The following is a 136,783-nucleotide window of genomic DNA, read 5'->3' as shown; positions in this document are numbered from 1 at the left end:
ACCAAAGCCGAGGTGGGCTCCGTCGCTTCTTCTGGCTAGAAGAAGACCACACACATGTATCCTGTTGTTCACCAATTCAAATACAAAACTTTGCACACCCATACATTGCTTATGTGAACTTACAGGAGAGTTGTCGATGAAGATCAGCAGTAAATGATTGACAGTGTCCTGAAATAAGCAAACACAGCAGCAGCAGCAGCAGCAGCAGCAGCAGCAGCCAGTTAGTCAGTGGGTCAGTCTGGGAAATCAGCTACAGCAGATCTTTGTTTTACATCCCCAAACCACACGGTGCTGTCGCACACGATAAATCCTAAAACAGCCATCAGTCCAATTTTTAACATCATGAAGGGTCAATTTTCAGAACAGTGTGTCTTAACACACTTTCTGGCACATGGAACAGCAAAAGAAGTAAAGGATGGACATTTTTCTATCCCCAGGGAGCTCGCCGACACATAATACTGATAGAAATCAGTGGAGGATGAGTCAGTTGGCAAAATATGGATTTTTTTGCAGCAACTTTTGCATCAAAGTGACACCAAACCAGGGTCTTGATGAAGTACTCAGACATTTAATCTTATGAATTTGCACATATATAGTTTTGTTTACTTGCATGTTTAGTGTTTAGTTTTTTAATCAGCACTTCTATTTAAAAAATATATATATTCTTTTTTATCAATGTATTAAGTGAGGGAGTTTTTCGACACAAACAGCCCTTCCTAACTGTGTCTCCACTCACAGGGTCAGCCAAGTAGTCCATTGAAGGTAGGAAGACAGAACCAGCCAAGACTTCTCTGATCAGCAGAGTAAGAGATCTGAGAGGAGCGAGGAGACAAAGCAGCAGGAAATTGGAAAACGAAAGGAAGTGGTGAGTAGATCCTTGATCTGCTCACGTACAGGGGGAAACCCCACTGCCGCGGCGTTGTGTGATGGACTCTTGTTGGCCTCCGCCGTGACTGTCCTACCTGCAGTCCGTCGCCTTCGGGGGCAGGATGTACGGGAAGAGCATCTCGGTCAGCTTGCGGAAGTAGAGGAGCTCATCTCGGCGGCTGCGGAGAGCCACATGCAGGTCAGGGCCGTACTCCTCCAGGGCGGCTTGCTGAAGATACTCGGCGCTCTTCACTGCAGGGGAGAACAACCAATCAGAGGGTTCCTGTTCCCGCTTCGCAGTGAATAAAATCACCGGGTGAGAGCCATCACCTTTCTGTCTGGCTTTGCTGATGATTTCAATGTGCTTCATGGAGACTTTGAGGAGCTTCTGTGTGATGAGAGACGCCACGTCCACCTGAGACAACAGAAATAGGTTTTTAAAATTATTATTGACCCAGGTTTGCACTCCAGCTTGGCCAGATTCTTCTTCACCTTCTGAGTCCGGCGGACCAACACGGCGGCGAAGAAGCGCAAAGTCACCCTCAGCTCGTCCACGAAGGCCTCGTCATCTGTGACGTCTCTGAACAACAAAAAACTCGGAATGTTTTTCCTGTCGCTATGCACAACACATCGTACTGGCTACTTTAATGTGAATGCGTGTGATGAAGACGTAGTTACCTGTACCAGGGGTACACAAAGTTCTCCAGGACCAGCTCAAGAATCTGCCAGGAAGGGGAGGAAGCTATTCAGTCTAAAGATGCCATTTCAAATTTTGTGGTCTCAGTCATTGATGCGTTACCTCTGACAGCGAGGCGTCCACCTTGGAGGGAATTTTTAGGTCAAGCCACGGCTGATAGTTTTCCAGCAGTAAAGCTGGTCTGCACAGACGGAGAAAAAAAAAGTGAAGGGGTCACATCACAAAGAAAAGCGAAATGAGGTTTTCTGACCACTAGATGGCAGTTATACACATTTTTGAAGGCAGACAGTCACTTAGTGCAGTGCAACTAGAAGAATATCGATTAAAATTTACAGTATGTCACAAGTCTGTCTTCGTCTTCACAGACAATGTCTTCCAACTTATCCAAAATATTTTCTGAAATAAAAACACAGCATAATAAAAACTGTGCAACAATAACTAGAAACTAGTGGCCATGCTCACTGGCAGTCGATGGCGACAGCCCGCCAACAGGCACTGACAGTGCGCGACATCTTGACTCAGTTTCTCACCTGTGCCTTTTGCATTTGATTTTCCCGCAGACGGCACAGCTGTGGCCCAGTGGAAAGAGCTCCTGCTGGTATGACTGAAAGAGAAAGTTACACAGACAGATTTCTCTACAAGCAAGCCTGAGGAGTGCTTAGTCGGTGTAGACTAGGGATGCAAATTATCGATTTTTTCATTAATCGTTAGTTGTTTGACCTTCTCAATCGATTAATGATTCATTGATAAGCTGCATTTTTTCCTAATCACCTAAATTTCACAATGAAAATGTGTAAGGAAAACATTATTTGACTCTCAAGTAATGTTGAGGGTCCAATGCGACCCATTTTTACATTAGAGAACAGTAATGATGACAATAATGATTAACTGTTAACATCCCTGGTGTAGGCTGTCCTATACTTTCAAATAAAGTGAAAAGAGACGTCTATCAACTAAAATAGTGCATTTGTTTTGAGTAGCATTCAAGATTCCACGTCAAAATAATAAATATAAAACCAAACAAACAAAAACACCAGCGTGATTTAATGACCTACAATGCGAAACAAAATGTATTTTGGGTTGCACGTTGGTTTTTAAAAACGTTGACATTGTCTCAGAAGGGAGGAGAAGGGGGAAGGGCTACCTTGGCCTTTGGTTTGATGGAGACAAAGATGTTGGGCAGCAGAGACTCTGGACCCAGAGAGCAGTAGAGAGTGACGACTCCAGCAAGGAAGGACCAAAACACCATGATGATGTGTATATATCTGTGCAAACACAGGAAAACAGGAAAAAGAAGTTACCGAGCTGTAAAAGTCACTATACTGTATTATATTATACTATTATTGTTGATGGAAACTGATATATTTTCCTTCAGCTTGTCACTATAACGTGAAAGTTCCATTATGGTTAATGCCCATCCATAGATCTAACGGTACATGAGTGCAACTGCTGTTCACCTGTTCAGGAGCAGTGTAGACAGCAGCAGCACCAGCAGCAGGAAGCAGAAGACTGGGTACTGTCGGCCCAGCTCCCTCAGCCGGTCCACCTTCATCCTGCGTCTGAATTTCTGCAGAAGAGCCACGATGATCCCCATCTCGACAGCCTTGTGGAGTCCTCAAGGGTCACATGTGCCCTACTGCATATTACTGTAAAACATGTGACATCACACCGCGACTTTCTGGGATGGAAACAATCAAAATGTTGTGGTAGCGGAGGGGGGGAATATGTATTTAAAATATATATAGATATATCACCATCGTATGTAGGTATCAGAGCTTTAATGCGAGTCTGCGGTTGGTGTTGTGGCCCGTTTTTCCGCTCCAGAAGCGTCAGCGACGTCAGTGTGCAGCATTGTTTTTGCTGGATCGGCGTCCTAAAGGCAGAGGCGGATGCAAACGCGAAACAGCTGTCGGATTAGAGAGAATTTTAAATCCCAGCGTCCCGCGCCGTCCAAAAAAAAAAAAAAATAATTAAAAAAAATAATGCATCTGGTTGCGGCGGCTAAAATGTCGCAGGCGCTTCCGGCTGTCACGCACCCCGGCCGTGTCCGCCGCGCTGAGCCGGGTAGGATGAGGTGGAAGTCGGCCGCTACCGCTGCTGCTCCCGCTGGCTGTCGCGTGATGTCACCTCCGCCGCCGAGTTCACAACAACACAGCGGTAGCCACTAGAAGCCAGCCAGCCAGCCAGCCGCAACTACCAGGCCACCGTTGATGCACTACAGTTAGCACAGCATGCTATCGCAAGTCATGAACCATTCACACGGGTGGACTGAGTCTCAGATGGCGGCGACACACAGGCGAGGGCGTGTTTGTCTGATAACGGTCTCATGATTAGCGAGCCTGGTTGTGCGGCGTCTCGCTATTAATCGGGGGCGGAGCTGATTTCTCTCAACCGTGATCTTTACACTTTCTACAAAGCTGTTCCGTTGCTGCACCACGTTTCCAAGCTGGCTGTGGGGCGTTGTTTGGCTGATATTGTTTGGGGACTGATTGATTTACTGACTGATTGCTTTAAAAAAAAAAAAAAAAAAAACTAATCAAGTGCAGAAAATACCCACTACAATCTTCTAAATGGGGTGACCGTGGTGCGTCACCTCGGGGTCAGACTAGTCATTTGAAAACACAAAGGGACAGACATTCAATGACCAACTTCACTTACTTTTGTAATTAGACCGATTTCCGGGTCATCCCAGAATACAGCGAAGCAGAAATGCACCTTAAATCAAAATAAATAATGAAAAACACCGCAACGTCTTAGAGAAACTGGATTTTCTGGTCTTTTTACATTCTCATGCGACAATGTTAAACTGTTGGGATCTTTCAAACAAGGACAAAGAGGGCACTAGGCTGCCTCATGGGTCGCCACTAACCAGGTACCAACAAGGTAAATGACTAAGATCTGTATGTTCCTGGACTTCACAGAGTGAAGACTAAAGATGTCCCCAAGAAATACATTATAAACGTTCTTTACTGCCACAAAAATGTTTAGCAGAGACTTTAGTATAGTTCATAGTGGCTGATTAAATTTTCACCACCAGCCCAATGTACAGGCTTGGTCAACAGACTAACTGGATTAAACTACAGCTTTATCTGACTTTTCGAAGCAAGCCAAAGTGTTATTTAAAAAGAGCATTTCAGCAGTGAAATGCCTACTAATTTGAACATGACTAATCTGCAAATCATTCATAGTTTATCCAGAAAGTAGGACACAGATAGAAATCAAAAACTTTATTACAAAAATAAGTTACACTCACCTCCATTTTACAGTATAAAACAATTTATTTGCAGGAATGCAAAAAACGTTGTTGGCCACCAACAATAGTTTAAAACTGCTAACATCTTTTTTTTCCAAAAGGTGGTTGTTATGATTTTACTGAGGGAGTTAACTGTATAGAAAACTGGGATTGAAGAGCAGTTTCCTTTTTGCTATATCCGGAAATCAATCACTGCAGTATCCCTTCTGCCACTGTGCGCCGATGATTCCTCACCGAATCGATGCAGCCGACGTGAGGCTGGCGTGCGCGCTCACCAGCTGGTCAGTATGCAGCCGAGTCCTCCGTCAAGATGGACCTGAAGGACCTCCGGCTCTCTGGGAGCTCAGGTTGGATCATTGTATTGAAATCGATATTGAAATGTAATATCCATGAACAATAAAACAACCCACTGGAATAATACAGTGGCATAAAAGGGACACTGCAGGGCTAAAAAATTTCATGTTTTTTCTATTTTTTTAAATCAAAGGCAGTTGGAAGCCTGTGATGTTGAAGCCTTTACAAAAGTAACATTTTATCCGAGAAAAAAAAAAACAAAAAAAAAAACTATACAACCAGTAACTACATACTCTGAAGAAGCAAGGCGGCTAATTCAGTTCAAAATAGGATAAAAGCAAGGCTTGTTTGGACTCATCATATGAGATTAAGTTGCATGCCCAGTTTGACTGTTTGCAGTGTCAGAGCTGCAGCTGAAATGACTATATTACATTAAGTACATCGTTTTTGCGCTGCAGCTCTTGTGCATATTTTGTATGAAAACAAGCCCTGCTTTCATCAATATAGTTTCCCTATTTACAGTACAGGCCGGGTAGTTTAGTCCTCTGTACTGAGGTAGTCAACCAACCCTTTAAAAGACAAGTTCTGAAAAGAACCACTTTCCTGGAATGCCTGACTTATCCATGCCAGGTGGGTACACCCTAAAAACCTGCAAGTGTTCTCTGTCAAACATCCAGATCAAACAATTAAGATTAACATGGATATTCCAACAATAAAAATTGCGATTAGCACAAAAATATACAATAGCATCAAGCTCCTTTGAGCCACTTCAAACCTAAGAACTTAAAAAGTGCAAATTCTTCAATAATTATTTAAAAATGGCATGTTCAGGGGACAGGGAAGGGGGAGATTGTAAGGGCAATACATGGGGCCCTGTGTAGCAGGGCTCGGGGCAAAGAGGCTGTGGCGAGTATTCAAAATCCTCAGTCATCTTTTTAAGATGGCAGTTTCAGAAATAAGTAAAAAAAAAAAAAAAAAAAAAGGGGGGGGGGGAGGGGCGGGGGGGAAGATGCTTCTTCTCCTTCTTCTTCTTCTTCTGTAAGGCTGGAATATCATTGGACCTTGTTAACGTGCTCTTGTTTTCCTTAACATCCATTGCAGCTTATGGTGTAAACCCACACATCAAGTCAGTATCCGCTGGGACAGGTCAGGACCGCCCTCGGCCCCGTTTCCCTGCTGAAGAAAAGCAAAAATAAACAGATTAACAATAAATAGACAAAAGTTCTGCCCCACAAGCACCAAGTTGTGCGACTCTTTCTTTTAGCAGCCACAATGAACTCAGCGACCCTCCTTAAAAGTCCGGGATACTGTGAACGACCTTCAGCGCTCTGAAACACGACACCTGTCAGCAGTGTTGGATGTGACGGCAACGAGCAGGTGGATTTTTTTTTTTTTTATATTGACCTTATAGCTGAATGCAACACACGCAAAAGTCCCGCTACCCCAATTGAACCTACATACCCCTGAAATAAAAAAAAATCTACTGGAGTTCTCAATAAAAAAATAAACTAAAAAAAAGCCAAATGAAAAAAATTTGGCCACACTACTTCCACAGAGCTGCTGTGGTGTGGAATAGAAAAAGTTGAGTTTCACTACAGCCCGCAGAGCAAGTTTCGATGGCAACACTCTGCGACTTTCATTCACCTCTGCTGCTTGTTCCAGGGCCTCCCCTCTGGGAGAAGCCCAGCCGGCCCCGTGGCGTGACGTTGCCACGGCCCCTGGTCTGACTGGTGCAGCCGCGGACTCGGCCCCCTCGTCCTCTGCCGGACCCCTGGTAGTCATCATAGCCGTAGTACGGGTCGTCGTAGCCGCCTCGGTAGTTGTGGTAGTCATATCCGTAATAGTCGTAATAGTCTTCGTAGCCGTAATAGTCAGGGGGGTAGGAGTAGCTGCCGCGCCCCACACGGCCCCGGCCTCTCGTCGGTGGTGGAATGTGCGGAGGCCCGTAGTAATAGTACTCATCATACCTGGAAGTCCACAAACAGTGGGAATCAATGTGGCTTCCTGATCTCAAAATGAGGAACGTAAATTAAAAAAAAAAACAGCCTGGTGAAATATTGAGGGCTTTTAGAGGACGTCAATCTTACATCGGAGTTTTAGCAGCCTGCCTTTGGGCTTTGCGATCCTTCCTCTTCTGGTCGGGGGGCTTGGCAAAGACAATCTCAATGTGCTCTCCCTCCAAGTCTTTGCCATTCAGATCAGACAAAGCCTGCAAAAGTGATCAGAACATCGGAATTGTTTTTCATTTTTCCTATCGTGAATTTCACGGAGGTCATTAAAAGTTTGCCCATTTTCTCCAAGGTCATACCTTCACAGCGCCGTCCCGCTCCTCAAAGTGAATGAAGGCGTAGTCTTTCAACTTTTTCACTCGCTCCAGCTTGCCAAACTGACTGAAGGCCTTTTCAAGCATCTCCTCCGTGACAGTGCTGGCAAGGTTCCTCACAAATAGCACCTTAACCTGGTGACGGAACACATGCGTTGAGTTTTGTTTTGGTTTTTTTGTCTCTCTCCCACATAACTACACCTGCAGGAAGGCAGGAATTACCTTGGCCATGACTTCAGGGTCAGGGTCCTCAATGGGGTCGGCCCACTCCACGGTGACCACGTTGCCCCACACCTTCACCTTGCCGCTCATCAGGCGGCGGCGGGCCTGAGCTGCCGTTTTGTGGTCTTCGTACTCCAAGAAGCAAAAGCCACGATTCTTTTTCTTGTCGTCAGGCTGGTGGTACAATATGACATCATTCAGACCCTCTGCGGTGGCGGCAAGGGGAGAGGAGACAAAAGGCGGTTGGTTAAGCGACTATGTTTATGAATCACAAGTCAGTGCGGTGTGGGACTGAGGTTTAAATGTGGTGTGCACAACTGTTCCTTTAGTCATATGACTCAAGGGTTGTTTCCAGTGCCCAGTCAGATCTTAGCGGTAAACTGTCATAGCAACAAGAGCCACTCCAGCACAAGTAAGAGGTCATCATTTGGACACCAAAAGGAAATATACTTCCATTCGACTGTTATTAACTGTGAAGTTTCATCTGATCAAAACAGTTGTGGAAAATAAGTATCGAAATGTACCAATATTATCGCGACACCAATACGCACAGGCGGCAGTGGAAACAGGGCGTCGACTCACCTGTAACTTTTGCAAATTCTTCGACAATTTGCTCTTTTGTTTTGCTTTTGGGGATGGAACCAACAAACAGTCTGTTGTTGGCAACAGAGATGCACACGCCGATGGGTTTACCTGGTCGAATTTCACTGTTGTTGCACTGCAGAAGCGAAGAGAGGAGAGGCAGAAGTGAGAAGGAGGAAGTCAAGGCCAAAGGTGTCGACTTCATAAAACCGCTTCTGGCGTCTATACATTAGTCTTCTAAGAATCCTTCCTGTGTTTGAAAAATATTTCCAGAACATTTTTCAATCATCCTACCAACTTGACAGCCTGCTGTGCAGCTTCTTTAGTGCAGAAAGTCACAAAGGCGTAGCCTCTGTTTAGGCCACTAAAAGGATCCATCATCAGGCGCAGGTCCCAGATGGGGCCGGCCTTCTCAAACAGCGGAACCAGCTCATCCTCAAACAGGTCCCTCGGGATTTTGCCAACAAATATCTGCAAAAGCATCGGAAAGCAAAGAAAAATATGGCGTGTGAGAGCAGTGTTTTACCAACCGGGCAAAATCAGGAATAAATTCCATTGAGGCCAGAAAGGTGTCCAATCAGCTCTTAGCGGTAAATTGTCAGCGTAACTGGTTACTACATAGAATAGGAGTGTCATCATTAGGAGACCTTTGGAAATTTGACCTACGACAACAGAACGTTGAAACTTTACTCTTTTTTTTTATCATTCTTATTCTTACCTCAGTACCAATGGGTGGCTGTGTGCCTGAGTGGACAGACTCTGGTGGAGGGCCACCGTACTTTCTCTGGCCTGTGGTCACATCAAGAGTGTAGCCGGTCCTCTCCAGCAAAGCCTGCTCATCGAAACACAACGAAGAAGATGAAGGAAAAAAAAAGACAACTTTAGGTCAGATGTTAGGCGGTCATTAAAAACTTTTTTTTTTTTTTTTAACACTCACAAGTGGCTTGTGTATTTAAAAAAAGAGTTTCACTCTTACTTTGATTTTAGCTTCATCTGGTCCTTTATTGGTGTCTGTCACTTTGGTCCCTTGTTTCTCTCTCTGTCTGTACGTCTTCATAACGCCACAAAGAAAGGCACTTTTGTTCTAAAGGGAAAAAAAACAATATTTACTAAATACTCGGCAATAAACATATTAATTAACATGAACCTTCCATAACAGAACAGGCTGTCACACAAGACACACAAACGTCCATGCAGGGAGGATCTCTGACGGCTGAAAACGACTGCAACGTCACAACTGGAAAACCGACAATACACCGCAACCCACTAGTGCGACGCACGCGCACACACCTGAACATGTGAGAGGTCACTGTCCTTAAATTGCAAAAGGACTTGCAGAGCACCTTCCTCGTTGAACTCTTTCAATGCTTCGATCGCTCGATCATCTAAGTCACTGTGTGACACCAAACCTGGAGGGGCGACAGGGGACAGATGTTGAGCAACAAATGAGAAAAAGTTAGTCCTACATTACATTACTCCCCGTTAGATTACAGATACTTTAGAAAACAGGGGACAGGAGCAGGATTTCTCCATAATAAATTATGATTACTGCAGTCATTAGTGAGGGTCTGGTGTAGTCTAATCTAATAGAGCTGTAGTCGGAGGCAGCGCTTTAGTCTCCAACCGGCACGTTTTTTGCAGAACTAATCACAACAGATGTGACAGTGCAACTCGATATGCCAGTGCCCCTTTCTACACAGTGACTGGGAGTTCATAATGAGCTGATCTGGATTCTCCTCTATGGAGGGGGCCATCCCCTGTCCCAGGCAGCCGCGCACCAGACAGCTGCCGCCATTGTTTCTGGTCAAGTTAAAAAAGACAAGATCACTACTCTCCCAGATCTGAGAAAATAAATCCTGAAATGACCCCCAGGATTGTCCCGGCAGATCCATGCATGATAACCTGTCCAGTCTGAAGAGTAGCAGTTTTGATTTATAAAAGAATGACCAAAATTGATAAGGGCAGAATAGAGACAGCATTTGGTCATCAAGACATGAGGATTGAAAAGGTTTTTATCCATTCGCCCTGACACCAGTTCAATCATGTTGGGAATACAGATGCTGAAATATTTGACACATTTTCATACTGGTAATTTGTAATTTAATCATTTTGTAGCACTGCAGTACCCATTTTGGTAGGAAACCACAAAAAGTTGCTTCGGGAGCCTATTACCCCATTCAAAAAGGTGATAAAAATGACAATACATGCAAAAAAAATATTGATAAACATTGAAAATTGCATATTTCAATATGCAAATATATTCACTGTGCCTTACCTGCTATGTAAATTTCATCTAGTTTTTCAGCAACTTTCTGTGGTAAACCAGCTTCTAATAAAGTCTGGAAGTGTTCAGAATGGGTAACTGCAGCAGAGGTGTCCATAGGTTCTTCTGGACCATTTCCATTAATATGTTCTGTGGCCATGTCTCCAGAAATCTGTGTAAATGCAATGAGCCAAATTAATCCTGGGTCAAGGGCAAGACTTGGGATGCGTTCAAGAAAATGTTAAGTCTCAGACAATTTTAGAAAAATCATTGGAAACATATAGAAATGTTTGGGACAATGATCGTGTTTATAGGCTGACCATGGTATTCATAGGTTAACACATTGCACAGAAAAAAAGAGGGGGGGGGGTGAGAAATTGACATTGTTCAGTACTGCTGTGCTTAATTAGCCTGGAGACTTGCCACCGTCCTGAGGATACACTTGCACCTCTCAGCTGATAAGAGGCAGAAACGCAGAAATCTGCATATAAGTAGTCGACAGATGTTTCAAAATTGTGCAGATAACAGACATGCGGTGCACATTATAAAAATGCAGTTGAAATGATAAGATAAGATCAGCAAAACCTCAAGTCGGTGACATGTAAAGTGGCTATACATTGATGTGGCAGTACTTCTACTTGTGCTGTGCACAGCTCTGGCTTGAATTGTCGGTGTCACAGCTACCTTGGACACAGCTCTTCCACAACTTCTGGTCCGCTTCGGTCCCTAAATTGCACGTTAGCTTACCTTCCCAATGCTGACTTCAGCATAAGCTAGATAGCTCAAACACGTGTTCCAACACTGAGCTATCCCCGGTTTCCGGTGGCTGGCCGAGTAATGCACCCATTAGCGTTCGGATTGGGACACTTTGATCGCGCATGTGGCGGCAGCAAAAACCCATTTTCCAATTTAAAAAAGGGTGGCGAAGAGGAAACTCGCCGGCTTCCACATGCCACCCTCTTCTTCTAACAGAGAGAAGGTCGCATGCTTATTTTTGCACTGCACAAATTCAATCATGTCCTTGACTTGGAAATAAAAATTAAAGTTTGCAACGCCACGACAGGAACGTTCTCCTTTAACCGTTAACTTCGATCCCGTTATCTCGAACGCGTCGTGAAAGTCAAACTGTAACGCCAGCTAATCAATCCCGTCTCGGTAAGCACGTGCTTTCGTGGATAAAACACTTGTGCAGCGCCACGAAGAATTGTGCGGCTTGTTAAAACTCGTCCACGGCAAAGCACAACGTGAACGCACGTCAGCATTTAAGAAAGGGGGTTTGGGGCATACTTTATCAAGTATTATCGGTAATGTTAGAACTAGCGGGGAGGGACCGAGTCGCACACGTTGACGCTAGCAACTGGGCTAACAAGAGGCCTTTAGCGGGACAATAACATGATGGGAGGGTAGAAAATCTAGGGAATTAATTTGCTTCCCGCATTTTCACGGGCGCAAAACCCTCAAACGGCGAGGTACCATCACGCGATCGAGCAGCCTTATCCAAAAAAATAAGTGTCTTTTCCATGCTAGCTACTGGTTAGCACGCGATGACAATGAGCGTGTCAATTCCACGATCTGTCAAAATAGGCTAGCCCCGAGCTAGCATGCTAATTCGAAGGGAATTTCATTGAGGCCATTGTTACAACGTCACTTGTCGGCACACGCTTCGGAAATTGCTTTAGCGCTGTATTAAATTTCAGCCGAGGCCTTGGAAGGCTAGACGTTTAGCGTGCTAAATGCTCGGTCTGCCAACGTGCCGCCATGTAGGAAGAGTCCATTTTCAAAAAGCCGGTCTGGGGAACTCGTTCCCAGCCACCGCCACCAGTTTCCACATTGTTTGAAACAGCGCCGCACGGCTCAGACTTTCTTAGCAGTCAAAGAGGCAACATTGACGTGTGAGCGATGAGTGGTATTCGCCCTACCTGCCGCTGGATCACCAACGTGTACGGTGTTGGTTGTTTTTGGGAAGATAAAGATATTTAAAAGCCTGTAAAAGTGTAAAAAGTCCCGGCACTGATCCGGCTTCAGTCATTCACTGTTGATGATGTAAAATGGCTGCCACGTTCACGCCTCGAGTTTTGTCTCGTCGATGGGGTTTCTTGGACAGCCCCGCACGGGCTTGCCTTGTATGCATTTTACCGAGGAGCAGCAGGTCAGCCACAGCATCCATCACAGTGATCGGCGACGTTGTGAATTTTTTACGACAACAATACCGATAATTACACGGATACAAGGGTTGGGGCGCCCGAAGCGCATTTTGAAGCTCGGAATGCGAAGGAACAAGGATGAAATGACCAACGATGAAATCCACCTAAATGCAACACGTCTAACGCAAGAATGTATAACAATGAACTCCGTTACCCCACGATTAATAATTCACCATTACTCGACTGCACTGTGGGCTCTATAAAAGATTGATTTAGCAACTTTGCCGCCACGTGTACACACAGGAAACGAGCACAATTGCGTTTCTTTGACTGGAAAGTCTACGTTATTCTCGAGTTGCGTGGGGGGGAACGAGCAGAAAACTTGCAGGTTATTACAACCGAATATATGGGGTGTGTATTCAAGCGCATGGCAGCATGGCCGAACATGCAGTTCCCACCTCCCACCACAGCGTGACACTGTTGGGTAAAGCTTTTTAGAGTAATTTCAAGCTTTTGACTGTACACGAATGAAACCACTGAAACTACTTCATCGGCAGAGTAAACCAGGCCACTAGTTTATGCAAAACACCCAATGCTGTAAGTATGCGTACGGCATCAGAAGGGGGTCAGAAACCTTTTACAGTCAAAAAATATATTAGTATGATTACTATTAATCACTAAATGGAAACATCACAAATGCAGCCTGAAAGAACTGTCTTAGACATTCTCCTGTTATGCTCTCATCTTAACAGACAACTTCAACCTTAAAAAAATAAAAAAATAAAAATTAGACAAATTTGATACGTGATTACATGCCTACAGTTCAATATTTTTGATATCTTTGACTTGGCAAGGACAGCAGGGATGTAAGTTTGTTTTGCTGTCTTAACTTAGGTTTTTCTTTTATTTAACTGATATACACCAAGACATTGCAACATTGTTAAACGTTGTATTTTGAGATATTCCTTTATCCCTATATTATCCATACATGATGTGGCATAGTAACTGCAGTTCAATTAATGTGGATGATTTGGTAAAAAAAAAATAAAAAAAAAACTTGAGATGCACTGAATGTACCAATACATCAATAAAGTTGTACCATTGTTCTATTACAGTGCCTGAAATGTTCTTTGTTATTAAGCAGACTAACCCTCATTTCCAATGTTTGCCCTGTAAAAGAACACTAAATGAGAAAACTGTCAGTTTATGAGTTTAAAGTCTCAATAAAATTGTTTGAATGTACAGCTGTAGTGGCTGCACAACCATTGTCAGCCTTTCTGTCAGCCAGAAACACACATGGGATCTACAGTGTTGTTTAATATTCATCCTTGACATTTTGTATGTCGAACATGGACAGATGGGTTCCTTGACAACTATCAGATATCTCCATTTATTCACATTTTCCATGCATCAAACTTACAGATTTGTGTGAGATTAGTGTTGTTGTTTTTTCTCCACAATTTCTATAAAGCAGTATTAGAGTTTAGTTCCCTTGATCATTTTTTTGAAGGTATGTTTTTGAAAAAACATTTAAATGATAAAAAAATAAAAAAAAAAGCCTTAACTGTTTGCATCATGAAAATACCTAACTTGTTCTACAAGAAACATGCAACAGTCTTTTTTTATCTATTAACAATTCAAATGAAATGAATACACAGAGACTGGTTCTGTGTCTCTCTACATGTATTTTGTTTTGGAGTAATAGTCCCAAAGCGAGTGTTAAGCAGCAAACAGCTGGAGGTCCTGTTTCAAGAGATCTTTTTCAGGTTATTTAATAATGACTGATAATTTGCAGAAGCAGTAACGCTTCTCCTTTGAAGGACTATCTGAAAAAAAATCATGAACAAGACTTTGAACAAGTTTGTGAAGATGTTTTCAAAAAGCAATATATTTTGCTGGCTATACTCTTTTTTTTTTTTTTTGTTACTTGTAAAACCCACTGTCAGGCTAAGAAGCCTTGTTCTGAGCTCGCTGGGTTGACCTTTCTTTCGCTGTTACAGAACAACATTTGCAAAGCCCAGTTACTTAGTAACAAAAACCTCCAGATTAAACACTGCCTCTGGGCTCAGGACGGAAACAGGTGGATAATGTGTTTTGACTCTCCGCTCCTTTTTGTTATTATTATGTTGCATGGAAAGGTTAAGACGTGGGGAGTCTATGCGATCGTCGATAAGGTTGGTAGGTTCCATTTAATCCAGGAAGTGGTCACAGGATAAGAGAAGCAGGTATAAAAATGTGACAGACGGGGAGGAGGCTTGCAGAAGCACAATGAAGGGAGAGCTTTCACTCAAGATGGTAATACTTGTGGCATACTCTTGTATTGATCCTGCAGATTTTTGATTCACCATTTTCTTTTGCGTCTGATTTATCAGGTGACCACAATGGGCTCGGTGAAGTCGGCAGGATTGACAGTTCTTCTGTTATCAGTACTTCTCTATGTAGCTGATTCATACCCCAACAATGACTTATCAAACAGTAAGAATTAAAAACATCATATCGTTGTAGCATATATATACACTGTGAAGATGTAAAAGTAAAAATTTCTCATCTGGTCTTTGAATTGGTTCACAGCAACTTAAATAGCAGGTGTTACTTTCGCACCGCCATTGTCACAAAAGCCGTTGGCAATCAACGAGTTGTGCCACCCGTTCTCATTTCTGCATCATCTTTCCTCAGGGGGTTGTGAGGAGTGCACACTGCGGAGGAACAGTGTTTTCTCCAGGGATCGTCCCATCTATCAGTGCACGGGCTGCTGCTTCTCCAGAGCGTATCCAACCCCTCTGAAGGCCATGAAGACCATGACCATCCCCAAGAACATCACCTCAGAAGCAACATGCTGTGTCGCCAAGCACAGCTATGAGGTAGCGATCCAAACGTAGCACATGCAAGACAGAAGCAAAGGTTTTGCTTTGTGATCCATCTCCAAACTTTACAGCCCACGTTATCAATCTTGCAAGTGTTGGTCTGAATATTTAGTTAAGATTGAAGTGGTGTTTGAAAATAGATAATGAACACCCATGTGTTCAGATGTTCCGATTTTGGTCATCTCACATTTTTGTCTGGTCAATTGAGAGACTTTGTTAACACTGGCTGTGTTCTCCTCATCTGTTCCCCTTTTAGACAGAGGTGGCTGGCATTCGGGTGAGAAACCACACAGAGTGCCACTGCAGCACCTGCTATTTCCATAAAATCTAGGCAAAGGGACATGGGGACCATCCTTCGGCACCTGGATTAGCGACAAACTGTATTTCCTTTCATTTGTACGAGCTATTCTCTGTTTTAGAAATACTGCCATATCATATTTTTGTCCAACATCTGTGTCTGTATTTTGTATTTTTAGTCAACTGTCCTGTATAATTGAGTAGATAAAGTGCAATTACAGTTTTAAACCAGTTGCATCTTTGTCATTGTGTCTTCAAGGGCTCTCTACATGATTGCAGAGCATATGTGTGTGAGTGGTGACAGGATGCATTTGAAGGTGTGTGTGTGTTTGAGTCAAGGTATAAAGGCATAGAGTAGAACCTTGAACCAACTGAAAGAAATACTATCAGTCTGTATCCTGTTGACAGATGGTTGCCAGTGTTGCACACAGGGCCTGAGAAAGAGAGATGCTGTTGGTGCAGACTGGGTTGACGTGGGAGAGGAGGATGGGGAGGTTCTATGGGCCCAGCAGTTGTTTTGGGTTCCAGACGATCCAATTAATAATACTCTATCGGGGAGTGGCGGGGGTGGGAGTTGAGAGTGGGGCAACACGATTTTTAGGGTGGGGGGGCAAAACTGCTAGCCGCGCCCCTGCGTGTGCAGATTCACTGGGCACTTTGACCAATCTGTAGGAAACAAGGAGGGCAAGGAACGCTGGTGTTTGATTTAACCTTTGGTGAAAATATGACAGATATTCCTTTCTCGGTATGCACTGATGTCCACTGCCTGGAGGTCAGTGCTGACCTACAGTGTGTGTGTGTGTGTGTGTGTGTGTGTGTGTGTTTGGATGTAGGGGTGCAAGAGCAAATGTGGGGTGGGGGTCTGGAATCCAGACGACCTGCTTGCAAACATTTCGCCTCCGGAGTGCGCAGAGTGCGATTTGTGTCACTTTGCAGGGGTCACGCACGCGTGCATTGTTGACATCAGGGAGGTGGCGGGGGTGTATGCGCGTAGAGAGCGAGAGCGAGAGAGAGAGAGAGAAAGAGGGAGGGGAGCGGGAGAGAGCGAGAGCAAGCGAGCACACCGTGGCCTCCCTTCCCCCCTGCTTGCTTGCGTGCGTGCGTGCGCGTGCGTGCGTGCGAGTCTGGCGGCGTAACATCTGTGCGTACGCGGTCGTGATTGTTGTGAAGATGGCGGAGGGGGAGACGGAGAAGGAATATGACACACGCAAAGCGATCGAGGAGCTCCGCGGCCGCTTCCACTCCCTGACCGCGACGCTGAGGGCGAGCACGCAGCCTCCGCTCGAAGCCTCCCTGCATTTCTGCCAGGAGTTCTGCCAGGTTAGCGCCCCGCTCCGCCGCTCGCTCATCCCCGGGGCAAGCCAGAGCCTGGCTGCCCCCTCTCTCTCTCTCCCTCTCTGGCTTCCTGGCCGAGGATGCGCGTCTACCGTTCGCTATAACAATGTAGCTAAAGGGGGGCTAGCTGGCGAGCTAGCTCGCCTGGCTGGTGAAGATGGGGGGAGGAGGAGGGGGTGGAGGAGGAGAGGAAAAAAAAGAAAAGTCCTCCGCGCTTTGCCGACATTCCGCCGCTAATATTTCTCCGCGTCTTGCGCATATTTTGCAAGGCGGCGGGCGTCCACGCGGCGAGAGGTCACGCCAGCGAACGTCCGCAGCGCCGTGCATTAATGGTATTTTCCAGGCCAGAGGAGCTAATAGCAGATGGATGTTGCTAGCTGGTATGCAGGGTCCCCCCCTGTCCTGTGCAGTGGTCATGCTGTGCAAAAAAAAAAAAAGGAAAAAAAAAGGGAGAGCTACGTTAGCGAGATTTTGCACTGCGATTGCATGCAAAAATGCACCGAATTCGATGTTTGTAGCGACACGGGGATGCGATCAGTCGTCCAAATAGTGCACTTAGGTGCCTGTTAAAGTTTCTGAGCTCGCTGTGAAAACGGGTTCACTTTGGCGAAGCCTTTTCATCGCACGGAAAGATCAATGATTTTTTTTTCCAAGGTGCTGGCCCAGGCCTTGTGCACTAATTAATCCAGCTAACCGCATCCACGGAGATGTTAATTACAGTCTTAAAAGCATCCTCGGCACAGAAAGGTATAATTAGTATGAATGTTAGCATCCGACGTGCCTTCAGTTGGCTCTGCATTTTTGTTTTCTTAAAAAAAAAAAAAAAAAAAAAAAAAAAAGGGAAAGCGAGGCAGTGGTCAAGTGACTCCATTACACATCCTCCGCTCGTTAATTTGTCCCGATCGTCGAAGGACGCGTTGATGTGATTTCCCCATCAAAACCTCCAAATTCGTAACGATGCTGCGTGTTTATTACGCGTTTGTAACACGCTCGGAATCCATTCATCTCGAAAGTTAGCCGATTAGAACGCGAGCTGGCCAGCAAGTTTGTGATGCAGGCGTACGGCTGCGGTGCAGGTCGGTCAGCGATTGTGAAGCGAGAGCAGGAGTGAAATGAATCTTTCTGGAGGTTTTTTTTTGTCAAAGTGATGGATGGACCTTTCATAGATGTTGAGTAAGGCTTGAGAGGCAAGCGCAGGATAACGGGTTTGTTTTGATTTTGCAGAGCTACGCCAAACTTCGGTGGCCTACTCTTCTTGTGTGCACATTTTTTTTTTTTTTTTTTTTTTTTTTTTTGTGCATGTGTGGTTTAAACGTGTAGTAACATGTTAGTAATCAACAGTGAATGACAAGGCTCAGATTTTCACTTTTATCTGCTTTGATAGATTTACCAAAAATAAGCACAACGCTAAGGTGTTTGGTTAACCTTTCAATAGAGAGGAAAAAATAAACAGAAAATTTGCATCTGCCTTCTTGGGCAGACAAAATATCAGGAAAAATGTTTTATGAAATCTTTTTTCAATTACTTTTTTGTGATCTCCGTGCAGCATAATTTACTTGGCGCAGAAACAGTACAACAAGTTATAAGCAACTTTTCTTTGTTTGTTTTTCATGAAGATTTGTATTAAACATTATTTTGTTGCATGTGGCTTTTTTTTCTTATTATTATTCTGTGTAACACATTTATGCAATTTACGAAATGCATTATTTTTTTATGTAGAACTTGTATTTTTATTATTGATCATTTCTACAGTTGTCAGTCGATCTTGAAGACCAACCTCGCTTTTTTGTGTGAAATAACATAAACCAAATCAATATATGAAATATGAAAGCAGTATATATATTTTTTGCCTTCAGGTCCTTGTGGAACATGCTGGCCGATGGAAAACCGATGAGGATCCACTGCCTCTGCTGGAGGTCTACACTGTTGCCATCCTCAGCTTTTCTAAGGCTGCCTCCTGTCTTGCCTCCGAATGTGACAACGCGCCACTCCTACTTGAAAAGTTAGCACTGTAAGTAGAAACCCTGACAGGGCTTAGACAGGAATTTCTAAAACAAAAAAAAAACAACCGAAACCTTTTTCATAAGACAATTGTTATATTAAGATTATCTCACGTATAATGGCAAACGGTTTGTGTATAGATTGTTGGTGACACCGAATGCACGGCATCTGCTAATGAAAAACTGAACCAAATGCAAACTAAAACTATCGAGCATCTGCGCACCTCTTTGCACTAAGTACTAAGAGTGAAAATGTAGGCCACAACTTGGAAGCGCTGACATATTTAGGTTTAGTTGGAGAGTAAACGCTGCGGCCCCAGACGCGCAGCACATGCACACAAAGCACAGAATGTCACGGATATTACAGCAGCACTTTGTGAATACTTTGTCCTTGTCTTGCTTCCTTTCACTTTTGGAAAAATGCGCACCTGAGCGCTTGACCTGGATGTTGCGTCTTCCCCTTAAATTAATGGCTGCGTTGGATTTATAGGAGCTGTGCGGAGCTGCTGCTGTTACTGCCCCAGCACGTCCCTGGTGCCTTATGGGAGGAGTTCCAGTCCTCCATGAAGGTCAGTATCCCTGAAGCTGTTAAAACACTATCTTTCAGGTTTATCTTCGCAAGCGATAACAAAATGAGAACTTATCCGTGGATCACTTTTGTCTCAGCTCATCATCAAAAACTCAGACACCAAATTTTCTTTCTGACTAAAATGGTGTTGGAGTCACTGCAGCAGCAATGTTTCAACAACTGTCTATCTTTCAGAATTTGTGCATCTATTTATTTGGTAATATATTTGCAATGAATCTATTGGTTACATGTTGCAGATGGCACACAGCCTTTTGCAGGAAAGTGGGAGCACACAGCTTCGCCTGCTCTCATTTCTGGCACAGCAGGATGGTGTTTGGTCCAACTCCACATTAAGCAGCATCTTGTCTAATCAAATCCCTCAAACTGAGCAAGGTTGGTTGTCCCCTTCTTCAAATCATGATTATTTTATATGACAATAAAATCTAGATCACTGATTGTAAATAAAAAATGTGAATTTCAACTTTTTTGTGACTGTGCAATTTGTATTACAGTTGTATAAAATATTTGCTTAATTGCAGCTGTGTTTACTTTATTTTGTCAACCTTTTTTATCGTTTTATTTTTCTTTGTGTTTCTAGTTCATGAGTATCTGGAGTTGGAAGGTCCCACACTTGTGAACATGCGAATAAAGCATCTAATTAAAGTGGACAGTGTTGATAAAGCTGCTGTCCTGGCAAAGTTGTGTTCCGAGTATCCAGGATATGAAGGGAAAGGAAACTTCAAACAAACCTACTTGGTTTGCCTCTGCATGACAAAAACCCAGGAGCAGCTAATGGAAGAAGTAAGGAAAAAAACAAATGCTTAAACAAGTACTTTATTGTCTTCTTTCAGTGATTTAGCAGAAAACTGACATTGGATGGAAAGGTTTAGGTTTTTTTTTTTTTTTTTTTTTAATATTAAGGACGTTACAAAAACGTAAAGGTGGAAAGCTTGGTTTTAGAAATGCAGCCATTCACAGAACAAATTTGAACTGAGTCTGTTGAACATTCTTTCATACTTGTGTTAAGCATAAGAAATTCCATCAAAAGTGTGTTTAATTTCATTAATATTAAATGATATGAATGGTGTGTTTTTTTTTCCTTTGTGCTCCATTATAGATTGCATCAATAGACTGCAAAGATGCTCTTGAGATGATCTGCAACTTGGAGTCAGAGGGTGAAGAGAAAGGAGCCCTGAGCTTATGTTCTGCTTTTCTCAAGCGACAGCTTCTCCAAGGAGATGTTTATTGTGCCTGGTGGGTATTTTTCCCTCTTTTTATACTCATATGTGTAGTGGTAATGGAAAATATTTATTGTGCAATTCACTTTATGCCACTCTGTAATAAAAGTGCACATCACTGTTAAGCAGTGTTTCAGATGCTGAAGGGCAACTGCAAATGAATAAGCAAAAAAAAAGAAAGAAAAAAAGACAGCTTTTCTTGAATTCATAACTAAATTAAATGAGTAAAAGATTATTTAATACTGCACACACTCAAAAATTGTACCTAGTAGTACAACTACTTTGTAAAACTAGAGAAAAGAAAATATTCAACAGTGCAAATTTGTCAATTTTAAGATTATATGTTTCAGGCTGTTGTTGCTTTGTCACCCAAAAGAAAATATGTTTTGAGATCTTGGATTTTAAATACTAAATAGATGTATTTCTTTTTTTGCTCTCAGGGAACTGACACTGTTTTGGAGTAAGCTACTCATGCGTTTGGAGTCATCAGCTGAAGCCTTTCTTGGACGCAGCAAGGAGATGGCTCTTCTCTGCAGAAGCGTCTGCCATATTCTGTTTCTAATCAAAGTAATTCAAAATGAGGTGAGGAAAATGAAACAAAAAAAATTTTGCGCATGCTAGTAAAAACATCACCCACAGTCATCTGTGTGGTATCTTGAAGGAGTAATCTCTCTCAACTCATGCCACTTTTCCATCGATGCCTCTTTGGTATGTCCGCAGGTTGGAGAGGTGGGCCAGCCAGTCTGCGTGGAGATGTGCATTCAGGCTCTGAAAATGACCTCCGGTGATCATAAGGATAGCAAGTCTACCATCTGCAAGACCATATCCTGCCTCTTACCGACTGATCTAGAAGTGAAACGTGCATGCCAGCTCACTGAGTTCCTGCTCCAGCCTACCATTGACTCCTACTACGCTGTGGAGTCACTGTACAACGAACCCGACCAAAAGCCGGAGGAGGACGGGAGTCTGCCAGTGCCCAATTCTTTACGCTGTGAGTTACTGCTGGCCTTGAAGACACAGTGGCCTTTTGATCCAGAATTTTGGGACTGGAAAACACTGAAACGCAACTGCTTGGCGCTGATGGGTGAGGAAGCAGCTATTGTGTCATCGATTGACACCCTCAACGACACAGATGAAACAGAGGTGGAAAGTACACTTGCCAAGGCTCCAGAGTACAAAGACCTGGAAGATTTTCTCTTAACCACTACAAATGAACTCAATGAAATAACAGATGAAAGAGAAAAGAACCGAGAGGCTAAAAAACTTAGGGAGCAGGGTTTCGTGTCTGCACGATTCAGAAACTGGCGAGCTTACATGCAGTACTGTGTTCTGTGCGACAAGGAATTCTTGGGTCATAGAATTGTTCGCCACGCGCAAAAGCATTTTAAAGATGGCGTATATCTTTGCCCTATTTGTGCTGATAGTTTTGAAAGTAGGGAGGTTTTAGAGCCACATGTAGCATCCCATGTCAAGCAGTCTTGTAAAGAAAGACTTGCTGCAATGAAGGCTGCTAGAAAGGTAACCAAACCACCTCAGTCCCCCAAAAGCCCAGCAAAAAATGTAAAAGTAATGGCCAACATAAACACTACTCCTGTCAATACTGAATCTCAAATTGGCAACCAGGTGGTGCCCCCTGCAAATGTAGTGCAAACTACATCAGACACAAACATGAGTCAGGACTGTTTCTGCCCCGTAAAAAACTGTTCCAAGGCTTTCAAGTTTTTCCGGAACCTCATGGCTCATGTCAGATCACACAAGGATGATGAAGAGGCCATGAGATTTTTAGAGATACAAAAACAGAAAGTGGTTTGCCAGTATTGCAGGCGACAGTTTGTTAATGTCAGGCATCTTAACGACCATTTGCAAATGCACTGTGGCAGCAAACCGTACATCTGCATACAGTTGGATTGCAAGGCCAGCTTTAACTCAAATTCAGAGCTTCTCATGCATCGAAAGATGCATTCTGAGTTCAAGGCTCAGTGCATGTTCCCCAACTGTGGCCAGGTTTTTAGTGAGGCATACCTGTTGTATGATCATGAGGCTCAACATTACCTTACTTATACCTGCCAAACAGAAAATTGTGGCAAAATATTCTATTCACAGTCTCAATTCCTCGCCCATCAAGAGACTCATTATGCAAATAATGCAGTAAAAGGTGTGGCCATCACAAATGAGAATCCACAAATTGCTCCAATGGTACAACAACCAATGGAGAGCACTCCAAGCCTTGAAATGATCAATACAGACGCATACATGAAGGTGACCACATCACCAAGCACATTACAAGAGGGTGCAACAGACGCTGGTGCTTTGAAAGTGAAACACTCAGTTGATAAAATGCTGAGTTCAACCTTGGCAGATCTCAAAACGGAAGAGCCAACAAAATGTTACACTCCTTTGTCAAATCCTACTCCTGCACCAACTGAAGTGACACCAGCATCGACCGTAGTGACACCAGTACCCTCTGGTCCTCATCCACCGCCACATATGACTGGCCACACGTTCCCCCCAGTATATGCTGTGCCCAATGCCCCAGGTTCTGCTCCAAATCCCCACGGAGAAGGTCTCAAATATATACACGGAACCGAACTTCCCAAAGCTGCTCCACAAATAATGGCTGCTCATCAAATTAAATCTGAAATTCCCTCATCGCTGCAAGGATACCCCTCGAGCACACCTGCTGCAACTGCTGGAAGTGAGGAGAACCTGCATTGCTGTCCATTTAAGGACTGTACAAGGGCATACAGTACAAACAAGAGTCTGTCTCGACATGTGAAGAAGCAACACCCAGAAATATTTGAAGACTGGAAATTGGCAAAGAAGTACAACAAAGTTGCCAGAATTGCAACAGCAAAAAAGACACCAATTGGCACACCTTCGCATATTCAGTCACCGAACGTGGAAAACAGGCCGCCAACACAACCAGGAATACTATGCAACAAACCTGGAGTGCAGCAAATTAATTACCAAGCGGAATGTTCATCCTCACCAGCCCAGTGTTATCCAAGCTCAATGGAGCCTGTGCCTATCACTCCAATGATAAACCCAACTGCGTACCCATCGTGGGGGGGCTCAAATAATCCTGGAGGAATGATGCAGTCAGACATGTCCCACACATGGTCCTCTCAGCCAATGAATAACTGCTATACAGATGCCTTCAACATGAATGAGTACCCATCTCGGAGCTACTCTCACTGGCAGGCAGACCCATATCACTCTACAGCGGCACACCCGCCAGACAGAGATCATGGAATGGCAGCTATGCATGGCCCCAGTGTGTCACACACTCCATCTGATTCAAGTTTGATGTCCCAGTATGTCTCCAGCTCTTTGATGCTTGACAATGGTGGGCAGATGCATAACGGAGGGCATCAGTATGGACTAATGCCTCCTGAGAGCAGCGGAGAAGGCATGGCAATGAGAAAAAGCAGTGAGAATATGACAAGCCAGCTGGATAGTGGACGAAATATTTTGACAGTTGACAACCTCCCAGAGGGAAGCTATCACCCTCCGTTTGTGCAGTGCGAAAACCAGTGTCCTTCACAAGAATCAGTGTCAGCTGATATTGGCACAAAATGCGTGAGCCCGGAAGCCTCAACTGCATCAACAGCTACAAATGATGTAGTTAAGACAGACTCTGTGTCCACACCCGGCTACGAACCAGCAGACAACTCTGTAGATGACATGCTTAGTCCTCAGAGTGTCTCTCAATCAGATTTTGCTTTTGAGGAGGATTGTCCTCATGCAGACTGTGAGACAAATGCCTCAGATGAAAAGTCTTCTTCTGAACCTGATGCACAGAAAAGCAAGCGGAACAGGTTGAGCAAGCGAACCAAATGGCCAGCCATCATTAAGGATGGCAAAGTCATTTGCCGGAGATGCTTTAGAGAGTTCACGAGCACCAAGTCTCTGGGTGGTCACCTGTCCAAGCGCTCACAGTGCAGGCCTGTGGATGAGATTGACCTAACAGCTGATTTGCCAACATCGTTTCTGGATTTTCTTAACGACCCCCATGTCCTTGACACCAACGGAGCAACCTACAACGTGTCAAATGGTGATTTCCCACAGGATTCTTGTAGCTTGACAACTTTGACTTCCCCCATGGTTTTGAAACAGGAACCGCAAAATACAAGTATATCAGAAATGTCAAATTCTTTATCCGTTTCCTCTGAAAACCAGCCAGGGAAAGCAGCAGAGGTGGCAAATCAAGCCCCTCCTGGAACGTATCAAGAGGGACCCCTAATGGAAATGTCACATGCCTTTCAGAGGCTTGATTTAATTGAGGCAGCACAAGAGAAGATGCGGGCTGCTATGTCTTTAGAGCAAAATGCCAGCCAGTGTAATAACCCGAACCCTGATTCTGCCAAAACTAAACTATTAAGTAAACGTGAGGACAAGACTTCTGAAAAGTTGCCCAAACCTTTTAAGTGTGATCAGGATGACTGTGAGTATTCATTCATGACAAAGGAGGCATTATTTAGACACTTGACTAAAATGCATGACTTCACTAATGAAATGATAGAAGAGTTAAAAAGAACACCTTCCAAGCTGTCTCCATATCCTTGTCAGATCTGCCCCAAAACATTTACAAGAACAACTGGTTTAAGAATTCACTATGAAAAAGTACATCGCTTGTCGAAGACAGAAATTCAGCGGCTAAAAATCAGTGCCCGAAATAGGCGTGCTTTTAGGCTCAACAAAGATGGGACAGTCATTAGCCGTCCCAACAATGGCAGTAGCAGTGGAACACAACAGTCATTATTACCTGATATAAAACAAGAACCAATTGATATTGCAATTCCAATGCAAACAGATAGTGAGAACAACCAAGAAGTTCTTAAGGTCACTTTACAAGAGAGAGATACTGTTACACCGGACATTTCGACGGAGGCATCAACTGTTACACAACTACCACCAATGCAAAACTATTTAACTGATGTTCCAGGTGAGATGGCACCATCAGTTCATGAAAAAGCCCTGGAGCAACCAACAGTGGTGACTCTAATCAACAGTTCAGACGTTAATGAAAAATTAATGAATAGTCCAGTTGGAAAAACAAAGGAGCAGCTTTGTCTGTCAGAAGCATCGTTATCCTCTCCAGAGAGACCTGGCAGCTCAAAAAGCACACCAACCAAGGACGAAACGCCGAGGAAAGACAAATCTCAGAAAAGGCCAAGCGTCAAAATGTGTGATCAAGACGCCTACAGCCCATATAGACCATATCGCTGTGTACATGAAGGATGCACTGCTGCATTCACTATCCAACAGAATTTGATTCTTCACTACAGGGCCATGCATCAGGCGACACTGCCAGCCAAACCTGAGGCTGAGCCTGAAACGACAAGCATTACATCAGACCCAGAAAGCGACCTGAACCTGGACAAAGATGATGAAGTCAGGTGTCAAGTAAAAGACTGCTCAAGGGTATTCATGGGAGTCACAAGATTAGTGCAACATTACCTCTTGCTTCACAAGTTTACTCGTGACAAAGCTACAGCAATGATGGCCAACATGGCCATTGGGACTTTCACCTGTGATCGGCTGGAGTGTTCGCTCCCCTTTGACTCTGTCGAAAAATACATTGAGCACATAAAAAATTTCCACAAGGAAATTGCTATCTCTGAGCGAGGCTCAGTTGATCCAACTTTCAAGTGTGAGTATGACGACTGTGACCGTGTTTACACTACGAAGTCAAACCTCCTACGCCACTTGATAAAAAAACATGAGTATGTGTATGATCCTAAAGCCACAGATGGAAGGAGAACTAAGTCAGCAGGGCTTTTCCCAAATGTCACCAACGGTAAAGAGAATGTGGAAGGCAAATTCAAAGTCAAGAAGAAAAACACTAAAAAGAAGGATGGAAAGTCCATTGAACACTGGACTAGTTTTGGAAAGCCTACACTAAAATCCCATGAGGATGCATCAGCAATGTGTACCAAGAAGTCTGCCCTGCAGTACCCATGCATGATAATAGGCTGCGATGCAGTGGAGCGGGCTGAAAGAAGTATATTCAAGCATTATACCACTCATGGCCTCACAGAAAGATACATTGAAGATCAACGGAGCCAGTTCATTTTCTGCAAAAAGTTTCCACGTGCCAGATTCAAAGATTCAAACAAATCAGAGGGCGTCTCAAGCTCATCTTCTGAGGAGACAGAGATGGAAGACAGTGAAGAGTCCAGTGACCAAACAACAGATGTGCTTCTAGAGGACGGGGACAGGGTAGAACAAGAAGACGGCAAGCTGTCCAATGATGACAGTTCAGAATCTCAAGCTTCCAATGGGCTAGAAGGAGGAATAAAAAGAGGCCGTCCGAAAAAACCTGCACGTCCCACACCAGCATGTGCAGAAAGGATGCAAACACTTCGGAATCGTTCGACTGTTAGCAGTTCAAGAGAGAACTCAAATCCTGGCACCCCAACAGAAGATGATGACGGGGTTCCACCAGGGTCGTTCAAGCCTCTGGGGCTTGAGGACTCATTCCTTAAGTTTTTGGAAACCTCAGAGCCAACACAAGCTTCCAAACGTAAATTAAACGACAAATCAAGTGCTGAGCTGCCGTCCAAAAGACATCAAACTCACAAACAGAAATCTCCAGTGAAAAGTAAAATAACTGGTTGTGAAAATCTTGTAGACTTCCGAAATCCCCTTAATCTTAAATCGGTGAACAATGTCAAGATTGTGGTGGACAAAACATTTTCAGACGGTGCTGATCTTTTGTTAAAGCAGCTACAAGACATGAAGCCCCTAGTCATAATAAAAAAGTGGCTTTATAGTGGATCTTAGCCCACAATTTTGTTTTCAACTAGATCTCACTCAGGATTTGAGAAGTTATGCTGCAGAATGGTATGTCTGTTAATGCATCAGCTTTCCAACTGATAACAGTCACGGTCACAGTTCACGATAACATGGCCTATTTTGTACCTAATGAAAATAATGTCTCGGATGATTTTAAGTATGTATGTTAGTTATGATAACCAGGTAATCTATAGGACATAGATTTTAGAAACTCGTTTGTATTTATGCTTAGTACTGAAGTTTTTTTTTCTTTTGCTAAATGGAGACTTTTAAAGAAAAACAATTTTATATATATCCCTATGGGATTTCAAGTTCTGTTTGTATTTATTTTATCCTTTTTAAGCACTAGTAGACCTATCTGTAATATTTACATGTCTTCCACAAAGTGTTCAATAAAATGATACTTGTTCATTTTGTAAAGTAAGTCTCTTGGCCTTTCTGTGTATTTTTCTGGTTTCCAACAAAACTGCATTAAATACTTGTTTCTTGCCTTGAGATTTGCATTCAAGAACAAATTTCTTTTCTACAACTGCTCTTGTCTAGCATGACTTATAATGTTCTTGTTCGTGCCACTGTAAAATGTAGCATATGTGGTATACACAATGTAAAAGGTCTTATTAAAAGTGACTAAATCAAGTCAGAAAAGGCTGAACCAGGATGGTATCAGCTGAGTGGATGATACATATGCCAACGTGCAGAGGTGCCTGGGCCTGTTATACAGTAGATCTTCTCGTCGCATTATTATAAAGTATGGTTATTTTATAGCAGCTATACAAAGGTAATTAACAGGTAATGTTAAAGGTAAGCTTTAAGATAATGTTTATTAACTGCCGTAAGTAAATTTTGCTGTGTACGTTATTAATTAAGGAGCGAAACGCCGTGCCACTTTTTTTGAAAGACACTATTTGTGGGGAGGCAAGAACGTTAACATGATGATGTTAGGAGCTGTTCAAAAAGCAGCAATGTTTAAGTTAAAATCCACCTTTACCGCTATACACAGTTTAGTTTTACGTTAACACTTCACTATTACCTTTTCTGTTTAGTAATGAAGGTTATAAGATTTCATAGAACCCAGCAACTTCAGAAGTCCACCGTGGTAAAACGTTGTGCACTACGAACATACTTAAAACGCACAACTTGCTGAACGCAGCTCTTTCCGCCTACGTCACTCTGGCGGGAAGTGGACGCTGCTTCCATTGCCGCACCGAAAACAACGGCGTATTCATACTTTTAAAAGGACGCAAGTCTCTTCCCAAGTCAAATATACAACTGCAGCGCTACAGCGGGAATGGCAACGACATCTGTGTCGAAGGTGACATTTAACGCTTGAGCTTCAAAAATATTTGTGACTGTGTTGTACGTTGTTGGTTTTTTGTTTTAGTTTTTTTGCTGTCACTGTCAGATTAACTCGCTGCAATTCGCCTTTTAGGGATGCTTTGTTTTCAAGCCAAGTGCCAAGAAGAGAAAGACAACGAGTTTGGGTGAGGATTGTTTGTTTTAAAGGAGCTTGTCGTGGAACGTTTCGCTCTGGTGGTTTTGGCTTTGGTTTTCTGTGACATGATTAAGATGCTATTTCCTTCTCTCAGAGCATCATTTCAGACATGGGTGCGAGAGCCCCGAGAACAGTGAACTACGATTTAAAATATGCCAGGATCTATGGGACAAAATTAAAACCGACACGGAGGTAAGAATGGATAAAAACAAATATGATAATTATAATAATACATTTTCAGCCATTAACATGCAGTTTTGATGTTTTGCTGCTTGTAAGGCTTTGCAGGATGAGCTTTACAGGAAAATCTTAGACAGCTTGCTGGACTTCACAAGGAAGTGCTCCTCCACACGTCTGCAAAGTGACTGGCCATCACAGATGAGGGCCAGTGAGATTCCCACAGCGGCTCTTATCCTCGGTACACTACTAGCATTTCCATTTTTGCTCATTAGATTTAGATGGAAATGAATCACATCTGCCTCTGATTTATTTATGCTTTTGAAGTCGCTCGTTGTTGACATTGTTGCCACGTGTTCCCTACAGGAGTAAACGTCCCGGATCACGACATGACCTTCCAGAGTCTGTCTGAACTGCTACAGCAGTCCGTCAGTCCTTTCGTGGCCTCCGTCCAGGCCAAAGAATGCGGAGGTGAGGAAGCTGATGAGAAAATAAACAAAGAGGGCTACAAATATGAATGACTTTGACGAAGATCCTGTAGAGTGACTATCCAAAGGACCAGGGGGAAAAAAATATATAGTCGCAGAGAGGCTAACTAAGGGGGAAAAAATACCTGCCGGACGCACTGATGGATGAAGCTCCGGAGACAACTTGCCATGTAGATTTATTGCATGGTGTTTGAGTGACACAAAATGCGGTTCAAAACAAAAATAAGGCCAAGCAAGGGAAAGCGGTCAGCAAAAGTAGGACATCCCCTCCCTCACCCTCTCAGTTCATTCAAAGAACCCGCCAGGTGAAGAGCAGCTGATTTTCCCTTTTGCCGATGTCCCACCCACACCACGTGATGCATATATGACAAGTAATCCATATTAAAAACATCCTGTGAAACAACAGATAAACTACAAACAACATTAGCTGGCACATACAGATCCCTTACACTGTTTCGACATGCCTCTGTGTCTTCACCCTCATCTAAATCTTTTCAGCACTAAAACATTTGATGAAGAAGGTCCTGGAAAGAGTGATGGGAACAGCTGTGGCATTAGACGATGAGGAGGAAGAGGAGGCCGAACACACCAGTGCGCAGAGTGTGCACTGCTCCCTCGGCGGGCTGTGTGACTGGTACACCTCCAAAACCAAGGTGGGGCTGTGAAACTCAGCTGACGTGAAATAAGTACCAAAGGAAAATATCACCATTACCTGACGCATCAACCCCCCCTCGCTTCCACGAACAGAAATCCAGCAGTGGCTCTCCTGGGAAGAAACGCAGCTCTGATGTCATCACTGAACCACAGCAGCCTCCTGTTGTTGTTATTTTCAAGGATTTGGAGGCTTTCAATCCCAAAGTTCTCCAGGACTTTATTTTAATCTGCAGGTATTTTGAAAGACTGAAGTTTGAGAACACCTTTTTTTTTTTTTTTTTTTTTTAATTTAAATCCTGGACTGCAGTGGAGCCACATGACAAAATGAATGTTAGAAAAATATAGTTGTGAACTCCTCCTGGAGATCAATAAAGTCGATCTAATCTAATCTGATCTACGGATCTTCAAAAACGTAGCACTCGGTCAACATCTTCTCCATGTTTTTAAGAAACTCAGAAGAGCAGACTCCTGACTACTACTGCTAACCTGGGAGAAATATATAAATATATATATAAATGTTCTTTGTGACATCACAAAGGAGTGATTTTTAGCACTGTGTCTTTTAGTTGATAATGGATCCGCCTCTGTAGAGTTTTCTGATGTAGATCATTGTTCTCCATCCTGCAGCCGGTATGTCGAACGTCTCCCCCTGATGTTTATCTTTGGTATTGCCACGTCGCCCAGCACCATCCAGCACATGCTGCCCCACTCTGTGTCCTCCCTGCTGTGTATTGAGCTCTTCCAGTCACTGACGTGCACACAGCACCTGGCCACAGTTATAGACAAGGTGGTTTCACTGACGCAGGCAATACAGCAGAAGCACGTTTTGAGTTTCACGAATCCGGGACTCTTCACTAAAGTTAACTGTCTTTGTTTTTGTCTTGTCTCGTCTATTTCTTGTGTCCAGCTGATCCTGACGTCTCACTTCCCCTTTAAGCTGAACAAGAAAGTAATGCAGGTGCTGATGAGTATTTTCCTATACCACGACTTCTCCGTGAGGAACTTCATCAAGGGCATTCAGGTACGCAAGTAGCTCCCAAAGATGCCGTCCGTCGTGCCACCCGTGGAATAGAGTCAGACATGTGGTAAACAGACCTCCCACTTTGTGCTGTTGCCGCAGCTGGCGCTGCTGGAGCACTTCCACTCGCAGCCCCTCAGCGTGCTCTGCTGCAGGAAGAACGAGGCGCTGTTCAACGTGAAGCAGCTCAGCCATGACCACTTGGAAAGCGTCAGGCGTCTCCCGTCTTTTAAGAGGTACGCACGCAGCGCAATCGCTACCTTGACTCATTAACTTCGACTTTTCCATTCCTCTGTTCAAGCCCTGTGTTATTCCAGGTATGTGGAGAAGCAGGAGCGTCAGGATAAAGAGAACCTTCTCACAAGCGACAACCATTTAAAGGCATGTTCCATTTTTTGTTATTTAACCTGAGATATTAGCCAGCGGTGAGCGCAGATGTTTGGCCGTGCAGTCATGCTGTAACTTCTGCTCCTTTTTGTGTATTTTAGGAGGTTTGTCAGCGGATGGTTAAAGACCTTGGCAAATATCACAAGGCCTACTACCCCATCCTGAGGTGTCTGCACACACTGACATGCTCTCTGCCTCGATATCCTCTTGGAAAGCAGGTCAGAACCAGAACCCTTTCAATGCATCAAAGAAAAGTTCTTCTCAAACCCCCATAAAGTAATAACTCGAACAATCCACTGCTTGCCACAGATCAGAGAGCTCCATTTAATATGTCTGGAGACAAGTGTGTGGGAGGCTGAGGATTACCAGACAGCCATGAAGCTTCTTAAGTAAGTCTGGACATTTCATGGCAATATCTTACAACTCTTCTATTGAAACTTGAATTTATCATCTCACTACAAAAGGCTAATCATATCCCCAGGCATATTATGAGTTGCTCCCCCTGGTGGCTATGTAGTGTCAATGCAAAGTGAACAGATCCAAAGAGTTGAGCTTTGTCTCCCACAGAGCTGCAAATGTTAAAAGTAATCTTCATGTTTTTGCTCAGGATGCTGGCTAAAGAAGAGCTCATCTCCCTGCTCCAGAGGTGTTTGGAGATCCTGCAGCAGAGCAAGTTCAAGAAGATAAAGAGCGCTCTCAGTCAGCTCACTGAGTTTCTCGCCAAGTTCAAGCAGTTGGACGGTAAGTTGTCAAAATCAAGGCAGAGCTTTGTTTTTTTCGGTGAAGATTCCTCCGCATTGCAATTTTTTTTTTTCTTCTATTTTGCAAACTTGTGTCTGACAGCTGCTGCTGAGGCTGCACCCGCTCAGGACGACACTGTCACCTCTCCTGTGAGGAATCTTCAAAAGAAAACAGATCTGTTCCAGCTGCAAAAGGTTTTTTTTTTTTTTTGTTGTTATTGTGCTATATCATCAGATTTACATCGTCCCTTGGAAGAGATACACAACAGTGCAACATAACCCGGCTATTCCCTTGTGCCTCGTAGACGTTGCTGGAGATGAATGAGTCTCGCAGAGCCAAACGGCTGAGTCCGTTTGAGGTGTTGCGAAATGAAACGCTGGAGTTCATCGACAGCCTGGTGAAGTGAGTCGCTTGGGTCTGCTGCAGCACGTCGACAGAACATTACAGGCCAAGTCACTCTCAAACATTTCTCCTCCAGGAGTTACCTTCCTCCGCCGGAGTCTCAGCCGCTCTACGAAGTTTGCTACTACAGTTCCTATTCGACGGTGAGGCGCCACCTCAACGCAACACCACGCACTTCAATCCAGTCGGCGCTCAGCAGCCCCTACTATTACCTTCAGGTACGTCTGCCGGTGGTCGTCAAGTGTGACACGGTGATCTTGCAAACAAGAAACTTGGAGCAATTCCAAAATTTCTGTTTTTTAAAGCATGGAACATTTCATCCCTCTGCATTCTTTCTTCTTCCAGAATGAAAGCCTGAAGACTGAGGACGGAACCGTGTCCAACTCCGCTCCCGACATCTGCATCGCATACAAACTCCACCTGGAGTGCGGCAGGCTGATTAACCTCTACGACTGGCTGGAAGTGAGTCCCTTTGTGAAATGATGATGCTGGGGATGTGCAGCACCTTCTGAACTTTCCCCCGAACAGCTGCGCAAGTTGGAGAGTTTGTTATCCCACAACCATAGGAGGCCTTATTGATCCTTAAAGAATCAATGTCTTTCATGATTGGCCCACAGTTGACAGAAGTCTGCTCTCTTCCAGGCCTATTCTACTGTTGTTTCTGCTGCGGAGGGAAACCATCCGGATTCTGAAAACTCCAGGAAAGTTGACCAAGTCAAGCAGTATCCTTCAGTCGACCAGTTTTCTAATCGTGCTTGCCCCCCCGTGTGCTTGCTAGAGATGGAAACCAAATTGATGTTGCCCCCTTGTGATGTCACCATGGGTACAATACCATGCTGAGGTAAATTACATCACCAGCGATGTGTTTGTTCCAGGCAGCTTTAAACTTAGGGCTAAATATACTGCTCCTGGAGTCACACAATGTATTTGAGGGAAAAGTAATCACTCAATACTTCACTATTTAAGTCCGAGTTGAAAAATAAAGGTCCGACTAAGGGTACTCGGTGGGAAATCAATAAATCAAAACCAAAGTGCGCTCCAGATAAGATGTGTTTTCCTCAGCTTGTGTGTCAGCGCTCGCTTTATTCAAGCCGTGTCTGAGCTGGAGTTTCTGGGATTCATTAAGTCCACCAAGCAGAAGACTGACCATGTGGCTCGGCTCACCTGGGGTGGCTGTTGACCGGATGACGACAAAAGTGCACACATGCAACTCTCTCCATGCCTGAATTTCTCAACAATCTCCGAGATGTGTATATACCCTGTACTGCGGTACCTTGTCCTAATAAAGTCTGTTAAAGTGACGCCTGGGGTCCAGGATTCTTAGTGTACCGACTGCACGACAGAAAGGCAGTATTTCTACATAAAGTGGTCTAAAAATTAGAATAAGCATTCGATATACGTCAAGTCAACTCTCAAAAGATTTTTTTTTTTATTGTTTTGTCCAACAGGTACATTGGTTTCAAAGTTATAACATCAAAACAAAATTTGAAAATAAATAAAACACTTTTGGGAGGAGAACAAAAAAACAAAAAAACAAACAGTCACCCTCCTTGACACTCTTGGTTTAAAAAGCAATAAGTAAAGAACAATTTGCAAACATTTTCCAATCTGTTCCTGTCGGAATGACCGACGGAAATGTACAAATCAAACTCCGTGCCGCTTCATATTTACATGTAACAAACGAGAAAACTAGTGAGAAAGCCTGGAATGCTGGGATTCACTACGTTAAGTGAGAAACATAAGCCACTGAAAGAGATATGGTCCATTAATTTACATCAGGAAGCACCTCGTTGATTGACAACAGTGGTAGAAACTGACGACGGCTCTGTGTTAACATTTTGCCCAAAGACAAGAATATGGCACAGTGAGAGAAGTTTGGTTTGAAACAAACTCAGCAGAATCTCTTGGATGATGGGGTGTCTCTCTCTGGAGATCATACAAATACCTTGCAGCAAGAGCAGGCCAGCCACACAAAGATTTCCGTACCACACTCAGGAAACATCTGGAGAAGAGGGAGATAAAGTAACGTTTCATACTCGCATACCGCACACGGAGCGCCACGGTAACAGGAATGTGGGCGCGAATCTGAGCTGAAAGAACTCACAGCTTGCAGGCTGCTCCCCGAATCGCCGCATGAGCTGGTCGTGTGTGAACTTGACGAAGGTGTCGTACTGTTCTGGAGTCGAGAGGACAGGGACACACAGTTACTTCTGGCAGTTCAAACTTTTAAAGCCACGCGCTCAAACGTTCCAAGCCGTCGGTCTGCCAGCTGTCTTAATCAAAAATGCGCGAGTCCCCTTAGCTGTAGTCCAGAAAGGACACTTTCAAATGGATCGATTCTGTAGACAATAGCTTAGTTACAGCTTTGATTGATAGATATTTGACAGTAAACTGATAGTTGTTAAATGTCATTAGCTTGAGCCAGTTCCAGTTCTACACTTTTTCCAACAACATCCAAACGCAGTTCTGGGTAGGTAGTGACAACACCTCCTGTCCCTCAGAGTCCTCGTTTAAATCATTTTATAAGTATGCAGAAGCTCCAACAGGACATCAGCATCAGCATCAGTCAGCTAAAATGTTACCTGGAGATCTTTAGAGCTTTCGGATGATTAAATCGCACAAAGCTGCTCTGCTGGAGTCCACGATGAAAAAATATACATCCTCGGATTGTCAGCTTCTTTCGCTGCTTGTTTCGAGTCATTAAAGGATATACCTGTATATTACAATTTTCATTGGTAGACGTTGCAATTGTGCCCCCCTTTGCCCCCAAGTGATGTATGTAAAGTACATATAAGCCACATGATTTGGTGTTTCTTTTGTTTTCCAGTAAATCACAATTCAAAATTGCCATTTTGAGAAGCTGTTATCATTAGCCTCAGCGAGTGTGACACTGTGTCACAAAACAGGAAATGCTAGTAGGGGCTGGAGAGAGGAGATTTGCAGGCATTAACATTGGCTGGCAGGTTTGGCCGGAAAACAACGAGAAGGAAGACAACAAAATTTCGACTACAGTTTGTTTTTGTACCAAAAATTCTCTACGCATCTAAAAATGTACCAACCTGCCAGTTTGGAGGTCATGGTCTCCTCGTACTCCTCTCGCACCTTCTCTTCCCTTTCCTTGAGCAGCCGTTCACAGATCATCCCAACTTGTCTGAGGGTGAATAATGGTTGTTCTCTCCTGGTGGGAGAAACTCCTCCAGAGGATGTTCCTTAGGAGAGCAGACCAAAAAGAATTGTCACATCTGGTGGTACCTGCATGAGAATCACCTGCCACCGGAGGGCTGTGTGCAACCCTACCAACCTATAATGCTGGACGACTGGGATGGGGACTCTAGAGAATAGCAGCCCTCTGACTGCTGGTAGCTTCCATCTAGATGCTTCCTCTTCTGAATGCGTTTGTACTCCTGTTTGATGCTGTTGAAAATTTGTTCTGGTGAGACAAAAAAAATAAAATAAAATAGAGCCTTTAGTCGGGGGGGTGATAGCACAGCAGTCACACTACAACACCACTATACTCAACATTGTTTGATTGCGGGTTTTGTGTAGTGTGGTACAACGTGTTGATTCGGAGCCCTAAATGTCCAGAGCCGCTAACCAATGCAGGCCAATTCGGGAATCACAGGACGTATTACCTGCACTAAGAGTTGACGAGGAATTCCCAAATGGCGATGGCTCCATGCGAAGATAATTCCTAGGGCCCGAGGAGGACGAGGATGAAGAGGAGGGCGACGATGGGGACACGGGGATGCACCTTCGTCTTTTCGGGGCCGTGGGATTCAACAGGGGATCGAAATCCATCGACCTCTTCAGGGTGGCCCCACACGCCATGACTTCAGTTGATAACGCCGAACACAGATAATAAAAAACAAAGAAGCACCGAAACGAGACAACAATTTAAAAGTCAATTGTCTGTTTGGAATGATCGTGTGTTTTTGCTTTGAGTTATTAAGTCAAATGCTCCACTCGATGAAGTTTCCGTCGCCTGCTGAGCCGAGTGCGCCGCCGACGCTTTAAATGTCTGGTAGCGTGCTAACGTTAGCTTCACTTACTAGCTAATAATCATAAAGAAAACAACGCCAGCGTTAGCTTGTCCACCGCCGATAGTCCACACGCGCCCTTGTATACATTTTAACAAAGCTGTGTTTTACCTTCTGGGGTGTTGCTGGTCCGTCCGAGTGTCTATAACGACTGGCGTTGCTCTAAAAGTTGCTTCCCAAAAAGTTGACGAGACTGTTCACCGGCTGCGGGCCAACAGTCTGCGCGACGAGCTAGCTACTTAGCTGCTTGTTATTGATATGAAGCCGACAGCTTCTCCGGTTTATGACGTCACGTGAGAAATGCGCCGCAAGGTCTTCTGGGTTATGTAGTGAGACACAAAAACTAACGCAGAGTTAAATACGTGCCAGTTGTTGCCAAAATGGGTCAATTTATCAAAATGTTATTCATTTTATGATTATTATTATTATTTTTGACACGCGTTGTTTCCATTAGACAAACGACAACATTTCGACATTTCATTTCTCAACAACCGTATTCATTGTCCATTTAATATCCACACGATGGCGCTATTGCGCAAGAAACAGAAACATACACAACTTAAATACTGAAAAAGATCATTGGGTTTCATTCATTCATCCATCCATCTTCTATACCCGCTTATTCCAATTCAGGGTCACGGGGGTCTGCTGGAGCCTATCCCAGCTGTCTTAGGGCAAAGGCAGGGTGACACCCTGGAAAGTCGCCAGTTCATCGCAGGGCCACATACAAACAAACAACCATTCACACTCACATGCACACCTACGGACAATTTAGAATGTTCAATTGACCTCACATGCATGTTTTTGGAGTGTGGGAGGAAGCTGGAGAACCTGGAGAGAACCCACGCAGACACAGGGAGAACATGCAAACTCCACACAGGAAGGTCCCAGGCCCGGAATCGAACCCACGACCTTCTTGCTGTGAGGCGGCAGCACTAACCAATGTGCCACCGCGTCCCCCATTGTGTTTCAAAGAAGGGGAATTTAATTATCTTATTAATTTAACGGTCTGGTGTATGTCAAAACAACTGATGGAGTATGCGTGCACTTTATTATCTGATCCTAATTTCTCTCCTATTATATTGCAGGTTGCTCTTATCCATGCTTGGACTGGATGTAAAGTAGTGGGCTATGGTCATCATGTGATGGCTTGCTTTAATTCCACAGTTTAATCAGTAGAGACATCAGTCTTAACAAATTCATGATAAGGTATACAAATTTCATATATTTACTGAACACGTCATTGCCTACACACACTGGTATGGGGCACAATTAGACAACATATGCATCACAAGCATAGATTCCAATGAGTTGTTGTCCGAAGCATACGGTGTAATAAGCATCAACGTTACATTCTCATATCACCACCCACCCACATTTTGCTTGATCAAAACGGGGTTCCTCGCTTTTTCCTTTACAAAGTACATTATAAAAAACACAAAAAGTCATCAAGAGTAACATTATAAATCGGAATTTCACAATATCACGGTCTTACACAGCATCGATAGTTAAGTCCAAATGACCAATTGCACACTAATTTACTAAAAAGCAGTATGTTATCATTTCATCATCTTTTTACGTGACATTTGACACAATTTCACCTTGCAATGCTGACACAATTTTGCCCATGTCGTTTAAAAATGTGATGTCATGTAATTGCCACCCTTAAAACCAGAGTCAAAGTTTAATGCACATTATAGAACAACATAACATATAAACATACTAATATGTTTAGGCTTATTATAAATAAGCTAACAATGTTCTGAAAAATGTTCTGAAAGAAATCACTGGGATAAGATCACATCAACCAAACTGAAAACAAAGAAAACAGATGTCGGTTCACTCCCAATGAAATCCTGTTCTCCTCAAATTGAATCTAAGTTTTTGTTTGTTTGTTTTGGCACGATTCACGAAAACAGATCAAGTGCACGTCGAGAGTCAGTGCTATTTACAATACATTTACTTCACAGTTAACCAGAGGCGGAGAGCTTTCTCTTTCCTAGACTGGCTGTGCAGCTGACGTCTCAGTTACTCCAGAAACAGTAACCTGGGCTACTTTCACCGATGCCTTTCCGTAGACAGATCCATCTGTCCCCGCCCTGCCCGCCATGCTTCTCACGCTCCTGCTATTCCACTCGCTGTCAGCACTGTTGTCCTGAGTCTGCGTCGCTCCCCGGCACATGTGGCAAATACTGATGAAAGTCCTGCGCATGTCCTTGCTCCTCATGGCGTAGATCACAGGGTTCACGGTGGAGTTGAGCAGCGTGAGCATGCTGCAGAAGGCGAACACGGTCTTGATGAATTTGTTCACCTTGCCAAAAAGGTCGTAAACCATGATGGCCAGGAGCGGTCCCCAGCAAATGATGAGAGCCACCAGGATCATCACCAGGGTTTTAGCCAGACGGAGATCCATGCGGGCTTGCTCGGGCCTCACAGTCTGCACCTTGGTCCCCTCCGCAGTGTAGACTATCACGCTCCTCTGGGAGCTGCGGCTCAGCATGCGGACGGCGTGGTGGTGCGACTTCCACATGATGAACATGTAGGCGTAGATGATGAACAGGACCAGGACGGTGGTCATCCCGATCCACACCATCAGGTACTTCTCGTCGATGAGCGGGAATATGTCCGAGCAGACCGAGTTCAGGCGGATGCAGTTCCAGCCCAGCAGTGGCAGCAGGGAGAACACGATGGAGATGGTCCACATGACGCTGAAAGCGATGATCGCCTTGGTCTTTGTCACGATGCGCTTGTAGGACATGGGCCTGTGGATGGAGATGTAGCGGTCGATGGCGGTGAGGAACAGGCTGCCCACGGAGGCGGTGAAAGAGGCGATGACCCCGGCCAGCTTGAAGAGGAAAACATTGTGGCTGTCCTTCCTGTGGAGGACGTGGAAGTCCAGGAAGCTGTAGACGAATATGATGCTGCCTATCAGGTCGGCCACGGCCAGGCTGCCTATGAAGTGGTAGGACGGGCGGGATCGAAGTGTCTGGGAGTGGAGGATCACGCAGAGGACCACCAGGTTCTCCAGCACCGTGAAAGTGCCCAGGGTGAGTGCCAAGATGGCGATGGCGAGCTGCTGGCCGGGCGTGAGGATCATGAAGCACTCCATGTTCTCCACCGCGTCCTCGCCGCACTGCTCCGCCGCCGCACTCTTCACCGACGTGCCATTGCCCAGAAGTTCGGATATGTTGGTGGGGAGAATGGTGGAGAGGCTGTAGATGACTTCCCTGTTTCCGGCGACGAGTTTGGGCAGGGAGTTGCTCGCCGAGGCGGAGTAAGCCTTCTCAAAGTCAAAGTGGTTCCTGGTCAGGGCCGAGTCGAGGGACGGGTTTTCGTAGCCGGCGTCATTGGAGCCCAGATACGGGATGGAAGTGGTCAAAGTGGACATGGCGGTGCCGGCTATCCTGCGCAGGGCCACCTTCATATCCGGTTGGTGTCTGAGGAGGAGCTCAGCGGCGAGGCGTGCGGTGAAACACAATTAGTGCCATGCAGAACGGCCTCTATGGGTGGGAAGGGAAAAAAAGGAGGAGAGTTCTTCTATTATGAACGCGTCCGTGCTGTTTCCTCTTGAAATATGACACAAAGCATTACAGATTGTTATTAGCGCTCAACATAGCGGAAAATGGATGAGTGGCTGCCGGGAGATCTTAGTGAAATGTGCACATCCGCCAGCTGACACCAGGGCAGATGCAGCCCAGACAATAGTGGGAAACTGAACAGTTGATGGCAAACCTGCTTGTCCTCGGGGGAAATCAGCGCATTAAGTATGTGGGACAGGCAAGCTTGCTTATTAATTAAAGGTGATCATTAAGCATTAAGCCGCTAATCCTCTAAATAATCACCAGATTAATTAGTCGACATGGGAGGGAGAAGAGGAAAAGTGTGCAATCTGTCCTTTCATCAATTTTGCCGTTCCAAAGTTAGCTGCCAGGAATGATTATACAACACAATAATTATTGCAACCCTGATTTTTTTTTTTTTTTTTTTTTTTTTTTTTTTTTCATTAAGGCAAATTTGCTGTTTTGAAAGAACTGAGTAACTAACTGTCTAGTGGATAATGTGGCAATACAGTTTCAAATTGCAAGCTGACTGGGTAATGAAGGTCGTCATTTTCCCAGAATAAAGACTGATTTGATTAAACAATAAAAGTTTTAATTCACGTACCTGGACCTTCTTCGCAAGCGTCTCGCCTCGACCCATGTCGCAAGATGATATTTTTAATTTTTAGGGGGGAAAGTGAGAGGGAAGTGGCGTGGTGATGTCTTCACTCTTCCAGCATGGAGCAAATGTTGATGCTGCTGCTGCTGTTGTTGTTGTTGTTGTTGTTGTTGTTGCAGTCGTAGTTGCTGTGACAAATAAACTATAGTCCTGTTTTGTCCACCGCGCGTTCACTCCCGCAAGCCGCTGCCACTGTCAAGTGCACGAACAGGCAGCAGGGACGCGCAGCCGCCGCTGAGCGCGAGTTTTGCGGGAGCGGGCGACCGTCCGCCCGCTTTTTGTTTCTCGCTGGTCACGTGGTCTGGCGCGATTCTTCCATAGCGCCAGGCAGAGCACCATCAATATCACCACAAACACACGCGCGCCCCCCCCGCCCCAACCTCATTCGTAATGACAATAATTGTCATTATTATTCACACAAAATCAGCCTTCTGCCGTCTGACCTACATAACGCACTGGTGGGAAAAAGTCAATTGTTTCACCTGAGTGCACAAGCACACAAAGGCAGCAGAGTTCTCTCGGAAAGACCAAACATCAGTCATGGGAATAAAAACAGACCCATTATTATTTTTACTCTGATGCAAATTGTCACATCAGTGAACTAATGATTGCTGCCACATAGGTTTATAATAATTATAATTTCTGCATTTACTTGGCAGCTGTAACTTCTTTTATGTCTCACATCAACAACTGAGGCACACATTAAATAATGAGAGGATGCTGCATTACACAGTCATTAGATGGCTGCTCTCCCGACAACCGTTACAATCTTAAATTCTGTCTGACCAATTGTGGCTTGTTTTGTGCTGCCACTGTAAATGTTGCTTTGTTTGCTTGTTTGTGTGTCTTATGTGTACGTTAAATGTTATTTGTGTCTACAGACTGTGAAAAACAAAAGAACAGACAGCAATGCCAAATGAGCAAAAAAAAACACACCATCAATTGTTTTCAATCTTGTATATTTTTATTGTTGGACGTTAAATGTCATTTTTCTATACTTTCACAGTGTCAGTATTTCCAAAGATCTATTTTTAATCAGGGGCTTTTTATTAGGTTTTCCACTGCAGTTGCGGGCGTCACATGCCCACGCCATTTGGAGTCCTTTTTTTTCGTGTCCTGTGCAGCTGTGCAATTATTTCCATTGCGCCCTCCCAGTAGAGTCCTCTCCCAAATTACATGTATCTCGTTGTGGAAAGTACATGACATTTGGCGCCGCATCTCCGAGAGAAAACAACGAGAAGAACTGCGCGATGCCAGTGGCCCAGTGGGTTTTTTTTTTTTTCTTTCTTTTTGTTCGTTTGTGTGTGTGTTTTTCTTTTTTGGCGGAACAGAAGTTGCTCTCGTCACCCAACTTCGCTGAACACTTTTGGAGAAGACTGGAGCAGCCATTGATCACTTGTGGCTGAGGAGCTTCAATTTTTTTCCCGCAACAGTGAGCAACGTGCTTCTAAAAAATCAAACAAAACAAAACTGTCATGTAGCCGTTAATACGCTATTCTACTTAAAGTGGATGTTTTCCTTCAGGAGCCGGATGAAGTTTCGCTGCAACTCAAAAGTTCCGTCCGTCATCTCTCAAAGCCGGGGGGGGGGGGGGCGAGTATTCCACAATCCGCATCCATCATCACCATCATTATCATCAATATTTCAGTGTTATTCCTAACAAAGCCAGAGTGAGAGAGACAAAAGCTGTCTACCGTGACAAAAGACATCCGCGCGACTGTAATTGCGACTTGTCAATTCCTCAAAAAAAATCCTCTTTCGCCGCGTGGGCCGCGCGGCTACGGGAGGCGCCCGCTATTGTTTCACGTCCATCTGCCTTTCTGGGGCCGAACATTGCCGGTGATTTACAGTGATTGATTTTCCAGCAGGATTCCTCGTGAAAAATAGGGGGGGGGGGGCATAATGCAGCCGGTTTGGTATCGATCGTCCTCCACTTACAGTCAGCTGCTATGTGAGCGGCCGCCCGTGTTGTGGAATCATTACTTCCAGTCGGCCTTCAACTTCCTCCCGAGAAGAGACGTTGCAGTGTTGATGTCCTAAAAAAAAAAAAAACGTGAATCCTAAGAGCTCTTTTAGGACCATTAGAATAATAATAATAACACAAAAAACATTCAGCACGCACAGCAAGAGGTGCCTGCGTCTTCATTCGTGCTGAAGCAAAAGCATCATTCTGAACACGCATGATGCTAAAAAAGAAAAAAAAAACGGACCCAGCCTGTCTGCCTCCGATGTGTTGATGCGATGTGCGGCGGGGAGTTGGGGAGGGGAGGGAGGAAACGATGCAAAAATGGAGCGGGGGTGTAAAGTGGTGGTGGTGGGTGGCGGTGGTGATGATGGTGGTGGTGGTGGTGGTGACTGAACACTGACAGCTCTTAACAGTTTCCTAATCTGCCACTTCTACATTCTGATCCTCCCCAGCTGGAGACACTTGATGCTGCAGCCAAGGTGGTGGCACAGCCGAGCGCGGACGAGCTCAATCAGCTCAGAAATGAAAGAGAGGGGGTGGGGGTGGAGGTGGTGGGTGGGTGGAGGGGGTTAAACACGCACAGCCTTTCGTCTCAATTTATTCATCTGATGTTTAGCCAATCTCACACGTCAGAGGGAGCATCGTCGCCGCCGCCGCCGTCATCACCTTTCATCAGCCGTCAGCCGCCCGCATCCTCATTATTCACTTCGCTGATTTATCAACCGGGCTTCATTAAGCAAATCAAAGGTGTTTGTTGTTCCTTCCTTCCTTTTATTTTTTATTTTTTTGTTTACCTCCTCCTCCTACTTGAAGAGGCTTAATTCAAAGTGCAGGCTCCACACCCTGGAAAGACTTTCAGGAAAACAAACACAGAGAGGTGGTGGGAGTGGAAGAGCCTGTTTCCTGCATCAGAGTGTTGCACTCAGATCTTCGTCAGAGGGGAGCCGCAGAGAGGCATACAAAGTTGTCGTGAGTTGACGCCTCCTGCGACCGAATTCGTCGTTAAGTCGAGAGGACACGATGTTGCGCCACGGAGCGAGGGACGGCTCCATTATCGTTTCCTCCAGCTGACCGTAACGCAAAACATGCCTCTCGTCCAGCGATGTGACAAACAACAAAGAAAAGGAAAACAAAGAGAAAAATAAATCTGGCACAGACCATTAGTTTAGACGCCAGGGCTGAAAAAGGCATCCGGATAGAACGACGAGCGTGATGGTCGCTGGGTAGAATCTCCTTCACGCCCAATTGAGTCGCATAAAGACCTGTTCTGTCTCAGCACAACACCGCGGGTACATCACAAAGACTTAGCCGGTGGTTCAGCGGACGCTCACTTGTGCAAACAGGATGCAAATGAGCGCTACGGGCCCACGTGGATTAGTCAGAGAGCGGCTCCAATCGCGGCTGGTGCTGTCAGCGCTGCAAGAGAGAAAAAGACCTCAGACTCGGAGTGAGAAATAACGTGGAATCAATTTTCTGATTTTGATCCACGCAATAATTAATTTGCACGACATCCAGCTGCAGAGCCGGCGAAGCCAAATGGAGCCGACTGCCATGAGACTAGCTGTCAACTGCAATCTTTCGTTCTGTCCAAAACCGAAAGGGGAAATTGGATTTATTTTTATCCGTCCATTGTTTTGTTTTGACTTGTTTTTTTTTTTTTATTTTTTTTTATCACACATCACACATTTTTATCACACATGTCTCACTTTGAACAAGCAGAGCCTGCAGGCGCCCTGACCTTGCGATCTCGCAGGAGATTTAGGGAAACAACAACGTTGATACATTGAATTTTGAGCTCATGGAAACTGTTGACGCGCTGTCAATACTCGGTCTACTTGCACGTCTTCCAAAGTCTTGAGATAAAAACAAGTGAGTGTTAAAAAGACATTCTAAGAGGTAAAACGTGGAGTTCCACTGGGGCTCCATTCTGGGTCTTTTTGTATTCCGTGTCTTCTTCTACCACAGGAGAGTTGCATGGCTCCAATTCCTTTCCTTTGGCCTGCTGTCTGCTAAAACACACTGTAGGTTCCAAAATACTGCCGTTGGTTTAAAAAACACTAAATTGTTAAAGTCCAAAGTGTGTTTCTGAACTGCTGCTCCGATCCCTCAGGTTGTCCGAAGCAGGCCTGCTCTCTGTCCCTGACGCAAGGCTGATTATTTCATGCTCCACTTAGCAGATAATAGAAACCAAACAGTGCACCACACACGTGCCATAAAAATCCATCCATCCATCTTCTACCGCTTTATCCGGAGTCGGGTAACAGGGGCAACAGCAGAGATGCAGAGATGTCCAGACTTCCCTGGTCCCAGTCACATCATCTGGCGGCACCCCAAGCCGTTCACAGGCCAGCTGAGAGACGCGGTCCCTCCAGCGTGTCCTGGGTCTTCCTGGAGGCCTCCTCCCGGTGGGACATGCCCGGAACACCTCTCCAGGGAGGCATCTGAAACAGATGCCCAAGCCACTCAGCTGGCCCCTCTCAATGCGGAAGGACTAGCGGCTCTACTCCAAGCTCCTCCTGGGTGACCGAGGTCCTCACCCTGTCCCTACGGAGGAAACTCATTTCAGCCGCTTGTATCTGCAATCTTGTCCAATCTGTCATTACCCAAAGCTCATGACCACAGGCGAAGGTAGGAAAGTAGATTGACCGCTAAATTGAGAGCTTCGCCTTTTCGGCTTAGTTCCTTCTTCACCATGACAGATCGGTACAGTGACCGCATCACTGCAGACGCTGCACCGAGCCGCCTGTCGATCTCGTGCTCCATCTTTCCCTCACCTGTGAATAAGACCCTGAGATACTTGAACTCCTCCACCTGTGGCAGGGTCTCTCCACTGACCCAGAGAGGGCAAGCCACCTCTTTCATGTCCTGACTGAAGAATGTTATTTTTTCACCCATATCTAGTCCTCCTACTGTTGCACTTCTAATTATGTCTCTTTCTATTAATCAAAGTTTTGGATCCCCTGTGCTGTTTTGCATGCACATTTTCGCTTTTGAAGCTCTTTGTGGTGCGTTTTAACACCCAACCTCTGGCCACCAACACAAATATCTGCAAATCAGAGACGACGCTCGACCTTTAAACACAAGATGAAATTGATGGCTAAGATGTGATGTAATTCTAGCTGGAGAAGACGTCAATTTTGACTAAAAATTGTGACTACTGCTGCGGTAAACTGGATTCTGGATGTCACATCTTTTCAGGCACTTATCTAAGCATCTGAGTTTTCAAAGTTTTCAGCCGACGCCACAGCACGTACCCTTTGTCATTTTCCCCTCTGCATTATGTTTATTCGCCCATTAAGGCCAAATGCGCCCAGTAAACAATTCCAGAGTGCTTTCACATCCCCATCACAATTTGCATTTTGGCTTTTATCAGAAGATGAAAACAACCCACCGCAAATGAGACAACATTAGAGGACAAATAGCTCAAAATTGCTGTTGTTTTCTTGTGCGCCACTTGGCTAATCTGTTTTAATTGGGGCCTGCTGCCGAGCAGGAGGCGCCGTCGCACCAACGTATGCAAAAACCCACCTCTTTGGCGGCGAAGACATGCAAGACGTGTCGCCGGAAATGCAGTTCATTTAAATTACGGCACCTTAGTGTGCGGTGTCGTGACTTGATGGATGGTGGCAGGCTTTTTTTTTTTTCAAACCAGAAATTGCACAGGAAGCATTAGTATTGATTGTTGTGAGATACGTGTGGAAACATGAGCACTAATAGGTGTCAACCAAAATTGACTAATGCAAGTGAAATGTTCGGGGTTGGGATTGGGGGGTGGGGAAACAGGAGAACATTCTGAGAATAAAGATAAATATACCACAGAGGGGGAAAAAAACAAGCGTAATATTGTGTGTAAATTATATTTTCCATAATTTGAACATTTTGTCATGGGACTCAGGTGGCAGACGTGTTGCACAGCAACGAGAAAGTGCCTGTTTTGCACTTGCATGGCTGCAGAGCGTGCATGAAACCTTTGCACGCATGCCGATTGAAAACGACAAAAACCTCTCCATACAAACTGTGTTGTCTGTGCCCGTTTTCCCAGTTTGCACATTCACTTACCTGCGAGCATCAGACTAAAAGCCAAGGGAGAGATGTGATTGGCTTTTTCAAATTTGGTTTAATTTAATTTGTTAGTCGAAACAGGGCAATTTGAACTCAGTGTTCCTTGCTAAAAAAAAAAGGAATAAAAACTGACAATGAATCGGAAAAAGTCTGCAGACCCTTGTTTGGCGCCTTTGTAATCAGGAAAAAGGATCTGATTTTCACAACTTTTTGAAATTGAAATTCCTCGAGTCACACACAAACACAATGTTAATATATTTTGTGCCCCCCGTTTGGTCCGTTTGGCTGACCTGGAAGTTTTTCCAAATTCCCACCACAGGGGGAAAAACTTTTGAGCGTTAGGATAATTAAAAGTGGAATGGCCGCTGTGTGCATGGGCAATGCGTCAGACGGGGAGGCAGAATTGGAGAAGCGCTCGGGGCTGTGGGACAGATTTGCTGATAATCCTCGTCAGGTAGCGCTCCTTCCTCCTCCTACAGCAACTCGCAGCCATCTGGGCTGGAGAACTGACATGAGGCTGCGGAGCAGAAGCAGCCATGTTGGCCGACAGCCAGCGGGACTTGATGAACGCAGACGATTCCTTCACTTTAAAAACCCTCCAGCACCACCACCACCAGCGCCACCACCTCGCCATCCCCGCTTCTCACCACCTCACAGCTTGTGGCCCGGCTGACTTCAGTCCTACACGTATGTGCGCTGGACTTTGAATCATCTCTGGATATGAGACAGCCTTTAGATACATAACCAACGTACATCACGACCGAGTCAAAGAAGTTACTTTGAAGGAGCCTCGGCAGTCCTTTTTTTTTTTTTTTTTAACTTTGTATTTCGACAACTGTTCCCCTCTTCTATTTCTGCCCAACCCCGGAGCGTAAGTTTCAGTCAAGTCAAAGTCATTTCCTTCCCCATACCGCCGGCATAGTCTTCCTTCCATACGCAGCTGTTTACCCAGTGCGTTCCCACAAGTGAAGGTCTGTAGAAAAACCTATATTATCACTCTTTTTTTCCTGCCCCCCCCAACCCTCCAACCAACTCCAAAGCAGAGGAGATTGTAAAAGCTTGCACAGTGTCTCCATTCAGGTGCATCACCATGGATACTCTGCTTCGCAACCGCACAAGGTCACCTGGCTTGCACCGCCGAGGCTCAGGCTGTGTGTTCACGCGGCGGCTCCGCAGAGACTCGGAAACCGTACACACGAAGAACTCTGGAGCTGCTATGATAAGAGTTGCTATTTTTTTCCTTCTTCTTCTTTTTCAAACAGGCCGCAGCTATATGTGTCGAGCCAGGGTTGCGTTATTACTCTGTCAGCATCACTTTCAGCCAGGCTTTTTCTTTTGTCATCATGCGTACCGACCCCTGCATTATCTTAATGTGGTTCAGTTGCTGTCATTCTTCACAGCTTTGCTGATAAAATTGTTTTCTCAGTTATTTTCCCTTTCCTTCTTCCCGCAGACGGCAAACCATCGTTTCTTGTTGTAGGAGCCTCTGGTGCTTTGATTCGCTCTCGACAAGAACCTATGAAATGTTCACGCTACAGCACAAGGTCACAGCAACCCGCTGCGACACAGGGAGTTTTATCTCTGAATTAAATGCACGTGTCTCCTCTGGCTAAATGTCTTGTTTTGCTGTGGGCAAATAGCTTCAGAAAAGGCAATAAAATATGTGACATCATGAGCTAGAAGCCATGAGTTGACATTGGAAACCTGATGGATTGCTGATATTTTTAAAAAAAATCTTAAATCTGCAGTCCGGGTCGCTTTCAGCTGGTCAGAATATGATCAGACGAATCAGCATGAAGGAGGCGGAGCTAACGCCAGGGTTCATCTGTGACTGAAAACAGAACGTTGCGGCAAAGCCGCAAAAGGCCGCATTCGCAGAAGACTCACCACAATTAGGCAACATTTCCTCATTACAATGAGAGCAAAATAAAAAGCCACCGAAGGCTTCATTCCACTTTTCACTCGCTTTGGCAAGAACTGAGTACAACAACGTGGCACATCTTGGCTCGCCAAAGGGTAGAGTGTGACTCCACTCACCAATGGACAGCCTTGAACTGAAGCCAACTTTGAAGGGGCTCCAAATGGGTTCTTTGGAGCCGCTATCAAAAGGACGTGAAGCGAATTCATTGGATTTGTGAACTGGCATGTTCGTTTTGAGCAGTGACATGCAGGGGTTGCTACGGGTTGGGGTGCAATGAGATGGATTTTAACAAAAAAGCACAGCACAAAAAAAATATACATTCATATGTGGATTTGGAGCTGTGAATTACTTTTACAATATATCAGCAGAATCTTTTATTTATTTAATATTATGTGTAATATATTATTTACGCATACTGATTCAGGTTTCTGACATTTTTGCTTTTCATAAAAAAAAAGAAGAACATGCAACAATACATCTCAACAACGCCTATATTTCATTTTATTTTTTATTTCTATAGTGGAGCAGTTCTTTGTGTTTATCTCCACCTCTCTTTCAAAGCCAAGCGATGCAAGCAGCCACTCGGTTACGCGTCAGTGGTTTCACCCAGTTTGGGGTTCACGCAGGTTCAATCCCCATCAGTCTCCCTCACATGCATGTTCATGGATGAGGGCAAAGGCCGGGACCGCCGCGGTCACGGGCTCCTTGTTAGGTTTTTGATTGATTAACGACGTGTCACGCCACAGCACCTGTTCCCGAACCGAAATCAACTTGCCAACTGTTTTCTATTCAGCGAACCCTCAAGTCTTCTCCTCTCTGGGAGTGAGGGTTTGATTTTTGCAGCTTCCTTTGCTCGGCGTGTGTGAGTATCAACGTGGAAGTGAGATGGTGTGTGTGTGTGTGTGTGTGTGTGTGTGTGTGTGTGTGTGTGTCTGAGAGGAGGGGGGTGGGGGGTGTGCAGCGTCAGAGATGGTGCCTACGTTATATCTTTGATGTATGAGCTGTGGGAGCTCGAGACAAACGGCCTAATATTAGGCACATTATTGAGGCAGACAGATTTTTGATATTATCAATAGAGAAGGCAATATAAATGTCATAATAAGTTTTTATAAACATTGCCAGCATTATTTGTTTCAACCTTATCCTTAAATAGAAGTGTCATTACGCAGTGTTCTTTTTTATTCGGCTTATGCAGAACAGAGTGTATCTCCTGAAATCCTCCACACTGAACTCCTTTCACTTTTCCATTTGTATGCATGTGCGTCTTTGGATCCCTGTCTCGACAGCATCAACACTCCATTTGCGCAGAGATTGAATTCCATTCATTCCCGCTGAGGTTGTTGCCTTTGCAGAATACGAGCCTTACGGGGGATGCCAACAGCATGACCTCCAAACAATGAGGCTACCTATCGTTCGGTTCCAAAAAAAGAAACCAGCCTGCATGATGTTGGAAAGATAAGCATAGAGTGGTCCGGGATAAAGTGCCTCAGGGCTTAAAAACAGTGAATTAAAGCGGAAAAAAAAGCAGAAACACAAAATTGGCTGTTTTGTTCTTGTGTCTTGTCTCACATTTTGGAGGCAATTTTTCCCCCCGAAGCAAAAGAGTAAATAATTAAACACTGTAGCAAATGTACGGGCGTTCGCCAAACTGGACCCTGCAGAAGACTGCAGTTTTGCAGTTCATAAGCAGTGATGTGAAATAATTTAAAAGGACTCTTCTTCAGGGAGTGTGAATGTCCTCGAAAATCAAATAGTTTCAAGCTGAACCCACAAAGAAGGTTTTGAGACTGTGTTTGGGACTCATTGGGTACACTCAGCTCATTTTAATATCAATCACAGTTGATATGATATTTTAGGGTTTCAAATCAAGTATTAGACGTGGACGTCGGCTTCAAAACAAAACGATGCACACAGCAACAGCAGATGTTTCTGACCGAAATAAGGAATTCTAAAACGTTGCTTTCCCAATAGGTGGAAAACTATGTCAACCATACATGGTTGGCATCAGAACCACATACATTAGATTTCTCTCGTTACAAGGTTAAGGCTCTTCACCTGGAGGATGAGGTCATGCTGTGCCTTTTGACGGACGATCTGTGATTCCACACAGGCAGGAAACAATTGTTCTCAGTAGGCTTCTTTATCCGAACGCCTTGACGCTTCCCATTTTAATCAGACGCCCAATTGCATCCTGCAGGTTGGTAATTCCGTCCGCACTTCCTGCTTGATGATTACTTAACGGGGGTGATGCACTGGCCGTGAACAAACGGCTACCGGGCGAGTCTTTGCTTAAATTACACAGCAATCAAGTTGCAATTAAACAGCTATTTTGGAAAATATATCTTTGGCCAGCCACAGAGCCGTGTCTGTGTACACATGTACGGCCCTGCACATGCTATTACGACACAGGGAATTTGAAGTGAATTCAACAGGAGCGGTGTAGTTGATAAACGCCAGTGATTGATGCGGCTCTAATGCAGGGCAATTCTAGAGGGAAACTAATTCCAAGTTAAAACGTCTCTGACACACTGGGGTGTCTTCGCTCACCATCAAGCACGCCGCCATAACAAATGGAAAATTCTTATGAGATTAGGCCCTCATGACAGTATCTTTTACGAAATCTAATTAGGCAAAAAGCAATTTCATGGGTGCGCGTTTTTATCGGCCTTGTAACTATTCCACACGTGCAAGGGCTCTCACTCCCCGGCTCCAGAAATGTGACTTCCGGGGCCGATGGGCGGCCAGGTAGGAGCAGATAATGCGGGAGATACTGAATCAAATCTTTGATTAAAATATTTCCCAGATATGCTCACCCAAATCCAAATGGCGGCGCCAAGCGACGCAGGGGGGCCTTGATTGATGACATCGAGGTCAATGAAACACAATGAGATGTGATTGGAGGGATAGTCGCTTCCCGTCTCCGGCGAGTTTCGTCTGGAATATCAATCTTGAACCAGCATGATGATAATATCAGGAACAAGCATAACAGATTTGTCTTATATAGCGAGGTATGTGGCCTTTAGCTTTATATTACTATTTATCATGTAGTTTTATGTGTCCACACGCACACACACACACACTGCATATATGTGTGTGTGTGTGTGTGTGTGTGTGTGTGTATATATATAAATATATATATATATATATATATATACACATATATATATGTGTGTGTATATGTATATAGATCTATGTATATATATATATATGTATATATATATGTATATATATATATGTATATATATATATATATATATATATATATATACATATATATATATATATATATACACGCACACACATATACATACACATGTATACATATATATATATGTATATATGTATAGCCTGAAACCATATGCTCTGTAATACATGTATAGGTGGCTAAGCTACAGATTCAATTGGATGTTCCCCACTGCAGTGAGGTCAAATATTTATTTTTTTTGCCTTTGATCACGCTTCACATAAGGACCTGGATGTACTACTTGCACGAATGCCATTCCGACTGCCAGCAGCTCCCTTCTAGGTCATCTGCGCGTGGACGCTTTGAGTTGTACATCAGTGGACAGATTTCACAGTCAAGGGGTTAGGACACTCGCTTAGCGGCGTGAAAAGGTGGAAATTACATCTTGGAATGGGGAGTGGAGGACTGGTGACTTAAAAGACAAACTCCAAACACTCCAAGTCCAGGGAAGAGTTTTGTTGAACAAGCTAAGCTAAGTGAAGCTAAGCTAATGTCGTGTAGCAACTATTTGGATTGGTCTGTGTGAATTTGATATGCAGATGTGTTCACACAATCACCTCTCGAGAATTGCCTCCCCTCTAAGAATGCTGTCCACAGGCTCTTTACTGGATGGATGCGTGGGTTAATTCAGAAAGGACTTTGGAAATGTTCTATCTGCCGTGCAGGTTATTAAATCTTAGCAGCAAACCGAGGACTGTGTGTGTTCTCTATTAGCCTGCTTTTCTTTGGTTACATGATGCTGTTGTAACAGGATGGAACAGCTTGATTGACAGCTGAGCCCTCCTAGCGACTGACCGTGTGAGGAATCGCAACACTTCTGCCTCGCTGCTTCTGTGAATCAGCGGCTGTTTGATTAAAGTGGCTCCGTATGAAATTGTCTTTCGATGGCATGCCACTTTTTATCCTACTTTCTTATTTTTCAGCCCAGGAGGAAGCTGCAACAGCTCGCCCGTCTTCATTTACGTCAACGCGCCGAGCTCAGCTTCTCGAGCAACATTCTCCGACGTATGCATTACATGGGATGAGTGCAGCGTATTAATTCTTCAGAAAATTGTAACGTTCAAACTTTGACATAAGAGCGGTTGTCATTTTAAAAGCCGAAGCACACGCCGAAGACTGCAGCAAGACAAGACGCGACACGCCGTCACATCTGCTGTGGCGCAACAAACCCACCGCTACCAGCGGGGTCTCAGCCCGCGAGTGTGTTAAGTATTACTCAGGCAATAACAGGTCACCGGCAACCGGAAAGAATATTAACAGGAATGCGTTCATTATTTAGGAGGATCTACGAATGTGAGAGAGAGCCGTGGCAATCACATTAGCGGAAAAACAGAGAGGACAAGGAAAACGCCCACGAGTTCCCGCGGGAGAGCTTCCAATTAACACTCGAGCTACTAGACCCCCCCCCCGCCACACCCCCGCCCGACGTGATGGCAGCTCCAGAATGTGAGGAGATGGGGAGACACAAGAGTGCACCGGCGCACGCAAACCTAGAAGAATGCATTATGTTTTCAAAGGTGACTCGTATGGAAATGATGTTATTCAAGAAGTAGCATGAGAGTCGGCGCTCGGAAGAATCTCCCACTCCCTTTGCAATTTATTTGCACGGTACGATTTATTTATTTATTTATTTATTTTTTTTTTTTTTTGCATTTGCCAGTTTTAGTATTCCGAGCGCACCTTCTTCGTTTCCCTCTGCCTGCTGTGCCAATGAGCGTTTGATTGATCAGCAGCTCGGAGGATAAATACCAATAAATATGACGGACAGGTTGTCAAAAAACGAAGAGGTGAACCTCGGGAGTTTACAATCACGGTCATTTTCTTCTCTCGGTTCCAGTGCTGCGATCAGGCTTGCAAGTGAAGGTTTTCACACCGCCAAACTGAAGGATGTATATGAGGAGCGGCGGCGGCGGTGGCGGCGACGTGGGCTGGATTAATCTGACACCCGGCGTCACGCGAGGAGCCACAGATCCGTTCTGGATCCGCTCGCCGTGCCAGCAAACCTCCGCTCAGTCACTCTCACTGCCGCTATCTCCGCCGCAGCCTGCCTCGTGTTTCATCTCGACGCTCTTCTGCCCGTGGCAATTACCAGAGCTAAGGGGGAACCTCCGAAGGAAAGTGGGGGGGGGGGGGTAGAGGGGGGTGGGGGGGGGTGAGAGGCGGCATCTCATCCCCTGCTGTGAAGCAGAAAGCTGAAATTAATCCCGACCGCCCCTCCCTCAGGAGCTCATCGAATACATTTCTGAAGGTTGTGAATTAAAGTTCGACGCGAGCGAAAGGCAACATTAACCTCTCGATCGGAAGGCGCGCGAGTCAATGAGGGGGAAAAAAAAAAAAAAATCAATCAGGCGAACGTCTTTTTCAACGAGTCTCCGCTTTTAGCCTACGGGAAAAGTCAGAATCCCTTCGGAGGGGAGGCTCCATCATGATTGGAGGGCCTAGTGGGTCTTAATTCAGTGGTTAGAACCACCTGATGTTGCGCTAGGAAGGAAAACACAAAGGGAAAACCTGTGAATGGTTTCTGTAACATTCCCAAATCTGAACCTCAGAGCTGCTTTTCTCGCTCTCACGCACGCACACACACACACCCTGCTAATTGTGACCCTTCTGTGGCCCAGCAGCTCTGCTGCCTGAACTCCAACTGTTCCACACACAAAAGGCCCAACAGGCTGATGTGGTGGAGATGGACGGCGCCCCCCCCCTCTCACAGTGTCGGGCTGACAGGGGGGAAAACACACATCTGAGTCGCTCCAGCTCGTCTCTTCTCCCATTCACCCCGCCCCCTCCTATCCCTTCCTTCCTCCATCCCTCTCCCTCTCTCTCTCCCCGTCACCTGCGCTGTAATAAAGCTGCTCCCCGCCTGCACAGACTCTCCCGCTCTCCCCCTCCTCGACCCACCGCAAACAAATCGTCTAATATCGGTCGCAAGCAGAGACGTCTGTCTGCCGGCGGTCTGAGCCCCGGAGCTTTTGCTTTGTCTTCTTTTTGTTCTTTTTTCTTCCAGACGAGAGGGTGTTTCAAAAAGCCCCCCCCCCCCAAAAAAAAAGACAAATAAAACAAACACATTTAGGGACAAAGAGCGAGCAGTGTTCCTTCCTGAAGTCATGAAAACGTGGCAGGGAGTATTTTCCGTTCCGTCGCCCTCCCCTCCTCCCTCGAGCGGCAGGATGGCTTGATAAGCCGAGGTGTTAATGTATTCCGGCATGGAGAACACAGGCGCACGCTGTGTGTGCACTGGCGCGGCGTTAATGGCAGGAGCAGGATTGTCGCGTTACACGCTCGCCCTCTCGTTCACTCACAACTTCACAGGCCCGCGGGGCGAAGTCTCTCCGGCGCCGAGGGGGACACAGCCGGGTCTCCCTGGGAAGAGGGGAGGCTAGGGGAGGCTTCCTCTTCCTCTTCCTCCTCCTCCTCCTCCTCCTCCTCCTCCTCCCCCTCCTCCGCCCACAGCGGGTGCATTTTGTTGAGCAGCGATGCTGCTGACAGGTCACAGCCGAGCACGACTGACACGTTGTCAGTTTCCTTCAGTCGGCTGGAACCTCATGTTTAGGGATTAGGCTCACCGCCGACTTGTCACGGCCGCCGTTTGTCCGTCTGAAACAACAGGAAGTGGCAGAGTTTAGCTTCGACAGGAAAATGAGAAATGCGCTGGATGTGTAACACGGGAGAAAAACCTGGTGAGCTGAATAAAGTCAAAAGTAGCAGAAGCTGTTGTATGATGAATGGTAAGACAAAAAGAATTTGAATGTGGATGTCAATAGACCCTTTGCAGTGACTATTGTCAACCAGCCTTATGGCAATAAAGTTAGTAGCTCGTCAATGTTACTGCAGCATGAGCCCAGTTTTTCGTGCAAATTCTGTTACGCCCTGTTTTTTTTATTTTTTATTTTGAAATCCCGCGAGAAAACAGTAGACAGGTGACTCTACGGCATGGATGTGCTCTACGGTGGTGACACATGTCACCACGTAGCCAGTCTGAATGCACTTCAAATGCATCATTTTGTATCCATGGAGCCATGATGCCATATTTATCCAATTGATCCCGGAGAAACATTGCGATGTGGAGAATATCTGAATGGGCTTTCCTTCGAAACAACCGCAAAGTCCTCAGATGCCTACGTAAAGTTGATAAACTGATTGTAATGCCATCTATGTCACTTAAAGACAGGACTATTTCCCAGTGTCTTAGACCCATGTCAAAATAGAATTTGATTGAACTGAACAAGCTGGTTTTGCTTGTTTGCTTCCATTATATGTAGCTCTAAATGAAAGAATGGGTGCGATTGTTTCCGATGCTCTCCAAACTCGGGAAAATAGGGAGGAAAAACAGAAATAATTACACTTAAAAACAGAGATTTTTTTTATTTGCGGAGTGAATGCAATACGCTTCCGTAAAAAAGTGTTCAGTAGGTTGTAGCAAAGAAAAACGCTGCTCAGGTACACAGGATGGACAAATATTTGACAGGGACGAAAAGAAGAATTCAGGAGTCCGGCGGTGGCCGGTGTTCTTTGTTGTTGGCCACTTTTGGCTGTAGAATGGTTCCGCGAGTAGCTGCGGAACGATGGTGTCGTTCACGCCAGACTTGAAGCGGGGTGCACCTGCGCGGCCGGCTCGCGTGATCGTGTGTCTGGTCTACTCTCTCATTGCATATTTTAATATTATGAATGTACCCCTCCACTCACACATATTGCACTGGAAGTTTTCCAAAATACGTCACTGACACATGCTGGAACATGTCACAGACGTATACCAGCAAAATAAAAAGGTGGCTCCTGTTTTAGGTCTGAAACATAAAAAAAAAAAAAAAAACTCTTATCAGTGAATTCTGGGGAAAATCTCAATACTTTGACAAAAGTATAGCTTCAACACTCAAACTGAGACTTTTTTGGCATTGAAAAAAGTTTCAGTGTAAAATTACAACTATACATCAAATTTAGTGTTTGTGTGAGTCTAATGCTCTGATTCAAATGACATTTATAGGCAGCTCTGAGAGTATAAACACTTCACTATGTGGCAGAAAAAGGGACCCGGTGGCCACAAGGATATGAGCTGGGGAAAAAAAATCCAATTTCATCTTGACAAAATAAGTCAGTCTTTCTCACACACCGAGTTCTCAACCCCTTCAAAGAAAATGATGGAGAAAAAAAACAGCAGTCCATTGCATGGTTTTGTCGCCCGCCCCGTATTTTTCTATCTTATGCAAAATGGCAGACAACCAGGACTCTGCGAATCAGTGTAGAAGAAAAATACACATCAACATGTATTTTGCATGACCTTACATTTGTTCACGGAAACACACATGGGGGCGGTGGGGGTGGGGGGTCAAAGCGGTGCGTCGCCTGCTTCGTCTCCAACCCTGGAGACACACTGTCATCAGGAGCGCGTCTGTTCATCGAAGCTGTCAGCTCCTGCCTCCTTCTGAGGCGTCCCGCTGCTGTGACGCCTGCCCGCAGACATGGGCAGTCAGGCATCAGCGGGGCTGCCGGCGTCCTGGGCCGCGCACGCCGTCCACACCGCCTGAAAATATTGATCATGTGTCGCGAAGGGGCGGTGCAAAGAAAATTGCAACTTTTGGAGCTAATTTATCACGAGCACCTTTGTTTTAATCCTTGACGTCTTGATTCTTACCTATGAGCGCCTCATCTGTAAAGTACACACACTACGCTGCTTTAAATTACCATACCGCACTAAATTGCGCATATGTCTTTGTCATCTTGGGCATAAGTGCAGCAGCCTCACATGAATAATTCTTGGAAAAATAAACCTCATATGCATACATATGGACCTCCAGCATATCCAGCCCTCTGTTAAAAGCCACATTTTGCTTCCCGCTAGAACTGATGCTTTACTTTGCAGCTATTATGTGCGCGGCTGAGAGTGTCGCTAACCTGGCAGGGGTATCAGTGCCCTTTGTGACATCACGAGGAGCAGATTTTATGCCGTTTTTTCGGCAAACACTCCGAAGAGTTTAAAGATGCGTCTTGTCGTCGGGAGTCACCCGGTCGGGCCGGCGTTCCAGAATGTGAGAGCAAAAACACGCGTAATCGTGGGAGATTAAACACATGCTCATGGCGGCCCAGTGCCCTGTAAACGACACATGGCCGTCTCCCCTCCATGTCACCTAATTGATTCACAATGGAGGACGTCAGCGTCGCCAGTGGGGCGTGAAGCGAGCTGACAGACAGGCCGTGTCAGGAGGCTTCCAGGGTGTCAGCTTGCTTGACATGTTCCCCTCCTGTGACTGACAACTACCCCCAATTAACCTACAACTCTAATATAGTCAAGAAGAAGAAGAAAAAAATGCATGCATGCACACCTGCTCTCTCGAACATACACTCTGCGTGTGTTTGCGCGTGCGTGCGAGATAGCTGCAGGGCTCTACACTCGTTCAGTGCTTAGTGACCTTGTTTTGACAGGGGCCTGATTCCGCATCAAGCCTGAGCCTTTGTTAGCATGCTGCACGTGCGCCGTCTTGGAGTGGCTAAAGGCAATAAACTGATAAGTCATAAATAAAATACCCCTGAGATGTTTGGTCAAGAATTTGTCTCTGAAAGGCTTTTTGTTTTCACTCTCGTTTAATTAAACGGTACAACAAAAACACAAGACTGCTTGTTGTACTGCGTGTAGAATTCTTGTGTGTCACTCTGGTTCCCTCTAGTGTAGCGATTAGACGCATGAGGTCGACGTTTCAATTTCGGCTTCTGTTGACTCTATTTTTCAGTAATGTGAAATTAGAAATTGCAACTTGGGGTTTGCATTAATTTGGGTAAATTATCGAGAAGCTTTGTTTTAAATTAGACTTTTTTTCTTAGCTTGCTTGTTTAGGTGTAGGGTTCTGGATTTGGGATGAGCTGGAAAACCAGCCAGAGGACTGAGAACAACCTTTTTTTTCAATGCACCTGCAGCGTAAACGAAGTTACAGCATAGAAAGTGGAAAAACAGGGGTTATTATTATAAACGTCAACGCTACATTCTAAAAGTCATTGTGACCAGCAGAGGGCGGTGCAGCTTTAAATTGACGCAGATGCAACTGGGTAGAGGGATGACATACTTTGTTGCTTATCTTCTTTAGAGCGCTGCACTAAATCAAAAAATTTAGAATTGGAAAGTATTCTAATATCTTCCTGGCTTGTTATTGTGTATCAGACAAAAATACCGAATTTTTTAAAAAATGCATTAAAAGAAAAGATCATATATCAAAGCAGGGGAAAGAGAACTTCAGCAGATCACGACTATTCATCAAATGTGTGTTTTGAATTAACAACTGCTCCACGGAGACGACGAGGCATTCCTGAAGGAAGGCTGAGATAAAGAAGTCATCAAATAGCAGACACTCACAGACTGAGAAGGCTTTTCTGATGTTATATTCTGTCTGTGAATGCACTGAAGGTTGTGCTGCAACTTTTCATTGAAATATTCTGCAGCCTTCCCTGTGCCCTGCTCCTGTTTTCAACTCCTAACTTTTCCTGGCTTGTTCCTCCTCATTAGTTTTCACATTGATTTTGATGGAAAGCACATACTGGGATATTTACAACATTGCACACCTCTGCACAAAGGCCCGCCAGCGAAGAAAATGCGCAGTGTGGACACATAAACCCCAGTTTGTTATTGATGTCTGTGCTACTGTAAAGCAGGCCGCTGTAAATCCTTTCCATAACAAATCTAAATCATTTTGCCAAACCAGCATGAAAAAAAAAACATAATTCTGAACTTATGGGCAGCCATATTATGCGTGTTGGGGTTTCCAAAGTTAAAAAGCAAAATAAAGAACTATTTGAAAAAGGCCCGATGTCCCACGTGCTGTTCCTTACCTGTGCGTATTTATTCCCTCCGTCTGGGAATTGAAGCGTTGTTGAGATAGAAAGGGCAAAGGTTGCAGCCAGCTGGAATGCAGTGAAGCTCCAGGAGCCTGGAGATGTGAGATGGAGAGCGAGCTTATATTCACTCCAACAGTTGCCTGTGTAAGGCTACTATTGTGAATAATGTCGTCACTGTCAGTGCCTTGTAAATACGACATTGAAAGGGACTTTTCAATCACACACACCTTAGAACTGTGAAAATGTTGCCAGTTATAAGGAAAATGTGCTGTTATACTTCCGTTAAACCCATTCTAGACATGATGAAAAGTATTTTGTATTTCACTCTTTTGGAGTGTGCGTGTTTCTGTGCGTGTGTGGAGTTTGTTGTTGTGAATTTTACCAAGACGGTACGAGGTATTGGTGCGCCAAGCTGCGTGACGTAATACCGAGTCGACGGCTGGATGGATAACGGGACCAGAGCAGGGGGGTAGCTCCGCCCACCTGAGAAGCCGGACACAAAGTCCTTCCCGGGCGTCTCTGCCCAAGTGTGTCAGTAGGTTCAGTGTCAAAATGGAGACACAACAACAACAACATATGAAAGACGCCCTCCAGCGGTGCATAGACACGTGTAAAGACGAGCTGTTCGGCTTGAGCCGGGACATCTGGAGCCGGCCTGAGGTGGCGGGAGCGGAGACGCATGCGCACGACACGCTGGTCAGTTACTTCTCTGGGCTCCGGACATGGACGGTGGAGAAGCAGTACAAACTGCCCACTGCGTTCCGGGCCACTTGGGGCCCGTATGGCGCTGCTGCCGGTGGCTGTGGGGAGGCCGGAACCATGCTGAACGTGGGCTTCCTGTGCGAGTACGACGCGCTTCCGGGTATCGGCCACGCGTGCGGTCACAACTTGATCGCCGAGGTGGGCGTGGCCGCTGCTGTGGGCCTCAAGTGTGCCATAGAAAACCAGGCAGACCTCCCATTTCAAGTGAAGGTAACTGTACGTCCGAGTTAAAGGTCTGAGACGCAAGCTCATTTTATTTTGAAAAATAATCAAATAAAATACAAATCTAGTCTTAATAAGTCATGTCAAAGAGCTAGCATACACGTTTTCAACATCCCCATCCTGCCATCCCTGTTAACAGAGTTTTACTTTGACATTTTTACACCCAGAGGACAAATTAAAGGTTGTTTCCCCCCGCCCTCCAGATAACAGTTCTTGGAACCCCTGCGGAGGAGGATATTGGAGGAAAGATTGACCTGATGGAGGCAGGGGCCTTCGATGACATCGACATGGTCTTCATGGCTCATCCTGCGCAGCAAGACACCTCGTTCCTGCCCTGCATCGCAGTCCATGAGCAAGTTTCTCATCCCCTTCCTCTCAAATTGTCCAACAAAGAAACCAGTTGAGAACGGTTCCCTCTCCACCAGCCCTAAATGGAAAAACAAAAATAGAGATATAAATAAGCTGTTTTTTTTCTGAACGTACAGATCAACGTTCTGATTCTCTTTCCAAAAGAGAATGTTCATTCAACACTTGCCCCATTACTTCCCAACTTTCAGACAGTGAAGTTGTTTGCAATTTTTCCGACCTCTGCTGCCCGATAACCGTCTCTTAACAGCCTGTGATTTTCCCCAGACGTAGTAATGTCTCTGCTCTAAATGAAAATAAAATCTATCGTCTTATTGCATCGTCTTATTGCATCGGCCCTAAAGCCCACATGGCCATTAAAATACAGAGCTCTGAGCCCGTGCTGCTTTGTGTTTCGGTGAGTTCTCCTCTTTTAACTGCTCTCTCGGTGCGCTGCAGTGTTTCCGTGAAGTTCCACGGCAAGGCCAGCCATGCCTCCGCCTACCCCTGGGAGGGAGTGAACGCCCTGGACGCCGCCGTGCTGGCCTACAACAACCTTTCTGTTCTGCGGCAGCAACTCAAACCCGATTGGAGGCTTCACGGTGAGCGACGGTTGTCCTTTCAAAATAAAGTCCACCCCCCCCCCCATCTATAACGGTAGGCTTCTTGAGACAGTATTTGCTACTGAAGCTACAGTGAGTTGGACTGACAAGCAGGTGATTTGCATTTACAGCATCAATGTAACCCGGATTTCTCCATTCTTAAGTTGAATATCATGATGGACAGCTGTCATTTATGACATTAGTTTGAATTGTTTGAAACATTTCTAATATTCACTTTGCATTTTTTTTTCTTCTTCTTTTACAACAGTCGAAATCTGAGGGGGATCAGTCCAGTGCTATTTACTTGCATTTATTCCAAACATGTTTTATGCTGAAACAGGTTTGAGAATTTGAGCTTTTTATATACTCCTGCTTTCATTTACTGTCTGGTCTCGCCTCAACAGTATGATTTGGCTGCTGATTATACATATCATACATAATAGGTTATGCCTTTTCCCCTACATCTCTGCTGTGAAACTTGGAAATTGGTTCCACAGCGATTTAAAAACTTCTCAGTTATGATTTCCGCGTTCCCCTTCAACTGTCTGTGACTTGTGCATCTAGTTCACACATTTCAGTCCCTAATCCTTTCTCCACGTTCTCGCTCTCTCTCTCTCCCTCCCTCTCTTCTTTGTCATACCCAAGGCATCATCAAACATGGTGGAGAGAAGCCCAACATCATCCCCGCCTACACTGAGGTGGACTTTTCCCTGCGCACGCCGCTGTTCAGAGATCTGCCTGTGCTGAAAGCCAAAGCTGAAGCTTGCTTCAGGGCAGCTGCTCTTGCCACCGGCTGCCAGGTGAGCGCTCACCTAAGAAAATATATATAAAAATCAAAAAAAATGCTGTTTTCCATCAGGTACCCCTCCAGCAGTGTGCACAGTGTACCCCTTGTGTCGGTTGCACACACTGCCATTGCATAACACCATCCTTTCCAAAAAAAAAAAGAAGAAAAAAGTCCCCATGCTGTGAGTGCTGAACCCCCTGTTACATAATTCAGTCTTGACTTCAGGCCACTTGTCTCCTACATCTGGACTTGCTGTGGGCATGCCGGCATCACATTAACATGCAAGCCTGCACGAGGTTCCGTAAACTATTAATATTTACTTTCTTTGGCTCTGGCCAGCGGTTGTGAGTTGAAAGAGTCATATTGCGATCGTGATGACAAATTGCACTGTGTGATCGCTTCAATTCACAATGATTATAGATCACTAATGTTGTTTTTGTTTTGTGTTTTATTGTTGCGGGGCTGCAGCCCATCATTTACAAGCTCATTGGTATTCATTTCTGGATGCATGTCTGCTTTGTATGCCCGGTTTTAATGTGGTGGTCATTAAGTGGCAGTGATTCATTGCCTAGAAAAGCTCTAATGGGTTCTCTTTCCAGAATCAATATGACACACCAGACAGAACGCTTCCCAACGCCATAGAATTTTAAAATAGATTTTTTTTAATTATTTTTATTTCACGTCATTAAGTGCCCCCTCATACGACTATAGTGATTACAGCAACAGACAAATTTGCCCAAAAGCTGAAGTATAGACTTGAAATTAGTTTTGCCTGCAACTCTTTGTTGTCATACAACTACAAAAGGTGATGAAAGACAAATCGTGCAGCAGTTTCTATTGACAGGGTTGCTTTCCTGTTTGCTTTAGGTGGAGATAAGTTACCCAACACATGCCTACTGCAACATTGTGCCCAACGCAACACTGGAAAAGCTTTATAAAAATAACGCAGAAGCCTTGGGAATCAAGTTTCCGGAGCAGCCTGACAACTTTGCCGGTGGGTGGAAATCACAATTCCAAACAGTGGGACGGACAGAGATGAAAAAGAGATGAAAACCCTGCTCGGGAGCGTTTTCACAGAGATTTTATAATTACCTGGCAGGTTCGACAGACTTTGGCAACGTATCCTTCAAAATCCCCGGCATCCATCCTTTCTTCTACATCGGCACAGATGCGTTTAACCACACGGAGGAGTACACAGAGGCAGCAGGTATATCTGCACGCCTCCGCTGGGAGCGCGAGCGCACTTGTTTTCCACTCATGAAAGTGAATGTATCAGATGTTCCGAGCCATCAACTCGTTTTCAGGTCACTTGGTAAGTCTAGTTTTATTTTTATTTACCTCACCCCCCCCCCCCCCCCCCCCCCGCTCTCCCCACCCCGCTTCCGCTGTTCTCTTCCTTCCACGCCAGGAGCGGAAAAGGCCCAGTTGTTCACCCTGAGGACAGCCAAAGCCCTGGCGATGACAGTTGTGGATGTGGTGTGCTGCCCTGCTCTGCTGCAGCGAGTCAAAGACGACTTCAGGCTGGCCCAGCTGAAAACGGGAGAGACGAGCGGGGAGCAGTGACGCAACCTTGGCGCCGCCACAAAAACGACAACATTTATAGGGTCCGATAGGGCAAAGATAATTTATTTATAATGCTAATTTACATTCTGGCCCTGGTGGTATATGTCAGTTAACAAGAAATGTGCCCGTTGATGAACAGTGGCACATTCAGGGTGATATTTGCATTCAGTGAATTTGTTGCGGCAAATCTGTCGATGAGCGTTTGTTCTTCGAGAAAATTACTCTTGCATATTAACCTCCAGTAAATCAGTGACATGACCAGTTTTTATAAAGTCAAACTGTGGCTTGTGATACTCGAAATTTAATGTTTCACAAAGTCACAGCAAAACAAACAGGAAACCTTTTACTCTTCAACAGCCATGGCTTTGTTTGGAGCAGATTAATTATTCACAAATATTGATTTATGTATTTAATTTTGTTGGACTCACCCCGTGCCTGTTATTTTGATAAACATAATTAACATTAGGGGGGAACTGGTGGGTACGATGTACGGCCGCCTTGGGATGAAATTAAATCACCACAACCCTAAAATTAAATATCAAAAATGTTTTACAGCCTGGTGGTCTGCATGTAGTTGAGCCCTGCTTGTTGGTCTGTTTACTCATTTTAAATTCTGGGCATGTTTTCACCGGCGCGCAGGTTGAAAAACATTTGCCTCCCTCGAGAGGTCACAGATGTGGTGGAAAATTCAGGTCGCGGACATCCATTTGATGCATTATGCTTTTCATGTTCTTTCAAGGGTAGCAGTGAGCAAAAGTAAGTGGAGTAAAAAAAAAAAAAAAAAAAATCTGACAGAGACACTGAAATTGAGATCTACACTTTTTGATTTTGAAATCGGCAGATGCCGATGCTGATTAAAAAAGAAAATATATACAAAAAGCTGCTTGATTTTTTTTTTGTATGGATGCTCATCAGCGAGTAGACCTGTGCCAGGTAAGAGGAGAGACACTGCAGCTGGAAGCTACCCAAAGACGAACTAACAGCTGTAAAATCATATCCTCTGGCACAGTTTAAATATAATGTATCCTATCAAAACAGGATTGAAGATTTGGCACGGGCGCACACACCTTTGACGTCTCAGCAGTGGAATGCTCGAGCTAACATCCGAGTGCTTGTTTTCATTTTCCTTTTAATTGACGTCTGCAGAAGCAAAATTCCGAAAGAGAGAGAGAGAGAGAAATAAAAAAGCGATACGCAGCGTGCATCACATTTTTCCACAGTTCCACGTTGTTCCCTTGAGCTGGGTTATTCATCTGATGTGAAACATCAATAAGCTTGTTTTTTCTCAATCATTCACATTTTGCGTTAACAAAAGTATAAAGTGTTTTTTCAGCTAAAAAAAAAAAAGACAGTAGAACTAGCAACTAAAAGTTCACAGCCAACCTCGAGGCCTCACAACACCAAACAGAACATGATGAGTTTCACTTGTATTCAAAAACGAAAAAGAAGCAGAAGGACGTTTTCAAAAATAAAACTGTCAACACCATAAACAGTTTTTTTTTTTTTTTTTAGGATTTCACATAAGAGCAGTCAGCTTGCTTTTGCCTTAAACTTCAGCACACAAATACAGCAAGGCCTGTGTCTGTAAATGACAAAACTCAGGCTAATAATATTCAGTTCAACAGTGTTGGAAAAGGCATTGCATTTTTTTTTCTTCTTCCATTTTCTTCATCAAGACTGCGAAAAAGCGACCGCTGGTTTCTGTACAAACAAATAAGAAACTGCAAGCAGAGCTGCTTCCCGACTGGAAACACTTTGTCGGAACAGCCTGTCTGCGATTCATAGCACCTCTACGGCACGTCCGCAGACATGCCTGGGAAGTGGAAAACACAATATTTGTCTTGAAAGGGGGGATGTGTTGAAGTATTTGTGCACTGTCGAAGCGGCGGTGCGGAAGTGCGAGAAGGCGTCGGAACCTGCGGCAAAACATCGCTTACGCTCGCTGTCATAACACATTCCGAAAAGCCTTTATTCTCATTTCCGGGGAAAAAAAAACCACTACTGAGGACTTCAGAGGGGTGCCTGTACAGAAGAGGATTGGGGCCACAAGAAGAGAAAAAATTATGAGGAAAGAATTTTTTTTCAAGTCTTCATTTTGAGAATAAAGTTGAAATTTCGTGAATGCAATTGAAATTTCAAGAATGAAAATTGAAATTTCGTGATCAAAGTGGAAATTTTAAGATTAAAGTCAAAATTTCGAGATTGAAGTCAAAATTGCGTGATTAAAGTCGAAATTTCGAGTACAAAGGCAAAATTTCAAGATCAAAGTAAAAAATTCCAAGATTAAAAGTCGAAATGTCGAGAATAAAGTTGAAATGCTCTGCACACAAGCCTTGTGGAGTACTTCCATTTTCGCCAGTTTGCTGTTTACTTCACTTTATTCACAAAATTTCTTAAAAATCGAAATGGAAACTTCAAATCTTCAAATGTCTTTCCTGTAATATTTTTTTTTTTTTCTTCTTCTGGCCCTAATCCTCTTTCGTATGTGTGTATTCTAGGACAGTCCCGTCTCCTTCATCGATCTTCCCAGCGGAGAACGAAATGAGCCGAACGCTCCGTCAAATGCTTCAGTTTCTGGCTGATTGTCGGTTTTAAAAAAGACAAAAAAAAAGAAAGTCTGTGAAACGCGTGAGCTCACAAGCGACGAAGGGAAAAGTCCTGCAAGGCGGCAGTATCGCCACAAACGTGTCCTCCCTTCAGACGCGCTCAACGTTTGCGAACGTCGTCCGACCGGCTCTCAGCGAACAAGCACGACACCGACCACAGGACAATCACACAGCGAGAGAAAAACAAACAAACAAAAAAAAAAGCGGCAACACCGACTGTCCTCCCTCGCTCGTTCGTCAACCTTCCCCTTCCCCCACTTCGGGCTCGTCAGCAGCCCGGGGGTCCAAGCGGGCAGCCACGCTCGCCGGGTCGCGACCCGGTCGAGCTCCCGGAGTTCCGTCCATCCCGGTCGGACAGAGTTTTTCCTCCCGCAGCGTCACCAGGCTACAGGTAGATGGACCAGTAGATGATGTTGAAGAGGATGTACGCTCCGGGGAAGACCACCCGCGAGTACTTGTCTATGGCGTGCGTGTCTATCCAAATGTTCACGTAGCCCCTGGGTGGCTTCACCTGGCCGGTGATCTGCGGGTCGCTCAGCGCCACCTGGGCCAGCATCCGCTCCTGGCGCCCGCCGTTCTCCGGCATCCCGTAATTCCCCGTGGTGTTCATGTCCATCGACCCGTAGCCGGTCATCTGGGGGTCGATCATCATCTCGTCGGGGTTGCCGATGCCGCACGTGCAAGGCAGCTGTGGAGGAAAACGGGGGTAAAAAAGGTTTAGGGGAGAAAATATTTATGCTTATACGGAAGAGGATCAGGGCCCCAAGAAGAGAAAAAAATCCAGACAGAATTTTCAAGTTTCCAATTCAAAAATAAAGTTGAGATTTCATGAATAAACTTGACGTAAAAAAGACGAAATTTCGTGAATAAAAAGAAAGAAATTTTACAATTGATGTCGAAGTCAAAATGTTGAGAATAAAGACTTTATTCACGAAATTTCAATTTAAAACTCAAAATGAAAACTTAAATAAAAATCTCCATCCTGTAAAATATAAATATTTATAAAACAAATAAACATGTTAACATGTTAAATGATTCCCCCCAACCGCCCTCAAACCTGCATTCTCAAGGCACGCGAAATAACTTTTGCATGAAATATTTACTGAGGGATGTTTGCTCTGGAAATATTCCTGAGGGTATGTGGGCAATTTGGCTCCATATGCCGCAGCATTTGGCAGATGAAGAATAGCAATAAAGCACACGAGATGTACTCCAGAAATAATTTGCCACAGCCCCAGGAGGAAACGCGGAACCAATTTGGAAAATATTTATCTGCTCTGCTGGAAATGCACATAAAAAATGCATGCGTTTCGATGACAGCTAAGGCACATTCTGAAGGGGAAAACATCGCGACGCGACACCCGGGTTTCGCCCTGTTCTTGTGTCGAGTTAAAGGGCGATTAGCGAGCGTGCGCGTTTTTAATAACAGTTTTAAATCAGGACTTCCTCATTCGAAGAGGAGGTCACGGTCTTTCCAGATCAATTTCATACTTTTATTGGACCTTTAAAGTCCAGGGAGAGAGTGAAATATGATGTCCAGCTAACAGCACGCGTGGGCATGAGTTCTGGGCCAAAACTGCGTGAAATAACACTGGAAAAATCTGCCACTTTTTCCAGTCACACGTTTTCTCTCTGTGATGTTGTGCGACGGCGTTACGACAAGTAACATGCAACATTTTACGACAACTTTTTTTCAATCACTCATATCCATGCTGATGCCCGAGGCCCGACACCTGCAGCACAAGCAGCACAGCCTTTCATGGAGTGCCGTTCTACCAAACAACATTCAATACATGTCAACGCAAAGAAGCCCTAAAACCCAAAACGTGGACTTTGCTGACAGCTCAGAGCATCAAGACAAGAGGAGAGGTCTTTTGGTATTGTTGGCGAATTCTCACACTGGCAATAAGCCAGTTTAAGTGACAGCGAAAGGAGTCCAACTGTGCCTATTTTCTCTCTGGAGAAACTCCCCCGACATTTGCACCACTACCACCCATGTTTTCTAAAAATCTTCAGTTTCTAGTCTGTCACTTGAACGACTTTGCTCCTGGTCTGACCTGGAATTTTCTACATATCTGCTCTCTGTGACATCACAAAGGGCACTGACACCTCAGAGGTAGTCCCGGTTGACAACGCGACCAGCCACATTCCTTCCACCTTGATGCGTTTGTGCTTGCGCCTCTCCAGTTACGTGGAAGGCACGACAAACTGCTTCAGCATGCATGTGATTTTGTGGATGGTTGTAAACAGAAGGCTAAACATGCTGCTTCCTGTGAGTGCGAGACCGCTCCAGTGGAGTCCGAGTTGGAAAAATAAAAACCATAGAGCTGTCAAATATGAACTCTTTAATGACTGGACATATATCAGTGTCACACTAAGCACAAACACTCAAATAAACCCATCAATTCAAGCCCCTAAACAAAATCCAGTTGCCGAGCCAGTCACTTACTCTCTCCCTCAGCTTCCTCTCTTTCCTCTCCTGCACGGTGGAGAGGTAGTTGACCGCCGCGTACTCGATCACCGAGAGGAAGACGAAGACAAAGCTGACCCAGAGGTAGATGTCCACCGCCTTGATGTAGGAGACCCTCGGCATGGAGGCGTTGACCCCCGTGATGATGGTGGACATGGTCAGCACGGTGGTGATGCCTGTGGGCGAACACGCAGGGAGTCAACGTTCCTGTTCAGGCGCCGAGCGCTCGACACCAACAGAGGTGGAGATGCATTTAAATCACCAGCTTTATATTCACGCTGTCCTTCAGCAGGTTAAGCGTTTCCCTGTGTGAGCGCGCTTATGTAAGGCATTTGTTTGAAAGGACCGCATGTACTCATTTCTGCATTCAACTCCATTATATTCAGTTTTATGAAATGATCTCGAATGCTCTGCGATCTTTCTGAACGCACAACCATCAGTCAAGATGTGCCTTACAAGTACGGAAACATTCTGGTGTTGAATGAAAACCGTTTCCGGCGTCTAATCAAAAGTGATTGAGAGAATTTCCGAGTGTGCAAAATTCTGTGCGAACACACTAAAAGTCGGCTGTTTTAAAGAGTCTGAAATATAAACCATGATGTCCTGTTGACTCTTTTATGGTTGAGCACCACCAAGTGTGATTATAATACAGAGCCTTGTTTTAGAAATATTTACTGTCAAAGCCATCCCATATGAGTTCAGCACATCCTTACTGACTTTCCTGCGGTAGTAATGTTCTTAGAGCCTTCTATACATCATATACACATTATATAATTATATACACATAAGCATTATATACACACACACACACACACATATATATATATATATATATATATATATATATATATATATATATATATATATATGTATATATATATGTATATATATATATATATATATATATATATATATATACATATATATATATATACATAAATATATGTACATACATTTATTTATTTATTTAGTCATTCATTTATTCAAAAGACCGCTTAACTCCCCACTTAACTCCCTTGAAAGTTGCCAGAGACTCAAGAGACGCACGCAGCTTAGAAGGGGCTAATTAATTTCATGGTCTCTTCTCCACTGGAACTTTATGAGAAGAATTCCCTAAAACGTTCAAATGTGAATGCAATGTTTTGAATGTAGATGTGAACCTTCAGGCGCTCGTTTTACGATGGATGAGTAAATTTGCTGTAAATGCCGAACATCTGCCATGGAGAAAGAAAATGTTATACGCATTGCACCACATCAACCTGTAAACCAGGGGTGGCCAAACTTTATTTGCAATGGGCCACATCACAGAACCCTGCCATTTTTTCGTTGATGGGGGGGGTGGGCTTTGGAAATTGCGCTAACGTCCCGGCATTTTTAGTTAAGCGGGGGGGGCGGAAGCACGCTGTCGCTGTCGCGCTACGCTAACGTGTCGGCAAAGTTAGGTGTCGGATGTGGCCCGCGGGCCGTAGTTTGGCCATGCGTGCTTCAGACAGATAAAAACATTTGTTGCATTTTTTAAAAGCTTAGTGTCACTATGGTGAGGGCGGAAAAGACACGTATCGCACATAAACTAAAACGCAACATTTCACGTGCAAAGAGTACGTTAGCTTGTTAGCCGGCGCGCTAACGAGCTAATGCTAACGAGCAGAATACTGTTGCCTAACTTCTGCCATATTCCTAATTAGGCGTGGTGGTAGTAGCGGAGGCTACAGTACTCGCACACTTCCTGGAAGTACTGAAGACACAATGTTTTATTCACTTTACCCTCCGCTGCCCTCTGCAGCTCCAGCACCGAGGCGCTTTCATTCAAAGTGCATGAGGAAACAACGTGTTCTGGAGGCAGCGCTGCCAGACCCAACAGGTGGTTTCTCTGATTCCCGCTCTGTGCTCTGTCTTTTGAGTCGGCAGTGGAAAGTTCACGATAAATAATGAAATCACAATGAATTTTTTCATGACCACCAGCGGAGGCACGGGTGAATTTTGCACAACTTCTGTTCGACTGTTCCCAAATGACCGCATCGCACCTGCCACGACATTCAGCATCTCAACGCTGATGAAATATTTTCAGAAGACACAACGCGATTTGGAACGCACCAAATTAAACATATGAATGAAGGAAAACGACGGTGGCCGCGCCGCTCCTTCTATTTCCACAGTTTAACTTCTCTGTGGACCAAGTGTAGCCACTCCAGCTTTGTGGAAATGTGAAAGTGGATTCTCTCATACCCAGCGGCACCCTGGCGGGCACGGCCCTGCGGTCGATCCAGAAGGACACCCAGGAGAGCATGACCATCAGCGTGGCGGGAAAGTAGGTCTGAAGCAGGAAGAAGAAGATGTGCCGCCGCAGGGTGAAGTGGATGTACAGCCGATTGTACCAGCCTGGAAGGAATAGATATATACACACATATTTTTTTTTTTTATTATAGAGTCTCTTCACATATTAATTCTAATTCTAATGTGCCACACACACACACACACACACACACACACAGATGCACACTCGAAGCAGAGCTGCCCGGCAACCGTGGCGGGGAGAGATATGGCAGGAAAAGCCTTTTTATGCTTGAGGTTGCAGCTGTGAGCTGCATAGAAATTTCTGTTTTTTTTTAAAGACGGCTGTACACTAGCTGGCAGTGTGTTAATTAGATCCCTTAGTAAAAAAAAACTTTGCAAGGCTTTTAGTCAAAGAAAATTACGACGACGAGGAAGAGCCGGCGGTGTGAATGCAAAAATAAAGAAATAATTGTTGCTGGGTTTTTTTTTTTTTCCTTCTTAAATCGCCGCTAAATGAGATGCATGGAAGAAGTGCTCCACTTACATGCTTCACACATGTGTCTGCATAATCAGCAATGCTCGCTGTGTACATGGGGAGTGTTTGCGGGGTAGTGCGGCACCTGTGCTGCTGTAGAACGCCAGCTTGGTGGTGGTGTGGAATTTCTGGATGAGGAACTGGGACAGCGATATCCTGTCGTCGGTGTTGAGCGACTCATTGCCTTTCTTCCAGTACAGCATCAGGTCGTCGTCGGTGTACGCGTCTAGAAGGGAGGAGGGCGGCGATCAGTTCAAGGACACAGCGCTCGACAAAACGCCGCCGCCGCAGTGCAGAGTTAAAAGGACTTTTATGTCGCGGCGGCGGCGGCAAGAGAGAGAGAGGGGGAGGGAGGGAGGGAGAGAGAGAGGGAGAGACAGAGAGAGTGTTTGTGCCACCGTGTGCTCTGATACTGAGACTTGTGGGTCGTCTTGACATGGGCACGGTGCATTGAATCTATGAAGGAAATGTAGTAAAATGACGTTCACAGCCGTTTTTTTCACCGAGAAATCCAGAGAGCGGGATATTTTGTCCCTGAAAGTGCCAAGATGAAAAAACAGAATTCAGTCTCCAAAATGTAGAGGACGTAAATCTGTGTGCGGCCAGTTGAAGGGGATTGTAACCTGCTCGAGCTCATCGTGCCGCAGGTTTTGTGGCTTCAGAAAAATGAGCGCGGCAGCAAGATCGCGAAGACTTCGTCACACAACTGTTGCTCCTCCACCTTCAACCAGCTTCCACTCTTTTTTTTTTTTTTTTTTAAGATTTTCAATGGGTTCTTTCCCAGAGGGGATATTTTTGAAAGAATTCCAAGCGAAGTGTTCCGTTTAGCAGGACAATACACGCTCCAGGACAGGCATGGGCAAACTACGGCCCGGGGGCCATATGCAGCCCATTAAGTTTTTTAATCCGGGCCGCCGAACTTGAAGAAATAATATCAATAGTCAATAGTAAGTCATAAAATAGCTGTATTTCATCCGCTTTTCAGTGTTTTGAGAGTCATTTCAATAAAGAGCTGAATACTGTGGGGCTTCAAAGACACTGATTTTGTTGTAACTTTGCTTTTTTGTTCATTTTCAATTGACATTAAAGCACATGTTTTCTTCATATCCCATGATGTATATTTTCGTCCTATGAGGTGGGTCACCAAAACGCTCCATCCATCTGCTCCAGCTCCGGCGCCTCTGTCACATCTTTGGCTGCGTTCTGACTGCAGGCGAATCTGATTCAAGTCAAATTCCTTCTCAAATGTTGCAACTCACTGTTGCGTCATTTCCATGACGTCATTATGGGTCATTAATGTGGCCCAGTCTGAACAGAACCAGATCCTATTTAAACATTTGCTAAAAACAGTGTGGACAGTCAGCCCTAAAGATCGGATTTGAGAAGGAATCTGATTTGAATCAGATTCGCCTGCAGTCTGAACGCAGACAAAACGTTTTCCCAGCCCTGCTCTAGAAGAAGTGATATCCTCCAGTTAAGAGCAACTTCCAGGCGAGACCATTTTCAAAAACATTTTTTTTTTTTAACCAAAACTGAGGTGACAGATGGATCAACTTTCTGCCCCGGGGTGAAATGCACACTTACAGCTCTCGATCTCCAGCGAGCAGGTTTGTGTGTCCAGCGGGAAGCGGCTCAAGTCCATGTTGCACATGGCGGTGACAGTCACTCTGCGGTGGGGGAGGTGGGAGCGGCCCGGGAGGTGAGAGGAGGGTGTGGGTCGCAAAAAAAACAAAACAAGTCAACAATCACAGGGGACACAAAGCAATGAGCCGCGGCTCTAATTCAATTGTTTGTAAGAACAGGGACGACGGGAGATTTAACATGTTTGCGCGCCGCGCTGGGTCTTTGTGAGCGGCGGCAGACGGGCGGAGCAGCCGACGACACCGCCGCTCACCGCGTGCTGGAGGGGGATGGGGCGGGGAGGGGCGAGGGGTGCCAGCCGCACGCTGTCACTCCAGCCTCAAAGGTGCCGACCGCTGCGCCGCTAGACTACAGAGCGCCCTCTTTCCTCAGATTGCACCACTCCACCACACTCTTCCTCCAACACCAAATGTTGTTTTTTTTTCCCCCCCTGTGTGTGTGCGTGTGCATAATGTGTGCGTGGCAGCAACACAGAGACTACAGCTCGCATTTAAATATGCCATCTGAGAGCGTCGGCGACAAATAAACGAAGCCGGAATCCCGGCACAGCGGGACCTGATTAAACAATGATTAAAAGGTTCCTGCGGTGATTTGAGAGAGAAGAAACAAAATCGCGAGGCATCACCTGATTAGCCGCGCCGCGTTTGTCGGCATCGCCCACTGCGACCGTCGATGACGCGTGCGTCCGTGCGTGCGTGTTGTTACCCAAAGTGAAAGTCACAGAAACAGGGGATGAGCAGCATCCGCTGGCACATCAAAGGCTGCTTTGTGTTCTCCACCTCCGCTGCAGCTCACTGTTGTGTTGTGCGCCACTGTTGTTGAAATGCTTTGTGTCGTATTAATGGGATCTGGCATTGTAGTTCGCTTGCTCCGTCTTAGCAACACAGACAGACTCCCAGGGAGAAAATGTGCCTTTTCCTAGTGAGTCCGCATTCGGGAACTAATTAAAAGCAGATTCCAATTATTCTGCAATTTTCTCTGCCACCGCCGCGCTCCCAGTCCAGCTGATTTAAACAGCGACGCTTATTTATTTATTTTTTCTGTTTTCGTTATCCCCTTTTAAATAGCGTATCGCTGCCATGCCGAATAAAGGGCGTTATTATGTACAAGTTTTTACATGAAACTATCAAGTTATTTCATATGTCGAAAGGCTCGGCATCACGTGAGAGTTTACGTGATAAATTTCACGTGATTTCGTGATAACGAATCTAAACTAAACAATATGAGATATAAGCAAAGGCACCGGACTAGATTGTCTTTTCATGTGTCATTGAGCTGCTGCAACTTGATGAAAATGTGGATTCGCCACTGTCAAGATTTCTTTGAGCTTGATGCTTTTCCAAAATGCTCCTCAAAGTACACAAGCTAATATTAATGTCATTGACGGTGCTCAATAAGTTCAGGATCTCACCGTGTTTCAAACCAACTTTAAAGTACATTTTAATTGAATTGTGCAATCAAGCCATAGTGCCTTGTTTATGCCTCATTTTGTTTAGTTTCAATTCATTATCATGTAATAACATGAAAAAAATCACGCAAAAAAAAAAGTGAAAATGATCACGTAGAAATATGAAACTGTCACGTAATTACATGATACTGAGTTTTCTACTATCGCGATATAACGTCACAGTTTCATATAAAAACGTGAAACTTTCACTTAATTACGACAAATACTTCCGTATTCAGGCTGGTTAACGTTAAAAAAGTCCACGTTTCTACCTGAGACTGTAGAGGACGTTGCCGTCGGGATAGACCCTCAGCATCACGTTGTCGGTGGTGGTGTCGTGGATGAAGGAGCGCTTGGAGTGGACGAAGAACATGTCGGGCACCCAGATCTTCTTCACCAGGCGGCTGTCGAAGGTCATGCTTTGGTTGTTGGTGCTCTGGAAGGACAGCCGCTCGTCCTTCCAGTAGTGGCGCAAGTAGAGAGTCATGGTGAAATCCTGGGGGAACACAGAGGAAAGCGCTCGTCAATAAATCTCCCGTTTGCTCTGTGAAACACGGCAATGTGGCTGATGCATTATGATTTCACGGTCGTTGCACTCAGACGTGCCAAAGTGCAGCTGCTTTGTCTTGCTCGGGAAACGTGAAACAGTAAAGCATTTTATTATGCAGCAAATTATAATGATTGCAGCTCCTTCAGAGTGTTCTGAATACATCTGAAGGTTTTATAAAAGTGGTTGGGTTTTTTTTATCTTAGAAAAAAGACACTGCGCGTTATATCTATTTTAACCAGAAGCCAAATCTTTTTTTTTTTTTTTTTTTAATGCCTGGGCAAAACGTATGACTATAACTGGACGTGGATTACAAAAGCGGAGGCCAGGGGTGTTAAAAAAACCTCACCATGTCCACCTCCGAGATGGTGTCCAGACTCTCGACCTGAACGTCCACTCCCACAGGAATCGGAGGGCCTGAAAGAAGATGGAGACAGAGGCCGAGGTGCTGCTGTTATTTTCAGCATCGCTGTATTTATTCCGCGGGAACATGACACCGGGTGGGAGTGTCGCCATCACCACAGAGAGCGATTGGAGCTTCAGGGAATCAGTTTTTCCGCCAAGACGTGGTCACAGACCAACACTTTGCTCTATTGGGATTCTGCTCTTAAGCTCTTTTTCTGCCTTTCTTGCATCAAGTGCCTTCCGACGGCGGGCAAACATGGTGCGTCCAGGTCGTGTAAGACGTGGTGGGTGTTAACCCGCCGGTGTTTTCCACACCCTGGAGACAGCAAACAGATTTTTGTCTCGAAATACACTTGTGCATTCGCTGCAGCAGATTGTCGCGTGATTAGAACGGAAGAGTGGAAGAAAAAAACCCTCATCGCTCCTCTGAGTAAAAGCCTTCATGCATGACATTTTTAATTTAAATACAGATCTCGTGCTTGTTGCTCCTGTTGGCTTTAAAAAAAAAAAAAAAAAGGGACTATATGAATGGAGACGGACAGCTAAAAAGATTATGAGAATGCATTCAATGCTGCTTTTTCCTGGTTAAAAACAAAAGCCTGTGATCCTTTATCACGGCGTAATCCCGCAGTGTAAAAAGCTTGACATCAAATCCCTCCAATATACGGTCGCGCAAAAGACGTGCATTAACACTCTTGCGATGTAAATAACCGCTCTGCGATTGGGAGCTCCGGCACAGCTTGCACGGTCCATGTCATTAAGACCCCCGAGAGCTTAATGCTCAGAGGACGGTTTGTCCCGAACCAATGACCATCGTCGGCGTCCGTCTCATCCGACCGGAGCTTGATGAGCAGCCGCCAACCGACGCCACGCGGCTAAGTCACGCTCGGCCGGCACGTTGCAGATGAAAAAAAAAAGCGCCCCCAGCGGGTGGAAGACATCGGGTGTCCTGACCTCCGAACGCCGGCCTCATGGTGAAGTCGTGGTCGTCTATCCTCAGGAGCTGCTCGGATTTAGTCATCGGGGATTTGGTCATGTCGGGGCTGCGTTTGTAAATGGGCCTGCGGGGACAGAGACAGGGGCAGAGGGTGGGAGAGGTCAGCCTCGGAGAACATGACGTTTTCGGCGCTGAAGGTGAAGGAGTGAATCATGAAGGGCACAAACCCTCCGGTCTTGTGGCCTCCACCTCCGTCCATTTGGGTCTCTCTTCGCAACCTAGCAGTTCAGCGAGGGGAAGAGACGAGAGACAGGAAAGGGAATGGTTAACGTCTGGGATTTTTTTTTTTTCATGGTGAACCTTTATTCAAACCCATTTCCTTCACAAGGTCTGGTCAAACCAGAAACTATTTTATCCGCAAATCAAAGAGCCTAATGATCGCGCGCATCCTCCTCACATCCGCGGTGGCGCCCACGCAGCCGGCGCTTCTCTTCTCCGTCACTTTTACAGACAGCTTTCTGTGATTTTCACAAAGGCCGGAAGAAGGGAGGGAGGGAAAGAGACAGAATCCCCAAAAACCTAAAATGGATTATTGAAGTCGAGCATGTTCTGACAAGGCGCTATCAAATCCCCGTGACAACCAGAGCAACGCATTAAAGAAACACCAAAGAAGAAGAGGGGGAAGAGGAGGGCGGTGGAGGGGTTACAAGAAGAAAAATTTAAAAACCGAAGGCCAAATGAAACGGTAATCAGAGGGTCTCTCCCTCTCTCCGTGACGCCAGCAGCAGCGTTGTGGGGCGGTATTGTCTGCGTCCATCCAGCAGCTGGTTCCTAATCCTCTTGGCAGTGCCCCACCAATCCCCCCCTCTCTGCCTGCCTGCAGCCTGCAGCCTGCAGCACACCGCGGCAGACCGCTGGCCGTCTGCTCCCTGCTCTGCTCTGCTCTGCACGAGAGTAGCAGCGACCTACAAGCGGAGAGAGCTGCACGGCCCAACCAGACCTGTTCAGTCTGAGGCAGAGACGAGGCTGAAAGTCGCTGAAAACTGACGTGGTCACAGAGTATTTTATCGCTTTCGAGCTGAACAATAACCCCGTCCATTTTCTCCGTCGCCATTTATCTCGTTTCCGAAAGGCCCCTTTTTACTCCTTCCCCGCTGATTGGAATCACACTCAATGACTGAGGCACAATGTCTCGCGCCGCAGGTGAGCAGGGAAAGGCTGACTGTGCCGTTACAAAGCGTTGATTAGGCAGCTCGCGCTATTCAAAGCAATTACCAAGATACTTATCATTTGTAGCGCTGCAAAAGTGTGACAACAATTATATTGGTTGGTGTTAACTCGGCAAAGGCTAAATTAGCCCCTCAGTGGACGGTCACTTATCACACGCTCAGGAAGTGAAAGGATTGGAAGTTGTTGGATGAAATCACGAAGTTCAGGTGTTCTTTCCGCTGTACGGCTTCGGCTGCATTCCAATCACAGAGGGATTTTAATCATGTGTAAAAGATGGACGCAAAGAGGCGTTTCACCTTTCAAATAGGAGTTAGTTTTTCAAATGCGCCAGAGCTGCCAATACTAATTTGACATTTACATTGAGATTGGAAGTGAACAAGGGACAAAAAAACCCCTCATTATCACCTGCAGTGGTTGACTGGTTGTTTTTGATGAGCTGCTTGTGCCCTGAATTATGTTTTCTGCTTTGACTGAAAAATGTTAATGGAATATATATATACTGTATATGCATGTATACATACGTTTGAATACACACTGCGAATGTAGCCAAACCCAGTATTCATCTCTGATCATTTAAAGCCATGCATGATGTAAAAAAGGGGAGCTGTGCCGCTGCAACCAAAAGTGACATTCCTCACATCTTAATGGTCTTAATTCTCCATAGATGTAACATGTGAGTGGGACTTTGCTGTCCTACACAAATCCCCCCCCTATCTGCCTCTTCTTTCCTCCTCAAGGCAGCAAGCAGGAAGGGGTAAAAAAAAAGAGAAAAAAAAGAAAAGAAAATCTAAGTAGTGCAAACCCCCACAAGCCTCGCTGGCAATATCCAGCTGCTTTTCCCAATTTCACAGTCATGAGGAGGAGGAGGAGGAGGAGGAGGAGAGGAAGGATGAGAAGCAAAGAGTTTATCTGCTGCACGGGAGATTTTTGCATCCCGCGAAAAATTAAGGAGGGGGGTGGGGGGGAGAAAAGATTTACATTCGATTTGTATTCTTGGACCCTGCGTGTCAGCAGACAGGCGGCCGATGTGAGGCGACTCTTAACTACACTGGTGGGGTCTGGGGTGGTGGTGGTGGTAACGAGGCAGCCCCCGTGCTGCTGGGAGATTGAAAGGGCAGCTTTGAGCCACTTGAACTTCCCGCCTCCTCCGACAGCGATCGACAAACGGCGCCCCGCTGGAAGCCGCCGGAGCGCTCACCTGGGTTGGGTGACATCGTCACTCTCGGCGGAGGGCGTCTGGATTTACCAGATGGCTCCTCCACGTTAGCGCGACTCGCCCGCCCGCCTGCGCCGCGCGCACTTGAGAGTTTTATCGCGCGTTCCGATCGGCGGACGCGCAAACGTCGAGCGCATTCACTTCACCCGAACGGATGAGGACATTAGCGAGGGGCTGAGTGCCGATTTCTCCTCTGATCTATAAATATAAAAGGAGTTATATAATGGAAAGTGATAGTGTATCTAAAGGCAGGGGGATTATGATTCGGCAGGGTTTATTAAATATACTAAGTGGGTGAAAATCATTTGGGGTTGATAGCGTTACGAAGCGTGCAGCAGGGCGCTTCGCGTGCTTCGGGGAGGTGGTGGTGGTGGTGGTGGTGGTGGGAATCTTATCATCTTCGCCGGAGATTAACGCAAAGACACTTTGTGACGCTGCCGCCTCGGGCATCTAATAGCTCAACTGCGCGCTGGTGTTCCTACCAGGGGATTCTTGTCCGTGTAGATGAGTTCGATCGGAGAGGAGTGCAAGCCGAAGACAACATTTATGAGGATTTGTGTGTGTGTGTGTGTGTGTGTGTGTGTGTGTGTGTGTGTGTGTGTGTGTGAGAGAGAGAGAGAGAGAGAGAGAGAGAGAGAGAGAGAGGGAGAGAGAGAGAGAGATACAAACTACGGACGGACGATTCCGTCCACGTTCCGCCGAGACCGGCAGATGAGGTCGAAGATTACGGTTGACGGTTCGGGCCGAGCTGGTCAGCGGATCAAACTGTTCTGAGGTATGGAAGCTTCTCCGGACAAATCACTTGAGAGGGCTTCGCCTCCTCTGCAGTCGTGGCAGTTGTAATTTTGAGAAATTCCACACTGATTTATGAGAGAAATAATGTGAGGATTGATTTTTTTTTTTTTTAATAAAGGCTGGATTGACTGCTGCCTCACTGGTTCCATCTGAGGAATTGAGTTATAGAAACCAAAAAAAGCTTCACGCACAAATCATTTTCCCCCCAATAGTGTATTTAATGTCTCTCACTGAAAATTGAGCTTCACCTTCTCACAAAAGCAATGACATAGCCAAGAAAATCTCCCAGTTCTCTCTCTCTCTCTCTCTCTCTCTCTCTCTCTCTCTCTCTCTCTCCCTCTCTCTCTGCTGAGCAGGGAGAGGCACTTAGAAAGAAAAGAGCCAGTTTTAACATTCAGTCAAATAGGGGAAGAAAATCACCACTTCCACCCTCTTAGGAAAAATGCCGTTGCTGCACTCGACTAAACAAGGGCTGACAAGGCTGACTGCAATCTGTACACATTTTCCAATGAGTGCGGCTGCCGCGTTGAACACGAACTTGGAACAAATTGCCCACCAAATGTGGCTCATTCTGGAATAACACGCTGTGCATGTCAACACCCCACTCTTCCTCCTCTTCTTCCTCCTCCTTCTCCTCCTCCTCCTTCTCCTCTCTACTTCTCATTTACTGCCCCTAATCAATTATTATATTGTGAATATAGATGCACAGACCTTTAAAGAAGGAAAGAAAGAAAAAAAGAAGAAGATTGAAATCCAGTGATTGTGGCCACTTTTTTGATTTGGAAAACCTCAAATTGAAAAAAAAAAACGCTGAAGTTTCCGTGTACAGGACTTCTAACGTCACAGTTAATTGAATCGATAATGTGCGAGGACACTTTAGCAATTTGCCCATGCCGTTCAGCCCCCCCGACTGAAACAATTTAATCCAATGGAGGCATTAACGAGGCAGCAATTAGCCTAAATAATCACCTGAAAATGACATTGACTATCGCTGCCAGCGCGGGGACGCAGTCATTAACTGGCCCCGCAGCAGTTGTGGGGCAAGAGAACACAGCATCCACCAGTAGTACATAAATAGACGTGGAGATTTAGGTCTCCCTCTCTCTCCGGTGCGCTCTCTCTCTCTCTCTCTCTCTCTCTCTCTCTCTCTCTCTCTCTCTCTCTCACACACACACACACACACACACACACACACACACACACACACACACACACACACTATCTCTCTCCAATCTGCCGTTCGGAATAAGTATGTTTTCAGGAGGGGGTGGGTTGGGGACAGCACAGGTGACACAGGACCACGGCTCCAAAATGTGTTCAAACATGAAGAAAAACAAACAAAAAAAAACTTACAACCTTCCGACATCATTCACATTTTCTGCTGGACATGTAAAAATATTTTAGATGCAAATAGCCTAAATTTAACATTTGCATTATTTAAAATAAAAGTCCTGATTTATTTATTTTATTTTATTTATTTATTTTTAAATGTCACGTTTGACCGTCTCGTATATCCCGTCTTACCTGCTCTGCTTGTAGGTCTCCAGCTTGTGACCCCTCGACTGGGCCGTCCTCCCGGCGGCGGCGGCGAGCCAGACACAGAAGAGCACAAACACAGCATCCGCCCGCATGGTTCACATTCCCCGGAGGACGCGCGCACCTCTCTCCCCTGTCAGTCAGAATCTACTCCCCTCCAGGGTCTGGAGCCCTCTGCCTTCCTCAGACATTCCTTTGTCCGGCCGCGGAGCAGAAAACGGCAGCGGCTGCGGCTACGCTGGGTTATTCTACGGCCTGGGAGGAAAACATCCTAAGGTGCTTAATCTCCACAGTAGGAAAAGCAATTTTGACTAAACCCATAAATCCTTGAGCGTCAGATGGTACAGATTTGATCCCTCCAGCGGCGGATGTGCCTGCCTCTCTGTGCACTGCTGTGCTCTGATAGCCTGCACTCTGATGTGCTCTACTCCACTTTGCACCGCCCAGAAAAACCAATTCTCACAATGATGCGGCGTGCTCATTTGTAAGGTCAACGGTTGAGAGAATGTGACTCACAAAGGCTGAGAGGAAGCTCCGTGTGTGTGCGCGTGTGTGCGTGTGTGCGTGCTCGCGCGCGTGTGTGTGTGTAATGCAAAAGGGCTTCGCAGCTCCCTCTTATGCCGCAGTCTCATTTTTTGGCATGTCAAAAAATATTTTTTCCCACTCCCTCCCTGCTTGTGCATTCTGTTTTTCGCCTGTTGACGTTTTCGGGATCTCAGCGTCACTAAAACCAGTTGGGGAAAGTAAAAGCGGTTTAACGATCCAAGCGGTATTTCATTGCTCCTGGCTGTTATTTGTCTTTTATTCGTATTATTATTTCAGTGAGGGAGTATTTTTGCACGCACCAAGAGGAATAAATAAGTAAATGCACTGGTGGAAGTGCTGCTGAATCCAGTAGAAACGAGGCCAACAGAGTTTAAAAACTAAACGCCGACATTACACCTGTGATGTTTTTTTTTTTTTTTTTAAATATATCGTTTGTGGGATTTTAAGGCAAAGAAATGAAGGGATTAGGGATGCGGACGAGGAAAAAACAAACAAAAAACAAACCTGCAGCAGTCTGGTCATCCAAATTCAGCATCGATTGTTGTTTAGCAACACACAGGAGGCTGCATCACAGTTTTATCTGTCAAGGCGTGCCGTCCTCCATCTGAATCAGCCCATCAAAGGCATCTCAGCAGTGACGTCACCGCCGCACAGGCCATGTGTCAGCCTGTTCATCGTTTTTTTTTTGGTTTTGTTTTGGTTTTTTTAGGATGAACAGTTGGATTATAAGATCATGAATGTGGGTTAGCGCCACGGACGTCAATCTGACAATTGGTGTAAGTAATGTCGGTTATTGTTTGTGTTTCAGATTTGCCGGATCTTTCTTTACCGGTTTCCCGCTGGCAGAGCTTCAACGACGACAAGGGAACACACGATTAGGCAAATTCATGTAATTTGCATAGCCGTCCGTATTTTACATGAAGCAGTCCCTGTACGGTGGTTATGCGCGCTTCTGAATAGAGGCAGCAAGATTATTGCTTCCCTGAGCGTCGTATCAGTGTTTGAAAAATGATTTTGGAATGATTTTGGAATGCATAATTTTTTATTTTTTTTTAACAAATGGCATAAATGTAACTTTTTCAAGGGGAGACTCTAACAGAAAACACTCACAGGAGTTCCAGTAAGCAGAATTACTGGGGCAGATTTGGCAAAATATCATAGAACCAAGACACCTTTAAGACACTCTGCAATATTTGAGCAAAAACATCCATCCATCCTTTATTTTTATAGGGCGCAATGAGAACTGGAGAAGAAAGAGATGTCACACATAACCTCAGTGTGTTCGCCGACTTCTTGTATATATTTATATTCATGCAAATGATTCACCTCCTTCTCTCTGCCTTCGAAATAATTGCCTATCTACTCGCGGCACCAGGAAACAAAAAACAGCAGGTGAACGGTCGCTGCTCAATGCTAATAATAAGGCAGCCTGCTAAAACGATGGCCCTAAACTGGAACTGAGAAGAAAACACAACTGCAGTAGACAACAACAGAGACTTCCTCTCTTTTGCAATACCTTCACCTAATGAGTATAACCAGCTCCACATCCATCCATCCATCCATTTTCTATCACCACTTATCCAGCGCTCAGGAAAACCATATGGACAAAACCATGTCCAGTCAATTCTACGAACCGTTTAGAGTTCCCAATTAGCCTGATGTGCGTCTACACGGACTGTGAGAAGAAGCTTCAATACAGACAGACAGAGTGGGAACATGCAAACTCCACTGAAGCTGTGAGGAGACAGTGCTAACTATTACACCCATGTCCTTATTAGACAGTTCCATACATTTCCATCTTCTATCTTTCTACGTAAACTGTTTCTCTCTTCCTCCCACAGCTGGTGTATTCATCTATCAACAGATCAGAACTGCCAACACATTTCTTTAAAAATAATCTGGTTGACAACGCAACATCATCACGTAATGTCATTGCGTCTCTACCTGTTTTCCAACACTGGACCGAGAAGCGCCTGAGCATAGTGTGGTTCCTTCTGTGAGAGAAAGGGGAAGAAAAAGAAATCACACTGAGGAGATGCAACTGAATTCGACAGGATGGAGCTTTCACATGAATACACAAGAGGAGAACTCATGAGAGGAGACATTTAATTAAAAATACATGCTGACATTTAGCTCGGCAATGTTACCGGTGTTTGCTGAAGGCCAGTGGAAGTCCATATTAATATAATAAGTTAAAACCAGGGTAGTGTGCACTGGACACCTTAAAAATAAATAAACAGCCGCTTTCTGAAACAGTTTTCATCCTTTATGATATGAGATGAAAATCTTTATTTTGAATAAAAAAAAAAAAAAAAACCCCAATGAAAGCCACAGTATATATATAAAATAACAACAACAACAAAAATGTGATCACAGGTCCTCTCAAAAGCGTTCAAAAAGGAGCAGGAAGAAGGATATACTTATTTACTCCGACCCCTTAATAATAATATAATCATGCTCCAATATAAACAGTTTCAATTATAAATGTATATCTTCTAATCATGTGACATATAAATGTATATCATATAATCCCATTATATCTTTATACATGGTACATTTTGATTTATTGTGATGTTCTCTGACAAAATAATATAATAATAATAGAGGACACCACAATTCGGTTTAACTGCCAGGAACCGACTCATGAGGACTCAATCCATTTAATCCCTCCCTCTTTTTTTATTTTATTTTTTATATTAACATTATTATCTACGTGCCATCCTTGACGTGGTCTCCATAGCAACAGACACCACCTGCTCGTGTTACCTGAATCTCTGTCGCCTCCAGCACGCTTGGCTAACACGCTTTCCCGCTAATTTCGCCACAACCCGGCTGTGTGTACACGGGCGCTCTGACAAGCGTTTGCTAGCCGGCCCTCAGCCAATGAGCAGTCAGTGTGACGTCACACCTGTTTCCCAAATCGAGGTCTGTCCAGGCAGAGCAGCGACACGTTTCGCGTCAATCTAAGCGACAGAATGCACCGGTTCGTAGTTTTCACATTTGAAAGTTATTGATTACTGTGTGATTTGTTAAAAGAAAAAAAGTTTGACTCATGCGACTTTTGACACGTCACAGTCACCGAGGCGGGTGCGCCAAATGCAGGCTTTGTGCCTGACAGGCTAAACTCCGGGTAAATTGCCCAGTGACGTCATTGGTTCGCGCTGGAGTGGCGGGGATTTGTGAAATTGACGGACTCGGACGAGTTGTTGCTGAAGGATAAACCACGTCAACAGAATAAATAAATCGATCTGTTGTTTTATGTATGGAGGCATCGAACCAGATCGGATGCAGAAGACGTAGTTCGATCACCGGCGGCCAAAGCTGAGACTGACTTGGTTGAGTTCAGGTAGCGATAAAGCTGAAACCGGCCGGGACGCGGGGCGCGTCATTTACCAGCTGAACAGTTCAAGCTAACTGCTCGCTAACGCGAAACCAAGCGAAAAGCAAGGATGAGCTCTTCGCGGGAGATTAAACGTACGTGTTTGTCCAGTCTCGGGTTCGGTTTTTTTTAATCGCCATTTGACTTGATTTGTCATGCCGCGAGGTGCTGAAGTGTCGATGTGTGATCGGTTTCTTCGCAGAGCTGCAGAAAGCCAAGAGCAAAGCGCAGAGCAACAACAACTTAAGGGAGGAAGCGAACATCTGCAACCAGCTGGGAGACCTGCTTTTGAAAAATGGTGAATTAGTTATTACATTAAAAAAAAAAAAACATCGCCTACCTCCACTGTGTCGTGGTTGGGCGCGATAGGTGAACTCACAACTGAACAAGGCAATCTAAAAATGAAAAACAAAAGCGGTGTAAACATAAACATTACTGGATAAAGCCTAGATGCTTTCACAAACGTTGCGTAATTCTATGGTTTTAATTATTCACCATCTTTAAATACGTCATGTCCATTCTAGCCATCCTTTAACGCACAACACTCTCCACTATCAAGGATGTTCTCTTCTTATTTCCCAGTTCTTCATCATCTACATGACATATTTTCTTTCAATCAATAAAAGTTTCAGATTGACCAGTTCACCCTGACTTTAACACTTTTTTTTTTTCATCCTCTCAGGGGACTATGAGGATGCCATTTCGGAGCACCAGCAGGAGCTGGCTCTGTCGGAGGCACTCAACGACGTGATCGGCCGAGCGGTGGCCAATCGGAAGATCGGCGAGTGTTACGCTGAGATGGGCAACATCAAGGCTGCGTTGAAGGTAAGCGGGTCAAAACCCCCTTGAGTGGTGGTTCGTGTTCCTGGATTTATTAAAATTCTACATGGATTTCTATCTGTTCTGATGCATCTCCCCCACCCCATGCTTCCTCAGCACCAGCGGCGCCACCTGGATCTCGCCCGCTCTGTCAAAGATCACGCCGAGGAGCAAAGGGCTCTGGCCACCATTGGTCGAACGTATCTGTTCCGTTACGAATCGGACCAATCGAGGAGCAGTCTGGAGCAGGCGGAGGACGCGTTCAGGAAGAGCCTGGCCATCGTGGACGACTGTCTGGAAGGTCGGCCTCCTCGTATGAAATCCAACCGTGCCAAGAGTTGTCGATTGCTTGTTGATGTTTAAGTCTCAGGCTTTCCGATTCCCCTCCGCTGCAGGGACCGTGCCTGCGCGGGAGATCAGCGAGATGAAGGCGCGTCTCTTTCTCAATCTGGGTCTGGTCTGCGATCACCTCGGCGAGCCCAAACGCTGCAGCGATTTCTTCCACCGAAGCGTCTTCATCGCAGAGTAAGGGCGCGTCCAACGTCTTCTCATCTCCGTGTACGATGGAAACGTGGCGTGACGGGTCGACTCTCTTTCCGTCTCTTTGCGCTCAAAGGAAAGGGCAGCTGCTGGAGGACCTTTACCGCGCCAACTACAACCTGGGCAACATCTACTTCCGCAACGGGCAGCAGTCCAACGCGGTGCGCTGCCTCGAGCAGGCCAAAGAGTGCGCGAGGAAGATGAAAGACAAGTTCAAGGAGAGCGAGTGCTTTCACTACATTGGCAAGGTAAAGAAGAATTTCCCTCCAGGAGTTTCCAGCACCGTTCAGTCATTCATTCATTCATTCATTCCGAATCAATCACTTGTGGTGCCACTCCTGCACAGGTGCAGCTCTCTTTGGGGGATTTTGTTGCAGCTCGACGGTCCCTCAAGAAGGCCCTCGTGCTGGGCTCTCAACAGCCTCTGGAGAAGCAGGCTGTGAAAAAGGCTTTTAGATATGGTAAGATTCATTTTACTTTCCTCTGCACGGCTCTGTGACTGAAATGCAATTTGTCTGCATTATATATATTTTTTTATAATACAGCGGATCGGGGCTGTAAATTGGAGGACGAGCTGAGCGGGGATCAGGCCGGCTCCCATCACAGCGTGGGGCTTGCAGAGCAGCTGGGCGACCTCTACTGTAAAGTGGGCTGCTACAGCAAGGCTCTGGAGGCGTATCAAGCTCAGGTAGTGAACATTTTTTTTAAACCTACTGACCCTCTGCTCCTTTTGGATTAGGAGGAATGGGCACGTAGAGGAGAATTAACCTTTAGCGCGCTTCCATTGGCAGCTGAAGGGCGCCGAGGCTCTGGGGAAGCCAGCGAGAGAGCTCGCCGTCATCCACGTGTCTCTGGCCGCCACTTACACTGACCTCATGCAGCACAGTAAGGCAGTGGGGCACTACAAAGAGGAGCTGGCGCTGCGACAGGGCAGCCCAACCGAGGTAAAAAGTCACCATCAGCTTGCAACGCTCACTGCATAAAGACCCAGTGTGTTGTTTCAGCCGATGGTTGTTTAATCCTAAAGGCAAATTTGATGTGTTTCGTCGGTACCACTGAGTTTGCAGAAAATTTTCAGGAAGGAGGACTAAATGGAAATTTGGAGAAAAATTCATTTTGTTGTCTTTAACTAAAACGATGCTACTTCAGGAAACGGGCACCAGTTTCGCTTGAGTGCAAACTGCAAACTGCAACTGAACCAACTTTGTCACTGCTTTTTTTTTGTTGCAAAAATTTCAAACTTTTCAGAACTTTTCAACAGGACTCACTTTGACGTCATGTGACCTGCCTCTGTTGTCAGGAGTGCAGCACGTGGCTGAACATCGCAGCGGCGCAGGAGGAGAGCACGAGCCCCGGCGAGGACGTGGAGCGCAGCTACAGCAGCGCCTCCCGCTGCGCCCAGGCGTCTGGACAGCGCAGACTGCAGGTGAGCTCTTCGCAGGGGTGACACACGGGTGAACATCCCGGAGGCGTTTCCAAATTACCTCGAAATGGGAAATGGGTCGGCCGCTCGCCCGCAGAGACGCGTGCTGAGGCTCTGGCTGGCAGCCCAGAGGCGACGCGGCTCGCTGGAGGCCGACGACACCGAGGCGGAGCTGCGGGAGCTGTGCCTCGCCGACGGCCGGGACCCCGACGGCAGCGACGGCGAGGAGGACGACGACGAGGAGGAGATGGACAACAGCGAACCCCTGGAGGACAGCGACGTCATCCTCTCGGACTCAGGTGAACGGTCTCAGGACGTCCCCCTGGAGTCAGCGGACGGGCGGATGGATTCTAACATTCAACTTTGTGTTTGCCTCTTTTTTTTTCCCCCACACACACGTTCCCCAGATGAAGATTTGGAGGGTTACGACAAGACGGTGTCAGGACGGCGGAAGACGGGAAGGGTGAGTCGCGCCTCACTCGCTCGGTCGTCTCACCTCCGACTCTTGTCGCGCTTTACGCCCCGGTTCACACCGGATGCGGAAGCGCTGCGAAGCGCCGTGGGTTGGAGCCCGCTGCCTTTTGGCGCTCATGTTAACCAATGGTGTCGTTCACACCAGACTCGAAGCGGCACGCACGTCCGCTCGCGCCTCGCAGCGATCTTTTGACCGTCCACTCTATTTTGTCCGCGGTCAGCTGGACAGGGAGTCGCTGAGAGAAACACAAGAAAATCTGTTTAATTTTCAAAATAAAAGCAATTTTCAAAATAAAATACAGCGAATGACAAATTTGATCATATTTGCGGACGTTATATTTGTCAGTATTTTGTATCGAGAGTGATGAAACAAGCAGACAAACACACGAAAGAGAGCAATGGCTGCGGGGCGGGGCGGGGGTTTGGGTGTCTAAACACAGAAATGGAGAAAGAACGAGAGAGAGGCAGAGGTGAGTTGTTCTCAAGTCAGGATGGACGACGTGAAATTGATCTTGGAAGTGGAGATGTAGACGGAGTAAACAGCAGCCGAGGAGAAGCGCTTGTCGACTGTCGCAGACACGTGCGCGTCTGGTGTGAACAGGAGGCCTGCGGCTCGCGCGCCAGTTTCGCAGCCTGCCGCGCTTCCGCGTCAAGTGCGAACCGGGTGTCACTCTCGCCTTTTCTCTTCTCCTGCTTCAGTGGAACAAGAGGAACGAGCTGGGCGAGACGTCGCTGCACCGAGCCTGCATAGATGGGAACCTGAAGCAGGTCCAATACCTGGTGGATCAGGTGAGCCCGTTAATACACAGGATACTGCATTGTGAACTGCATAGCCCGAAATCGAGGCCCAAACTGTAGCAAAGGAGCAGTTCACCCAAATTAATTTCACCCACTGCTCACAGCTTGTGTGAGTTGAGTGAGCTTTGGTGACATTTTCTTCACGGGGAAAAGTTTCACCCAATGGACACACAGTACAGTGGTGACCTTCTCCATCATAAAAAAAAGTAATAGAAGAAAAACATCCCCATACTGCTGGTGTGGCCTTTGTGCAAGGACTCAGCAGTCCAATTAGTTTCTGTTATTTTTTCTTTTTTTTTTTCTTTTTTTTTTTTTAGTCTTCAGAAACTTGACTGACAAATGCACCGTCACTTAAAAAAACAAGTCGCATTTGTGTGTGTGTGTGTGTTTTCCGCTCTCTCTTAATGAACCATAAGGATGCAAAACACGCATTCAAGTCACGGTTAATGATGTTTTTCTTCCTGCCAGGGCCATCCTGTGAACCCCAGGGACTACTGTGGCTGGACTCCCCTCCATGAGGCCAGCAACTACGGCTACTACGGTGAGCGACTCGCTGCTTTTCACCTCCTTTCAAAGTTGGTTCCCCCAAAAATATAATAAATAGAATAAATAAATAAATTAAAAAATCCCAATTTCTTGCAGAGATTGTGTCCTTGCTGCTGGAACGCGGCGCCAATGTCAACGATCCCGGAGGCCCCGAGTGCAACGGCGTGACTCCTCTCCACGACGCGCTCACCTGCGGCAATTTCAAAGTGGCCCGACTCCTGGTGGAGCGAGGGGCGTCCGTGACTCTGCGCAACTCCAAGGTTTGTCATTAGTTGCAGATTTGCACCTTGTCCGCTATCCCTGGACTCCAGCAAAAAAAAAAAACTCTCCCCCACAAAAAAAAAAACAACTTCTGAGATGTTCAGAAAACTGCATATTTAGCACTGTGTTTACAGCATCCAATTAAAAACACTTATTGGACCTCAGAACCAGCGAAACAGACGCTTTGTTGGACTCTTCAGCTCTTCAGAAAGGGACGAAAACAGTGAGGAGGGGCTGTGGCTGACCTGGGAGAAGTATCAGCGAGGCCTCACTGCCCTTTGTGACATCACATGGGGCTGATTTCTAGAACGCCGCGTTATGGTTCCCACTTTCAGACGGGTGAAGGAAGCGCAAGGCAGCATGGAAACAGCCTCAACACTTTTGCCATCGGGGTTAAAAACTATTCGCTGTACGTTGACCACACCCGGACGGAATCCTCACTGTTGCGTCCTCTCTCAGGGCCAGACGGCCTCCGACACGCTGCGACAGTGGCGCCAGACATACGGCCGGGAGTTGGACCACGAGACCCGGCAGGAGTGCGCCGCCACCGAGAGGCTCCTGAAGAAGGCCATGACGAGGGGAGGTGAGGCTCTGCGCCCGGCTTCGGCAACAGTTTGATTTCACCGTCGCAATACCATGGTCACTTTATCTGTGTGTGTGTGTGTGTGTGTGTGTGTGTGTGTGTGTGTGTGTGTGTGTGTGTGTGTGTGTGTGTGTGTGTGTGTGTGTGTGAGACGCAGTGGCGGACGCTCCGGCCAAGCCGTTCGATGCCCTGCAGGACAGTCAGCTGTTTGACGCCGAGAACTCGGAGCCGCTGCCGTCCTCTGGGGGGCGCTGGAACGAGAGGGTTTCAGCGCCGTTGCCTGGCAGCCCCGAGCGTCGGCAGAGAAACGGTTCCACGCAGCGACGCAGAGCGAGAGGAACTGAAGCCGCCGTCCTGTATGGGGTAAAAAAAAAAATATATATATATATATATGGTCCAAGAGTCCAGTAAGTCTGGGCCTTTAAAACATTCAAAATACAGACAATCTGCAGGTCAAGATCAATTAGATGAAACTACAAAGGTGGAGCTGGTGATCTGGGCTCATTCTGTTCATGAAGTCTTTGCCTTGTTTGAGACGCATGGACTGCGTTTGGGTAGAACAACAAACAGATTCTGCTAGTTCATCAGGGGCACGGTCAAATCTTATGACTTATGACGCAAAAAACCAGCGTGTGCATGTATGTGTGTACTGTAGAATAACAGGAGCTCCTCAGACGACAACAGTGACTCCGACAGCCCCGTCAGTCCTCTCCGGCCCGTCCGCCCCAGACACGCCGTCCCAGCGGCCCCGAGCCAAAGGGAACCTCCCCAAAACAGGGACGCCGACCTCTTGCCCTCCCAGGCTCGGGAGAATGCCAGGGATCTTCCTCTCGCCCCATCTTTGTCTGCGCAAGAGGAGTACCACAGCGCCATCAGGGGCCTGGGCAGCGCCCAAACGCGACTCCACAGCCTGCCGCAGCCGCACTTCTCCAGCACGCCGCCCGGTCCCCCGAGCGCCAAATCGGCCCTGGTTCCCGAGGAGGAGTACATGGCAGACGACTGGCTGGAGGACGATTTGGAGGCGGTCCAGCCGAAGAAAAAGAGGCGCCTTCGAGTGGAGCACAATGGGATTAGCAGGGATGACGGCCCCTCCTCCTCCTCCTCCTCCATCTCCCCCTCCTTGGCGCTCAGCGGAAGGCACCGACACCCAAATGGAAGCTCTGTCTGCCGAGGTCCGTGCTGTTTCCCCTCATCCCGCTCGTTCCGCTGCATTTTCTTTGTATTGTTCTTACTTTCTTGCCTTCTCTCTTAAGGTGCTGCAGTTTCTTCCTCGGCCAGCAGGAGTCTCTCTCAGAAAAAGAACGGAGCCGTGAGGCCGCACCAGGTGAAAATGACTCAGATGCCCGGGATGGTCAGGCTCGGGAGACGAGAGGTCAACAGGTCGCACAGCCCCACGCTGACCGACGACGACGACGCGAGGGCGGAGACGCCGCCACCGCCGCCTCTGCTACACACGCACACACAGGTGAGCCAAAATCCTTGAGATTTGGGTAGAGTTTTAGGCTTTAGGAGAGTTATTCATCAAAGTACTATTAACAAAAAAGAACCTGCAGATACAAGAAGTCAAAATAAGAAAAAAAAATTATTAATGTTTCGCCATAAATGGGAGCTTTGTAAGTCTGAATATATATGTGCATGTGTCTTCTGCCTGAATTAACTTTAGACAGTGAAGCATGTGCTTGGAAAATGAAGTGAAGGTTGAGAATTAAGGTGCCATTTTAAGCAACAGCTGCAGTTTTCAGCACCACATCTTCAGTCTCAGCGTTTGCAAACCTCCGTCTGGATTTTGCTTCGTCGGTGCAAGAATCAGTTATGCAATGAGGTCAAAGCCCAGTGAGGCTTTTACCAGTTTAAAAATTTTACACACGCAAATAAATTAAATACACCTCATCAGCAGCATATCGTTTCTTAAAAAGCTAATGCACTTGCTAATGTGTATATGTGCATATTTTAGCCTCCAGCGATGCCTGCAGGGCTCCCTCCACCAATCAGAATGAGGGTGAGGGTCCAGGAAGATGTTTTCCTTATTCCAGTCCCCCAGAGGTGAGTAAAATATATCATTTAACAATTTAACGTCTCCAGACTTATTTTCTGCATTTTGCTTGGAGCTTGTTTTTGTCTCCATCCGCTCATCTCCGCTGTGTTCCAGCGAGGCCGACTCCCTCACCGTGCTGTGGCTGTGCGAGCAGGCCGCCCAGCGTTACTACCAGAAGTGCGGCCTGCTGCCTCGCCTCTCGCTGCAGAAGGAGGGCGCTCAGCTTTGCCCACAGGACCTGCTGCTGGCCGTCCTGCACACCAACGAGGAGGTGGAGACCGCCGGGCTTGTTCTGCTCCGTTGCCGCGCTTCCGTCGGGGGGGGGGGTTCCGGGTCTTGACGGTGTTTTCTGTGCCCAGGTCCTGGCCGAAGTCCGTTCCTGGGACCTGCCCCCGCTGCCCGAGCGCTACAAGAAGGCCTGTCACAGCCTGGCAGTCGGTGAGCGTGCACAAACACAGTGGCTGCGTTTCCATTTCCCCCTAGAATTGCGCAAAATCTAAAGAGTGCAATAAAAAATTGGTCATGGAAAACCTGGTAAACTTGGTAAAAACCTCTCAAATATCGTTAAAGGGGTTTTACTCTCTCATGAGGTGGTTTTTCAGACGTATGGATATAGAGGTATATTGCAAAAGTGTCTTTTTTCCTTCTTTTTTTGCACTGTCCCTTGATCAAATAAACTAAACCTTGCCCCCCCGCCCCCCTTCGCAGAGGAGAACAAGCACGTCACCCGGCTGTGCGAGGTGCAGGACGGGAGCTCGTCCGTGTCGGCGTCCGGTCTGAGTTTGGGCCCGCCGGCCCTCAGCCCGCTCCTCCGCGCGTTGAAGCTTCAGTCCAGCCTCACCGAGCTGCGTCTCTCCGGCAACCAGCTGCGCGACGACCTCCTCCCCAAGCTGATGGCCACGACGCTCACCATGCCCCGTCTGCGGCTGCTGGACGTCTCCGCTTGCCACATCACCGGGGACGGGCTGGAGAATGCCGTCGGCGCACTGAGGGGGCAGAGCCAAGCAGCGTTTCCGGTAACAAGCCCGGCTAAATTCTAAAGATACAGTGTATAGATAAAGATCGGTATCACTTGCCGCTTTTCAAATCGAGGTTGGATAAAATGTCATCTTACTTCACCTTCACTCTTGAACAACAAACTGTGATCTAAACTTAAACATTGGGAGAGAAAAAAGGAACTTCTTAAAGTTATTCATTGAAAAGAAAGTGTCGTTTGAACCAGTGAGTAAATTATATTTCAGTATCACAACACACAAAACGGTAAACCAAAATGACCAGCAGATGGTGATGCTGGAGAGGGTTTTTTGACAGGGTTTATGCTTAATTGGCTGCATTTTCAGTAAAGCCATCTGATGGACTCAAGAGTTTTCAAGAGTGAGTGATGATGGGACTGCAGCTGTAAACCCTGCATCGGCGGATACACACTGAGCAGCACTGTATTAATAATATTAAATCAGTAGCACAACAGAGCAGTGCTTTAATGCGCAAACATGAAATGTAGTCCAATTACTGATGCCCTCGAGGTTGGCGCCATTATGCTCCCCGACAAAACCAGTTGATATTAATATCCTTAATTCATTCATTAATGTCCTCGAGCCATCGCCTCGAGAAAACAACGGCTACGCATGCAAAGCCAAAGCCACAGCATGTGTAAAAAAATAAAAGAAAAAAGAAAAAATTTGTCTTAGGATCGATGATTCTGCCCCGCTGTGAGATGTGAACAGCACTCACCAATAGTGTGATATAATTTTTTTTTAATGTAATCATGAAAAATACGAAGTTTTAGCCCACTTGTCGAATATAGCAAACGTTGTACCAATTAAAACCATCCAGTCACTTATCTGACATTAATAATAATGCTGACATAATCACATTTCAATAAGTCATTTTTATCAGAGGCAGTTTTCATGCCAAAAACATGAAAACGAGCGATAACTGACACAAAAAAGTTTTCGTCAAAAGGAAATCCATACCTCGGTGTCGTACTGTTCACCCCGTGCGCTCAATTAGCATATTAAAACCAACTTTCGGGTTCTCTTCTGTGCTGAGAAATGACGGATGTCAATTAGCATAACCGGGACATGATCGCCACCTACTGGGAAGGAGTTTGAATTGACGAAACTCCGCTGTTGTGAAATCCCTAAACTACGAAAGAGGATTGGGGCCACAAGAACAGAAAACAATATTTAATATAATATTATAAAATATTACAGGCAGGAGATTTTTATTTAAGTTGGCATTTTGAGTTTTGAAATTTCGTAAATAAAGTCAAAATTTTGCGGGGGGGAAAAGTTGACGTAAAAAAGACCACATTTTGTGAATAAAGTAGAAATTTCTTGAATAAAGATGACGTCAAAAAAGTGGAAATTGCCAAGTATATGGATGGTGGATTAACCCAGTTACCCTCAGTTAACTGCCAAAAACTGCACTTACTGTACATTGGGCTTTTTCAAGCACCTTCGCGGTACCCCGAAGCGCTTTACAATGGCCTCCCATTCACCCATTTACACACACATTCACACACCAAAGGGCAGCTGCTGCCTTGCAAGGCACTGCCAGCCCTACTGGGGCCCTTTTTTTCCCACAAGGTTCACCCACAGTAATCAGGAAACTGGCGAAAATGGAAGAACTCCACTTGACTTGCGCGCAGAGCCTTTCGGACTTATTCTCAACATTTTGACTTACTTCATGTTGACATTAATTGCAATATTTCAATTTTACTCACTAAATTTCGTCTCTTTTACATCAACTTTTTTCTCGAAATTTCAACTTTAATCTCAAAATTTCAACTTTAATCTCGACATTTCAACTTTAATCTCGAATTGGAAACTTTAAGAAAAATTCTATCCTAATTTTTTTTTTCTCTTCTTGTGGCCCTAATCCTCTTCCGTGCTAAACTATATCCAGTCCTTCAATAGTGGAATGCGCAATATTTGCAGGTTCTTGCGTCAGTTATCTTGAAAGCTGCTTCACTTTGCCCATTAGTTCTCGGAAAAACCAAAACGAAATGTGTAATGCTCAATGTCACCTACCGTGTGAATTTGTGTTTGGTCTGTTTGGTTCGAACTAAACCAAAAAAGTCCCTTTTGCGGACCTTTTGGGCTGGTGTGAATACACTGTTTTACACGTCACAGGCTTCCGTAGCCACAACCATTAGGGGAAATAATGTTTTGGTTAGCATAGTAGAAAGTTCAGTAGCACGTCATCGGACCGTCAGGCGAACATGAGTCGCGGTTAAAAAAAAAATCGACGTTGTATCAAAAGCTTCTGATGCTCCAAATGACCTGCAAACGCTTGTGTTTGTGTGGAAAAAACAAACAAACATGAGCACAAGGAATGCAGCACGCTGGAGATCCACGATTGTTTCCGTTTTTTACCGTGTTACCCCCCCCCCCCCCCCGTACCGTTTTGTCCAATGATTTGCACGATCTTTGCACACATGTGGGTTTGTTGTCAAATCCTGGGACTCTTGCGAAAATTGCAACGTGAAAAGGAACCGCACCAAACCAAAAAGATGCATTGTATTTTGGTCCGGACCAAAGAAAGCGAACTAAGGACTTTCCTGGTTTGAAAACGCCCTAAGTTCCAGTGTCAATGATGTCAACGGTTTGTGGTGTCGAGACAGCTGTTTTGCACTTGTTTCTCTCCCACGTTACTTTTTATTTTCTCTTGGTGGGTTTTTTTTTTTTTTTTTTTCTTTTGCTATAATGGTTTGGAGGATTGGCCAATCAGCTCTCTCGCATGTCGACATGAAAGACTCGATCAATCCTGAGCGCACGATGGAGCGGCAACGGAAATCGGAACGGTTCGGAAGGGTGATTGATTAGCATCAAGCTTCTTCCCTCCGCAGTGTCTGGAGGAACTGGACCTCAGCCTGAACCCGCTGGGCGACGGCATATCCGAGTCCCTGTCCTCGCTGCTGTCCGCCTGTCCCGTCCTGGCCAAGCTGTCCCTGCAGGCGTGCAGCCTCACCGCCCGCTTCCTGCAGCAGCATCGGCTGCTTCTGGCCTCCGCGCTGACAGGTGACCGCGAGTTGTGAGATTCACAGGAAGTTTGAATCGCCGCAAATAGGACGAGTGGTTCTGAGTAATGGGGACATTTAAAAAGATCTGTCGGCTTGATATGAAAAATGGGTTAAAAACATTCTCATGTTGGTTGATGCACTGAACAAGAATACATACGCAACACACGTTTTTCCATGAGCTGAACTCAAAGATCGAAAACTTTGCAGTCATCATGCCAATTGCACACAAACGGAGATCAACATGAACATTATTTGCGTTACGATTTCTTGCGACTAGCAGCTACAAAATCTCGCACGCAGCCGTTTTGGACGGGAACCACTGAGCCCCCTTTGATCTTTTCAGGCACGGACCACCTGAAGTCGGTGTGCCTCTCCCACAATGCACTGGGCTCCACCGGCTTCGAGCTGGTGTTGAAGACTCTGCCCCTCCACTGCCTGACCCGCCTGGACCTGTCGGCCGTCTGCAGGAGCGGCGCCGACCACTTGCCGCTGCAGCACCTCACCGGCGTCCTTTCACACGTGAGGGGGACACGACACGACACGCAGGGGGTTTAGCGCGCAGCTGTGAGCCGAGGCCGCAGCAGAACCTGCAGCTCACTCACACCGAGGCCTCTCTTCCTCTCCCTGCCCCGCAGGACTCGTGCTCGCTGACCCACCTGAGTCTGGCGGCCAACGGCCTGACGGACGGCGACGTCGCCACGCTTGCCAGGTGCGTGTGCTTCTGCTGTTGCAACGGTTCTATTACTTTTAGAAGCGATTTTTTTGTCGTTGTTTTTGTTTTACTTTTTGAGCCGTCAGTCTTTCTTTGCGCTCATCCGTTTCGCTCCACCTTCAGGTGTCTGCCCTCCTGTCCGTCCCTCGTGAGCCTGAACATCTCGGGGAACCCCTCTGTGACATCAGCTGGACTTCAGAGCATCCTGGTTTCCCTCAGAGAGGCTGCTCGACCTTTGACCCTGCTGAACCTTCAAGGTACGAGTGCATTTGTGGCTCCACATTTGCAGAGCGAGAGAACAAATTGCCGAAGTTTTGATGTGACGTCATCCACATGCTGAGGTCATTTTGATTGGTCGGAGGTCTAGCCGTTCGCTTTTTCGCTCCGTGGAAATTTGCTGGTGGTGTGGGACGTTGCATTGACTTCCAAAAAAAAAAAAGAGAGAGAGAGAGCAAATTATTCGTCTTGCAAATTCGATCCCGGTGTGGAAGGACCTTAACGGAGGCACTGGCTCACAACTGTCAAAGAAGGAAACGCGAGATAACACAACTGTTAATTGTTTTTTGTTTTTTTTTGTAGTCACGTCACACAGTAAAAAAAAATTAAAATAAGTGAGCGATTTGTCCAATGTGCCTCCAGGCTGCCAGGTGTCTGGACCCTGGGGCAGCGCAGACCTGGATGGTTTGTCAGAGCTGGTCCAGGAGCTGCGCCTTTGCTCCCAAGGCCTCAACAAGCTGGACAGACAGAGTTTGAAGCAGTGCTGGGACAAGACGAGTCAGTCCAGGGGACACTTCACTGACAGGAACAGCAGGTGCCTGTTCTCAGTGGCGGCGGCGGCCTCTTCGTGAAGCCGGGACAAGTCAAACGTGCACTTTGGACGACTCTCAAGGATTTTGTCTCTGTTGTTTCTTGTTTTGTCTGCTGTGTGTTTGTTTCACCATTTATATCTCTGAATTTACATATATATATATGTATATATATATATGTATATATATATATATATATATATATATATATATATATATATATACATATATATATAAAAAACATTAAAGTGTCTTTATTCAGAACTGTTTCCCCTTTCCACTGTTCAACACTGGCCTAATAAGACTATTAAAGTTTCACTTTAATAATCTTGCACCCTGCGCATGATGATTCCGCTTTTGTAGACCTTGTTTCAGTGGTAGCCCACAACATCCCGAAGAAGGAAGCACTTGAAAGACGTCTTGAGATAAAAAAAAAAAAAAAAGATCAAAAACTGTCTCTCTCATGTGTGGCTAGAGGCGAGATTGATTCCAAAAGAATCTACAATTGCTATCATGATTATTTTGAATTTGTACTTCTGACACTTCAGGAAGAGTGAACCTCGCGGGCACCGGGTCCATTTTGAATCATCAAACATTTATTGGTTATTGTGATACAAAATAAAGCTTGCAGACAAAGCAAAGGCACAGAAGGGGTCGGGTGCAACAAACAGGCGGCTCTCGGACAGCTGGAAGACGTCAGGGCGACATCCAATTTAGCCTTTCAGATATATTCCTCCAATTCCATTTCCATTTCCATTTCCAAGTCGTGCATGCGTTTGGCAAAATCCTCCTTTTTTCTGGAGAGAACGAGAAGAAGAAGAAGAAGAAAAAGTTAACATGCACTGAGGAACAAAAGAACTTGCATGAAAAAAGAAACTGATGAGTGAGCGTTTCGATGTGTGATGTTTTCAGTCGGTGTGAGCTATTAAAGTGCTAGAAGAAGAAGAAGACCTTTATTGATCCCACGATGGGGAAATTTGCATAATTACAGCAACAACAAAAAAGAAAAAAGAAAATTGGCTACAGTGCAAAAGGTCAAGAGTTATATTAACTGAAGATATTAACAAAATTAAAATATTTAGTATTAAGTATGTACAGAAAAAAGCGAGATAAAAAAAAAAGCAAGATATTTACATATTAAACGTTTTAATGTACATGTGCTACATGCTCGGCTAAATAGTTTCTATTGCAATCTACATGAGAAATTTACAGAATTTACAGAATATTTTTTTTTGCTATTGGAATAAGATGAGCGACGAGCGTGAGGGCATGTCACAGCCACTGACTTGCAGGCTTTCAAGTTGACACAGATCGTCCTGACGTTGTCGGAGGTGGTCAGCTCCTCCACCAGAACCGAGATGTGGGACTTGACGAACTTTTGGCACCTGGATTTCAGGAGTCCAGCGTGGCTGCACATTTTATTCAGCTTGTCAGTAATGATCTAGAAAAAAAGACAGAAGAGGAAACGAAGTCTTTCTCCTCTTCGTCCGGTACACGCGAACAAGTTTAGAGTCTGCCGATCAGAGTTTTACCGCTGCGGTCTCGTTTTTTCCCAGCTGTTTCTTCACCTTGTTGAGACCCCACTTGCACAGCCAGCACAAGCCAGGCAGCTGCGGGGTGATACAAGAAATGTGATTCAATGTGGGCAAAAGAATAACACACAACAACATAGCGCTTGAATGGATTGAGCATAACAACTTATTAAACAATAGGGTTTTCTTTTTGGACACAACAACAGACTGGGATGGCGCGGGATTTGAACCACCAACCTCTCAGTCATTGGACAACCAACTCTACCTCCTGAGCCACAGTCTAGTTGGATGATTATATTAGAGACTAATCATCACCATTTTAAGGGTCTAGGTTCAGATTAAGAGGCCTTCTGTTTTCAGATTGTCAAGCAATCTTGTAGTTTTTTGTTTTTTTTAGATTTAATGTTGCATTGCAAGAGGCAATTCCTTTTCCAACTGCAACTCCACCATCCAACCAGGAACAATTTGTGTGTGTGTGTGTGTGTGTGTGTGCAATCAAGGTTCATTACCCCGGCCGGCTCCCCTGTCAAATCCAAGTCCTCCTCGTCATCGTCATCGTCATCGTCAGTGCTGACATTCACGCTTTTCGCCTGTAATTTCCCAGCAACTGCAGGGAGGAAACAACAACAACAACAACAACAAATCAACAATTGTACTCAGCACAGTTCATTATCATTTGATGAAAAAGAAATAAATACAAGGCCTGGAATGAAAACGGCGTGCAGCTCACCGCAGAGAGCCACCAGGGCGCACAGCAGCAGAGTCGATGATTTCATCGTTGCATCGGTCTCTGGCCTGTGGTCGAGAGGCCTGGCCCGCCACCCTTTATCTTCAGCAGAAGTGGCGGGGGGGCGGGTGGGAAGTGTGGGTGGGGGGGGTGTGTGTCTAATAAGAAGAAAGAAGAAAAAAAAAACTCTTGCGGATGGAACTTCACACTTCAGACACTCCCTCCACTGCACAACAAGCCACTGTCACGCAAACGTCTGCACTTGCAAACGATCACTATTCTGCTCAGATGTGACTGTCTTTTCGAGGAGCAAAGACCTCGGTATCTGCACACTAATTGGTCAATTAGTAGACTTTTATATTTGTATTTGTTTGTGGTTTTATAGTCATAGCTGTCAAGTTAGTTAGTTAGATAGTTAAAGATCAGTCATGTTTTGTTTTTTTTAAAAATACAATATTTGATACAGATGAAGTGTTTTTTTTTTGCTGTTTTATATTGTGAGCTTTTATTTATTTTTTATTGCTACTGAAAATATACGGGACAAAGTGAAATTATTACGGGACAGGTTTTTTAGTTGCCAAATATGGGACAATCGCGTATTTTACGGAAGAGTTGGCAACCCTATCGAGACCACAGACGGGAAATCAAATGAGATTTTGTCATTTTCGCTAAAAAAAAAAAAAACGGGACAATTTGTGTCCCAGGAGAGATTTTATTATTCCCGGGACAGGTGGTGAAAAAAGAGAATAATTCTGGGGGAAACCCTGGCCAACGCAGATGCGAGCACATTTGCGCATTTCCTATAAACTCACCAGTAAAATCTCACACCACTCACAATATAAGGCCCTGTATGCACGTGGTCATTTCAAGCGTTTCTCATGTTCCGATCGGCAAAAATCACACGAAGTAGCCAAGTGATTGTGTCTCGATTCTTCAGAAGACGTGTTGAGCGTTGTATGTGTCAGTTTCTCACTTCCTCTGTGGTGCCTTCCTGTCTCTTCTCAGCCGCTTTTGTTTTCCCTGACACTCTGAACCAGTGGTTCAGAGTGTTCAGTCATAAGACGTAAAACATAGTCAAGAGTTGTTGTTTTTTTTCTCCTTATTATGGCAAGATGATTAAACTCCTTGTCAACTTCATCTTTCTCAAACACAACATAGTAACCCTTGGAGGTGGAGGTTCATTCATTTATCTTCCATACCTGCTTCTTGCCGAGGTCAGGGTCACATGGGGGCTCTGCTGGAGCCTATCCCAGCTGTCATAGGGCGGCGGCAGGGTGACACCCTGGACAAGTCGCCAGTTTGATGAATTCAATATATCAGTATTTCTCTAGGGAACAGAAGAAACGCGCTGTCATTGCTCTACACTACGTGACTCTTCAATGAGGTTGAGCAGCCAGTTTGAGGTGCTAAACCCTGCTGCCCAAACTGCTACTGCGTTCGCAACACCTTCACTAAAGATAACGCCAGTGGTTAAAAAGTGACGTTTCACCTTATTTTCCATTCAAAGTAGAGGGGTGGTGGTGGTGAGGGTCCTTCTGAGTAGTCATGAGTCATGACCAATGATCTGACACGTGCATCAGAAGAACCTGATGATCATTACAGACATTTCCCTTTCACGTGACCTCCACAGAAGCAGAACATGCTGACAGAGTGACCGAGTGCATCGAGGGTATATTTTCACTTATCGTTTGTAGTTGCTGATGGACTTGTCTGAGGGTTGGGTGGTGAGGTCAGCGTTGCTATTGACGGGGTTCTGAGTTGTGAACGACTGAGTTGCGAATGGTACTTCACTCACTGTGCAGATGAAAACGCAACGGGAACGTTTTGATTATTGTAAGAGGACAGCAAGAGGCGCCGCTCAGCTTTCCTATTGGCTGCAATCAAACGAGACAAGGTCAAGTGTTGTTTTTTCAGTCGTTGAGCTCTATGGAGCTGTCCTTGATCCATGACATTGTGAAACAAATTGACGTTTCCAAGAAGTGTCTACATCATAAAGAGAGCTGCAACACCTGTTTACACACTCTTTCTCTTTCACTTTTCATCGCTATGTGTAAATGACAGTCTAGATGGGGTAACCTGGGGGGGGGGGGCTTAAAGTGTAATAAGGACTGATATGTGGACATGATCACACTGGTTCAAGAGACATTCCCACCAAATCGTTTATTTTTTTGTTTTTTTTTTGTTTTTATTTGTGAGATATAGAAGAGCAATCGAAGTCTGGTCACTATTTGCTGAAACTGTGTTGGTTGTAGTTGTACTGGGCCACTAGGTGGAGACAGAGTGACGCTGACTAAAATGGATCGCAGTCTGCGCGGACAGTTGACGTGCGTTCCTGGATTTTAACAGCCCAGCAGGCCAACTACGCAAAATTCCCTTTCAAAGAAAAATTGGAAATTCGTGATTAACTGCGCAATATACAGAAGTATTTGCGCCGAGGATGAGCACAGACGGACACGTGTTTATAGTGATAAAGAATAAACTTTAATCTTACATGTACAGTATGTACAATAAAAACAAAGGTTCCCGGACATTCAGTTAAGATGAGGCTCAGCGCAGACAGAGCAACCTTTAAGGTCAGCGCTTGCTTCGCAGTGTCCAATGAACATGAGCACAAGTGTGTTAGTGAACCACGTGACAGTGATCACCGTCAGGAGTAAACATGCTAACCAGAAACGGATCATATTCTTGCACCGTCATGCATTCACATTCCCAGGGCATCACATCAACTGTGTTCTACAGATCATAAATTATTATTAATGCCATTGATGTCGTTAAGCCATTACATCTCTTGCAATGCAAGCAAATCCTAATTGCTCACTGAATCAACAGTTATTGTCATTCCTACATGATTTAAGCAACTTCGCAATTAGGCACAATGCAATCATTCATAATTTGCTACTTACAAACGTATTTTCTTCTTTATCTTGGGGGAGGGGCCTTATCTCTCTGTTACGTCTCCACTGTTTTAGTGAACAAAAAAGAAAAAAAAACTGTGCTGAATGCTAAACGCATTAAAGGATATTTTTAAAAGGCAGATTTAAATCCTTTAACAAAATAACTTTTGAAACAATCTTAGGTCTGAGCCTATTTGCTAAATACCTTGCATCGAAAGCTTAGAAGGATAATGTAAAAGCATGAAATATTTAACTATTTCTGAGGGGAAAAAAATAGCCTTTTGTGCATTGCAACCTAAAAAATATCAACTGTAATGAGTGTATTTAATCATCTTTGGCTTAAATTGACAGACACTTAATTCTTGATTTTAAAAAAAATTAAACAACTCAGAGCAAAATAAAAAAATAAAATAAAACAAAGGGGTAAAAACACAAACATAGAGTCTACAAATGAGAGCAAACAATCTCAAATCTGCCTCTGCAACAGACATCAGTCCAGTCATCTCAGTGCTTATGTCCTGCAAAAAAAAAGTCCTCACTGGCAAAACCAGCATCACGTCCCTTTTCTGAGATGAATTCCCTTTGCAAGTATCCACCTCCGCTGACAGCCAGGTGGCTCGTCCATCCCTCGCTTGCCATTTCTCTGAGGGCGTCAGATCATTTCTAGGATGTCACACGGCACAAAGCCGCTCTTCTTCCCGCTCACCACTTGGATGAAGCCGCTGTGCTCGCACTCGCTACTCACGCATATCTAGGGACAGGAAACAACACTCTGTAATTAAAGCAAGAGAGTTTTTCTTTTTTGTCAACAACAACAACAAACCTGTGACCTGAAACTCCTTTGGATTATTGCATGTGTCCATTTTGTAAAGAAAGTTGTTCTAGTAGCTAGTTTAGCTTAGCTAGTTCCTTTTGATGGCATTGGCCCGCGTGTCGCCACTGCCTGCTTTGTCTGTGACCCAAAAGTTTAGTGCAACTCGCACCAAAAGCCATTCAAGAGGGAAAAAAAACCTGAATCACAATTTTCCATTGCAATCCCAAAAATGCTTTTGACTGGAGACTGGCAAGATGGATGAGCAAGATTTCAGCGTTCGAGTATGAGAAGTCCAGCTGCCATTCGAGGTCAACTGACTTCATCTTTTTTTTTTTGTAAAATGATGACGCTCTATGGGTACAGGAAGTATTGTTTTAGCGTCTTGTACTGTGCAACATCCCCCCTCTGGGTTTGTGTGGCTGGAAAAGAAAATCAGCGGGTCACAAGGTCGCAGTGTTCTTGGCAGTTTTATCTCTCACTGGGGGTTGCTTGCTTTAGGTCATCACAGAGTCCCCACATGCCCTGCAAAAGCATTGTGGGAAAATTATTACCCAATTATTATTACCCAGCTATTGGCAGAAGGCTAATTTGAGAAGTCCTCCCCTTGTTTGTCGAATTTGAGCTGTAGAAGAGTCGCCGGCAGTAGGGGGCGACGTTGGAGCTGCAGGTGGGTAATTAGATTGCGCAAGAGCAGCTGGTTAATGTGAATTTGGGTTTCTCTGACGTCCGCAATGTGGTCCTGAATTGCTCACAGGTGGGATGTGGATTTTATTGTGAAGGAAAAAAGGTCACTTCCTTTCCAGCTCATGACGATCGCGACACAGCTGCAATTCAGACTAAACTGACCCTATGCATGATTTTCAGTGACAAAAAAAGTTAAAATGAGTGCCTGCAAGAGACAGAGACTTGGCTCTACTGCAGTTAGTAAATGTTTTTCTTTAACACCTACTTAATTTAACTTAGTTCATTTAAGACAACATATACATAATATAATTATCACGGTTCTTTGAACTGGTGCAACTATGCTACAATCATTCTAATTTAAGTGTTCGCATGGCCTTTCTTCCCTGGTACACTGAGGTCTGAACGCAGTACCTGCCCCTCCTTCAGAGTGATCTGGCCTTGTTCTTTGCAGCCGATGAACGTCCTGTTACACCGGAACACTTGGTCGCCAGCACGCACAACATGGGCAAAGGCTGCTGGGAAGAAACCCACCCTGTCCTCAATCACCCCCTGGAGGGGGGGGGGGGGGGGGGGGAGGAGGAGAACAGAGCACAGAGAAATATTACAGTGAAATATGGCTCTAAACAACTACAGAGGTCATACTTGCTGATTGAAGGATTCGATAGTGAAAACTCAATACTGATAATGTTTGTCTGGACCATGCAGACTGTCCAGATGTCACTGATTATCAACATACAACGGCAGTGATGTGTTCTTTCATGGTGTGGGGGCAGGCGGCTGCCTCCTCACACACTTGTTTTGGCCCTTTTGTCTCCCTGATTTATCTTTCGTGCATTCGTGCCCCGAAGCGGCCCGCTGCCTTGCTCCTATAATTTGCGGCTTGACTTCCTGTAATTTATCAAGCAGTTTCTTACGTGGTAATTTTATGGGGCTTTCTGGAAAAAGGCACATCTTATGTAAACTGGACAATCACGACACAGAGGAGACTTATCTTAGCATCCTGGAACGTTAATTAGGCCGTTAAACCAAGCAGTCACTTTAATGGGGCATGCCATGGTGCATTTTTAACACACAGGTTTTGTACCCACCTTCCACCAGTCTTCATTGGAGTCGTCGGCCAAAAAGATTCTGTCTCCAGCTCTGACATGTAGAAAAAAAAAACAAGCAGGAATCACAACAAACATCCAGTATAGAATCTGCAGAATGACTATTAATGTCAGAGGAACATCTGCATTTGTGCATTATGCATTTGTGTTTACCTTTAAGATCTGAACTGCTTGTGTTTAACTGAAGGGTTAGGATTTATCGAACGCTGAAGGGGAGAGTCGCAGAGGTGACGGATTCCTTTGAGGTGCAGGAGGGTGTTTGCCCTTCTCCTCGTTGTCAAATACCACTGATTAATCCTGTTTGCAATGAGTAATTCTTGCTAATCCAGGAAACACATGAATCATTCTACCCTGTCACCGCATGTGCTGTAATTATTAGCATCTGTTCGTGCCTAACGTTACCAATGAAAATCAAGAGGACCAGCACATTTAGGCCAAATGATGGGTTGCGTAATTTCCCCCCCCTCTGACTTGAGTGTTTCAGTTACTGAGCTGCTCAGCCTGAATCTAACAAGGCAAAGATGTCCAAGGTGATGAAGAAAAACAACGTAAAAAAAATAACTTAGTTCAGTCTATACATTATCCATGGAACAAAAACCCAACTGCGGTCTGTCCATATTTGTATTTAAAAAAAAAGAAAAAAAAGAATCAGTGATCATCGCAATCACAGCACAGTTGAAGGCAATCACCTAATCAAAGTGTGTGGTGGCGAGACTCATCAAACCCAGATATTCTTGCTCAAAATCAAAATGGAAATGCAGCTTTTTAAGTGAAGAGTCTTTGGCTCCCCTTTTGCGGTTTTGGATTTTCTGCTTAGTGTCTGCAGAGTGAAAGGTGATGATGTGAGCCTTCATGGGGGAATGCATTTGAAACAAAGCCGGGTGAACTTTGTGCTGCAAGCAGGTATCAGTGGATCTGCAGGGAGGCTGAGGGAGGAAGTCAATGAATTTTAAATCTAGCCTAGCAATTCGAGAGAAAGACCTCCGTGCGCTTGTGTGTCTGTGTCTAAGAGGGAAACAGAGGGGCAGGTTGAGTGCATCCTCGTATCCCACAATCCTCCCGGGATTCCCTTGAGGAATTAGCAGCAAATAGACCCTCATGTTGAAGGACTGCTCACCGTGAATGCTCCCCTTCCTCAGGGACGGTTTCTGAGCATGTGGCAATTGATGCCCTAGCAGCCATGGATGTGGAAGGGGATCAAATGTGTTTGTGTATTCAAGTGGGGAAAATAATAATGTGTACATAACAATGTAAAGAAAAACATCTAGCCACAGACCGATGTCTTTCTTTTGATAACAAAATAGATTAAAAAATAATAATAATAAACAAGAAAAGTAAAGAGTCAATTGTCATCGCAAAGAGAACTTTTTTTTTTTTTTTTTTATAAAATCTTAATTTATTCAACATCCTATCACATCACTGAAATACAATGGAACTAATATTTTACATTTGAAATTACCTGGCAGCATTAGTGTAAATGGACTCTAAATCAAAGTTCACAAGATGTGTGTGTCTCCATATGAACCCTGGCAGGGTGCGAATGACTGACTGTACTAATGAGGCCACTCCAGAGGGATAAATCTCCAAGCACCACTGATAAGGAAGCTAATTAATTCCCCCTCCCCCTCTCCCCACTCCACCGTTGTGCAGCGTGGCATTTTCAAACAGTGATTGTGTAAGAGTGAAAGAACAAGAGCAGGGAGACAGTGATCAGCGGACAGATGAATCCCCAGCGTTGAGCACTGGGGATTATTCATGAAGCACCGTTTGTGCCGGTGTAGCTGACATGAGAGCGTCTGACAAACCTGCTTGTGAAGTAAATTGAATTTCGCTGTTGATCTAGTGCAGTGACGCCGAACTTGAAGCGGGGTGCACCTCCACGGCCGGCTCGTGCCGCACAGCGATCATTTCAGTGTATGCTCTATTTTCTTTTTAATGCGCGAGCCGCAAGCGAAAAAGCCAGAGGACAACGAACAGTTTTCCAGCGCTGATAGAACGTAATCAAACACCTTTGAATCAGTACGTGATCTACGCCGCGACTGGCGCGATATTATGACTCAGCGCACGCAACGCTCAACGTCATCCCGTGAGGCAGGTAGAAAATGTGATGTTGTCGCATGACTGATGTTGTTGATGTGGACAATTTCATCAAAACAAGACCCCTGAAAGCGCGGGCTATTCTCTGCACTTTGTGAGAAGATGGGAGGACAACATGAAGCTGTGTTGTTTCACAGCGAGGCCAGGATGGTGGATGTTACAAGACTGGTTTGCCAAAAAAAGTTATTTGCACAGCAGAAAAGTGAAAGGAGTATTCTTGTTTAAAAAGTAATGTTCAGGATTTGATGTCACAAAGAGTGATTTGCTAAAGTTGTTTATTTGTACAAAATAAATGAAAATCTTTCTTCCTCCAAGGTGGGGCGTGACAGAGAAAGTTTGAGAACCACTGCCCCTAATGCCATGCAAGTCTATGGGGTCAAAAGTCAACTTTGTCCTAGAGACATGGGACCACTTGCAGGTTCATCGGGATCCCTCAAGACACAGCCACGTCAAATTTGGGGGCGGGGGGCGTGAATAATTCTCTTCCTCCAAGGTGGGGCGTGACAGAGAAAATTTTAGAACCACTGATCTAGTGGCTAGTTTGTGTGTTTCAGAACAATAAATTCAAAGAAGAAAATAAAAAAATACAGATACTACTCCTACTATTACTACTATGACCAACTACTTACTACTACTACTACTACTACTAATAATAATAATAATAATAATAATAATAATAATAATAATAATAATAATAATAATAATGATAATAATAATAATATCATAGGTAATTCAAATTCTACTTCTTGTTCTTGCTACTAGTTTACTTACAATTATTAGTGTTATTATTACTAATATCATTAACATAATACTAGTAACAGCAACACTAATAGTAGTATTACGAGATTATTAGTGCTTATAATAAAACATCAAACAATACTAATCATATATGTGGTTCCATTTCATGTCTTCTTGGAATACGCACTTTTTTCAACCGCAATAAATTCAGTCATTCATCTCTGGGTTCCTGTGATGGTGGGATTTCTTAATTCAAGACGTGAGTGTGTGCAAGCACGTGTCCACGAACCTCATCTCCAGATCGTGGCTCTCTTGGGCCGAGAAGCTGTGCAAGGCCACGTAGGTGTTGAGCTTCAGGACGTCCTTCTCCAGCTGGTTCTGCTCCAGCTGGACAGCCAAGCACACAAACAGAGTTGCGCGTCACGCACGTACAATCTGGCACTCGGCGAGCGTGTGAAACGAGGGAGAAATGGGCGTCGAGTGCGTGTGTCGCGAACACAAAAGCGACACCGAGCTCTCTATTGTTTCAAGCAGAAACGCGCTTGAGGACAGTCCTTTGGCGTCCACAGAGGCGGGAGAAGCCCTTGTTTACGGTGCGACGGAGCACCGTGGCGATGCTCGAGCTGCCCCTGCAGTCTGTTCCTCTTCGTCTGCCGTCAACACCACCAGGAACGGTGGACGGGCTGTTACCCTGATCAGCCGTCAGAGTCTTCTTTGTAGATGCTCAAAAAACTAGCAGGTGTTTTCTGGCCTCGTCTCATCGGCGGCGCCTGACTGTAAACCCCGCCGCCTGTAATCTCTCCGTATTATAATCTCATGGCTGCAAAGTGCACAGAGGAGAATTTCTCCAAAAACTGGGAGAATGGGTTTTGTATGGTGCATCTTTATCTTTTATATTCTATTTTTTTTTGCAGGACAGCAGAGTCATGAAGACAACCGTCTCTGAGCCTCTGCGGCTCCCTGAGTGCAAACAGCGTGGACGGGCAATATGGCTGATGGATGGGCTGAGTTAACTGAGGCCACGAGGATAACGGCCTGAGTGGCCTCGGGGTGCAAAACAAAAACGCGGCGGGCAATCCATTACGGCTAACTAAAAGCTGTTTACTGGCTCTGAGAGGCTGTGGGTGCCGTGGGAGCGCCAGAGGTTCAGCGGCGAGATGACTTTGGCCTTTTGGAGGGCAAAACCAACCTGTGACGACAACTTTGACCTGTTATCACATCTACTTGTTGACTCTAAAAATACCTTCCATTGTCAGCAATTATGATGACGTAACACCGTTACTGGCTCATAAAATAATGCAATATTACTAAAATGAATGTCCCTGGTATGATGCATTTAAAACTTGATTTCATGTAAAGACTTCACCAATGCCACGTGACATTTAGGCACTGTTAAAGAGGGTGTCCTGTTTCTAGAAAGTGGTGTCTGGTATCGCTAAGGAGGTGGATCTGACTATGCATCAAAAATTCGGAAATTCCCAAACCTTGAATCCAACTGAGGAGAAATCACAGTAGGAAGCCAGAATGTTTTACTCGCAATTGATTTCGGGTAGTTTAACACTGAAACCTGAAAAGTGTGAACAGATGGGGATTTAAATGGCGCCGCCTGCAATCCCGTGCGTGCATGCGTGTGTCTGTGTGTGTGTGTGTGAGAGAGAGAGAGAGAGAGCCGCAGCGAGAGTCTCAGTCTCTGGCGAGGACGCAGTTTTCTCCACCACTTCCTCTGCTGCTCGCCTTGCGGAGTCTCCGTCTGTCTGTTGGCCGGCCGGAGCTAATGGACGTGTCTGCGGACGGACAAACTGCCCGCTGCCAGCTGTGCTCCGTGCGGCCCCGATTACGAAACGCAATTCAGTTTAAAATAGTAGCATGACAACTGGATTCTAGCATTCTCAAAGTGTGTGTATTTTTTGCCTTGTACGGTTGTTTGTCCTTTTTTTCTGCGTATGGAACTATCTGTCCACTTTTTCCACTGTTGAAAACAAAGATAAACAACTTAAGCGACCAACGTAAACAGGCTGCGCTGCCGACGAGGTGAAATGTGCCGCGAACGCTGATAGCAGAGACACCTTTCCCACAAAAATTACACAACCTTTCCCACAGTCCACAGTGTAAGCATGGGGAAAAGTTTTGAGGCAGTTAGGAAATATTCATTGTCGCTGAGCAGGAAGGGAGGATTGTTGCGAGATGTTCACAGGTTTAACCTCGTTCCCTCTCCATTGAAGATTCCGCACCACCAGCAGAGTGGTGCAAAAAAAAAAAGAGAGAATATACAAAGGGCCGAGAGCCATTTCAAACATTTTCGCTGGGGGTTAAGCTTTGTGTACGCAGTCCAGTGGTGGTGTCAGCTCGGGGGTTGATTTGTTACGGCAGGAAGGGAAATTTTCCATCAGAAGTCCTGGGAAATGCAGAGCGTGGACCGAGGCGGAGGCATGCGGGACGGACGCAGTATGGACTGGCTCGCTAGCAGTTCTCACAGAGTCCACATAGTTCAGACATTGGTCAGAGACGCTTCGTTCTGACATGGCTTCAGAACACGTAAGTCAGAGGAGGAGGAAGAGGAGGAGGAGGAGGAGGAGGAAGAAGAGGGAGCAGCTGACTCCAAAAAATGTGTTTACGTTTTCCCTTGCACTGAATTTGTTTTCTCCTCGAGATGAGGTCGTCTCTGACAAAATACTGACCTCAAAAGTTCGCTGACGTTGGCGTTTGGCATAAATACATTGGTGGACAAGGAGAGGCGGGATTTAGCCTAATGCAGGCAGGGCTGGCAACACATTCCGCTGAGTGTCCCAGTTGCTGTGCAACTAAAGCTGCCCTGGACATCATGACGGTGAAGGCTAATTGAAGTTTGTTTGAGTAGAACAAAAAAAAGAGGTGACCGAAAGTCTGAAGTGGTGCTACTGAGTGGCAGTTCACCGTTTCACATTTTAATTTGTTGGCAAGCCCGCAGTGCAGGTACAAGTTTGGAAAAAACAAACAAGACAAAACCAGTGCAAGCAGGGGCGCCAAAAGCAAGTGGGATCTTCTCACCTGCAGGCTGTCTGCTTTTATCTCCTGCTCATGGTAATGTTCTGTCCCGTTCTCAATGACTGTGAACACTGGGTGGGAAAAAAAGCAAAAATTACTCAAGTCCACATAGTAATCATAGTAATGACCAATTTGATGTACAAATCACTCAGTACAGAAATGTGAAAGAGCAGAAATTGTAAAAGCAAAAATAAAATAAAATTGCAAATATTTGACAATCGTGCAAACAGCTAATTTCTCGCAGCAGTTTGAGGTTATGAGGGTGCTGTGAGTGTGTGTATGCGTGCTTGTGTGTGAGTGTGGGAGGGTTGGGGTCATTGGGACAAAACAACGCACACCAGCTCTGATGACAGTGTTCCATTTACTGCAGCTAATGTAGATGCATCAACCACGGCACTTTACATCAACAGCAGCAGTGCTGTTTCTGAAATATGAGCCGGAGAAGAACCGATTTTGGACGAGATTTTGCATTCTGTAGAACTGATGTACAGAATATTGAAGGTTGAATGAAGCCTTCTACTCCAAACCAGGGGGTATTTTTTTCACAGTAGCATATGATTACATTTCAATCCTAAAATAAGTTTTGAGGGGAAAATAGGGGAACAGCAGCCCTGCCAGTGACACGGAGCTCCCAGTGCACCCAGCTCCTCCTAAGCTGCTCTTCTTCCCTGTCTTACCTCCTCCTGGCACCCCTGCCACTCTGAACGTATACAGAGTGGTGAGCTGGCGCTGCTCTACGGAGAAGCATGTTCTTACAAGGGAGTAGCAGAACGGGCAGCCAAAGGTTTTACAGTCCTATACCAGAGCCGTTCACCCTGTTATGAGTCAGTGAGTCGTACGTGACGCATGCAAAGCTGAAAATGGAGAGAAAACAGAGAGAGAAAACCCTACCGTCATCACTGTGTTTCCGAGACAGCTCCTCTCTGCTGCTGTGAGCTACCACTTCCTCAGGAACTTTATCCAAGTCACTGGTCTGCAGGTAGATAGATAGATAGATAGATAGATAGATAGATAGATAGATAGATAGATAGACAGACAGACAGACAGACAGACAGACAGATAGATAGATAGACAGATAGATAGATAGAGAGATAGAGAGATGTAAATGTCCCTTCTTTTGCAATCAGACCATCTGTTTAAGTGGCGCAAACATGCAGCATGTGGAAACTATCATCATAGCCCCTGTAGAGATGACATTGTCTCCATAGGCCTCCACTAACACACACACACACACACACACACACACACACACACACACACACACACAGATGTTCAGCTACAGCTGTGCCAGACAGAATTGGATGGCCCAAACCCAACAGCTTTCAGATGTCATAGTCAGAGGGAGGCACCGATGGAGGCTCGCACAAACAGCTCAGCTTACACAGCGTGCGATAAGCTACGGAGAAGGATCCTCAAACTAGGGGAGGCGGGCCGAGGCTCTGCAATCAGCCCAGTGCATCTCCAGAGCCGTAGCGTGAATGTCTGCGCCCACGTCTTTCCTTTTCATCATTTCCTGGACCAGGCTGCCTTTATTGGTAGTGTTTACAGCCCCTCAGTGGCATTATCTATTTAGACCATCGGCTGCACTGTCTGTAGCAGCACACAGACATAATTATTAAGGTTTAGGATTGAATTATCAATGTGTTACGATGAAAAGCAACCTAGAAGTCTGAAAAGTGATCTGCTTGACTATTTACAAGGTAGAATTAAACACACCTTCAGATCTTTGTTCAACGTCTGGAATCCTGGACAACCTTGCAAGATTAATTTTCCATAAAAATCAATAGAACTCCAGAAAACACTGTAGTTTGCAGCCTAATTTCTAGATTCTTGATAAAGCATGTTTTGTTGCACCTTCCACATGTTTGCTTTCATATCAATCAAAGACATGCAAAGACCAACTTGACAGATTAGTCTGATTAGGCAACATTTTTCTTTGTGACATCACAAATTGTGGGTCTCCAGAATTGTGCGTTTTTGCACACACTTTCTGTACAGTGGAGGAAGAAAAATAAGTGCAAGAAGGACTTCTCTCTTCTCTGCAGAGTTTTCTGTGGATGCTTTACTGTCAGAAATCACTGGTAAAGTAAAGTAAAAGGAACCCAATAAGGGAACTTTAGGACAAAAATAAATACGGGGAAACAAACAGCACCAGACACATACATGGCTATTTTCTCACCGAGTTTCTGTTCGGGGACTCGGAGCCACTGGCCCTTTTAGCCTTTTGTGCCAACGATGTCCCGAACCTCAAGGCTTCGTACACAGGATCCACCTTGTTGCCACAGGCTTGAGAAAGGAAATGGAGGCAGGACAAAGTCTGATGGTTAGCAAATGTGAAACTTTCCCGACAGGCATGTGGCAATTTACAATGCAATAAAAGCATGTCTGCGAATCTCACGGAACACATCAAAAATGGGATTGGGGTGCTGCTGCAAGGGTGCCAAAGAGCCCTCGGTTCAACACGAAACTGATTATATGATGTGGCGCCAAAGCTGCTCACCGATGGGCATGACTTCTTTGATACAGCCATACTGTTCCTGGATCAGCAGTGGAGAGCTGTAGTACCGTCGAAAGCCCTTTGGCTGAGGAGAGACAGAGAGGAGAGGGAGAGGAAGAGGATGTTGGAAACGCTTCAACGGGGGGACAATACTTTTAGATTTATCACATTATCAGACCAGTACAGTCAAACAGTTTTAATGTTTGCAGCCTTGGTGGTCAAGCAGGTAGTTTAAATAGAATCTTTTAAGTGCTAAAGTGACAGAAGTTTTCCAGAAACTACTGGAAAAACTGCTGTGTATCCATCTGGCTGAAAAAAAAAACTTGGAAGCTGATTAGATGAACCCTTCAAAGTCTGATTATTTCACTCCCATAGTTCAGGCAGGTAGCAACAGCTTTGATATTTCCCCTTGGTGCGAGGGACGGCACAAGATCTACAGTTCAGTTCAGGCTTGGCAAGATGGATGTGCGAGTTTCCAGGCTTCTCAAGCCATCCAGCTGCGTTGCAAGGTTAAACGAATATCACTTTGTTCCTATCCTAACAATAACAGAGTTAAAAACATGACACTGTGCGGAGGTTTTTGCGTATCGCTGATTTACGATGTTTAATTTCCTGATAAGTAGTTCTGTTTAACTAGACTCCAGGTTTAAACAACAAAGTCCTCACCAAAACAATTTAAAGAGAAAAGGCATTAAGCGTTTAACGCTGACAAAAGAATATAAATGAACAACTCTACGGTGGCTCAGAAATCTAACAAATACCATTAACTGATTGTTACTTTCAGCCATAAACAGAGATTTTAGTGCAGCTTCGCTGTGTGAAGTGCCCTCCCTGATGTTATGTAACCTCGCGCATGAATCACAAAAGCCGGAGTGTTATTCAAATTGTTAAAATGCCATTTGCTGCAATTCTGTGGTCACCGGTGCACTGCTAGACAAACTCTGTGAAGAGACGTGGCAACGCTGCCTTGGTGGTTTGCAAAGATTTGGTGCAGGAGGTCATTTGATTTCTTAACAGGGACGGTTCTCAAGCCAAGGGAAACAAGCATGGCTGCGACAGTGTCCAAGTTTAGAGTAACATGGATTTAGAGCCCTATTCCACAGGGGAATGCTTTCCTTTTTATGCTTGACCCCTCGACCCCATTTTCCACTCCTGAGAGCAGCCGAGCCTCATCCCCGAGGCCTCTCGGAGGAAAGCTGCCCTGCGATGTCAGTTCTCCTTTCATATCGTTTTCTTCTGCCGAGTATTTTAGCCACATTTTGACTCCCTTGTCAGAAAGCTTACTCCACATTTTCTCCGCTCAGTTCTCAGTGGGAAAGCGCTGCGGAAGGCTGAGGAGAGGCAAGGCTGGAAAGGTAGGAAATCAAACAGAATGACCTGACAGCATTACAGAGCTTCACTGCGCCGTGTGGGAGGTGTGTAAGTGATGAAAGGCTCCCTTTTTTTTTGTCTGAACTGCCAGTCTGTTCGACTGCCGTGGCTGTGAGAGCACTGCAGACAGTGCTTCTCGCTCTTAGACTAAACAAATAATCATGTTGCTTACCCACAAAGCCAAAATTGCCATTCCAAGGATGATAGCAGCTGAGTTCCAGCACTGCTTCCAGGAGTGCTACAGGTCTCTGTGCTCAAATTTCATGATTAAAATCTTCTCGCTGTTTTGTTTCCTTTGTTTGGGCTACTGCACAACAAAATAACAACAAACCAACATTTTTGTGGACTTCTTGCTATTACAAAACAGAGAGTTGATGGCAAAGTTAAAGAAAATCGTAGCTGTTGCTAAATAGTAGAATACTTTGTGAAAGCACTCAATTTTAAAAATGGCAAATGAACTGCACTTGTGCGTTTTTTGAACCTTCACAGTAACCCAAATTGCTAATACTAGTTTATGTCTTTCGAGCAGGACTTTTTTTACATGTTTGTTTTTTGTTTTTGTTTTTTTTCTTAAGAAAAAAAAGTTCTTCTATCCCACCACTTTGTGGCAAATAGGTGTCAGAGTTTCTTGAAAGTTCTTCTTCTTCTTCTTCTTCTTCTTCTTCTTCTTTTTAATTTTGCATTAAAAAGTAGCAGACGAAAAAGAGACAGCGGTTTAAACCCTGAATGCAAGCTACTACGTGAAACTTTAAAAACAGACACATCATGACTCATGCCATGACTTGACTTTCATTAGCAGTTGTGTGTCACATCATCAGCAGTGGCACTGCCGCTGCCCAGAGCGGACAGCATCGATCGGGATACGTGGCTTCATGCTGATGGCGGCGGCTTTAAGGGGGGGATGAGCAGCAGTCGCGGCTCTTGCATTAGCATTATCTAACACACAGACAGACAGGGTGGTGATATAACCGTGGCGAGGACGATGACGAGGATGGATGCCGCTCACAGATGCAACAGCACACTCGCACGTAGGGGAGTGTGATTTCTGAATAAGCACATTCTGGTGGGAAAGAGTCGGGCTGCCAATTCCAACGAGGCTGTTTTGCTCGCTAATGACATTAGTAATTACATTTGTCGAATTCTCGAGAATCTCCCAGAGGCTTTGACAGGCAAAAGACAAAATGCACCGACTGTGTCAAGTCCTGCGGGCTCGTCCACTCACCAGTTTGCCCATGCAGCGCTGCTGTCCCACCCCGTTCTCACACTTGTGGTGGAGGCTCATCTTGCAGGCTTTGCAGCGGAGGCCGTGCTTCGCCGTGTTTCCCGCCAGGAACACCACGTGCTTGGCCGTCGTACCTGACACACACACACACAAACATTGCAGGCTCGGGTTCAGCTGTATCGCGTCAGCGACTGGCGTCTCTATCAAGTGAACATTCGAGGTTACACACAAAATGGCAGGGACCCTGGAAAAAACATTGGTCAGGATTATTTTTTCGCCACGAGCAGGGGAGGAACCCGTTTGAGCAGCGTGTGGTGACATGAGGACGTTTGCAAAGATAATGAGCTGCAGCAGCAACAGCAGCAGCAGCAGCAGCAGCACGTTAAACCATTCCAGACTCGAGGCTCATCCTTCACTCCACAACATGTCACCGAGCTGGTTTGGAAAATGAAGATGTGTTCGCAAGAAGTCTGCGCACTGAGCTGTGTAAAAATGAACTTGCAGACAGATAAGGAAGAAGACGAGACGTCAGGAAAAGAAAACAAAGCTTGCGTTACAGCAACAGAAAAGGCATTACTGGGTTTCACTGTGTGTGCCTGTGATCACAAAGAGATAAACAAGAAAAATATTTTTGGATGCTTTTTTTGCTTTAGACTTGGAGCCAAGAAAAAATACATCACCAAACAGAAGTAGACCAAGACTGTTCAAAGGCTTTTCATTTGAGTTTTGCTGCACGTGAAACTCAAATGTCTGCACGACCTGACTGCTGAAAAAGATGAAAACTTGTGTCTTCTCTTTTGGTCCAGAAACCAGCACCGCCAACAGGCCAATCGCATCAGCGGCCATTCCAGAGCCCCACCACTTTTACTGGTTGTAGTCTGGCAGCCATGCACTTTTGGCTCTCCATTGATTAATCAAAGAGCACGTGCTTTGCTCTGTCCCCAGCACTCGATGTGAGAACGTAGACATACAAAGGATCCATTGATTTCCTCAGGCAGGAGTTGAGAGTGGAGTGGAGTGGAGAAGACCCGATCACTCAGACTGGTCCAATTCTGCTCACAGCCGTCAATTCACGTCTGGTGAAATGGTAACAATGTCATAGTTCATTGTGGACTGAAATTGAAAACGTGACAGGATCAGTCTGAAGAGCAGAGATTCTGTTAGAGGTAAATGTGACCGGGTTGGATCATCTGATCCCCAGACAAGACGGCAAACACAGGATACTTCAGGTACAAAGCCTCTCATGTGTAAGTTTAATGAGCAAACAGGAGACGGAGGGGAAAGAAAAATCTCTGAGTGAACTTGGCGGGTTGTAATCTGATGCGGCGTCGCGGCTACCTGAGGCTGAAGAGCACCAACGATCACCAACGAGCACCCGAGACCCACTATTGGCCAGATAATTGGCTTGGCGTCTACCATTGAAAGCTCACGTGTTTGCTTGGCCGGGGCCTCGTTCCAGCACAGCTGGACCAGAGATGGACACCAGGAGAAATGTGATCCTGGCGTCAACACTCATCACTGGGCTGCAAATCAACAACAGCAACAGCAACAGCAGGAACAATAAGGGGGACAAATAATCGGGTCACTCTAAACGAGGTCAGCCGAGGTCGCTTTTTTAACGAGCACTTGGAGATTCGTGTTCTGTTGTTGGCCTAATGGCGTCTCTACGTGTATCCGACTACACGCGCAGGTTTCTTGATGAGGTTCGGTCTTTCACCTCAAGCAGAGTTTTAGCTTGTTGAAAAACTTTTTGGTTTGGTCTGTCGCTATTTTTTGTGCGATTATTTTAAAATCCCATGGATGTGTACAGAGTTTTGTTTTGAGCCTATTTATGTGAACGTGGCCTAAATCGAACCCTTGTGAAGCTGCTCTCCATGAGTCCGTCCAGGAAAACACAGCTCACGCACGATGACATTTTCCAAATGTTCAAAATCAATATAAAGCCTAAGGTCGCAAATAATGCGCTCACACAGTGGAGTCTCAATGTCCTGCCACACTCACGCTAAAATCAGCTATCGCTGACGGTGAGTAAAGATTCTTTTGAAAGCTCTGGGGGGCAGGTTTGTTTGATAGCAACAATGCTAACTAGGCAGGCGTGTGCTGCCTCGGCAGTTTGTGCCCAAAACTCTAAAACTAAGTGGCTCTGGCACATGTGGACTTGCAGATGGCTTTTGAAGACATGGACATTGTTCATGCACGTCGGTTATAATTGGAAGAGACGGGGAACATAACAGAGGCGCATATGTTGCTGCCAAAGCACAGCCACTTTTCCACCCGGCGTTCTTACTGCGTCTCCTCAGCTTGTGGCATAGCGTGGCGCGACAGAAAGTGCTGATGTTGGCGAATCGACGGCTGGACGTGAACGACTAGGTTCTGAGGTTCACCAAACCGCCCGACAGCTGCTCGCTACCAGGTGATCTGTCTCTCCTTTCAGTCTCAAACCTGGCACGCCAGATGGGAGCATTCCCTGGACATGTTGGATTTATCCCATTTACTCGTCGGGAAAAGAGCTCACAGTAAGTGTTTGGGAAAGAGGAGGCAAAACTTTGAAGATGGTAAGGCAAACTTGCTGCTTCGTCTTATTTGAGTGGACCAATCAGATTTGCCGACAGGTGAGAGCATCCCAGCCATGCCAGATGCCACTGCCCCATGGCGAGTTGCTATAAACAAAACTCTTGCAAAAGCAAGTAGGGGGTGAAAAAATGGCTACCTTCTGTCAAGGAAAACCTTGAAATGCATTGTTGTGTCCATTTCAGTGACTCTACACAAGTCCTGTTGCTTTTTCTGTCTCTATCTCCTTCTAGCACAGTCTACAGCACAAGGTTATTGCACAGTGTGGCCTAAGGAAAAAAATGCAAATCCCTGTGTGCCAACGACAAGCTGATGCATGAGATCCTCTTCCTCCAGTCTCTCTTGTCCCCCAGGATGAAAGAGGTGTCAGTGAAGGCATCACGGCTGTGGGGAAAGCGAGCGGCGGTGCAACTCTCCCGGCTGCTCTGCCTTGAAAACCCGACATTCACTCAAACTCAACACCAAGGCTCCGGACAGAATTCCCATGCCTTCTTTCTCCCGTATCTCGTTCCTCTCGTTCCCACGCAAAACCCAATGCCTTTCTCCTGCTGCATTCCCGCTCACAACAGCCGCAAATTGATCCATTAAGCCACTGTTCTTACTTCACACCTCCAGCTCTCCCGTTCAAATAACCTCCATCTCAACAACAACTCCTCCACCCCCCTTTCCTCTTATAGGCACCTCCATGGCACTGACCTGAGTCTGGTTCTTTTATTTGTAGGTTTTAATTAGCTTCTCTCGAAGCCAATTAGATTTTACACAGAAGAACAAAAAAAAAATTCCCATCTGGATAATTAGAGAAATAAAGCCCAGAGTTCACATTCTCACTTCTTTATCTGTTTTTTATGGACCCATCTGTGATCGGGGGTCTCCTGGAAGCAGATGTAACAGAAAGTTTTCAGAGAAATTTAATTTGAGTGTCTGTCTGTCTGTCTGTCTGTCTGTTATGGAGGATGCCATACAGGATGTAGCAATGCGTGGATGAAATGCCAAACTGTTATAAAATACCAATTACTGTTTCAAACACAGCTAAATTTTGCTGCAGAAAGACCAACCAAGTGGCAAAATAAAGAGCCGCACATCTGCCGGCTGTTTGCTGCTCAGCTAAGAACAGTGCTACTTAGAACAATCTTGTGGGAGTTTTATTCTTTTTTTTCCTTTCAAATTTAATGGCAATCCAAATACACTTTGGACAATACAGCAACGTTGCTTTAAAAGAGAAAAGATATCTCTGAAACCATAAACGTGCTTCACATATTTCACCCGTGACGCAACAGATGTGGACTTTTTCAGCCCGAGTGTCACAACATTCCTTTGCGAAACCGTAAAAGATGCAACGGGATGATTGTCGGTATTACCGCTGTTATCGAGTGTGCGTGTCGTTAATGCATTGTGTATCAATGTTGGTGACCTCTCTTGGACCTTTCACATATTTGTGTTGGGACAAAAGCGAGGGGAAAACAAAGTGGTCTCAGAGGGTGGAGCAAATCCTTGGCTGGGAGCGTTGTGATGTCAGCACTCAGCGACATCACAATGGGCAGACACCCAGCGCCGTGTGTGTGTTAGCACACAATGTCCGAAAAAGCAGATTGAGGAAACGACAAAAAGGACAGACTTTTCTAAGTGGCGGACTGATGGTGATTAATCATGCTAATAGACGATACATGTTTGTTTACCTTCACATGGACTCTCAATCCTGTATGTCATTGTCGACACGATGAGTCTTTATTTTGCCATACATTCGCAGTCTCAAAACCGTTTTAAGCCTTCTCTGTGAATTACATTTCATCTTCTGTACACAACAAGAAAAATCAATTCCTTTCATATCGCCTTATTAACGATGAAGGCCTTTGTTTATATTCCTGTGAGGCTTAACAGGTTCAACTGCGAGGACTCTCGCTTTTATGAGTCGACACATTTAACCTTTAACAAATGTGACCAAATGTAGCAAAAGATGGAACCGTGATACAGGTTACCTTGAACGTAGCACAAACATTCTTGTTAGCATTGCTCGATAAGAGCTTCCAAAGTTTCTGTATAGACTGTGTTCATCAGAGTTTCCAGGCCACAAAGTTAAGTTAGGGAAAACAGTCAACTGCTGAAGCAAAACAGAGACTGAATGTTCAATTTCAAAGATAGGAATCAGCCATTTTAATGTCCCCTTCACTGTCACAACCGCTGCTCATAAGGTACAAAGACAACTGAGTCAGATTCTGACCCTGCTCTACTACTGCCACACACACTAACACGTACACACACATGCAAATAGTGATAATCGGTCACTTCTCTCTGCTGCGGCCACTGTGTGTCCTAATTAAAGCGGAACTAACAAAGTAAGGGGGCAGAATCTGTTGTCACAGGCGGAGCAGATGGTTCAGCACCAATCAAGAGGCCAAGCCCACTCTCATCACTTTAATTCATAGCTTCCCCACTGACAATGTAGTGGGGAAGCTATGAATACTTTGAAACAAAGCAGCGAAAGGTGTTCAGGTTTAACAAACAGGTGACTTTTCAGCCACTTGGGGGCAGCAATTGGCAACCGTCTTGTAATACTGACATACTATAATTTTATGACAGTTCAAGCTGATTTGTAATACTGTTCTCTTGTTGCATTTTCAGCTCCGATTGAATTTCCTCCAAAATGAAGGAAGTAATATAATCCAGAAGCAAAATGTTTTACTAGGCTGTCCGACTGACTGCTCGCTCAGTGTTTCTAAGAGCACGGGTGGTAGACCTTTTTCAAATCGGCTGCATGGCTGTGGTCATAATGACTTGTTTCCCCGTTATACTCCACACAGTTTTTAAATCGAGTAATATGCATGACAGAGAAGCAACAAGTGGTCCATGACAGCAAACATGACTTACTTATATAAGAATAATTTACGGGGCTCCTAGACTGTCAACATTTCAGGTGCAGTCCTCCAACTGTGTTCAATATTCAACTGGGAAAAGTATATTCTGAATAGCCTTTTTGCTATGCTTAAAATGTTTTGACGATCCACTCCAGTTCATTTTAAAGTTAAGATGCTAGAACACAATAGCAGCGTGGCGTGATTTGACGTCACGGGGCTTAATTTGTAAACAGTTAATAATTAAACTACTTCATCTATGCGATAATTCATCCACCTGTCGTTGCTGGCAGGAAGTTGTTTAAGGCCCGAGGCAGGTGTGTTGTTGTTGTTGCAGCTGCTGATATTGAGGCCAGGAAAATCTGCAGGGTTGCTTATTTCTAAGACAGGATCTTTTTTTTCTTAGTACATTTTTTCTTTTCAGCAAAACACAGCAATAACTGAAATGTAGTTTTCCTGCCACTTAAAACTGCCAAAAATCTCTAAATTGCTAAATTGCTAAAAAAAAATTTTTTAAATCATTAAAATCCATAATATGCAGTTTTTCCACCTACGGAATGAGATTGTTGAGCAGATGGTGGAGACAGTCTGTGACATCATCCCACTGCTGTGGCTCTAGGACACAAAGACTTGGTGCTCCCTCACTGCCGATGATTTAACGCAGCAGCAACACCAAAACATCTGGCGAGGGGAGAGCAGGTGGATGAGGTGGCTGCTGTCGGCTACCTGACACCCGGGAGGACAGAGAGACTCGACCCGGCGTGCAGGTGAGTGGGAGTGAGGTAGCCGTCGATCACGTGTCAGGTCAGGTTCAAGTGGGTCGCTCCGTTTCTGTGCTTATCAAGTTTAATTGACTCTCTGGTCAAACACAGCATTCTTTTTTGAAAAGAGAGACAATTTTATGCAAAATGTACTTTGCCAAAGTCTTTGAAAGAATCAGAAACAGGAAGAATCCACCTTTAACTTCCTTTGCTTGCTTCACTTTTCTGTGTGTGAGAACACTACGTATTAGGCTTTTCTTGTGTTAAAAAAGGGCACTGATATCTCTCCAACATTTGTGACAACAGCTCTTTTGCGTTTTCCCTTTCAAATATGTGACATGGACAACAACACATCAGTTTTATCAGACAGCCAAATTTTTTTTTTGCATCACTCTGTTTATAGAAGGTAATACTGCTCTGTCCCGGACATGGAGTTCTTGCACAATTCATCTTGCAAAGCCGCTTGACTGCAAATTAAGATCTGAAAATTGTTGTAAAATAGACCTTTAATGGTCTTGCATCCTGCTGTCTAAGCACTGTGTTTATATGCCTGTGCATTTTCTTACTCTTTGACTTTAATCTTGTTTATAAAAAGAAACGGCATTAAAAACTTAATACAAATACTGTCTCACTCGGAGATGTGCAGGATTCTTCATCGTTTGAGCGAACGCATCCCCCTTCTCAGCAACTTCACTAAATTCACCGATGCAAATGGCACGTGTGTGTGTTTGTGTGCGTGTGTGTGGGCGTGCGTGTAACCATACCTACAATCATGTGGTTGCAGACGTCACAGAACGTGGGCTTCTTGAAGATGTGCTCCATAAAGCAGTGCCCCGCCGAGTCTACCTGCAGCGGGTTGCGCGCCTGGGAGCGCGACGTGGGAGGAGGAGCGCAGGGGATGGCGGGCGGCACCGGCGGGATGGGGAGGTTGGCGTTGTGCGGCGGGGCCATGCCGATGCTGCAGAGGTGGCCGGTGCTGCTGCTCACATCGGAGAGCAGCTCCGTCTTGTTGTCGTTGCTGCTTCGGAAGAAGTTGTCGGCGCTCTTGCTGCGAATGCTCTTGGTCTTGAAGGACAAAGAGCGCTTTAGCCGCTGCAGCTGAAAGGAGAGGGATATTAGTTGGAATAGAAACGGGCGAGAAGAAAGAGGGAAAATGAAGAAACTGACACAGTAGTAGAAAATAACCGACGTTATAACCCACATAAACGACAAGCTTAGTCATTATGCAAATGTCCCGGCACCCGGCGGCCAATACCAAGGACCACTGCAAGTGACAGCTCATCAGGACGCAGTGAAAAACCTTCCAGGTTCCCTACCTGGAAGGTAATGTGATTTCCTGCTCGGAGCCAAGTGTCACAGCGATACTCTGCTCACACGCTGCGCTGCCATTTCTGGCCGCAGCATCCATCAATCTCATCAGTCTCCTCTCTCTTTTACGGCAACACAATTCATAACACTCGGTGCTGACAGCTCTTCATTTAACCTCTCAGTGTGTACTTTCCGCCTCGGAGAAGGCCACTTAACTCTGAGCTCGCACACACATGCACTGAAGGATCCCTCTGCAACTCTATTGCGATCTAATAATTGTGGTCGGTTGTGCCGCCACAGGCTGAAGATTGAAGAAGTACATCAGTGACATGATGCAAAGACATTATTATTATCTTTAAATGCCTTTAAATGATGCATATGTATGTTTTTAGCTAGATAACATTCTTCAGCAATTTGTGAATAAACATTGCAATTAGCTATAAAGGCCCAATGTGTCACCAGTAGTCGTTTTATTTGCTTACCATACCAATTTAATTTTACTTGAAAGGGCAGACCTACTTGTAAGGGTCTGGTGATTTTGCATCACAGAAAAGGAAGAAGTGAGATGAGAGGAATCATCAGAAAGTGGGATTAACATTAAAAACACTGCAATTTTCTTTTTTCAACCATTAGAGGTTGCTAAGCATTAAACACTGTGCCTTTATGTTATTTTACAACAGGGACATTGGGATAAATTAACACTAGCACATTTTTTGGGTTAGTTGTCACGATTTTTGTATCACATGCCTTTGCAAATCACTAGGAGAGCTTATCGCTGCAGCTTCAATAAGGGGAGGATCGATCAGTTTCGCGGGTCACTCTGGAAACAATCAATTTAGCCTTTCTCTGCCATTACTGCCCACACACACACACACACACACACACACATATATACATGGACATACACATAGATAGTACACGCATTCCACTAAAACCTTTCTTAACATAGAACACAGTTGCATTTTAAAAACAAAAAAATGTTAAAATGCAACAATGTGTCTGCCTTCAAATCCACTGGTCCGGGAAAATTCTACATGCTGTACTTGTTTACAGAGGCTGTGAATGGCAGAGGAACGTCAACACGATGCCATGGTTGCGTGTTGCACTCCGCACGGAGGGAAAATATTGACAATATTCTCCCCCAAAATGATCAAAGTGAGAGAATGTGTGTCCATGCATCAGGGAGCTCATGCTGTGTTTAACGAGATCAGATATATTAGAGCTGCGCTCCACTAGAAAAGCAAGGGAGGGTTAATGAGGTCTGCGCTGGCTAATGTAAAACAAACTGCACAAGATTACAAATCGAATTATCGTGAATAAATACAGTCACTGATGCAGCCTCAGAAATAAAAAAAAGAAAACACAGGGTGCGCTCCAGAAACATGGGTGATGATGGCTCTTACTGCACTAAAAAGCGGTAGAAGTTGTAACACGGAACAACTTTTGTTTGATTTTCTTTGTCGTGAACATGCAGGTTATGATGGACTAAACTCTGCAGTCATAAAAGCTACATTTTGCACAAGAGTGGAAGCTCACCTTGCGCTTGTGATGTTCGGGTCTCACAGTATTCTTAACGGGAGATGACAAAAAAAAAAAAAAACAAGAACAAAAACACAACTTTACAAGAGTGGACTTACTTGGCCTGTCTATATGAATGAGGAATACACTCGGCACGGCTAATCTCCACCAACCATCACAGGGAGTAAAAGTTGTTTGGCAGAAGCGCTTGAGTTATGCGAGAAGTCGGCCCGCAGACTCTTAAAATTCCAGCTGCCCCCGAAAGTGCCAGACAAAAGAGTTAACATGCAGTAAAGATCACCGGGTAGCCTGCCTGGAAAAAAATAATAAAAAAATCTGACGGAACAAATGTTCAACCAAGTCAGAAAAGCCTTATCTGCCTTGTATGAGGCGGGCAAATTGCAGGAGATAAATAGCCATTATAAAATGTCATCCAGTCCGGTATTCTACTACTATAATTTATGTTCTCCGTGCAACTTGTGGCCCACATGGATGGTGAACCTCCCTCGAGGCAGATCTGGATCTCCATTAGGCCACCTACATTTATCAACCGCAGGTACAAAGTATTCAAACCCTCAAAGCACTTTACCCCCCATTATTAGGCACATTTTTAGCTCACAGTCACATTCTTGTTTGGCTCCACCCTTATTGATTATGGCCCCTGATCATCTGAAAATTATTTTTGCTAATATATTTGAATTTGTGGACACTACTATAAAGATTTAAAAACGCACAAATAAGCATGTTAATAGTGTAATAAAAAGAGAGCAAATTTAAGAGTGGGGATGTATTGTCAGCTCCTTCAATATATATGCTCAAATCACTTTCAACGCAGCCTCATCACGACGTCACCCACAGTCTGAACCCATCTGCTCACAGGTGTGTCTCCCTCATGCCCAGGTGTTAAAGCAGCTTCAGAAGAGTGGCGGCTCTCTCTCTCTCTCTCTCTCTCTCTCTCTCACACACACACACACACACACACACACACACACACACACACACACTGTCCCTTATTTTTTTTTTCTTGAGAACGGTTCCCAGCCCTCTCCATGTTGTAGTAGGAAGACGAAGAAGAAGTTCACCGCTCCATTCACGGCGTGTTAGAAGGAGACGGGACGGGACGGGTCGGGTCCTACCTTGCTTTCCTGCTGGCTGCTGGTGGCCGTCGGGGATTTGGGTGTCTCGTTCTGGTCTCGTTCGTCCTCTTTGCCCCCACTTTCGTCCTGAATCATGTTGACCGGCGGTATCATCCTCCCTTCTGTTGGGCGGTATGACGAGGAAGGGGGGGGATGAAAAACAAAACAAACAAAAAAAAACCAAAAAAAAAAAACAGCGGTTCTCTTCTGCCGAGTTCTGCCTCCTCTCGAAGCTGTTTACATCGTTGACATTTCTCTCCAGTCACCGCGACCGAGGACGGGAGAAGTCGGACGGCGAAGAAAAACGAGGCGACAGAAAAAACAAAAACAAAACACAAATTCAAAGGGTCGATGAGATATTTTTCGGGGTAAAAAGTTGCTGGAAAAGCTTTAGACGCGCGCCGTTCCTCCGCGCGAGGCTGCCGCGTGCTGCGTGGCGTCGTGCGTAAACGCTGCCAGGACACGTCCAAGTCCACGCGCTGTTTGCGCCGCGCGCCTCCAACTGTCTGCCGAGAGATGGGCGGGAGAGCCTGGAGCGCGTGGAGAGGCGAAGAGAGTAGAGGAGAGGAGGAAGACGGGGAAGGAGGAGGGACAAGACACAAGCATGAGCGCTGCCTCCTGCTTGCCAAGAACACTGCGATGGAGGACACACTCAGAGAGAGAAAGATAGAGAGACAACCATATGGTCAAAGAATGAATAAATAAACGGAGCAAATGTTTCACCCCCTACAGGGTGGTGCAACAAGTCTATTAAAGCTTTTAAAGTGTTAGCAGTATTGTCGTAGCATCTAGCTAATTTTAAAGCGCACACAAAATCCTCAAAGGAACAGTTGGTTCAAGCCAAAAAAAAAAACTTCAGAACCTGGGCCTAAGTGGCTTACAGGGTCTAAAGTGAAACATTTTTGAGGATCTTTTGAACAAAATGAAAATTGGTTGTGTTGTTTTTTTGGTGGTTAGATATACTAATACTAATACTACAAGGTCAATACAATGTATTGTGTACTATACAATGTCTAATACAAATTGTCTCTGGAGGTGCTGGCTGTCTGGTTTCAGTCTAAGCTTTGATACTGCCATACCTTACACACAGAGTGGAACCATGCCTTGGTGAAAAAGACAGATGGCTACATATGGCTGCTTCAAGAGAATCAAACAATCAACTTGCAAGGAAATACTACATGTGAAGCAAAAGCTACAGCTATGTCAGACGAGTTAAAATATTTGGATTATTTTAGCTTGTTTGTAGGTCGCAGGTACATTCTTTCAATATACAGTACTATTATCACACAACACATTCAGATCTGCCGAAGCAAAGAACCCTTTGGTCCCCCCGCCACCCAACCCACCCAAACAGATCATTGTTTTGTGTCTGAGGTGTACCTCTTTAACAATAGCTGCGTTCTCGTCCTGCATCCGTAATTCTCCGCACCCAGCTGATGCTTTTGTTGATGCTGTGAATTGTGAGGCACTCTCTCTCTCTCTCTCTCTCTCTCTCCCTCTCTCTCTCGTAGCTGTCTGGTGCGAAAATAACACATCACCCTTTCTGTTTGCTAAATTGTATTGTGGCAACAAAAAAAAAATTAACATCCTCCCTTAGCATCACATTAGCCACGTCTAAATCATTGTCTTTGATGTGAGCGTCGTTACAGAGGATGAAAGAGTCTTACAGGGGAAGAGGGAATCCCCATCTGAAGGCTGTAGGAGATGGAGGTGGATGTACAATCCCACAGTGGGACTGTGCTTGGATTCCTGTCAGAGTTTAGGAGGCTGCAGTCTGCCAGTCCTGCCATGCAAACTCATGGACAGCGCATCACAAATGGGGGGTTGACGAGAGGAGGCGTGATGTATCACCACAACAGGAATCCCACCTGTTTGGTAAGATCTGTCATAGTTTATCTCAAAAAAATGGCTTTATCCTTTTTTGAGATAAATTATCTCAAAAAAGATATCCCTCCTCGCTTGTAAAATGATGGCTCCGCCCCTGGTTGCATGTTTATGTACGTCTGTCCGTGTGTGTGCGTGTGTATGACGTGTTTGTGTGTGTCTACTGGCTACTGTGAAGCATGTCAGCATGAAAAAGCCTAATGCCTGACCGGGAGACAAAGGAGAGAAGAGCTGCTGGCCTGAGTGTGAAAAGAGGCCGGGATGGACAGAAAGGCAGAGAACATTATAATTATTTCTCAGCTGCTAGCTGGGTTGCCACAGTGGAAAGAGGGCGTTAGAAGAAGAGGAGAGAAGATAGAGGGATGGAGGAGAAGAGAAGAGATGGGGTTTAATTAGACCAAATGAAGGGTTTTATTGAGAGGAAGAGAGGAACATGCACAGAGTGAGCCAACATTTTGCTGCTGTTTCTTATCACTCTCTTTGCTCACTGTCACGTTAATGAATTTAAATGTAAGAAATATTCATTTCTCCCCCTCTAATCAGAAAGGCCAGCCAGAGAAAATGTGTCCAATGAGAGCAGAAGGAAAGTACATTCTATCCTGTCCATGCAGAAATTTGCAGCTGAAGGATGAGGTCAAATTTTTAGAGATACTTTCTGTTTGTGTTTGGATGATCTGTTTCCTGCAGGCTCATTTCAAGAAAAAAAATCATTTTCTTTCGCTTGGTAAGTGACCAAACGTGAATAACTTTCAAGAAATCGGCAGATCCTTAGTAGCTGTGAGAAGAGAATCACACTAAACACTTGGACGTTTTGAACATTTCAATATTTGATTTTTGTTGTTTTTTTTGTTGTCATTTTTGATTGGAATCGCAACACCAACTGAGAAAAGCAACTAATACAACATTTAATCCACCCCCAGTTAAAACCTATCACTTTGCCAGCATCATGTTGGTGTGATATGCATGTGTTGGGCAGCGGTGTTGATGGCGGTGGTGTATTTTAGGGTGGGCTCAGACGTGTGAGTGCTGCTGTGCTGAGGTGTCTGCAGGTTCCACGCATGGAGTTGTAAATGGCTGTTATTCGCTTTGAATTCCTCGCTGCATTTGTAATGACTTCACACATAAATACATTGGCTCTGCCTTTGGGAGATAAGAAATTTCATCAGCTCTGTGAGCAGTCCCGTGTCATTCAACGCAATCTGTTTTAGGAAATGACAGTTCACTGCTTTACCTCTTGGATAAGTACTGCCTACTTGTCAGACAATATCATCATCATAGTTTTGAAGGTAAACCATCTACTGGTGGGTCTCAAACCTTCAGAGATCTGGAAATTCAACATTTTGATAGTGAAAATGTTTGTTATTTTCAACAAAACAAAGAAATCTCATGAAAATGCTTTAGTACACTCCAAAATCTCTCTAGGAATAAAATGAAATCGAAAAGGTGAAATTGACCCTTCTGGCAGCTTCTAAAAAGGAAACTGGATCAATTATTCTCTTTGTCCTCCACTCAAAGTGAAAATGCCAGCAATTATCACCAAGTCAGCCTGACATTACACACACACCCACCCACACACGCCCACACACACTCACACACCCACATGGGGTCTCACACATATGTCCCAGCATGTGTTACAGTAATGGGTAAATTGATTCCCTAAGAACCAAGACTAATTAGCTCAACTTATTATGGGTCATCCTGGAAATAGTCTCAGCAGATCACAACACGATGGAGAGACCCAGAGTGTCTTCCATAAATTTAAATTTGACTTCTCATCAAGTCCACACTGCCGCGTTGAACCAGAGTTTCGATGCTTGATACCTCCATGCTAAGAGATGATCGTGATTGCTGCTTATTTCAGTCCGCCAGTGCTAGTTGTTTGCCTCAGAGTGTTTTTGAATCATCGGTGTGTGTGTGTGGTGACACTCTGGGTGACAAACTCTCTCAATAGGATTTGCTTCTTGTTCGACAAACAAACAAACAAACAAACAAATAACAAGGTATCTGGGAGGAGGTCTCGGAGGGCAGAGTGATCACCTGGCCAGGGTTGGGGTCACTCACTTGCAAGAAGGTATCAGCGACCCTTGTGACATCACAAGAGGCTTTTTTTTTTTTCTTCTTTGAACTGTAACATTTTCTGCATTTTTTTGTATGTGAAACCTTTGAAAAACCCCACCACATTGAGACACTGAATACTCCATCTCCAGTCCATGGACACTAAAGTGAGAGTGATGCAGCTCAGATCATGACACCAGTCCTGCCATCACTTTATGTGACCTGGTGACACAGTGCTCTGCCTGTCAGCCTCTGAAAAGTCTTGCTTGTCTCCAGCTGGTCACTTCCAGTTTTGTTGTGTGCCATTTAAAGGAAACGAGGCAGCAGAGACCAGAAACGGCACTGAGCCGCAGCTGATCCTCCTCCTTAGCAGGAGACACCATGACCTACTGTCTCTGCTGCAGGCAGGTTGCTTTTTAATAGGCCGGCTTTGGGCTTTTACATATTAACATTGTGGCATTTTAGCATTTCGTAAAAGCATTTTTACTATCTGATAGTTTGATCTCTAGTTCGAGTCACAATATTCATAATAATCAAATTTTTTTCCAGAAAAAATTAATATATTAGACTAGAAAAAATAAACTAATGCTAGAAAAAGAGATCCTATAAGGTGGTGGATGATGATCTGAAGACCTGACGATACTTTGGTCAACATGTTTGAATAAACAACATCACAGTCGAGGAGATCATGATTGTTGCCACCAACCCCCTGTTCTAGCTCAGTGAAGAGTGGACTCGCCGGTCCCTGATTTGCACTGTTGCCTGAAGTGTCATATTTTATTTATACCACAAGTCGGTTCAGCCAATCAAGCTGATTTATTAATTGACTGATTCCAATCCCAAGGAAATGACCCTTTAATATTTACCAATTCCATTTGAAAACAAAGGAGCTAGTTAGTGGTGAAATACTCTAATTGTAGGTTTTTAGCATTAATGAAGGTTTCTTTGTTCCTGCAGGGCTTATCGTTTATTTTGCATCTACCTATTTATCAATTTCACTAATTTAATTTAAAAATTGAATGGCTACAGGCATGAAAAGGAACAAATCCTTCACTTCCAAGACCCTCAGCTGCACTTTGATGATGGATATGGGCACAGTGCAGCAATGAGGGTCCCGGACTGCCTTCACAAAGATCCTATTAGCCTCGTTTGTAATCCCTTGTCAACATAACTCCCTCCCTCCAATCTGAACCTTTTGGAGGCTAATGGAAAATTTTGACTTTTCTAAAAAGATTATTAGCACCCTTGCTGAGAAACAGATGAGAGGATGCGGGAGAGGAGGGGTTGTTAAATTGGTTTTGAAACTGATGAGTCATTGGCCAGTCATTAAACTTTTGTAATTGTTTGTTTCAGATGGATCTCTTTCAGAAAAAAAAACAAAAAACATTTGAAGCCTACATAAACCATTGATCCATCCTGAAAAAATACTTTTACGTGAAGTATTATTGGCTGTTCTTTAACTCTTAACAGACCAGCGGCATAGGGAGAAGTTTAATTTTAGGTGGGTCAGTTCAAAATTCGTTGGGTCTTCTTTTCCACCAGAACAAAATTGACTTAAATTTACAGACTGGCTGATGAACATGTTGCTTCCACTTCTAACTTCCTGCATAGAAGCCTCTTCCATCTCTCTGGCAACCTCGGCCTCCTCTGAAATAAAGGCCTAATGTCCCAACAAATTGAGAGCGAACAGCGAAATAAAACACAATAGGTGTTTTACTCCGCCGGACAAATAACACTTTGAGCGTCACGCTGAAACAAGCAGCAACAGGTTCACCAGAGCGTCACGCCGAGAGACAAAGCATAAGTGCCGGGCAAGAGTTCCGCTTGTGAAGGCAATTTACTTTGCATCACAAAGTGTTTGGAAAGCTAAACCCACTAATAGGCAAAAAAAAAAAAAAAAAAAAAAAGGATCCCAAAAATAGAAGCAAGAGCGTGAATTCTAAGGAGCTGCAGCCGCGCGGAGCTGCTCCCGCCGTGACTCATAAGTGTTAGTTTTGTGCCTTGATGACGCGGGCGGATACGTGGGCGACACCGGGGGAGGGTGAGCCGCAGCAGACGCGTGGCTCGTTGTTCCCCCAGACCCCCCTGTCAACCACTCAGCTCCGGCTTCTTCCGGCCTGCCGTTGCTACGATACGACGCGGGGATGTGACACTCAAAAGTGAACGCGCTGACAAAACGCGTTGAAAGCTGTTACGTCTTAGGGAGATGAGGAAAAGGGGGCAAGTGTTTTCCGGTGAAACAGTGCCCACGTCAAGGTGGCGTGCTGTGACGACGGGATGTGATTTAATCCCGGCGCGGCAGCGGAAGGACTGCCTGGACGGTGTTTGATAATGTTAAAAAAAATAATGAAAAAATTTGAAAAAATATTACTTGGGTGATCTTGGCTCTGTCTTATTCTCGTGTGGATGACGGGAGACAGTCTGTGGGTTGCATTTGATCTTAATGAAGGCCTTTCACACTCTCCTCTTGGCATTTCCTATGAATAAAACAGTGCAAGGAAACTCAGAAGAAAATATTTTCAAATTTTTTGTTGCAGTCACTGCTGTTGGAGTCCATACGGGTAAAAATTATAAACCGAAAACGAGAGAGATTTACTTTCAAGCAACAACCATCCATCATAACGGACCAAGTTTAGCTTTAGAACCATTTATTTACTGTGATGCTGGAAACTTGTTTTCAAATCAAATGTGAAGCAGCAAACATTGACATCGGTGCGCATATTAATCGGCCCAGAATTGAATTAATTACATTGTCATTCATCACATGGCTGTTGGGAGAAGATAATTTTATTTCCAAGACATTAATACAATTCTTGTCTTTGAAATAATGAACCAACACTTTGTCACGGTAAGAACTTTTTTTTCCGGTTGAGCCAGCATGAGATTTCAACGGCCGAGGGATGCAAATGTGCCCATAAATCAAACCAAGTGTGGCATCCTTTCTGACTTTTCCAGAATGCAGCAGTACTTGACGCATTTGTCACACTGTTTCCATCAAAAACTGTTAAAAATAACAACAACGACAAAAAAAAAACAACCTTTGACAGCCGCTCTCCATCAAGTAAAAACTACAGATGGGTGACGCAAGATGGTTCCAGCCTCCCTCAAGTGAAATCTGTGAATTCCTTTCATCACTCTCGCACTTGAATGGAACATATTACAAAATCTGATGGCCTTCCGGGCATCATTGGACATGATGCCACACAGCGGAAGGATGTTTTTGTTTCCAGTGACAGGCGGAGGCCTCTGGCTGCATCGGGGAGGCGGTGATAATGGGCTCTGGAGCCGGCGTCCACGTTTTGTGATTAACTGCCATTTCTCACAATGAGCCAACGTGACCAGACTCGTTGCATCATCGTCAGAAGAGACCAAGTCATTCGACCGCTTTAGACTTTTTAAGTTTACAGGATTGTTGAGTCATGTTTTTCAGGGACGAAAACATCCCCCAGTCCGAAAATAAAAAAAATTAAATCGCAGGCAAGAGCGTAACCAGTTGGTCATAGTCTCCCCATTCTGACCTTTGACCCCTGACATCAACAACGTCTTCACCACGTCTACATGCCTAAATGCGCTAAGCTGCTGCCCTTTGATTGGCCGATTAGCCATTTACGCCAAGAAGCAACTGAATATTATACCTAATAAATTGTAGCAGTCCTTTTGTGCTTTTCATATTAGCCTCTGTTATTGTATGTTCACTATTTTTTTTTATTCTTTGATTAATTGGAGTAATTGATATGTTTTTGATCTATATTTCTCTAAGACATGATTTTAATATTTCTTGCTGGCCTTTAGTGTTTAGGGATTTATGAGAGACTACTGTTCGCACAAAGGAATTCCAGATTAAGGACAGTTTCCTCTCGCTTTCCAGTTTTTATAGATTCTACAGGGCATAAAGGATTTTGTGCTTTTACTGTCATGCAAGGACACGTGTGGTCACACGACCCTCACCTGAGCAGCATGTGCACTGACAGGTGCATCCAATCAGCCTTGATTGCGGCCTCCTGTGTTTTGTGGCCTGTCTCTTTGTTGGAGGCTTTCAAGCCTCCAAAAAAAAAAGGCATTATCTTCTTTCTTGGAACGCTGTATTGAAGTCATTTGCTAAGTCAATGCACCCTTATTGTGACTTCCTTTTGAATTACTGATGGACAAAAGCAGATTTTTCGAAACCTGTCAGTTCAATTCAAACTACAATATCAAACACAGATCACGTGGACTGGCCAGAAAAGTGCTCCAGCGTGATGAATGATGGTTGCTTCAACGATCTCAGGGGCAGTAACAACATTAATATTGCACAATATTACACGCGCAACGTTGTGTAAAGACAATGTTTGATTGAATTGCCATGCAACAAACTCCTCTGTGCAAACTTTAGAAACTTTACCTTTGAATTTTATTTTTCTTGCAGTAAACCGCTCCTATGTCGCTTTATTCTGGCGACCTGTACTTTGCCCGAGCCTAATTTTGACACGGAGCCCTATTATTTGAACTCTCCACAGACGTCCCCCTGCATCTATAATTGGTAAGAAGTCCACCATGGAGGTGATGTAGGCCAAGGACTAGAGCAGAAAATAGAGTGAAACTAGCTGAGGGGCCGGACGTATTAAAAAAAGAATGTGGGTTAACAATGGCGTTTGAAATCACAGGTGGGTGCCTGGAGGGACTCTGTTCTGACTGTCAGGCCTCAATGAAATGAAATAATGGTCACGCATGTTTGTTTTTTTTCACTGAAATTTCCTTCAGATACAAGAAAATGAACCTC

The 136,783-nt window shown here is 45.2% G+C and overlaps 12 protein-coding genes across 24 annotated transcripts in view; 5 read left to right on the top strand and 7 right to left on the bottom strand.

Moving 5' to 3' along the window:
- LOC142883253 (sorting nexin-14-like) overlaps window positions 1-3,878 on the bottom strand; it is an 18,858-nt gene extending 14,980 nt beyond the window's left edge. For 2 of the 5 annotated variants that reach the window (XM_076017980.1, XM_076017982.1), the window contains exons 1-12: window positions 3,319-3,878; window positions 3,022-3,210; window positions 2,709-2,829; window positions 2,095-2,168; window positions 1,667-1,745; window positions 1,546-1,589; window positions 1,360-1,447; window positions 1,198-1,282; window positions 963-1,119; window positions 737-812; window positions 124-168; window positions 1-35 (exon numbers count right to left, since the gene is read on the bottom strand). The exon at window positions 1-35 is cut by the window's left edge and continues 46 nt beyond it. In XM_076017980.1, coding sequence (XP_075874095.1) covers window positions 1-35; window positions 124-168; window positions 737-812; window positions 963-1,119; window positions 1,198-1,282; window positions 1,360-1,447; window positions 1,546-1,589; window positions 1,667-1,745; window positions 2,095-2,168; window positions 2,709-2,829; window positions 3,022-3,158 — 941 coding nt within the window. In that variant the 5' untranslated portion in view covers window positions 3,159-3,210; window positions 3,319-3,878. The remainder of the gene's footprint in view (window positions 36-123; window positions 169-736; window positions 813-962; window positions 1,120-1,197; window positions 1,283-1,359; window positions 1,448-1,545; window positions 1,590-1,666; window positions 1,746-2,094; window positions 2,169-2,708; window positions 2,830-3,021; window positions 3,211-3,318) is intronic. The other 3 variants (XM_076017979.1, XM_076017983.1, XM_076017984.1) reach the window with 3 other exon arrangements.
- An 898-nt stretch (window positions 3,879-4,776) lies between these two features.
- LOC142883256 (heterogeneous nuclear ribonucleoprotein Q) lies at window positions 4,777-12,594 on the bottom strand. 2 transcript variants are annotated; one of them, XM_076017987.1, is made up of 12 exons: window positions 12,421-12,594; window positions 10,514-10,673; window positions 9,529-9,647; window positions 9,215-9,322; window positions 8,957-9,070; window positions 8,533-8,709; window positions 8,239-8,374; window positions 7,657-7,862; window positions 7,420-7,569; window positions 7,199-7,320; window positions 6,756-7,078; window positions 4,777-6,287 (listed from the first exon to the last, which is right to left on the bottom strand). In XM_076017987.1, exons 2-12 carry the CDS (start codon window positions 10,659-10,661, stop codon window positions 6,259-6,261), a joined length of 1,632 nt encoding a protein of 543 aa, XP_075874102.1. In that variant the 5' UTR covers window positions 10,662-10,673; window positions 12,421-12,594; the 3' UTR covers window positions 4,777-6,258. The 2 variants fall into 2 exon arrangements, with proteins under 2 accessions (XP_075874102.1, XP_075874103.1); XM_076017988.1 differs by lacking the exon at window positions 10,514-10,673 and having other exon boundaries at window positions 12,421-12,591.
- A 2,015-nt stretch (window positions 12,595-14,609) lies between these two features.
- Window positions 14,610-16,041, top strand: cga (glycoprotein hormones, alpha polypeptide). Of its 2 annotated transcripts, none has more exons than XM_076017990.1 (4): window positions 14,610-14,819; window positions 15,018-15,120; window positions 15,322-15,506; window positions 15,766-16,041. In XM_076017990.1, exons 1-4 carry the CDS (start codon window positions 14,733-14,735, stop codon window positions 15,838-15,840), a joined length of 450 nt encoding a protein of 149 aa, XP_075874105.1. In that variant the 5' UTR covers window positions 14,610-14,732; the 3' UTR covers window positions 15,841-16,041. The 2 variants fall into 2 exon arrangements, with proteins under 2 accessions (XP_075874105.1, XP_075874106.1); XM_076017991.1 differs by having other exon boundaries at window positions 14,614-14,940.
- An 824-nt stretch (window positions 16,042-16,865) lies between these two features.
- znf292a (zinc finger protein 292a) lies at window positions 16,866-28,169 on the top strand. 2 transcript variants are annotated; one of them, XM_076017977.1, is made up of 8 exons: window positions 16,866-17,126; window positions 18,998-19,152; window positions 19,632-19,710; window positions 19,967-20,102; window positions 20,308-20,510; window positions 20,827-20,963; window positions 21,388-21,529; window positions 21,668-28,169. In XM_076017977.1, the coding sequence occupies exons 1-8, from the start codon at window positions 16,977-16,979 to the stop codon at window positions 27,731-27,733; spliced, it is 7,068 nt and encodes a 2,355-aa protein (XP_075874092.1). In that variant the 5' UTR covers window positions 16,866-16,976; the 3' UTR covers window positions 27,734-28,169. The 2 variants fall into 2 exon arrangements, with proteins under 2 accessions (XP_075874092.1, XP_075874093.1); XM_076017978.1 differs by lacking the exon at window positions 16,866-17,126 and adding an exon at window positions 17,340-17,473.
- A 731-nt stretch (window positions 28,170-28,900) lies between these two features.
- orc3 (origin recognition complex, subunit 3) lies at window positions 28,901-34,405 on the top strand. Its single transcript, XM_076017985.1, has 20 exons — window positions 28,901-29,057; window positions 29,175-29,226; window positions 29,332-29,429; window positions 29,517-29,655; window positions 29,781-29,885; window positions 30,401-30,555; window positions 30,650-30,789; window positions 31,184-31,343; window positions 31,464-31,577; window positions 31,677-31,810; window positions 31,892-31,955; window positions 32,063-32,179; window positions 32,271-32,350; window positions 32,569-32,702; window positions 32,805-32,896; window positions 33,007-33,104; window positions 33,181-33,322; window positions 33,450-33,566; window positions 33,747-33,826; window positions 34,179-34,405. Exons 1-20 carry the CDS (start codon window positions 29,034-29,036, stop codon window positions 34,282-34,284), a joined length of 2,151 nt encoding a protein of 716 aa, XP_075874100.1. The 5' UTR covers window positions 28,901-29,033; the 3' UTR covers window positions 34,285-34,405.
- A 104-nt stretch (window positions 34,406-34,509) lies between these two features.
- Window positions 34,510-37,410, bottom strand: LOC142883257 (akirin-2-like). 3 transcript variants are annotated; one of them, XR_012926027.1, is made up of 7 exons: window positions 37,253-37,410; window positions 36,737-36,934; window positions 36,406-36,534; window positions 36,164-36,313; window positions 35,687-35,790; window positions 35,209-35,280; window positions 34,510-35,106 (listed from the first exon to the last, which is right to left on the bottom strand). XR_012926027.1 is itself a non-coding variant. In XM_076017989.1 (6 exons), exons 2-6 carry the CDS (start codon window positions 36,930-36,932, stop codon window positions 35,096-35,098), a joined length of 558 nt encoding a protein of 185 aa, XP_075874104.1. In that variant the 5' UTR covers window positions 36,933-36,934; window positions 37,253-37,410; the 3' UTR covers window positions 34,510-35,095. The 3 variants fall into 3 exon arrangements, 1 of the variants encoding a protein (XP_075874104.1); XR_012926028.1 differs by having other exon boundaries at window positions 35,687-35,787; XM_076017989.1 differs by lacking the exon at window positions 35,687-35,790.
- Window positions 37,411-38,279: 869 nt separating this feature from the next.
- LOC142883249 (cannabinoid receptor type 1B-like) lies at window positions 38,280-41,464 on the bottom strand. Its single transcript, XM_076017973.1, has 2 exons — window positions 41,302-41,464; window positions 38,280-40,639 (listed from the first exon to the last, which is right to left on the bottom strand). The coding sequence occupies exon 2, from the start codon at window positions 40,563-40,565 to the stop codon at window positions 39,141-39,143; it is 1,425 nt and encodes a 474-aa protein (XP_075874088.1). The 5' UTR covers window positions 40,566-40,639; window positions 41,302-41,464; the 3' UTR covers window positions 38,280-39,140.
- A 19,350-nt stretch (window positions 41,465-60,814) lies between these two features.
- On the top strand, window positions 60,815-65,205 carry LOC142883248 (peptidase M20 domain-containing protein 2-like). The gene is made up of 7 exons (XM_076017971.1): window positions 60,815-61,342; window positions 61,558-61,706; window positions 62,159-62,301; window positions 62,947-63,101; window positions 63,956-64,082; window positions 64,188-64,295; window positions 64,497-65,205. The coding sequence occupies exons 1-7, from the start codon at window positions 60,923-60,925 to the stop codon at window positions 64,649-64,651; spliced, it is 1,257 nt and encodes a 418-aa protein (XP_075874086.1). The 5' UTR covers window positions 60,815-60,922; the 3' UTR covers window positions 64,652-65,205.
- A 1,936-nt stretch (window positions 65,206-67,141) lies between these two features.
- On the bottom strand, window positions 67,142-88,980 carry LOC142883247 (gamma-aminobutyric acid receptor subunit rho-1-like). Of its 2 annotated transcripts, XM_076017969.1 has the most exons (13): window positions 88,843-88,980; window positions 86,556-86,610; window positions 84,781-84,830; window positions 82,279-82,545; window positions 77,741-77,791; window positions 77,531-77,637; window positions 76,521-76,588; window positions 75,897-76,120; window positions 74,121-74,203; window positions 72,622-72,762; window positions 71,954-72,106; window positions 69,707-69,903; window positions 67,142-67,945 (listed from the first exon to the last, which is right to left on the bottom strand). In XM_076017969.1, the coding sequence occupies exons 4-13, from the start codon at window positions 82,383-82,385 to the stop codon at window positions 67,643-67,645; spliced, it is 1,434 nt and encodes a 477-aa protein (XP_075874084.1). In that variant the 5' UTR covers window positions 82,386-82,545; window positions 84,781-84,830; window positions 86,556-86,610; window positions 88,843-88,980; the 3' UTR covers window positions 67,142-67,642. The 2 variants fall into 2 exon arrangements, with proteins under 2 accessions (XP_075874084.1, XP_075874085.1); XM_076017970.1 differs by lacking the exons at window positions 84,781-84,830; window positions 86,556-86,610; window positions 88,843-88,980 and having other exon boundaries at window positions 82,279-83,837.
- tonsl (tonsoku-like, DNA repair protein) lies at window positions 85,989-99,388 on the top strand. The gene is made up of 28 exons (XM_076017968.1): window positions 85,989-86,310; window positions 86,418-86,513; window positions 86,898-87,040; window positions 87,152-87,335; window positions 87,430-87,559; window positions 87,651-87,822; window positions 87,921-88,035; window positions 88,120-88,262; window positions 88,366-88,518; window positions 88,875-89,000; window positions 89,095-89,296; window positions 89,405-89,460; window positions 90,171-90,260; window positions 90,738-90,810; window positions 90,912-91,075; window positions 91,536-91,659; window positions 91,817-92,022; window positions 92,315-92,831; window positions 92,913-93,124; window positions 93,614-93,702; window positions 93,809-93,965; window positions 94,054-94,132; window positions 94,403-94,710; window positions 97,545-97,716; window positions 98,062-98,237; window positions 98,354-98,427; window positions 98,554-98,687; window positions 99,070-99,388. Exons 1-28 carry the CDS (start codon window positions 86,286-86,288, stop codon window positions 99,276-99,278), a joined length of 4,329 nt encoding a protein of 1,442 aa, XP_075874083.1. The 5' UTR covers window positions 85,989-86,285; the 3' UTR covers window positions 99,279-99,388.
- A 424-nt stretch (window positions 99,389-99,812) lies between these two features.
- gnly (granulysin) lies at window positions 99,813-101,645 on the bottom strand. The gene is made up of 5 exons (XM_076017967.1): window positions 101,499-101,645; window positions 101,278-101,375; window positions 100,769-100,846; window positions 100,523-100,677; window positions 99,813-100,033 (listed from the first exon to the last, which is right to left on the bottom strand). The coding sequence occupies exons 1-5, from the start codon at window positions 101,542-101,544 to the stop codon at window positions 99,958-99,960; spliced, it is 453 nt and encodes a 150-aa protein (XP_075874082.1). The 5' UTR covers window positions 101,545-101,645; the 3' UTR covers window positions 99,813-99,957.
- A 2,306-nt stretch (window positions 101,646-103,951) lies between these two features.
- On the bottom strand, window positions 103,952-128,796 carry stac (SH3 and cysteine rich domain). Of its 3 annotated transcripts, none has more exons than XM_076017966.1 (12): window positions 128,086-128,796; window positions 126,968-127,000; window positions 124,888-125,221; window positions 117,943-118,076; window positions 115,353-115,434; window positions 115,032-115,138; window positions 113,744-113,825; window positions 112,856-112,923; window positions 110,118-110,215; window positions 106,976-107,027; window positions 106,419-106,436; window positions 103,952-105,140 (listed from the first exon to the last, which is right to left on the bottom strand). In XM_076017966.1, exons 1-12 carry the CDS (start codon window positions 128,197-128,199, stop codon window positions 105,042-105,044), a joined length of 1,221 nt encoding a protein of 406 aa, XP_075874081.1. In that variant the 5' UTR covers window positions 128,200-128,796; the 3' UTR covers window positions 103,952-105,041. The 3 variants fall into 3 exon arrangements, with proteins under 3 accessions (XP_075874081.1, XP_075874079.1, XP_075874080.1); XM_076017964.1 differs by having other exon boundaries at window positions 106,299-106,436; window positions 128,086-128,777; XM_076017965.1 differs by lacking the exon at window positions 126,968-127,000 and having other exon boundaries at window positions 106,299-106,436; window positions 128,086-128,767.
- Between the last annotated feature and the right edge of the window lie 7,987 nt (window positions 128,797-136,783).

Source organism: Nelusetta ayraudi, unplaced genomic scaffold (assembly GCF_046127955.1).
Source record: "Nelusetta ayraudi isolate G7.1 ecotype Tasmania unplaced genomic scaffold, CSIRO-AGI_Nayr_v1 ptg000007l, whole genome shotgun sequence".
Classification (NCBI taxonomy): domain Eukaryota; kingdom Metazoa; phylum Chordata; class Actinopteri; order Tetraodontiformes; family Monacanthidae; genus Nelusetta; species Nelusetta ayraudi.
The sequence above is the reverse complement of the archived record's forward strand: the minus strand, read 5'-3'. Positions and strand labels throughout refer to the sequence as shown.

Bases quoted from the DNA above. Each gene is read 5' to 3' on its own strand.
- LOC142883256 (XM_076017987.1), bottom strand. From the start codon at position 10,661: ATGGCCACAGAACATATTAATGGAAATGGTCCAGAAGAACCTATGGAC. The intron at 7,570-7,656 runs GTAATTCCTGCC...TTCCGTCACCAG, and splicing joins ACCCTGAAGTCATGGCCAAG to GTTAAGGTGCTATTTGTGAG. The intron at 7,321-7,419 runs GTATGACCTTGG...TCACTTTTGCAG, and splicing joins AGCGGGACGGCGCTGTGAAG to GCTTTGTCTGATCTGAATGG.
- cga (XM_076017990.1), top strand. From the start codon at position 14,733: ATGTGTTTTGACTCTCCGCTCCTTTTTGTTATTATTATGTTGCATGGA. The intron at 14,820-15,017 runs GTTGGTAGGTTC...CTGATTTATCAG, and splicing joins TCTATGCGATCGTCGATAAG to GTGACCACAATGGGCTCGGT. The intron at 15,507-15,765 runs GTAGCGATCCAA...TTCCCCTTTTAG, and splicing joins TCGCCAAGCACAGCTATGAG to ACAGAGGTGGCTGGCATTCG.
- znf292a (XM_076017977.1), top strand. From the start codon at position 16,977: ATGGCGGAGGGGGAGACGGAGAAGGAATATGACACACGCAAAGCGATC. The intron at 17,127-18,997 runs GTTAGCGCCCCG...TTTTGCCTTCAG, and splicing joins TCTGCCAGGAGTTCTGCCAG to GTCCTTGTGGAACATGCTGG. The intron at 20,964-21,387 runs GTGGGTATTTTT...TTTTGCTCTCAG, and splicing joins GGAGATGTTTATTGTGCCTG to GGAACTGACACTGTTTTGGA.
- orc3 (XM_076017985.1), top strand. From the start codon at position 29,034: ATGGCAACGACATCTGTGTCGAAG. The intron at 32,703-32,804 runs GTAAGTTGTCAA...TGTGTCTGACAG, and splicing joins CAAGTTCAAGCAGTTGGACG to CTGCTGCTGAGGCTGCACCC. The intron at 33,105-33,180 runs GTGAGTCGCTTG...TTTCTCCTCCAG, and splicing joins TTCATCGACAGCCTGGTGAA to GAGTTACCTTCCTCCGCCGG.
- LOC142883257 (XM_076017989.1), bottom strand. From the start codon at position 36,932: ATGGCGTGTGGGGCCACCCTGAAGAGGTCGATGGATTTCGATCCCCTG. The intron at 36,314-36,405 runs GTTGGTAGGGTT...TGCTCTCCTAAG, and splicing joins CCAGTCGTCCAGCATTATAG to GAACATCCTCTGGAGGAGTT. The intron at 35,281-36,163 runs GTTGGTACATTT...TCTCGACTCCAG, and splicing joins CATGACCTCCAAACTGGCAG to AACAGTACGACACCTTCGTC.
- LOC142883249 (XM_076017973.1), bottom strand. From the start codon at position 40,565: ATGAAGGTGGCCCTGCGCAGGATAGCCGGCACCGCCATGTCCACTTTG.
- LOC142883248 (XM_076017971.1), top strand. From the start codon at position 60,923: ATGGAGACACAACAACAACAACATATGAAAGACGCCCTCCAGCGGTGC. The intron at 61,707-62,158 runs GCAAGTTTCTCA...GGTGCGCTGCAG, and splicing joins CCCTGCATCGCAGTCCATGA to TGTTTCCGTGAAGTTCCACG. The intron at 62,302-62,946 runs GTGAGCGACGGT...GTCATACCCAAG, and splicing joins ACCCGATTGGAGGCTTCACG to GCATCATCAAACATGGTGGA.
- LOC142883247 (XM_076017969.1), bottom strand. From the start codon at position 82,385: ATGCGGGCGGATGCTGTGTTTGTGCTCTTCTGTGTCTGGCTCGCCGCC. The intron at 77,792-82,278 runs GTAAGACGGGAT...CTGAACTGCTAG, and splicing joins GAGACCTACAAGCAGAGCAG to GTTGCGAAGAGAGACCCAAA. The intron at 72,107-72,621 runs GTGCCGCACTAC...TATTCCTTCCAG, and splicing joins GGCGTTCTACAGCAGCACAG to GCTGGTACAATCGGCTGTAC.
- tonsl (XM_076017968.1), top strand. From the start codon at position 86,286: ATGAGCTCTTCGCGGGAGATTAAAC. The intron at 88,036-88,119 runs GTAAGATTCATT...TTTATAATACAG, and splicing joins GAAAAAGGCTTTTAGATATG to CGGATCGGGGCTGTAAATTG. The intron at 93,966-94,053 runs GTGGAGACCGCC...TTCTGTGCCCAG, and splicing joins TCCTGCACACCAACGAGGAG to GTCCTGGCCGAAGTCCGTTC.
- gnly (XM_076017967.1), bottom strand. From the start codon at position 101,544: ATGAAATCATCGACTCTGCTGCTGTGCGCCCTGGTGGCTCTCTGCG. The intron at 101,376-101,498 runs GTGAGCTGCACG...TCCTCCCTGCAG, and splicing joins CGCCCTGGTGGCTCTCTGCG to TTGCTGGGAAATTACAGGCG. The intron at 100,847-101,277 runs GTAATGAACCTT...ATCACCCCGCAG, and splicing joins TGACAGGGGAGCCGGCCGGG to CTGCCTGGCTTGTGCTGGCT.
- stac (XM_076017964.1), bottom strand. From the start codon at position 128,199: ATGATACCGCCGGTCAACATGATTCAGGACGAAAGTGGGGGCAAAGAG. The intron at 115,435-117,942 runs GTGAGTGGACGA...GTCTCTCCTCAG, and splicing joins AGCGCTGCATGGGCAAACTG to CCAAAGGGCTTTCGACGGTA. The intron at 115,139-115,352 runs GTGAGCAGCTTT...TCCTTTCTCAAG, and splicing joins CAAAGAAGTCATGCCCATCG to CCTGTGGCAACAAGGTGGAT.